At 44.9% G+C, this 144,179-nt stretch overlaps 3 protein-coding genes across 10 annotated transcripts; 1 reads left to right on the top strand and 2 right to left on the bottom strand.

The window, feature by feature from the left end:
- Positions 1 to 8,503: 8,503 nt before the first annotated feature.
- Positions 8,504 to 83,573, bottom strand: SV2B (synaptic vesicle glycoprotein 2B). Its single transcript, XM_083713139.1, has 13 exons — positions 83,258 to 83,573; positions 49,662 to 50,542; positions 30,739 to 30,919; positions 29,299 to 29,450; positions 27,506 to 27,639; positions 26,112 to 26,201; positions 24,899 to 25,009; positions 23,791 to 23,879; positions 21,723 to 21,887; positions 19,487 to 19,620; positions 12,696 to 12,896; positions 10,615 to 10,774; positions 8,504 to 9,529 (listed from the first exon to the last, which is right to left on the bottom strand). Exons 2-13 carry the CDS (start codon positions 50,152 to 50,154, stop codon positions 9,346 to 9,348), a joined length of 2,094 nt encoding a protein of 697 aa, XP_083569265.1. The 5' UTR covers positions 50,155 to 50,542; positions 83,258 to 83,573; the 3' UTR covers positions 8,504 to 9,345.
- A 19,938-nt stretch (positions 83,574 to 103,511) lies between these two features.
- ANKDD1A (ankyrin repeat and death domain containing 1A) lies at positions 103,512 to 124,619 on the top strand. Of its 5 annotated transcripts, XM_083713164.1 has the most exons (16): positions 103,512 to 103,822; positions 106,193 to 106,359; positions 108,219 to 108,322; positions 109,845 to 109,943; positions 111,036 to 111,134; positions 112,871 to 112,975; positions 113,181 to 113,279; positions 113,459 to 113,557; positions 114,905 to 115,003; positions 115,172 to 115,270; positions 117,213 to 117,311; positions 117,468 to 117,566; positions 118,812 to 118,907; positions 120,220 to 120,421; positions 121,765 to 121,896; positions 122,420 to 124,619. In XM_083713164.1, the coding sequence occupies exons 2-16, from the start codon at positions 106,281 to 106,283 to the stop codon at positions 122,479 to 122,481; spliced, it is 1,572 nt and encodes a 523-aa protein (XP_083569290.1). In that variant the 5' UTR covers positions 103,512 to 103,822; positions 106,193 to 106,280; the 3' UTR covers positions 122,482 to 124,619. The 5 variants fall into 5 exon arrangements, with proteins under 5 accessions (XP_083569290.1, XP_083569291.1, XP_083569293.1 ...); XM_083713165.1 differs by lacking the exon at positions 106,193 to 106,359 and having other exon boundaries at positions 103,513 to 103,822; XM_083713167.1 differs by lacking the exons at positions 103,512 to 103,822; positions 106,193 to 106,359 and having other exon boundaries at positions 109,849 to 109,943; positions 110,995 to 111,134.
- A 310-nt stretch (positions 124,620 to 124,929) lies between these two features.
- SPG21 (SPG21 abhydrolase domain containing, maspardin) lies at positions 124,930 to 144,069 on the bottom strand. Of its 4 annotated transcripts, none has more exons than XM_083713256.1 (9): positions 143,717 to 144,069; positions 138,159 to 138,251; positions 131,401 to 131,562; positions 129,790 to 129,870; positions 128,424 to 128,569; positions 127,910 to 128,018; positions 127,498 to 127,605; positions 126,584 to 126,724; positions 124,930 to 125,642 (listed from the first exon to the last, which is right to left on the bottom strand). In XM_083713256.1, exons 2-9 carry the CDS (start codon positions 138,219 to 138,221, stop codon positions 125,505 to 125,507), a joined length of 948 nt encoding a protein of 315 aa, XP_083569382.1. In that variant the 5' UTR covers positions 138,222 to 138,251; positions 143,717 to 144,069; the 3' UTR covers positions 124,930 to 125,504. The 4 variants fall into 4 exon arrangements, with proteins under 4 accessions (XP_083569382.1, XP_083569380.1, XP_083569381.1 ...); XM_083713254.1 differs by having other exon boundaries at positions 143,654 to 143,968; XM_083713255.1 differs by having other exon boundaries at positions 143,611 to 143,733.
- Positions 144,070 to 144,179: the final 110 nt, after the last annotated feature.

A 144,179-nucleotide genomic window follows, 5' to 3' on the forward strand; every position in this document is an offset into this window, starting at 1 on the left:
TTAATCCTGGGTATCACTGTACATGGAATAAGATGGGGAGGAAATTAAGACTGGAGGCTCATACTATGCTGCATATACATTTCAGCTAGAGATGGGAGAATCGGTCAATTTACGTTACTCAATTCTCCACATTTGTATATCAGTTTGAATGTGTTGTTGTTTTTAAGTCCTTATGAAAATTCATCAACAATTGACTGTGGCTTTCTCCTAATAAGCACACAATCTTGTCTAATATGCACTTTTTTGTAAAGCAATTTCCCAGAATATAGTGTATTTTTGTGAGTTATTTTCATCATTATATGTATTCCTACGCACACTCTACCCCAGTATATGCAAAACTCAGAGGAATGCAAATTTAAAAGGTTCCTGCGTTCATGTATTCTTTCAGAAAAAAAGCAAATTAGGCAGCTTCACCTTTAAATGTTAAGTGAATCATACTGCTCTCCCATTCCTAGTCGCAACTCTAGGGACTGGCGTTGGGGGCATCTGTCAAGCAGCAAGGGGGAGCCGATGGAATAACTGAGGAGCAGCAGAAGGAGTAATGTAAGCGAGCGTTTAACACATTCTGCATCAATTGAAAGGTCAACCACTGGCCCCGAGCAAAACTCTTTGCAGCCTGGAAATTGAAAGCAATGCGTGAGAAGCGAGTAAAGTTCGTGACAAGGGGTGGGGTGGGGTTGGGGGGATGAAATGGCTTTCCTTATGCATCTTTACAGGGAAGAATGTCTATCTTCTGCTTAGTATCAACCTGAACAGATTAGGAGAATAACAGAGGGCCAGTCCCTTTGGCGTGTGCCTATTGGAGTCATTTAAAGATGTGGCAATTATTCTTCTCTCATCACTTGCACAATCTAGCCCTTGAGGAAAAACATATTTATTTGCAAAGCTTCATGGGGCCTTTTGTGATCAAGTCACAGAACAGAGAGAAGAAAGATCAAAGACCCATTGATGAGCTTGATGTCCAAAGAGTCAAAGATTGGGGGGGGGTGCTCTTCTGCCTCCCTGAAAGATTCCCCAAGACTAATTTCCAGCTCATTTGCTCAGATGCAGATGGAGAGAAGCAGCTTCCATATTTTTTCCACTCAGCTGCTCCAAGCTGGCTGGGAGCTCTTATGATGCTCGTTTCAGAATGTCATGGTTTCTAGAACTGTAAGGCTGGAAATAAGTCCAGAGTTTCCTTACAACAACAACAAGAACAACAACAACAACAACAACAACAACAACAACAACAACAACAACAACAACAACTTTATTATTTATACCCTGCCCATCTGGCTGGGTTGGCCCAGCCACTCTAGGCAGCTTCCAACAAACTCAAACTCACCTGATTTCCAAAACACTAGGCCCAGCTTCAAGACTAGGGAAAGTGGTGACTTGATGGATTTGCTTTCACAAGCCTAAGGTCTTCAAATGTTGCTACGATTGGACATTTATTTATTTATTTATTTATTGTTTATTTCTCATGTTTAAGAAAATGGTGCTCTTAAGCCTCGGAAGATGGTGAACTCTCCTTCTTTGGAGGTTTTCAAGCAGATGTTGGATGGTCAGCCATCTGTCATGGATACTTTTAGTTGAGATTCTTGTATTTCAGAGGCTGGACTACATAACTCTCAGGGTCCCTTCCAACTCTACAGTTCTATTATTCTAAGTACTTAGCATATTGACCAGGGTCAGTTTTCTGACATGATGTTAATAAAGCTATATTGGACAGAGAGCCAAGCCAGGATATTATGGTCCTCTCTGTGTGCTTGCAATTTAAATTAAAGTCTGCTGTGATTTAAGAGAGCCTCTGTTATTTGAAGGTCCTTGCTGTTTCTACAGAGAGGAAGAATTATTCCCATCTGTAAGTCAGGTAAGAATGCTCGATGGCAGGTAATTAGTGGTGTATCATAGTATGGCCATTTTACTTCCTCTTGTTTGAAAGATACCCACTGTATTTTCGCTGTGATGACCTTGGGCTGCAGCCTGCAGTGACAAGCGCCTTCTCTGCTAGAACTGTTTTTCTGAGTCTCTGGCCCGTTTCCTTCAATGCTGGCTACAGCGGTGTCAAAGAATTCAAAAAATCTTGTTCATTGAATATGTAGGTGGGGGCAGAATAAAACCATGTGTCTCTCTTCAGAATGCTCCAAAGTTGCCTTAGCTCAGTGGCAGAGCATCTGTCCTGCATGCAAAAAGCCCCACATTTTCTCCCCAACACCTCCTGGTAAGTCTGGGAATGAAATCCCAGGAGTGTGGCTGCCAGTCAGTGTAAGCAATACTAGGCTAGATGGACCAATGTTCTGAATCAGTATAAGGCAGCTTTCTATGACTTGGGGGAAAGGCTATAGCTCATGTCTTGCAGGCACAAGGTCTGAGATTCAAGCCTCAGTATCTTGAGGTACGGCTGGGAGAGTTTCCCTGCCTGAAACCCTGGAGAGCTGCACAATGGGAAAAGAAATGTTTCTGAACTTTTCAAGACAGGTTCCTCCCCACTTTACTTAACCTTGCTGCAGGAGGCAGGCAGCAATAGCCAGGATTTTGGCAGAGCGGTTAAAATGTTTGCCACCACCATCTTGCTCTGCTCCCTGCTGAAGAGAGAGAAGAGCTGCTGGACCATCCCTGGGGGACCCCGGACCCACACCCACCCCGATTTTCAGCAACTGGCCTTACGCTGGACATCTGGGTGAGTGGGGACATTAAGGGATTGTTGTGTTAATGGGAATGGTTTTGGAGTTAGGGATGAGGCCTGAGTTTTTGTTTCTCTGCTAGCTGATGGCTGGGAATATTGCTTTGTTCATTGTTTGCAGTGTGTTGTTTTTGCTGTTCTGTGTGATGTATGGAACATTGATGTGATATATGACTTCCCCCTTTCCCCGAGGGTATAATGTATTTGCATTCTTTTTATTTAATGTAAGTCCCTTGGAACCCTTTGGGTGACAAGCAGCTGAGAAGATCAAATAAATAAAAAGGGTGCCAAGGATTTTTTGCTCTCCTCCCACCCTTTTAGAACAAACTCTTAGAGGCCTTTCTTGCCAGCTGCCCTTTGTGGGTTGCACTGGGAGCAATGCTGCATTGTCTCTGCATCATCATGTCACTCTCGAGGAGCTCTGGGAAGAGGCGCTGGCGGGAAGTGGAGCAGAGTTCTCACTCGCCACCCCGGCTGTGCTTCCTGGGACAGCCCAGTAAAGTCAGTAGCATTCCCACTCCAGAAACTTTGAAGGAATGTTTTCCCCTTGTCAAGAAAGCATCGCAAAATCACACACCCCTAGTTCCATTGGGGAATAATGCTTTTAGGAAAGAAGTTGCCATGGTGGTGATTTCAGCCACAGCTGAACTGCTCTTACTGTCAGGAAGTCCCCCCCCCAAAAAAAATGATTAGTCAGAATCTTTCTTGTAACTTGAAGCCATTGGTTCGAGCCCTACCCTCCAGTCTTGTTTGTTTCTCGTTGCATTCCAAATGACACCAGAGAAAACCATGCATGTAACCAGAGTTTCTCGGATGGATTTAAAAGAGAATTCTACAAATTTACAGGGGTGAAGGTTACAACTTCTAGCCATGATGATGACTATGTTCTACCTCCACTTTTGGAGACAGTATGCATGCCAGTCACTGGGAATTGCAAGTGAAGAGAGCTGTGGTCCTGCTTTTAGGCTTCCCATGAGGACACCTTACTTTTTTGTGTGGCAACCAGAACTGCACACAGCAACCCATAGATTTGTTTGACTGCATTGTGACAAGCAGGGAAAAGATGGTGATCCACCTCTTCCTCTGCTGCAAGCTTTGCAGAGGCACCTGCCTGGCTTCCATCAGAAAGGGAACTCTGGAGTCACCCTCCGTTGGGTCCAGCAGCCCCACACTTCCATTCTGAAAGCCTTCAATCAAACACCTTTCCTCGTTCTCATAGAGAAGAGAATATCCATCCCTTGTCGCTTCTTCTCTGAGCAGTGCTTGCATCAAACCCGGGACTTGCAGCATCGTTTTGTGTGAAACTGATGCCCCCTTGTGGCTGTCGAGGCCAATGGGGCCATGTGAAATCCCATGCAGCACACAAATACTTGAAAGCACAAATACTTACTGCTTTCAAGTTAGGCATGTAAGGAGTTGCCTTGTGTTGAGTCACATTACTCAGTCCCATCAAGCTCAGGAATGCCTGCACTGACTGGCAGCAGATACCTTGAGATGCTGGAGACTGAGCCTGGGACTGTATACAAGGCATGTACTCATTGAACTTGACCTCCACCTAAGGGAATCAAAAACGGGGCCAACCCTACCATTAGGCATAGGAAGGCAGTTGTCTCAGGCAGCAGATGCAGGGACTTTAAGGTCTCCAGGAGAGGTTGTGGTCATGGTCCCCCCAAGGGAAATAGCCCATTTGGCCGGGCCTTCTTTGTGGTGCCCCCTCAAAACTCCCAGAGAGCTGTGTTAGGTCCCCACACACCTAAAACACACACAGGATGGGGAAGCTCAGGGCTGAGAGCTTGATGAATCCTACAGGAGCTCTCTCCAGACTATGCACATCCTCCCAACAACACACCCTCTTCCCAGGGTACCTCCTTGACCAGCCCTGATTTGCCTCCTCTTTGAGTGTCTTTGCCTGGCTAGACTGTGACCTTGAATTCTGATCACACCTGGATGAGCAGCAGAGAGAGGTGTGTATATAAAAACAGTAGCCTACTATATAAAGACAAAAGTCACATTCTTTGCCCATTTTTGCTTCTGGACCCATCCAGCTCTCACATGTTGTCCCCCACCGTTCTACCCGGACACTGAGGTCCAGCGCCGAGAGCCTTCTGGTAGTTCCCTCACTGCGAGAAGCCAAGTTACAGGGAACCAGGCAGAGGGCCTTCTCAGTAGTGGCACCCGCCCTGTGGAACGCCTTCCCACTAGATGTCAAAAAGAACAACAACCAGACTTTTAGAAGACATCTGAAGGCAGCCCTGCTTAGGGAAGCTTTTAATGTTTGATGCATTACTGTATTTTAATATTTTGTTGATAGCCGCCCAGAGTGGCTGGGGGAGCCCAGCCAGATGGGAGGGGTAAAAATAATAAAGAAATCATCATCATCATCATCCCTGGTCCAAAACTTCAGGGAAGGGTGATCAGATCTGATGTTTTATTATCTCTGCTTCCTGAGAAGCTGTTGCTCTACCATAGCTGTTACATAAAGGTTTTTAATGTTTAATTTTGCTATTAGATTGGATTGCATACATGCCTCCTTGACTTTAGCAAGGCTGCTTTCCCTGTAAATCTGGCTTCTTGCAGTTTCTTATTAACCAGGTTGTGACACTTTGTTATCCCAACAAGAAGCTGTTAGCTCTGTATGTAAGCAGAAACCCCGCTGATCAGTTCAGAAGAGATTCTGGCTGCTGGGGTCTTCTCCAAAGCAATTGCTTTGTTTTAATAAACAGAGTCTTGGACAGATCTTTGCCCTAATCACAGCGTGAAGGCTCGTTTTTCTTCCATGCTGGGCTCCTTTGAAGGAAGGGCTAGACAAAAAAAATATAGCAAACCAATAAATAAAATTGAAACCCTCCAGTGGATTTCACAGCCATATATTTGTACATACAGAAGGTGCCCTCCCTTGCCCCCCAACATTTAACCTTACAGATTGAAGAATGGTTCCATTTTCCAGGGACAATTAGACAAGGCTGAAGAAGAAAGCAAAGCAAAAGCTTAAGAAAACGAAGTCAAGGAAATAAAATGAAACCATTTCATTCATACCAAACCCCTTCTAAAGAGTGCCTAAATGAAAAAATCTATCAAAGACACTATGCTGGTTATTATTTAGGATGGTAAGAAGGCCCCATCTTACATTCCATTCTGTAGCTGTTACATGCAGCAGTGTCTCTTTTCTGCTGCGGTTTGCTTTCTACCAAAAGCAATGTTATTCGTCTCACCATCCACTGTGGTGAAGTTACATCATTTGCACAGTTTATGTAATTAATTATATAAGTGAGGTAAATTCCATTGTCGGTATGTTGCCATTTTAATGCCTTCTGGTCCTTTGCCTCGGGAAGCAAAATGTCTTGGGCTAGTTCTACTAGTGACCTACTCTATTCTGACTGGTGATATCTCTCTAAGACTTCACCCAACACTTCTTCCCAAGATCCTTTGACTGGAGATAGGCAGAGATTGCACTTGAGGTGTTCTGTATGCAAGCTACAACCTTCTGCCCAGCGAGTTCTCGGCAGAAGGTCCATTCCTGTAGACGCTACCATGTAGACGCCTTCCTCAACCGGGGACTCAGCTACACAGCTGCAAATAGGTTTTAAGTGTGTTTTAAGTGCATTATACAAATGTAACACTAGATGGCAATGGTTAGCTAATGGCAAATTCAATAAATACTTTAAAACGTGTGTTTTTTTTTTAAAAAAAACATTTTCACAGCGCTTTTTACATAAGTCTATATTCAGTCCTGGTTTCCTCCAGATGTTTTGGACTATACAGTGGAATCTCGGGTTACATACGCTTCAGGTTACAGACTCTGCTAACCCAGAAATAGTACCTCGGGTTAAGAACTTTGCTTCAGGATGAGAACAGAAATCGTGCGGCGGCGGCATGGCAGCAGTGGGAGGCCCCATTAGCTAAAGTGGTGCTTCAGGTTAAGAACAGTTTCAGATTAAGAACGGACCTCCAGAATGAATTAAGTATGTAACCAGAGGTACCACTGTAACTCCCACCAGCCATAACAGAACTAAAGTTTTCAGAATGGTTTGACAATCAATCCCTCTTCCCAGGGAACTTTGGGAATTGTAGTTTCTCGGCACATTTGACATGCTGCAGTTCCCAGGGTGTTCTGGGGTGAAAGTCATGGCTGTTTAAAGTGGTATGATACTTCTTTAAATGTGCAGTGCAGATGGGGCCTTGATTTGGGGCTCTCCCCCTCCCCCTTATTCCCCCCCCCCCTTATTATTTTGGTGGGCGAAAGGAGGACACAAACCTGTTTCAGCACAGGAAAAAGGTTGGTAGCCAGAATTACTTGTGAATATGGCTTAAGAAAACTACAGATAAATTTAACCTTCAAATACACCACGTTTGGTTTACATTTATTGCAATTTCATTGCATGACATGAATTTCTTCAAAGTAGTGGACACATTCAGTGGAGGTTGACAAAGGATTACAAAACAGCGTTTTCATGACAATTGATCCTTCCCCCCACCCCCACCCCCCAAAAAAGAATTTTATAATGCATGTTCCTGGATGGTGACAACATCTATTGAATACATGTCTTCTGTACATATTATGCTATAGCCCCAGATCCCACAGCTATCAGGAGGAAGTGTCAACACAGATATGAAGGCGTCCATATAGATGCAGAGTCAGAAGAGGAAAACAAGAGAAATGCAGGTCTGCATTTGGAATCAGCCCTGTCCTTTTTTTCTCTAAGGTTGGAAAAGACAATATGGCTTTTTCTTTTTCTTTTTCACGCCAGGAAGGAAGCAACCAGGGCTTTAAAGCTCATTGAGTAGAACGAAGAAGAAAATGTGGTCCATGCAATCTGAGAATGTGCATAAATCAGCTGATTTTCAACTCTGTCTATGCCCGGAGAAGAGTTATTATGTAATGAGAGGCTAGTTTGCACTGCAGCTCTCTGAGGATGGCTCATTTTTCCTGATTATTATTATTTATTTTTAAAACACTATCATCTCCAACGAAGGAAATCCTTCGTAGCAAAGCCTCCATCCATTTTAGATGAATTAGTATAGAAGCAAAGCCTTTGTTGGGGAGAGTCTTTGGCTCCCCGTTGGGAACGGACATTTCATAAAAGCATCAAGGTGCATCGTATCTTCCATCATTTCTTCCTCAGAGTCCTCATGGCCTCATCAACAACAGCTCAAAGCAGTGCTCAGCATCCTTTGGTCTACCATCCAGCCATTCTTGATGCCAGATGCCAGTGATGTTGCTCTCTGCTTTTGCCACAAAACACGGTCCGTTCCATTCTGCAGCCAAGCTCGGATCTCTTGAGTATAAGACAGTCCTGAAACCTGAAGGTTTTTTTGATTCTTTTTTTTCCCTTCAACCTTGACTGAAGGGGCAGATCCAGCCATGCCATATGACAACCTTCTGTCGAGTGCAAATCTCCAAAAAACAATTTAAATGGCTACTCCCCATACTGTGCTTTAGAGTGTTCCAGTAAGATGGCAGTCTACATATAAGTAACTCAGACATTTATCATTTGTTAATATGGCTATAATACTGGTAAATTCCTGCAGATACCGTACTCTATACTTGATCAAATATCCCCCCCCCCCCCGAAAGCACTCTATTTACACTGCAGGATATGTACATATTTGGTTTCAGGAATCATAAGATGCTCAAGGAACAGAACATGAATGAAACTAGATCAAAACCAACAACAATTTATACTCTTTTAATATAGTGATGCCCCCAAACTCAACGCATTTGAAATACTGACTGCTGGCTTAAACTTGTGTTAGCCTTCCTCTCTCACAAGATCCAGTTAAAATTATTGTGGACAGCTGGAATATCTCTGTGGTTGTTGTTGTTGTTTTGTTTTGTTCTTTTGAAAACTACTTGATGAGAATGAAATGGAAAGTGTGTGTGCAGAATCTCCTACAGATTCACTTGCATACCTGTGAGAGAGAGGTGGTGATGGTTGCTTTAGACAACTTAGAGGTCCAATGTATGAAAGGATCAGCAGCTTTCCTTGAGGAAACACAACAAGCTATGTTGGGCGTCTCAGTTTTGGTTCTCGAAATATGAGGCCGCCCTCCGCAAAATGTAAGCCAATGGCTGTTGACTCCCCAAAAGGGTAGTCTTGCCCCTGAATAAACCATCTGGTTTGTGATCTCTCTTGAGGACCAGCTACCATTGGTCAATGGGCTTCAGTTTTAAAACTATATTCATCCCCCCCCCTTTTCTTTTTGCTAATTGCCAGGAAAGCTATAGAAATGTAGACATCAAGCCATTCAGCTGAGCTCTGAGAGGGTCACTTGTGTGAGGAATGGCTCACTTCCCAGTGCCACCCATCACAATGCACACATCTAGACAAACATGCACGATCACGAGGCAGCTTCTTCTTCTGTTACTGGTTTAGTGCCTGAGATGTTCACACACATTCAGAGGGGAAATGGGGCTTCACCCCTTAACAAGTGATAGCTTTGAAGCAATGAGCAAAGCTCAGGGTGTGCGCGTGCGGGTGCAGCCCTAGACAGGCGGGCTCCATCACCACTTCACAACGTTCCTAGAACTAAGGGGTTAACATTATCTCAGCGGGGTGCCTCTTCCTCCCCCTCCCTCCTCAGATCTGAGGTATCGGCAGAGAAATATTGACAGGCTTTCCCCCGATTTTCTTCTAAATGCATCTCGTCTGTTGACGTTTCCTTTGTCCCTTGTGGGCGGCTCACATCAGGACTTGGTCGCGAGTCTCTGGCAGCCTCAGGGCAAGGAGGCCTCCTGCCACCAGAGCGGAGGATGCCAGGAGGATGGGGACCACTTTGGTTATCCCAACAAAGGAGGCAAAGATAGCATTCCCGAAGATGGCCCCAATTTTGCAGAGCCCGTTGAGGATGCCAAAGGCTGTGGCTCTGTGGAGAAGGGAGAGAAAGCAAAGGGAGTTTAAAATGGGAACGGTCCAAGAGGCAGTGGTCCAGTGGTACATATGTGAAGGGAAGGACCTCTTCACATTAACCTCCAAAGCAACACAGCCACCTAAGAAGGTTAGAAGAGTCCTGGTGGATTGGGCCAAAGGTCCATCTAGCCCAGCATCCCATTCTCACTGTGGTCAACCATATGCCCCAACAGGAAGTCTGCAGGGTGGACCTGAGAGCATCTCTCCCCACTGGTGACTCCCAGCAACATGCATTCAGAGGCATCCTGCCTCCATTAGTGGAGGTAGAACATAGCCATCATGGCTAGTAGCTATTGATAGCCTTCTCCTCCATGAATTGGCCTCTTTTATAGTCAGCCAAGTCAGCTGTAGGGATGGGCAGATGTGTCAATTTTGGCTTCTGATCAGGCTCTTATTTTCCCAATCTTAACTTCAGTTCACCACATTGGTGCATCCTTGGTTTAAATATATATACAGTGGTACCTTGGGTTACATACGCTTCAGGTTACAGACTCTGCTAACCTAGAAATAGTACCTTGGGTTAAGAACTTTGCTTCAGGACAGAAATTGCGCAGCGGTGGCGCAACAGAGGCGGGAGGCCCCATTAGTTAAAGTGGTGCTTCAGGTTAAGAACAGTTTCAGGTTAAGAACGGACCTCCAGAACGAATTAAGTTCTTAACCTGAGGTACCACTGTATTTGCTTTCAAGTGGTTTTTATGATTATTTTTTTTGATGGTTTTATATTGATATGGTTTGCAGACCAGCACAGTGAATTCTTTTTGCTGAGAAAGGGCTTTTTAAAAACAATTTGGCATGCAGGAGATTAGCAAACAGAGCGCCAGATAATAACGTCCTCTCCTGGGCTGTGAAATAAGCAGTAGTGCTTCACCCCAAACCTACTTCCGTCCCCCCAAAGATGCCACTGCCAACAGCTCCAGATTTACACTGGTTTGTTCTCAAATTGTGAAGGGCCATGCTAAAAAGCTTCAGCCCCTGGAAATCTCCCTGTGTTTATCTCCACCCTCCTTCCTCACCCCAAGGGAGGTTGCTGGGAAGAGTCACCTTTTATGTGTGGGGTACAGCTCCACAGTGATCACATCCAGCGCATTCCAGGCAGCAATGCTGGTACCACAAAATAGGCACTGCCAGCCAATCATGGCCGACTCACTGTTGCCAAAAAACAGGAAGAAGCAGCACACGGCAGAGATCAGCATGGAACCCCCTGCAAGAAAGAACAAAAGAGGAGGCAGGGAGAGATAAGACAAGGTTAATTAATTAACCTTGAGGTCCAGCGCCGAGGGCCTTCTGGCGGTTCCCTCATTGCGAGAAGCAAAGCTACAGGGAACCAGGCAGAGGGCCTTCTCGGTGGTGGCGCCCGCCCTGTGGAACGCCCTTCCAGCAGATGTCAAAGCGATAAACAACTACCTGACATTCAGAAGACATCTTAAGGCAGCCCTGTTCAGGGAAGTTTTTAACGTGTGATATTTTACTGTATTTTTGCTTTCTATGGAAGCCGCCCAGAGTGGCTGGGGAGGCCCAGCCAGATGGGTGGGGTATAAATAATAATTATTATTATTATTATTATTATTATTATTATTATTATTATTTAATTAATTTTTCAGTAAAAAACCAGAGGCATTCCTTTTAGGTATAATCACAAACAATATTCCTGACAATCAAAGGAAAGTATTCCTTTATGCAACAACAGCTGCCAGGATGCTTATAGCAAAAAATTGGAAAGGGAGAAAAATTCCATCAATGAAGGAATGGCAAATTAAATTTTGTGAATATATAAATCTGGCAAGACTCACAGCACTCATAAGGGGGCAATTGGACCAGAAATTATTAAAAGAATGGGGGTGTTCTGGAGTAAGCATATCGGTATGTAATGAATGATGCTTTACAGGGTTAAAAAAAAAGAAAAATGGAGTAAAAAAGTATAAAGATAGAAGTAATCTACATTAGACACAACAATTTAGAAAGAGTAATTTTTTTGAGGTCTTAGAACAAAGGAAGGAAGTCAATATGTGTATATGTATGCAATGACTAGATTTCAATGAAGATATGGTTTTATTTGTAGATGTGTGCTTTTTCTTTTGTTTTTTCTTTTCTTTTTTGTGTGTTCTGTTTTTCTTTCTTGTTTGTATAGTATTATTTTGGATTCAATGTTTGTAATTTTTGTTGTAACTCTGCACTGAAAATAATAATAATAATAATAATAATAATAATAATAATAATAATAATAATGACAAGGTTAATTATGTATGCCACTACTGCAGCCCATGTTTTGTTAGCCCCAAAATGGAAAACGAGTGAGGTTCCAACCAAAGAAAAATGGCAACTTAAACTGATGGAATATGCGCAGCTTGTGGACCTAACACACCGAATAAGAGAACAAGAAGAACATACGTTTAAAGAAGATTGGAAAATGTTTGTTGAATATATGGGGAGGTGGGATTTTGTACACTTGAAAACATTGGCAGCATTAAGATAAATTCAACAGTGTAAATAAGTTTAGATGGATGTCATAATGGAATACTGAATGGTTTAGTTTATATAAAATATGCAGGGATTTATGTTTTGCAAAATGAACCATGGAAAGAGAAGAAGGGGAATTTTTGATACCTTAAGGTTGTTTAAATGAATCTTCTAAATGGTAAAACAGAAAATTTAATAAAAAATTATAAAAAAGAGAAATAAGACAAGCTCAAATGTGAAGGAATAACACTTGATATAGGGGGTGGCCCTGGCTGTCAGTTTCCTCCTCCTCAGTCTCAGTGTTGACCCTTGCAGCACTCAGCAGGGAGGAGGAGGGGTGAGCTTCTTGGCTCTGCCTGCCATTGGCTATGGCGCCACCTACTGTTGGGCTCCCTGCCTTCTGCCCTATCAGTGCCAATGGGCACCAGCCTCCACCACCCTTGGCAAACCTTGCAATGGGATGGTAAGCTCAAGTTCCTGTGCTGAAACAGATTCTAAAGTGCCCTGAGGGCAAGGCACAATAAGTGAAAACCACCTTCTCAATGAAGGAAGAGTTTTGAGAAATTGGAAAGAAGATTTTTGGCATGAGACCAACTAAACCACATTGGGGGGGGGGACCTTTCTGACCACTCCCACATTGACATATGTCATCCCTCCCCACTCACCAATCATCTTGATCCGACCTATTTTGTCCATCAGCAGAGCTGAGATAATGTTGCCTGGCAAGACCGAGAGGCTGCCTAAGAAGCCGACGAGGTAAACCAGGAAGTCGTTGTCCCTCTCAAAATCCATGTGGCAGCCCTTCTTCTGCTCCAAGAAGGTGGCATTCACAAACTTGCATTCGACAAATTTATGCTTGTAGAGGTCTAAGGAGGGGCGGGGAGAGAGAGAAAGATGGATGGATGGAACTCATACTGAATTCAAACATGGGGGTTACTGTGTTACTTTTCCTCATTATAATGCTAGCGGCTCTGTCTTGGTTCCTTTTACTTTTTAAAAAATTATTTTTTAAAGAATTTTACAAGAAAAGAAAAAGAAAGAGAAGGAGAAACAAAGAACAATACATAACACTGTAAGCACATTTATATTCATGTTTTCCAAAATGCAAACTAAAAAAAGACAGAGAGAGAGAGAGAAGACAAAAGGGGGGGGAAATACTTTTCATAACCAATAATATTACCAAATTCATGCTTCAAACATTAAAATATATAAATCCTAGTTAAAATATTATAAAAGACTTCCACCACATTCACCGCACGTCTCTTAGTTATCTTGCTCGCCCTTATATCGGTTCCTTTTACAATGCATTATGGAAGCGTGACTTTTTGATGGATAGACTGCCACATCACGGCAAATTTCATTTGCGAACGTCATTGGACAACGCTGCTACACTCCTACCCTTTTCATATAAGCAGGCTTCTGATTCACCCATAAAAAGGCAGGAAAGTATGCCGGAATAAAGTACATAATTTTGTCACATGGTGTGACGCACACTGACATTAGACTTTGGAGCAGATGTCTAGTGCACCATTCAGAACAATGCACAGCAGGGCCCCCAAACAACATGTGAGATTTTTTTTTTTGAAGTAAAGTGACTTGCATTATCATTTACAGAGGGGGGCCCTTAAGATATAACACATGCTGTCAGGGAACTGCCATCGGAGGGACAGGTGGTGGACAGGCTCCAGGAGAATAGGAGAGAATCTGCAGCAGAGGAAGGAACCAGCAGGGGGAGTGCAGGAGTCACAGCGGAGGGGAGGCTCTGGGATACTTCTAGTGAGAATAGCGAAGAGGTAACCAGAGCCCCGTTAGGAACTCCCACCCTTCGCCGGAAACTGTCACGCAGAGAGTCACGAAGGCGCATGTCCGTCAAACAGCTTTTATGTTGGCGTAAATTCCGTAGACGCCCACTGTCAGATTCTACCAGCGACTGACGGAGTCATGCTTTGGGGGCTCCGTTAGTGCCTCGGTTTGGATGACCAGCCAAACCCCAGAGGGATCAAGTTTTTACGCACAAGCAGCTCACTATCCCATCACAGCAATCTGACAGTCTTTGAAAGCAGCTTGTGCAAGCAGAGGGCATCATGAGCGAACCAGCCGGAACCGGAGGAGCAGGAGCCGGAGCTGGAGCAGGTCCAAGCCTGGAAGAAAGGTACAGGGCGTTGGAGGTCCAGCTGGCGCTGCAAACGGCGAGGCTCGAGGAGAGGAGGGCTCAAGATGCGGATAAAGGGAAAACCACCCCACTTGCCAGACGGGTGCCTGGATTGGTGCAGAAATTTGGGGGGGATCCCAGGAACTATCAAGCCTTTAGGACAGAGATGCAATATGCTCTCAATCTACTGTTTGATGACTTCCCCGATGAGAACTCTAGAGTGGCATACGTGATTGGCCATCTAGAGGGAGGGGCGAAGGACTGGGTTCGGCCCCTGATGGCAGCCAATAATGAAATCTTAAAGGACACTATGAAGTTTTTTCGCGCCATGGACTTGATGTTTTCCAGCGAGATCGAGCAGGGGGTGGTGCGCAGACAGTTAATGGCGTGTAAACAGGGGAGCCGATCTGTACGTGAGTACTGGACTGAGTTCACCATGCTGATTCATAGACTAGGGTGGGACCTTGCTAGTGAACCTATTCAAATGCTGTTTGAAGAAGGTCTCTCTCCGGCAGTGAAAGATGAACTTTCCCGGGCGCCTAGGGCGGAGTCTATGGATCAGCTGACTAAATCAGCGCTGTCCATAGGAGCACGCCAGGAGGCTAGAGCTATGGAAAAGCGGGAAGGAAAGGGGGAACGTTGGAAGGACTTCCGCATTCCAGAGATTCCGGAGCAGCCTTTCCCGCCAGCAGAGCCGATGGAACTTGGAACAGCGCGCGCGCACGCAGTTTCAAACACCAGTGAAGGGCGGAAGAAGGAGGGAAAGAGCGGCAAGAGATGCTATCTCTGCCAACAGCCAGGTCACTTTGCCAGAGTCTGTCCGCAAAGGAAGGAATGGCAAGGGATGGCGGGAACTGTTGGGGGGAAGGAGGAAGAAGAAATCACGGAGCAAGTAAAAGCCAACGCCTGGTTGCCAACATCAGGGCACAGCAGCCAGGCCAGGGAGTAGTGAATGTGCCCACGCCGGAACCTCCAAGACCAGCGCTTGTGATAGAGGTGTTGCTGGAACTGGCAAACGGACACCCACTGAAGATAAAAGCGCTATTGGATTCAGGTAGCTCATGTAATTTCATGAGTAAGGAGTTTGCAGCTGAACACCAGATACAGACTATCCCATTGAGTAAGCCTTTGCAGGTTACCACGATTGATGGGAGGGAGCTGTTGGGAGGAGAAGTGAACCAACAAACTGTACCAATGATAATGAGGGTGGCAAGACACACAGAACTGATAGCGTTTAACGTAGCCACCTTGGGAGGAGCTCCTATTATCTTGGGAATGAGCTGGCTGGCACTACACGATCCGCTAGTAGGCTGGCATCAGAGAGTGGTTTCCTTTGGATCAGCACATTGCCTAGAACACTGCAAGGAGGGAGAGGCTCAGGCAGGGGCCAGGGCCACTCTAGCAGGGATGGAAGTGATGGACAAGGGGAGGGTGCCACCACAATACGCTGACTTGATTGACGTATTCAGCGAAAAAGAAGCAGATAAACTGCCCCCGCACAGACCCTTTGACTGTCAAATTAACTTACTCCCAGGAGCACAATTGCCAGTGGGCAAGCTGTATGCAATGTCAGACAGTGAGATGCAGGAGTTAAGGGAGTTCATTGACAAGAACCTCAAGCGAGGTTTCATCAGAGAGTCACGAGCGGTGGGGGGCAGCCCAGTGTTCTTTGTGGACAAAAAAAACACGGGCAAGCCCAGGCTTGTATGTGATTTCAGGGCCCTAAATGCAGTGTCAGAACCAGTGACTTTCCCTATGCCTAGAATTGATGACATTCTAACACGGGTGAGAAAAGGGAAAATTTTTACCAAGCTGGACCTTAGGGGGGCATATAACTTGATACGTGTGAGAAAGGGGGATGAGTGGAAGACCACTATGTTCACCCCCTTGGGGGCTTTTGAGTACCGGGTTATGCCTTTCGGATTACAAGCGGGCTCCGCCTGCTTTCAATCATTCATGAATCACGTCCTGGGGCCACTGCTCTACAAGAACTGCGTAGCGTTCTTAGATGACGTCCTGGTGTACTCAGAGAATGAGGAGCAGCATGTGCGAGATGTAAGAGAGGTACTGAGCAAGCTGCGAGAAAACCGGCTGTGGGTGAAACTGGAGAAGTGTCAGTTTCATACCAGGGAGGTGGAATTCCTGGGGTACCGGTTGTCTGACAAGGGATTGGCCATGGATCCCAGCAAGGTTCAAGCGGTACTGGAATGGAAAACACCAAAGACCAAGAAGGACGTGCAAAGGTTCCTGGGCTTCGGAAACTTCTATAGGAAGTTCATCAAAAACTTTGCCCATTTAACAGCGCCCATCACGGATTGTCTTAGTAGCAAAAAGAAATTTGTTTGGACGGAAGAAGCGCAGCGGGCGTTCGAACGTTTAAAGCAGGCGTTTGCGTCGGAAGAGCAACTTTTGCACGTGAATCTACAACAACCAATGAGAGTGGAGACTGACGCGTCAGACCGAGCGGTGGGGGCCGTTCTTCTCCAGCCGGGAAAAGATACGTCTGAATGGAGACCGTGTGCATTCTTCTCGCGGAAGTTGAACAAATCCGAGAGGAACTACACAGTATACGACCGAGAACTGCTCGCCATTCATGAAGCATTCCGGAAATGGCGGCACTTGCTGATTGGGGCGCAGCACAAGGTTCAAGTCCGAACTGACCACAAAAATCTGGAATACTGGAGAACAGCCCGAGTGCTGAACCAGAGACAAGTGCGATGGGCCCAGGAGTTCTCCAAATTCCACTTTGAGATTCGTTACGTGCCCGGCTCCGAGAACGTGAGGGCGGACGCTCTTTCCAGGAAACCTGAGTACTTAGAGGGGGAGGGAGCGCCTGAGGCAAGGCATGTAATCCCTGAAGACCGCTGGGTGTGTGGGGCGGCATTGGTGGGGCAGAGGGAACTGATAGAGGGTACTGAGAACGATGAATACGCCCAAGAGAAACTCAGAGAGCTCAGGAGGACAGAGGAGAACCCAGGGGGGTTTGAAGAAAAGAACGGGGCATTGTATTACAAAGGGGCACTGTACATACCCGATGGGGAACTGAGGGGCAGAGTACTCAAGCAGTTGCATGACAGCCCCACAGCGGGACATTTTGGACAGCACAAAACCATGTGGTTGGTTACCAGGGAGTTTTGGTGGCCCAAGGTGAGGGAGGACGTACGGGAATATGTCAGGGGTTGCGACAGGTGCCAGCGAGCGAAAGGAGAGAGGGTGGCGCCAGCGGGGCTATTACAACCCTTACCCACGCCAGAAAGGCCATGGGAGGCAGTATCCATAGATTTTATGACGGACCTGCCAAAATCCAAAGGCAAAACAGCTGTCATGGTGGTGGTAGATCTATTAACCAAGATGTGTCATTTTATAGCTTGTTCACATGCGGTCACAGCGGAGGAAACCGCCAAGTTGTTTGTAGAACATATTTTTAGGTTGCATGGCGCCCCCTTGAGGGTTTTGAGCGACAGAGGGAAACAATTTACTTCCAGGTTCTGGAGGAAACTTATGAGCTTACTGCACGTAGAACTCAATTTCTCAACTGCCCGGCACCCAGAAACAAATGGGCAAGCGGAAAGGGCAAACGGGATTTTACAACAATACCTGAGGTGTTATGTAAAGGACAGAGAAAATGATTGGGTGGATAAGTTACCTCTAGCAGAATTTGCCTACAACAACGCGGAGAACGTGTCCACAGGGATGAGTCCCTTTCTGGCAAATTATGGGTGTCACCCCCGGGCATTCCCAGGAGAGGGAGGGGGGAGGTGGAGCGTGCCGGCGGCGGAATATTTTTTTGAAGAGATGGAAGCGATCCACCGTCAGCTTCAACTTAACTTAGAGAAAGCCAAGGAAGAATATAAGAAGCAAGCAGACAGAAATAGGAGGGAAGGTGAAACTATAAGGGTGGGAGACCGGGTGTGGTTATCCACCCAAGGACTACCGTTCAAGGGCGGGAGTAAGAAATTGAGACCCAAAAGATTGGGACCCTTTGAGGTCATACAGCAGGTCAACCCAGTAGCATTCAAACTCAGGCTGCCCAGTCACATGAAATTACACCCAGTATTTCATAGGTCATTACTGTCGCCGTACTGAGAGGGACGTGAGTGGGGGGAGCGTGAGAGAGAGGCCACCCAAACGCCCGTGATAGAAGAGAGAGAGTGCGACATGAACGTGGCAGGAATCATTGATTCCAGGTGGAAGGGGAATCAGGTGGAATATCTGGTAGAATGGGAGGGGGAAGTAGAGTCGGAAAACACTTGGGTACCAGCAGAGGTAGTCAATGACGAGGTCTTAATAGAGACATTTCATCAGCGTTTCCCAAGAAAACCGCAACCCGTGGCACGATTTAGAAGGGAACACTTTGGGACCACCGATGAGGAAGGAGAGTTTGAAGGGTTCCCAGAGTCAGGGGTGGGTGAGGAAGCCGACTCCGACGAAGAAGAGGAAGACGGGGAGAGAGACGGTACGCCGTGGCTAGAAGTGTTTGAATCCTCGGACGACGAGGAGAGTTCCTTCAGGGGCTTTCCGCCCTCACCGCCAGTGGGAGAGGAGGCGGGAGGGGGTGAAGGGGGCCCTGGGGGGGAGGTGGATGTCAGGGAACTGCCATCGGAGGGACAGGTGGTGGACAGGCTCCAGGAGAATAGGAGAGAATCTGCAGCAGAGGAAGGAACCAGCAGGGGGAGTGCAGGAGTCACAGCGGAGGGGAGGCTCTGGGATACTTCTAGTGAGAATAGCGAAGAGGTAACCAGAGCCCCGTTAGGAACTCCCACCCTTCGCCGGAAACTGTCACGCAGAGAGTCACGAAGGCGCATGTCCGTCAAACAGCTTTTATGTTGGCGTAAATTCCGTAGACGCCCACTGTCAGATTCTACCAGCGACTGACGGAGTCATGCTTTGGGGGCTCCGTTAGTGCCTCGGTTTGGATGACCAGCCAAACCCCAGAGGGATCAAGTTTTTACGCACAAGCAGCTCACTATCCCATCACACATGCCCATCTAACTTTGCAAGACCAAAGGAAGTATCTGAAATCTGAAGAATGGAAAGCCTAGTCACGCTTACTAACTTGTTCAGAAAATATTCCCCAAAGGCAGCAGCAGGACCAGATACCAAAAATCTGTTACCATTCCTGATAAACAGGGAACAATGGTGCTTAAGTTATTGTGTACTGCTAAAACAGACCAGATCAAAGTTATTATGATTTCTTCCCAGTCTTATCTCTTCACTTCATTCCACTTTTCTATAAATGAAAACACAGACAGAAGCCAGCAGATGCACTTTGCCAACACAGAAACACACACTCTCCCGCGTTACCTGTGTTAAAGAAGACAGTTTTTATAATGGTGCAGTTCTTGAAAAAGGTCTCGCTCGATGTCACATCTTCGAAGTAGCATTCCTCAAACACAGAGTCTTCAAAAGTCACATCTCGGAACTTCATTTTGATGAACCTGAAACATAGAAAATAACTCACCATCATCTTCATTTGAAGCTAGCTCCTATCCCTGAACTTTTTAAAAAAATAAAAAAAAATAAACACACACAATTTAAGATACCAGCAGCCAAGACAGTGAGTTTGATGCAATCTAATTCAGCTTTGTTTCATATGCAAACACTTTAACTTCACTCCAAAACCATTAACAACCCATGGCTCATTAGGGGGAGGATACTTTCAGTGAACAAAAATGAGTATGTTGAAAGAAAGACTCCGTTTGGTATCTCTCTATACCTCTGTGTGATTTCCCTCTTATTGATTATTGATTTGAGTTCCAACAGATGCCAGGATAGCTGAAACTCAAAGTCTGCCAAGAATGTAAGGCCTAACAAACTCCTCAATTGCCTTGCTGACAATTTCATTTCCCAGAAGGTTGTAAGAAGCGACAAGGGGATTGACTATCTTGCACCTGATTCTTACCAACAGGGAAGAACTTGTCAATGAGGTGGAAGTTGGACAGTTGCAATTTTTTAGAAGTAGAAGAAGAATGTGCGAATTTTTTTTGTCCAAGCAATTCCTCCACAATAGAATACCTTTTCCTATGCTCTCTTCACTAAATATGCACATTTTTGCATGCACTTTTCATTAATATATGCATTTTGTCTGCATCCTTTGGTTGGCGAACTAGATTGCAAAGTTCAGAGTAGTGCAACTTTCAAAAGAGTGCTGTGTTTTGGTTTGCATACGGGTTTGGGAATTTCCACTCTGATTGATTCTCATAAAAAAAAAAAATGAGAATCAAGCAAATTTCTGCACCCCTGGTTTCAGCTGCAATATATGCCTTAATATGATATTTCAGAAAAAAAGTAATGTGGGAACTGGCCCTCGATGTGCCTTTCCTTACATGACCACTGGATGTCAGTATGTCCAAAGGTGATTTAAAAATAATTATGGCTCCTTGAAGCCCAAAGCACAAAAGTTTATCAGCATGTGTAATTTAATTCATTTAGATCATAACAGATATCCAAGTTGATTTCCCAGTATAGATGTTGAATTAGCAAAAATAGTATTTTCATCAGTTGCTGCTGTTATTATGTTTATGGGTCACTCTTTATCTCATACAAGGACAAAAGCTTAAAGGCCATATTCTCTCCTACAGAACTCTTCCAAGGGCCACAGATTATCGACTGGCAGAGCCAAAGGCAAACATGGATAGCCAAGAGGCAAAAGGAGGCACAGCAATGGATATGACTCTTTCAGCAAGTGCCACTGGAGGCTAAGCCACTTGGCCAAATGAAGCACTATCCTCCCAACCTGTGCCTACTCCCACCTGCCAGCCTTCTTATGTACAACCAGCCCAGGGTAGCACTGACTATCAGCTTCCTCCTGCGAAGTCTCAGTGTTACCCCTGTAGAATTCAGCAGGGAGGAGGGTGGAGGGGGAAACTAGACTTAGTGGGCTCTGCACACCATTTGCTCTGGCTCCATCTATTGCTCGGCTCACTGCCTTCCACCCTACCTGTCACAATCAGCACCAGCCACCATTACCTGGCAGCCAACCTTCTGGTCACTCCTCTCACCTGTCACCTGGAGAGATCTCTCTCTCTCTCTCTTACAAACTCTCTCTCTCTCTCTCTCTCTCTCACACACACACACACACACACAGAGAGAGAGAGAGAGAGAGAGTGAGAGAGAGGGGGGGTAGACAGAAAGTATGAATATACAAACCCCTTTCCCAAAGGATCTGGGCCTTGAAAAGCACATACAACTGAAAGAGGAAGTGGGAAAGTATGTCCTCCTCCCCACTTCCTCCTTCAGCTCTCTATATTTTTCCAGGGAGATAAAGTAGCCCCACACTCTGCCTCATGACTAAAGGGGCAATAAGAGGCTCAGAGCCTCTGTGGGCACCAGAGAAAAACCTCAAGGGTGCTCAAGGGAGCTCAAGGGCACCACACTGGTAATCTCTCACTGATCTCCATCATGAAGCAACTTCCATCATCTCTGGTTGTTCCAAGGTGCTGCCACAGCCAGGATCGGTGGGATAGCAGCTCCGACAGGACACGGCACATATAAGCAAACATTTGAATCTGTTTTGGTGAGGTGGGGTGTGATGGCTCACTTGTCATTGAAATATGTCCCATTCCGGTGGATTTGATTTTCCAAGGTGAAGTTGAAGGTGATATCCTTCACTGATTCCCCATTAAAGACTTTCTCGCGGGACTTATACGCTTCTTCTTGGTAGTACCGTATCATGTCAGGGAACCAGACGATAAGGCCATAGTAACTGCAAGAGGAAGAAGAGAACTGTGACACAGAGAACTGCCAACTGTTACCCATGCTTTGATAACCTCAAGGCTAGTTTGCTTCAATGCGCTGTTTGTGGGGCTGCGCTTGGACCTGGCTCTGAAGCTCCAGCTGGTCAGATTGTGGTGGCCAGATTGCTGATGGAGGCATCTGGCCAAGAATAGGTGACATCATTGTTAAAGCATCTGCACTGACTGTCCATCTACTACTGATCCAGGTTGAAGGTCTTTATATTAATACCGATGACTTAGGTCCAGGGTACCACCTGAACCCTTATCTCACAGCTGAGGTTATCTGCAGAAGCATCATTGGTCACCCCCAAGTTGACAAGTCTCATTTGACAACAACAAGAAACTGAGCCTCTTGTGTCATTAGCCCAGTTTTGTGGAGATTCAGCAGATGTCTTCTGTTTCAACTTTTAAATGCCTGCTGATTTTTTTTCTATTCTAGGGCTGGGTTTCTGCCTGAACCCCTGGAGAACCACTGCCAGTCTGTGTAGACAGTACTGGACAAGACAGACCAAGGGTCTGACATTATATAAGGCAGATTTCTATGTTCCTAGGTCTTTGGGTCTAAGCCTAGATCTTTGCTGAAGAATTGATGCTTTTGAATTATGGTGCTGGAGGAGACTCTTGAGAGTCCCATGGACTGCAGGAAGATCAAACCTATCCATTCTTAAGGATATCAGCCCTGAGTGCTCACTGGAAGGACAGATCCTGAAGCTGAGGCTCCAGTACTTTGGCCACCTCATGAGAAGAGAAGACTCCCTGGAAAAGGCCCTGATGTTGGGAAAGATTGAGGGCAGAAGGAGAAGGGGACGACAGAGGAGGAGATGGTTGGACAGTGTTCTCAAAGCTACCGACATGAGTTTGGCTAAACTGCGGGAGGCAGTGGAAGACAGGAGTGCCTGGCGTGCTCTGGTCCATGGGGTCACGAAGAGTCAAACACGACTTAATTACTAAACAACAACAACAACAAGGTCCTTGGGGGAAAGGCTGCAGTTCAGTAGTGTGGAATATGCCCTGAATACAGAAGGTCCCAGGTTCAGTCCAGGTTCATCTTCTGGTAGGGCTCTCTTGAAACCCAGGAGAGGCACTGCCAATCAATTCTCAGTATATGGCAGCTTCCTAAGTTCCTAACCTTCCCCAAAGATAATGGTGGGAAAATATAGTTTATCTCTGAAATGTTCAGGACAGGTTCCTGCTGCTCTTATTTAGCCTTGCAAATGTTACAAGGCAGCTTCCTGTATTTCTAATTTGAATGTTTGTTGCCCTGAGGAAACAGGCAAAGTCTATCAAAAGGAGCAAATATTTGTTTTGCTAAGACTGGCTAAATGTCTCAGGCAGACTTTACCCACAGGAAACTAGGCAGTTGCCTTATACCAAGTCAAACCATTGGTACTTCAAGCTCAGTATTGCCTAGACTGGCTGCTAGTGGCTTTCTAGGGTTTCAGACAGGAGTCTTTTTCAGCCTTACTAGGAGATGCTGGAGAACCTGGGAGCCTCTGCTTGTGGGATAAGCTGCAGCTTAGTGGTAGAACACCTGGTTGGTTTGCAGACGGCCCAAGTTCAATCATATCCATCTCCAGGGAGGGGTGGAAAAGAGTCATCTCTAAAAATCGGAAGAACCACTGCCAGTCAATGTAGACAATATTGAGCTAGAGGGACCCATGGTATGATTCACCATCAGGTAGCTTCCTTTGTATCAATAGTAGAACAGACTGCCTTGGAAAGTGGTGGGTCCTCCTTTATTTCAGGTTTTTAGCACATGCTGGATAGCCAGCTATGAGGGATGCTGTACTAAGAGATTTCTTGCCAGGGTTGGACAGGATGATCTTCCAACTCTCTGGTTAATAACAGGTTTGTGAATTCCAAGGCACATACCTTAAGGCCATTGAGAACCACACAATTGCCAGGAACAGCGTGTTCATTCTGTACTGGGCTGTCAAACAGTATATTACATTGTCCATAACCTAAAAGAAAAGGATTGTCCAAAGAATCAGTTACAGAAGAAGTCCTAAGAAAGCTAACTTCTAATGTAGCTTATATCCCCTCCAAAAATGAAAAACAAATACCTGTTTGTTTGTGGAAATGGCGAATAATTTATTATGAGTATTTTCATTCAATGTTTTTACATTGTAGCTAGCTGGCTAGATTCAGTGAAGCAAGATTTATTTATCTCAGATCCTACATTTGCTATGACATAAATCAACTGAAGCTTGGTTGATTAATCTATGGGGCAATTTAAATAATTTAAAATTGAGGTCACTGTCAGAGGCAATTAAATTCTGGTGTATCACTGGAATAGGGAACCAAAAAATAAAATATGAAAGGTACTTTGCCTTAAATATGGTATTAAAGATCTTCCAACAAATATAGTCCCGTCCCCCCACTTAACAACAAGTGACAGTCTTAATTATTAATTCCAATGTACACTTAAACTGCCAACCTAGCAGTTCGAAAGCACGTCAAAGTGCAAGTAGATAAATATGTACCTCTCTGGCGGGAAGGTAAACGGCGTTTCTGTGCGCTGCTCTGGTTCACCAGAAGCGGCTTAGTCATGACCCGGAAGTTGTACGCCGGCTCCCTCAGCCAATAAAGCGAGATGAGTGCCACAACCCCAGAGTCGGCCACGACTGGACCTAATGTTCAGGGGTCCCTTTACCTTTACACTTACACTTATTTCAGTAGGTCAGGGAGACACCTTTACTGAAGCTGATAATATAACATAATCTATATACATTTAATCACTTGGTAAAAACGCAGGTGGTTGAGCCACTTAAAAATCTCTGTTTAGTTGAGAGCCCTACATGAAACCAAATATTTGTTGATTAATAGGTTGGGTGGTCAAAGTACTGCACCCAGATGTAATCAGTAAAGGTTGCAATCCCGTGACCTGTTCATTGTGTGGGCAAGTAGCACAATGACAGATCTAGGCAATCAATCATTACTGGTTGTTGTGTGCATTCAGGTGCCACCCCCCCTCCCATACCTGTTTGAGGGTTGTTGTCACTCTAACAAAAGAACGCTGGTACCACGTTCCTGTAGAACACTGTATTTCAATGAATTCGTCTATCTGCTTTGGAGTTTTTATGTTGGCTACCTGAATAAACAAGAAAAAACAAGCCGAAATATTCAGCCCTTGACTTCACAGCAACCACACTAAGCTTGGTTCTTGTAAGCAATTGCGCAGAAGCAACACAACAAGAGGGTTGCGTCAACCACCACCTGAATAAACACCTCTGCATTCCAGTCCTGAATACATTTAGTGGAAGGAAGTCCCACAGTGTACAAGGAGGCTTATTCCCAAATAATTGTACATGGGGAAGGGGCATAGCTCAGGGGTGGAGTGACTGCTTTGCATGCAGAAGGTTCAAGGTTCAGTTTCTGGCATCTCTAAGTAGGCAAGGAAGGCCTTCTCTCAGAAACCCTGGAGAGGCACTGTCATTCAGTGCAGATTATACTGAGCTAGATGAACCAATGTTCTGATTTGGGATGAAACATCTCCAGGTGTTTTGAACCCAGCAGTGACTGGGTTTAGGGATGAGGGAGAAATCTGATTCAGTTTACATTTAAAGGCAGATCTCTCTAATTCTCATTTTCTGAAAGAAACACACAAACTGAAACAGCCATCTTTTGAAATTTGCACATATCTGAATTTTGCAATGCAGTTTGCTAGCCAAGTAACATGTACAAAAATGCACATCTTTGTGCAAGCAACATACACAAATGCATTATATTGGGGGAAATTGCTTTACAGAAATGTGTATATTGGGCAGAAAAGCATGGGGGGAAATGTATGCATTAGGAGAAATTTGCACTAAAATGCTGGTGAACTTTCACGTGGTCTTTTTAAAAAAATATATGCAAGGATGATGTGGAAATGTGGCAAAATGTGGAACATAGGACTGGAGAAACGAGAAACCAAAATTGGCAGATTTGCCCACCCCTAGCTGGAGCTGATGGGAGTGTAGCCCCAAACATCTGGGTTGGGGAGAAAAGGCTCTTCTTGCCTGGATGGCAACCCTGTTTGCCAGTTGGAAAATAACCTTGAATTAGAATCTGCATACTGAATCTTTGGGAGAAGAAAGAGGTGGGTTGTGGGCTTTATGCAATGTATATAAAAAACCCAATTAGGTTTAGAATCTTTGACCAAAGTCTCCTATTGAGGGGGAAGTGCATTCCTAGGAAGAAAGCATGCTTACCGTAAACACCCTCTCTGGCTCGCCTTTGGCCCTCATGTTGGTGTCGTGGACTTGCTTGAGGATCATCCAGGCTTCGTCGTGCTTGCCTATCTGGAAAGGCCAAAGCAAAGGATGTCAGAAAGAGCACTTCCTTCAGAAAATGTTTTTAAGATCCCAGGCTCTTTCTCTCCAGTTATGCTATGGCTCCATCGGAAGTCACATGGGTTTAACCACGGTGGGATGATGTCCTAGCCAAGGGCAGAAGTTCTGGATTCTGCCGGAGAATACCTGTACAATGTGAGTGGGGACCCTCTGGCTCAGGGGTTGAATGTGGCCCCACAGACCTCTCCATGTGGCCCCTGAAACTCTCCCTAAGCCACACACCCTCTTCCCACACCCTGAGCATTTTTGCCTAGCTGGAACCGGTCCTTGAATTCCAATAATGCCTCTTGCTTACCTGAGTAGAGAGGGGTTTGTGAGTGTGTACAGAAACCATCTGACTGTAGAAAGGTAAAAATAACATTCACTTGTACCTCTGGCCCTGCCCACCAGTGTCATGTGGCCCTCAGAAGTTTAACCAGAATGGAATGTTGCCCTTGGGCTGAAGAGGAGCTCCCCAGCGCTGCTGTTCAACATTGAGCATGTTGTTTTATAACATAATGGACAGCAGAGTTGCTGTCTTCTGGATGGTTTCACACCTGGACCTTTAGCATCAACACAAAATGCATAGCAGGCAAAACTTGGCAGGGAGATAAAGTGATGATGCGGAAAGTTTTCCCTGATTTATGCCACATAATGTGAGAAGGGGTCCCCGTTCTCACCTTAGCCACAGAGTGCAGCATCCTGAGAAACTCTATGCAAGTTTCTAGGCTTTTTTTTATTTTAAAAATGCAATTACACAATTAATAGTGTGATCTAAAGGATGTATACTCAAAAACAAAACCTGTTGAGTTCAGTGGGGCCTACTGCTGGTTCCCTGGCAATGATATAGTTACAGGTAGGTAGCCGTGTTGTTCTGCCATAGTCAAAACAAAATAAAAAAACTCCTTCCAGTAGCACCTTAGAGACCAACTAAGTTTGTTATTGAAATGAGCTTTCATGTGCAAGCATGTATCTGAAGAAGTGTGCATGTGCACAAAAGCTCATACCAATAACAAACTTAGTTGGTCTCTAAGGTGCTACTGGAAGGAATTTTTTTTATTTTGCAATGATATGGTAAGCTCAAAATCCTGTACTGACCAATCTTCCAAAGGGTCCTGAGAATGAGCCACTGCTCCCAGACCCGAGCAAATGCATTAGGTGTTGCAGCCTATGTCAAACAAATCCCAGTCCTTTTGGTTTCTATTGCTTATGGCATATCCTCTAGAAGAATCTACACAATACAAAGGTCTGTTTTCTCAGACATGTGTTCTTACCTCCAGCAAAAACCGTGGGCTTTCTGGCATGAACTTCAGGGCAACCAGAGACGCGATGCAGGGCAGAGAGCAGACAACCACGAAAACTCTCCAGCTGTGGAAGTGGTAGTTGGTCCCCATACTGAAGCCCCATCCTATAAGCAAGGGAAAGGGGCTATAGTGAGGGATGGAAGACGGCATTGTTTCCCTTTCCACCCTGAATTTGTCCCATGTAGACATGTTTCCGTTCTACTGCGGTTTGTCTTCCCCCATCAACTGCATTTTATGTCTTGCTGCCCACTGTGGCAGATTTATGTGACTTAAGTGATTTGTGTAATTAATTACGTAAATTACCTGGCCATGCTGCAATTCCACCACATTCATTTCAGTACAAGGGAAACACAATGCAAATTTGGGGTGGGGGCGGCGGTATAATCAGTTGCATATCATTTGCTGATGGAAAGCAACCAACTGACAGCAAATACCAATGGGTCGATTTGCATTCTGGAATCCTGGACACGGGGTCAAATATGCAAACACCAACAATGTCCTCTCCCCCCCCCCTGTTTTCATCAGAATTCTCCAATATTCCCAGATGGCAGAGCACATCTGATGTTCCAGGTAGTGAAGGTGCCTCAACAGAGATGCTGGAGGGATGCAAATTCCTGCGAGAAGTCAAGTTACAGGGAACCAGGCAGAGGGCCTTCTTGGTAGTGGTGCCCCCCCTGTGGAACACCCTCCCACCAGATGTCAAAGAGAACAACTACCGGACTTTTAGAAGACATCTGAAGGCAGCCCTGTTTAGGGAAGCTTCTAATGTTTGATGCATTACTGTATTTTAATATTTTGTTGGAAGCCACCCAGAGTGGCTGGGGAAGCCCAGCCAGATGAGTGGGGTATAAATTATTATTATTATTATTATTATTATTATTATTATTATTACTACTACTACTACTACTACTACTACTACTACTACTACTACTACTATACAAAATGTCCTGATCTGCAACTCCTGGACTAATGTTCAAATCGGAACTTAGGTATCCAGGGATTTGAATTTGAGGGATTTGACCTTTTGAATTCCTGTACCAAATGACTTCACCTCATGGACTAATGTGTGAAGTGAGCTATCTAGAAATCCAGCCTTTGCAAATGCAAGGGATTCCTCCTTGATAAGATACCAAATGGCCTAATCTGCCCTTCTCAGGGAAATAGTTGCCTTCCAAATTCTGCACTTCCCCAAACATAGTGACCCCATTCTTAATAGTCTTTGTGTGCCAAACAGGTGCTTCGATGCAACTGTTTTTGAGAACATGCCCATGTAAAAATATATGAAAGCACATCGTTAAATATGTACATTGAGGGAAATCTGTTTTTAAGAATGCCGATTAACACAGAAATGGAATGGAATTGTGGGTTTTTTTAAAATAACAATGCAAAAGTAAGGTGGACTGGAAATAGATAGATCTGGCCATTCCTTATCCTTGGTATCTTCAGTGAAGAGCACCTCAGGGAGTAGGGCTAGGGATGACCCCTGACTGAGACCCTGGACAACAGCTGCCAGCCAGAGCATGCAGTATTGAGCTAGATCAGGCCATGTGGTGTTCTTGAGGTATCACTGGCTTGACTCCCATCAGCCAGTGATCTGACTCAGTATAAGCATTCCTAGACCTAGGCCTTGCTAAGTCTGGCCCCACCTCCCAGTCCCATCAGGCGTAAGGGAGCATCACTGTTTAGACAACCAGCAAATCCTCAGCCTGAATGCCACACATGGATAAAGGCCAGGGATACCATCTGAATCCAGAGGTGATTACCGTAATGCGGGATGATGCTCCAGGCCATGATGGAGGCGTAGAGGGCTCCAATCATCCAGAACATGCAGAGCCAGCTCAGATGCTCCCCTCTCTTCTCACGAGACAGGAATTCGGAGAAATAGGCAAAGACAATGGGGAGAGTCCCTCCAATTCTGAGGAAGCAGGTGAGGTGGGAGAACAGGCAGGAAGAATGAAAACCAGGCCAAAGTGTTGCTCTTAATACATTCAGCCCTGCATAGCTTCAGATCAGTTTACCTAGGGCTTCCATATGCCCGGAATTTCCTGGACACAGCCAGGCTGAAACCCTGGAATCCAGATTTTCACTTTTTGAAATAGGGCAAATCTAGTTTACCTGTGTGGTTGTATTACCTTATATATGCCCACTTGACCACTGGGACTGGCCTTGTTAGGAGTGCCATGTAATACTCTACATTTGCAAGAAACTGTGGCAGCACCTACCCTTCGGAATCCCCCACCTAGAATGATTAATATATAGCACAGTCGGTATAGCACGAGACTCTGAATCTCAGGTTGTGGGTTTGAGTCCCACACTTGGCAAAAGATTCCTGCATTACAGGGGGTTGTACTAGATAACACTGGGGGTTCCTTCCGACTCTACAATTCTGTGATTCTATTGATGTCAGACAGGTGCCTTCACTGTACTCTTTATGCAGCCTGCTAAAAACATCTTTGGTTAGGCAAGCCTATCCTGGTGGGTAGAATGTTCTTGGTCTACAAAAATGTGGAAGGAGGGGACCACTTGCAAGAAAGGTGGAACATAAAGGTAGTAATAGATACATACAGTGTGTGTGTGTGTGTGTGTGTGTGTGTGTGTGTGTGTGTGATGTAGTAATAAATCTAAACTATAAATTCATACAAACATTAATGCAGGACTAGCAATGGAGCCTAGACCCCAGATGCTGTTTTGCTGGGGTGGGGAATTCAATCCCATACCAGCAAATTCAAGTTGCACAATTAAAGATGGTTTGTGCCACTTCCATGAATAAAAAAATCAGGAAGTGATATAGAAATGTCCTGGAAAGTGTGAGACGACAATGGCTTAATGCAGCCTAGCCTTCTCACAAGCAAATCAGAATGAGTGATCAATAAATGGCTTGTCTGGACCAGCAGGTGAAGGAGGATTTAGTTCTACTGGCTGCAGGGATCTGCTTCCCTCTTGCTTGAGTCTGCTTGCCCAGCGCATTCCCTGTGGGAAATTGCCTGCCTCTTTCCTGCCCAATGGCCCACCCATTCACAGCCCCAGATTGCTCCAGGAAGCCCGACCCAGGGCGATCAAATGCTATTGCCTCTCAACCCAGCCAATATCCAAATGCCACAAAATGGGCCTGATTCAGTTTTGATATTCAGGCCAATCTGATACAGAGACCTATTCGTTAATGCAAGCTGGCCCTTTCCCAAGCTGGGCGCTGTGTAACTTACCCGAAACCAGAGATAAGGCGACAGAAGAGGAAGAATCCATATCCCTGTACAAACGAGGACAGGAACGCAAAAGATGCATTGATGGAGAGAGACAGGATGAGGCATTTCTTCCGGCCCAGTTTGTCTGCCAGGCCACCCCACATAATAGCCCCCAGCATCATGCCCAGGTAGACAATCAGTCCTGTGGGAGAAACAAAGACAAAGGGGAGGTTTTAAAAAAGAGAGAAGAAGAAGTGAACCTACTTCATTCCAGACAAAGCAAAGCAAAACAAGACAAAAATCAGATATATGTAGCCATGTTGGTCCAGAAATATGGATAAGGGAGAGATTTATTTGTTGGCACGTTATTGGAAAATGACTTAATTTGCATATAGAATAAGAGAACAAGAAGGAAATACCTTTAAAGAAGATTGGAAAATGCTTATTGAATATATGGGGGGGGGTGTATACTTGAAAACGTTGGCAGCATTAAGATAAATTCAACAGTGTAAACAAGTTTTGATGGATATAATAATGGAATACTGAATGGTTTAGTTTATGTAAAATATGCAGAGATTTATGATATGAAAAATGAACCATGGACGGAGAAGAAAGGAAGTCACTGATACTTTAAGGTTGTTTAGATGAATATTTTAAATTGTAAAACAGAAAATTTAATAAAAATTATACACACCAAAGAGGAAAATGACTTAATTTGTATCTAACCAAAGCAATATAGCTATCTCTTGAAATTCTGGAGTTTGCAAGGTAGTCCTCCAACTCCTCAAATTGCATGCAAAATAGTTAGGGGGAGATGCATAGCAGCGTATTAGTGATAAGGGTGTTGCATAAATATTAGGGGAAATTGCTTGCAAAAATGCAAATATATTGTGCAAATGAAAAATTTGCATGAAAATGCACACTTTAAAAAAATAATAAGTAAAGCAATGCAGAAAGGGTGCAAACTGAATTTAAGACTGGAAAAAAAGAAAAACTGAAAGAAGCCAAAATAGTCAGAGCAGGGAAGGGAGAAAATGGACTGGGTGGTTCCAGCTAGGGCAGGGTGTTTGTGTGTGTTGTGGGGAAGCATGAATCTTCGCCTTGAGGGGAAAATTTGGTGGTTGGAGGGTATGCATTCACTGCTCCACCCCCTTTTGCCTCTGCCCCCACCTATCACTGACATGTTGCCTACCTGGGAAGTTGTCTATCAGGGGGAAGTGGCCCTCGTGCTGAAAACATCTTCCTATCCCTGCTTTGCATGCAGAAGTTCCCAGAATATGGGAATCTTGGGTAAAAAGGATGTTAGATTGCAAGACTCTGCACCCAAGACTGCCATGAGCTGTTGTGAACAGCAAAAAATAGAAGTGCCACATTTATTGGGCAAATGGACTCGAACAATATAAGGAGGCTTCACGTGTTTATAAGGGACTGGACTTCCAGACTGATGAAGCATTCTGGGTAACCTGAGAATTCCTGCAGAAAGCAAAATGAGACGTGTGTATGACTAGGAGTGGGCCTGTGTATGTCCTAGTGATTGTAGTTGTGCCAAGGCTTACATAGGGATGGATGGATCTGTCAATTTCAGTTATCTCCATTTCTGCAGCCATTTCCTTTTTCCTTTCTGGATTCTTACAAAAATTCATCACGCTTCAATTTCTCCTCATATACCTCTTTGTATGCATTTTAGCTAATGTGCCCTGATATGCCAATTTTTACAAGCAATTTCCCCTAAAATGATGCATTTGGGTATGTTATTTTTCACAGATATCCCACGCTACATGCATTTTTGTACACACTGGCTGGAGAACATTCCCAAACACAGAGAGGTGCTAATTTCAAAGGACGGCTGTGTTTCAGTCTGTGTACCGGTTTGAGAAGTGTGAATGCAAACAAAATCACATTTCTCCTTCAGCCCAAGTGTTAACCGCATAGACTATCAGCCTGAGTTCATCTCAACTCCGAGTGAGATTACGTGCCCACAAGAGGGCGCTGCGAGCTGAGTCATCAGCGACGCCTTGCCTGCCTAGTTGTTGCTACACTCAGAGAGATCAGAAATGCCGTGAGCCTCGGGCGGCCTAAGCAGCTTAAGGGCGCACGTGTCCTCTGTACGTGCCACCAGTGACGGGGGCAGGTGTTTGGCATCTTAGCCCTGCTAACTCATCCCAGTGCAACTGGTGCTGCAGGAAGATCAGCAGGGGAAGAGAGTTCAGTAATGTTGAAAACCAGGAGGTGGGAGTTTAAAAAGGGATGTTAATATGTCTCTTTGATTCTGTGATTGGATGGCAAGCAATAATTTTAGGTGCTTCTGATGGATCCTGGAGAGGGGAGAAAATGTTAATGTTGAATCAGTTGCTCAGAAAGATTACCAAGTTCCTTCCTTCAACGCTTCCCTTTTAGATCTTTGATTTTGGAAAAAGTGCTAAAGTGGGGGGGGGGCAGACTGTAGGAATGGGTGCAAAATTCAATTTCCCAGCAATCACATCTTCCTTCCTTCTTTCTAGCTAGTCCTCAGGTCTATAAAGATACCCATGAATGTAAAATGGGTGAGCAATTCCCGGTGGGCCAAATCCTGATCACCTCAAGCCTGGTGGTCCAGCATTGACAGGTGGGCAAGAACACTCGCCTGCCAATCATCTGACATTCTAATGATGTCAGGTGATTGATTGGTAGCTTGATCCCACCCACTCACCTTTCAACGTTGGCCCTGGGTGGTGAGGTTCAGGCAACCCCCCCCCCCCCATTTAGATGTGCGTGACTGCACACATGCACATCGCGCAAAAAATGGAAGTGACCTGAAGATGTCACAGAAAGGGTAGAAACAGGTGGCGGTGAAACGGGGTGTTTGCAGATGGTGAGGGGGATGAGTGTTCAGACCCCTGGGCTCTCACTTGTGGGGTGCCTAAGGGTTCTGTCCTCTCCCCCATGCTTTTTAACATGTACATGAAGCCACTGGGAGAGATCGTCAGGGGGTTTGGGCTGGGTGTTCATCAATATGCGGATGATACCCAGCTCTACCTCTCTTTTAAATCAGAACCAGTGAGGGCAGTGAAAGTCCTGAGTGAGTGTCTGGAGGCAGTTGGAGGATGGATGGCGGCTAACAGATTGAGGTTGAATCTTGATAAGACAGAAGTACTGTTTTGGGGGGACAGGAGACAGACAGGTGTGGAGGACTCCCTGGTCCTGAATGGGGTAACTGTGCCCCTGAAGGACCAGGTACGCAGCCTGGGAGTCATTTTGGACTCACAGCTGTCCATGGAGGCGCAGGTCAACTCTGTGTCCAGGGCAGCTGTTTACCAGCTCTATCTGGTACGCAGGCTGAGACCCTATCTGTCCACACGCTCACCAGAGTGGTGCATGCTCTAGTTATTTCCTGCTTGGACCACTGCAATGTGTTCTATGTGGGGCTACCTTTGAAGGTGACCTGAAAACTACAAATAATCCAGAATGCGGCAGCTAGACTGGTGACTGGGAGTGGCCACCGGGACCACATAACACTGGTCTTGAAAGACCTACATTGGCTCCCAGTATGTTTCCAAGCACAATTCAAAGTGTTGGTACTGACCTTTAAAGCTCTAAACAGCCTTGGTCCAGTATGCCTGAAGGAGCATCTCCACCCCCATCCTTCTGCCTGGACACTGAGGTCCAGCACCGAGGGCCTTCTGGTGGTTCCTTCACTGTGAGAAGTGAAGTTACAGGGAACCAGGCAGAGGGCCTTCTTGGTAGTGGCACCTGCCCTGTGGAACGCCCTCCCACCAGATGTCGAAGGAAAAAAACAACTACCAGACTTTTAGGAGACATCTGAAGGCAGCCCTGTTTAGGGAAGCTTTTAATATCTGAAGAACAATTGTATTTTAATAGTTTGTTGGAAGCCACCCAGAGTGGCTGGGGAAACCCAGCCAGATGGGTGGGGTATAAATAAATTATTATTATTATTATTATTATTATTATTATTATTATTATTCAGTGGTGTTTCGAATATACACATGATTTCACTTAAAGGCAGCCCTGTTTGGGGAAGTTTTTAATGTTTGATGTTTTATTGTGTTTTTAATATTCTATTAGGAGCTGCCCAGATGGGAGGGGTATGTATGTATGTATGTATGAATAAATGAATGAATGAATGAATGAATGAATGAATGAATGAATGAATAAATAAATAAATAAATAAATAAATAAGCAAACAAGCATGCAGTGCCTTGGAGCGTAACCCCTGCATAAATGGGGGATTGCCTGTACTGCACAAGCTCCATTGAACTCCCCATGGATCAGCTGCAATTCCAGCCTGTTTTCTGTTTGACTGGTGTGCCCAAACCAAGCAGGATTGAACTAGGGTTACCAGATGTCCCCGTTTCCTGGGGACAGTCCCCGGATTTGCGAATAAGTCCCCGGACAAACTCCATCCCTGGAATGTCCCCCGATTTCATCTAATGTCCCCGGGAAATGCAGCAGCGGCAGTCTCATCATCCCAGAGCAGTTGGCTCTGGCTGGCTTCAGGAGCTGCTTGGAAGTCCCCATATGATGGTGGTGCAGGGGCTCTAAAATGCAGCTTCCGGGCTGCCTCCACCTTCCCTGACCCCAGCAACTAAGCTGTGAAGGGAGGCTTCATGCTGCCTATTGGAGCTTGCTTGCAAGCAGGAGGGGGCAGGGACCTCTCAGTTAGGCAATGGGAAGCCTCCCTTACCAGCCCCGCCCCCTCCTGCTTGCATGAAAGTAGGAATGGGATTGGGGCTGCTCCGATGGGAAGGGAGGCTTCGTGCTGCCCGAGCCTCACCACCGCCACTGCCACTCTCAGCCCTCCTTCTCCGTCTTCCATGCCTGACCCACTGCGCACCGCCTCCCCACCACCACTGAAGAATCAACAACTCAGGGGCTGCCCAGGCTCATGGAGAAAGGCCGCCCCTCTGCCTCCGCCATTGCTGCAGCATCAACACCCCAAACATTATTGATTGATTGATTGATTGATTGATTGATTGATTGTGTGCCGAGATTCATTGAAAAAAATCTGGTAACCTTAGACTGAACTCCCTGCATACCTGCTGATTTGCAGTGGGTGGGGTGGGACAACCTTGCTTTCTTCAGCATTCATACATGCCAGCCAGTTTCCAGCAGAAGCTTGCTAGTGCACCGGAACGGAACAGGAATGAACAGCCTGTGCATCAGGCAATGCATGGGGTGGAGGTGAGGAGTTCAATCATGTTTTCTGCAGCCACATTGCTACCTGCTCCACACCTGATGTTTCCTGATGCATCATGGGCCAAATGGGGAGGCCTGGAGGGTCAGGTTTGGCTGGTTGTGTTGCCCACCCTTACTCTGCATCAAATGCTGGCTTTGGAACGAATTCAGTTCTCCTGACTAGTCAAAAATTCAAACCCAAAACGCTTTGCTAAATTAAAAAGCAATGCAGTAGAACAATAATAATATATAAGAGAAACAGTGGATGATTTCATAACAAAAGCCTTTAAAGCTCATGGTAATCAGACCTTGGAGGAATCCATAAATACTGTAATTTCTCCTAATAAGAATGTAAGCAAATCCCTTCATAGTGAATCACACAGTATTTAAGCTTTTCAGGATGTTGGCAGCAAGCCAGCTGCAGTTCCCTTTCATTTATTCATTATTCCACTTTTTTCCAAGGGGATTGTTATTCAATGGATTGATCATGCATGCAACTATAGACGACACACAAGCAAACACATCCATTACAGAGTGTATTCTGCAATGAGATCTTGAAACCCAATTCACAGCTGGTTTGTAAGCTGTATGCATAAAAGGGTCCTGATCACTGTATGGATTATTGGGCCCTGGGGATTGGCAATTGGCAACCCTCAAGCCAAATTCAGCCCTTGGAGAGATGCCATCTGCCACTTGTCCCTCTCCCTATTGAAGGGGCCAGCCGTCATTGCCGTTTGGTGCTTCTTGAATGTCTTTTTGAGACGGGGTGGGCAGAAGTCAGGTTGGGATGTCCTAGTAGAAGTCTGCAAGATTTACAACAAACTGGCTTCCAACACCAGTTGTTTAGCATCAGTAACATCAAAGGGGCTTTCTTCCTGGGACTGTTGGGATAGCTCAGCCGTCATGAGTCTCTTAATCTCAAGGTCATGGCTTCAAGACCCATATTGGGCAAAAGATTCCTGCTTTGCAAGGCCTTCCAACTCTTCAGTTCTATGATTTTATGATTCCCCCATAAATTTTGTTGTTGTTGTTTAGTTGTTTAGTCATCAATCCTGTCTGCCTCTTCGTGACCCCATGGACCAGAGCACGCCAGGCACTTCTGTCTTCCACTGCCTCCCACAGTTTAGTCAAACTCATGCTGGTAGCTTCGAGAACACTGTCCAACCATCTCGTCCTCTGTCGTCCGCTTCTCCTTGTGCCCTCCATCTTTCCCAACATCAGGGTCTTTTCCAGGGAGTCTTCTCTTCTCATGAGGTGACCAAAGTATTGGAGCCTCAGCTTCAGGATCTGTCCTTCCAGTGAGCACTCAGGGCTGATTTCCTTCAGCATGGATCTTCTTGCAGTCCATGGGGCTCTCAAGAGTCTCCTCCAGCACCAGAATTAAAAAGCATCAATTCTTCAGCAATCAGCCTTCTTTATGGTCCAGCTCTCACTTCCATACATCACTACTGGGAAAACCAGGCTACTAAAATGATAAAAGATGGCCAGGAGAGGCCTTTTATATGACCTGTTCTGTTCTGGTAGACAATGCAGATCTTAAGAATATAAGCCTGCTGGGTCAGTACAATGGGTCAGCATCCTGTTCTCACAGTGGCCAACCAGACACATGTGGGAAGTCCACAAGCCACATTGATGGATCAGTGGTCTGACTTGGTGTGAGATTCATGGGGGATGAAGCTATCAAAGGCCATCAGAGCTGTGTTCTCTCCTCGTTTTCAGAAGCAACGTGCCTCTCAATTCCTGCTTGGAATTGCATGGGGATAACTCAGGTTTGGGTCCTGCTTGCAGGCTTCCCATTCAGGCATCTGGTTGGCCACTGTGACAACAGGATGCTAGATTAGATGGGCCTTAGCTCTGATCCAGCAGCCAGGCTCTTCTCATGTTTATGTGCTACAACTCCATCACTCAACCTCTGCCCCAACCTCTCTCCAATACAGGGATAGTGGCCCACTGGTCAGGGCTGTTATAATGTTTACTGGGTGGGTGGGGACACTGGTGTCCTCCCAGACAATTAACCATCCTGGCTGGAACCGATGGGAGTTGGGATCCAACAACCTCTGGAAGTCCAGAGGCTTGTCTCCCTCGGTTTGTTGCAGTTTGCTTTGTGTGATGCCTCTGGCTTAACCCCTTAGGCTTTCCGCCTACACACACAACATGAAACTAAACCAAAGTTTGCAGAATTCAGCCCTTGTTACTCATCCTTTCCCCTCCTTCTTCTCCCTCCCCAACTGTTGAAAAATAAAATTTAAGTTCCTTGGGGCAGAGGCAAACACCTATTTGCTTGTGCTACTCTGTCAAGCGCTGTCAACAGTGAACTGCCATGCACAAAATATAATTATGTGAAGCACCTTTTTCAGTTAAGACAGCTGCTGGGAGCTGTTGCCCCAAAGTATCTGGAGGGCACCAGACTGGGGGAGAGCTGTACAGAAGCATCACCTGATGCCATCAAGGAAGTTCATGCATTCTGCCTGAGTTCACGCTCTTGCTCCCAGATTAAAAACTGAACGGCCAGGCTGGATAAATTGCTTTCTGCAGAGAAAATCCAACTTCCCAGCTGTTCATCCTAAGCTCCTTACAAACGGAAGAACACACAAACATATCTGATACAGTGAGCCAACCCATCCATTTTGCTTTTAACAAAAGAACACGTTCTCATTCGAACACTAATGTGCTTCCCTGGCAGTCTATGCGGATACTGTCCAGGGTTGTTGTCAGAGAATAGTCTAGGGAGCCTGGGTCTTTTGTGCAATCTGCAGCCCCTTCCCCTACTTGTGGGCTTCCCACGGCCACTTGGTGATTATAGGATGCACGAATAGATGGGTCTTTGGTTTGATCCAGCATGGCTCTTCTTATGTTCTTGAAGTCCCAGGTTCAAGTCCTGACACCTCCAAATAGGGCTGGCAGAGGCTGCTGTCTGAAACCCTGGAAAGCCCCTGCCCCTGGGAGGGTTACCAACATCTGGTGCTCTCCAGATGTTGGGCTTCCAACTGCCATCAGCTCTAGCCAGCATGGCTAATGCTAAGGGATGCTTGGAACTGGTGTGCCACAACATCCGGCTAGCACCATGTTGGCTATTCCTAGTTGGACTATCGGTCCAATTCAGTGGAAGTATGTTCCTAAAAGGAGGCTGGTTCTTCTATGATTCAGTACATGCTTCACATGCAGAAAGGGAAGGGGTAGTTGTCCTCTTGTCCTGTTTATTGGTTTCCCAAATGCATCTGGATAGTTAAATGGGCCTTTGGTCTGATCTGCCAATGCTCTTCTAATGATCTCAGAGATCAGCAACTGGAAAGTCTTCAGCTTCACATGGTCCCATGAGTGACCCTATTTGGCACTCTGATCTCTCTCTGCTCTTATTACTTTTCCTGGTAGACATGCGGGTGGATGGAGAAGAAAACCTTCCTTCCTTTCACTAACATCCCTCAGTCTCCTCTCATCCCCTCTCTCATTTACATCACGAGCATGATGGATACATTTCAAAACCAGCTTGCCTCCCTCACATTACATTTTTGCATGAACACCAGGACTTCCTAGAGCAGGGCTTTTCCAAACATGGGTCTCCAACTCTTTTCATCATCCCTGACCACTGGTCCTGCTAGCTAGGGATGATGGGAGTTGTAATCTAAAAACAGCAGGAGACCCAAGTTTGGGAAACTCTGTTTTAGAGGTATCTATATTTTGGGGGTAGGGGCTGGAGGCCCCTATGCCTCAAAAGCATGGAGCCAAAGAGTGGATCTGAGTGCATCATGCCTCCAGAAGCTGGCTCCTTCTCCTCCTCCTGCCATGGAGAGGAAGGAGGGTCGGAACACCCTCTTGCTGGTGGTAGCACCAAGAGAAGGTGGAAGAGGAGCTGCAGGCAATTGAGCCATGTGGCTGCTGCATTTGGCTCTGCCCCCAACTCCTCCAGATGTCCTGACCTCATGTGTGTGACGTCGGGACATCGGTACGTCACAAACACAAGAAGAGCAAGATAAAAATGATTCACATAAATAAATTGGAATACATGCAAACATACATAGCCCCTAGTACAGTGACTATCAGCTCTACAAATAGATTTGGGTTAGTTATATGCCCTTGAGGCCAGCAACCCAAGTTCAGGACCCATTCTGTTATTTATTCAAAATCCTGCCATATATATACTTTGTATCGACACCGAGCAGTAATGAAAAATCTCCCTAGCCAGGCATAGTCTAAAGCACTTGCGTCATTTAAAATTTCAAGGTGGGTGGGAACAGAACAGGGCAGATTTCTGGAGGAATGTTATTTCTACAATCCAAGTTTTCTCCCCCACTCATGCTGTGCAGTAGTCCAGGCACATTGAAATGACTAATTATTCTAACTAAGCCTGGGTTCGTTCTTCATCATTTTATTCTGTGCAAGAAGCCTGGATGGGGGGAGGGCAGCTGCCTCTTGCAAAATGCAGGGGAACTTCTTCCAAACTGGCTGAGAACAGCATCTATGTTAAACCAGCCACATAAGTCACTTTAAATCCAATATAAATTAATAAGGATGGGCTATCCTGAATCTGCTCTTGCCTGCTCTGTTTTTTCCAGCACTGCTATGCTGAAAATCCCTCCTCCATCCCTCCCTCCCCAACCATTTCCCATCAATTAATGGAACAGGAAATGGCTATCAAACATTATCAAAGGTGAAGAGAAAAAAATGGTGAAATTCTCAATGGTGAGGTTTGATGTTTCATGGTATTTATCTTACATTTGAGGTGGCCAAATGGTGTTTGTGAATGTCCTTTCTTTATCCTGCAACTCATCTCATAAGACCATAAGAAGAACCTGTTGGATCAAGCCAATGGCCCCTCTAATCCAGTATCCTCACAATGGCCAACTAGATGCCCTAATGGGAAACCCACAAGCAGGACCCAAGCACAAGTACACCTTCTGCGGCTTCCAGCAACTAGTATTCAGAATTATTATCATGTCCAACCATGGAGGCAGAGCATAGTGGCCTTAACCTCCATCAATTTGTCCAATCCTATTGTAAAGCCATCCAAGCCAGCGGCCAATCGCTGCCTTCTGTGGGAGTGAATTCCATAGTTTAACTATGTGTTGTGTGAATAAATACGTCCTTTTATCTGTCCTGAATCTCCCAACATTCAGTTTCCTTGGATGTCCATGAGATCTAGCCTTATGAGGGAGGGAGATGATAGATGATAGATAGGTGATGATGATGATGATAGATGGATAGATAGATGATGATAGATAGATGATAGATGATAGATAGATAGATAGAGATAGATAGAGATAGAGATAGATAGATAGATGATAGATAGATAGATAGATGATAGATGATAGATATAGATAGATGATAGATAGATAGAAAGATAGATAGATAGATAGATAGAAAGATAGATAGATAGATAGATAGATGATAGATAGATAGATATAGATAGATAGATGATAGATAGATGATTGATAGATGATAGATGATAGATAGAGAGACAGAGGGATAATTTCTCCATGCCGTGCCTAATTTGATAAACTTCTATCATGTCACCTATCCTTTGCATTTTCTTTAAACTAAAAAGTCTGAAATTCTGCAACCTTTCCTCGTAGGGGAGTTGCTCCATCACCTTCATCTTTTTGGTTGACTTTTTTCTGAACCTTGTCCTTGTCTACAAGATCCTTTATCAGGTGAGGTGACCAGACTAGTACAGGAATTCCTTTCCTAATGTTCTCTCTAGTGCTCTACACTCTGAAGCCTTCCCACATCCTTGCCTCCCCTGAAATCCCCATTGTACTTCTCAGCAGGCCTTTCTTGTAAAGTGTGGAGTCTGTCACAGTGCCATTGACAGCTATTCATTGCTGTTTTGAGTAGTCTTTAATTATTATTTTTTAAGAAATCAATTTGGAAAGATTTTATTTTTTAAGAGGTAAAACTACAGACTTAAAAACAAAACCAGTGAGTACACTGGTCTCAGGAGCTCAGGAGCCACCCTTCCTGGCTTTTTGCTCTTCCAACAAACTTCAGGGGAAGTCTACTTAGATAAGGTACTGCCTACTTCCCTGGTGGGTCTACAGAAGGCTTCAGTTGGCTGTACAGCCCTGCAGAGATAACATCTCTTGTATCTGCCTTAGCAGGGGCCCTTGGAGCTGTCCAAGGTACTGAAGGTTCTCTGCTTGACTGGGACTCCTAACGGCACATTGTTGTTGTTGTTGTTGTTGTTGTTGTTTAGTCGTTTAGTCGTGTCCGACTCTTTGTGACCCCATGGACCAGAGCATGCCAGGCACTCCTGTCTTCCACTGCCTCCCGCAGTTTGGTCAGACTCATGTTTGTAGCTTCAAGAACACTGTCCAACCATCTCGTCCTCTGTCGTCCCCTTCTCCTTGTGTCCTCCATCTTTCCCAACATCAGGGTCTTTTCAAGGGAGTCTTCTCTTCTCATGAGGTGGTATTGGAGCCTCAGCTTCACGATCTGTCCTTCCAGTGAGCACTCAGGGCTGATTTCCTTAAGAATGGAGAGGTTTGATCTTCTTGCAGTCCATGGGACTCTCAAGAGTCTCCTCCAGCACCATAATTCAAAAGCATCAATTCTTCGGTGATTAGCCTTCTTTATGGTCCAGCTCTCACTTCCATACATCACTACTGGGAAAACCATGGCTTTAACTATACGGACCTTTGTTGGCAAGGTGATGTCTCTGCTTTTTAAGACGCTGTCTAGGTTTGCCATCGCTTTTCCCCCAAGAAGTAGGCGTCTTCTAATTTCGTGACTGCTGTCACCATCTGCAGTGATCATGGAGCCCAAGAAAGTAAAATCTCTCACTGCCTCCATTTCTTCCCCTGCACATTGCACATTGCCTGCAACCAATTCAATTCTCATACTTCCACAAGCCTGGGCACTCCCTCACTTTCTGCCTGCCCTGGAAGAGGCTGTGTCTGCACCATGGGACCTCCTCACTTTCTCAGCACTGCTCTGCTCATGCATTTCATTGTTTTTATTTCATTTTGGGGGTTCTAAAAAAAATAATTTTAATTTTCAGATTTATACATTTCAACAATTTTACAGTCATTTTAATATTTCAAAACTTGACTTCCTTCCCCCTCTTTCTGCAGTTCCTTAAATTTATTTTTAATATCTTCTGCATATCCAGATTAACTTAGTTTGTTCATTTATTCATCTACTTTAAATATATACTCTTACAAAACTGCAGGTTATTACAATAATCCTGCCAATGTTCTTATCTGTTTAGAATTTATCTGTAAATATTCAGTAAACCATTTCCGTTCTTTTATAAAAAGTTTGTTATCTTGATTTCTTATTTTCCAGTAAGTTTTGCGATTTCTGCATCTTCCATAAGTTTTTGTATCCATTCTTCCTTTGCTGGGACTTCAACTTTTTTTCCATTTTGGGGCAAGTAACATTCTTGCCGCTGTAGTAGCATACATAAGTAAGTTTCTATACAGTTTAGGTAGTTCTGTCCCTATAATTCCCAAAAGAATTCTTTTGGGAATCATTTTGGTTTTTAAAGATCAAAGATCTCAGAGAGGTTCACAGTATAAAAATAGAAAATAAAAACACAAAATAGATAATAAAAAACAAAAGCGCAACAAACCCATACCACCCCACAAACACATTTAAAAGGGCATAGAATTTTAATCAGCCCAAGTCCTGGTTGAAGAGAAATGTTTCCGCCTGGTACCTAAAGATAATGAAGGTGACAGACAAGCCTCCCTGAGGAGAGCATTTCACAAATGGGGAGCCACTGCTGAAAAGGCCTATTCTCTTTTGCCATGCTCTGGACCTCTCAAGGAGGAGGCACCCAAAGAAGGGCCTCAGATGGTGATTGTAAGTTTGAGGTCACTTCATATGGGAAGAGATGGTCCTTTGAAGTATTGCGAGCCTAAGGCATTTAAGGCTTCATAGGTCAAAACCAGCAATTTGAATTGGGCCTTGAAACTACAGTGGTACTTTGGGTTAAGAACTTAATTCGTTCTGGAGGTCTGTTCTTAACCTGAAACTGTTCTTAACCTGAGGTACCACTTTAGCTAATGGGGCCTCCCACTGCTGCCACACTGCCGTCGTGCAATTTCTGTTCTCATCCTGAAGCAAAGTTCTTAACCCGAGGTACTATTTCTGGGTTAGCAGAGTCTGTAACCTGAAGCGTTTGTAACCTGAGGTACCACTGTAATTTGCAGCCAGCGCAGTTGGGCCAGGATTGGTGTAATATGCTCAAACCGTCTTGCCCCAGTGAGAATCCTGGCTGCCAGATTCTTCACCAGGCTGAGGTTTCTGAACCATCTTCAGAGGCAGCCTCACGTATAACACATAACATTAGGCTACCCTGTGCAGATAGAGGGCCACCAGCCAAAGTTGATGGAAGGCACTCCATACCACTGCGGCTACCCAAACCTCAAGTGACAACAAAGGATCCAGAAGTACCCCGAAGCTACACAGCTGCTCCTTCAGAGGAGGTGTAACCCTATCAAGAGCAGGCAACCTCCCATCTATCCGGTTTAGCGAACAACCCACTAAAAGAGCCTCAAGTCTTATCCCGACTGAGCTTCAATTTGTTAACTCTCATGCAGACCATTACCAAGGGAAGAAATCCATTGCCCCACCTGGAAAAGTAAAGCTATGTATCATCCTATGCCCTTTTAAAATGTGTTTTTTTTGCGGGGGGGGGGGCTATTGGGATGTTGCTTTTATTTTTATTATGTATTTTGTGGTTTTTACATCTTGATTTTATTCTGTGAACTGCCCTGAGACCCCCGGGTATAGGGCGGTATATAAATTCAATAAATCATCATCATCATCAGCGTATTGCTGACAACATACTCCAAAACTCTAGATAACCCCACTCAGTGGTTTCATGTAGATTTTAAACAGCATGGGGGATGAAATCAAACCTTGAGGAACATTGAAGGCTCTAATGGGCCGAAGAGCACTCCCCTCTTGTTCATTTCAAGTTGGTAAGCAAAAAATAAACCCTTTAAAAAAAATGTAAGAATAGCATTGGGTTGATTAGACTGTGACTTTACATACATCTGAGCTTTAATGTAAGTATTACTGTCTTTACCCTGTGTGTTTCCCTCTGATTTCACTACTTTCACTCCACACACACAATCTGCTAGCTCAGGATAATACTTTGTGCCTCTGATTCAGATGCATGACCTAGTCCACAAAAGCTTATGCCATAATGAAATCTATTCATCTTTAAGATACCACAACACTCTGTTTTTCAGGCAGAACATGGAAAGTGGCACCAACTTCTGGTAGAACACTTTGCTGGTTTGCAGTAGACCAGAGAGGGTTTCTTATTCCTTATTATTTAACAATAGCAACGAAACAACTTTCTACATCTGAACTAGAATACTGAAACAAAGAAAACTCCAGGAGTGGACTTGTGCAGGAAAAGGCCATAAGTTCAGTTCAGTTCTGATGTCAAAAACCCCCCCAAATACCTGGGCTCAGAATGTGTTCAGGGACACAGCAGTCTTTCATTTTAACTCTCTGGTTTTTGTACCTGACTTTGGAGTTCTGGTAAAAACATAAAGTAGGTCTGACAAATCTGAAGTCTGTGCCCTAATCAGCTGACCTAACAATGGTTTCTAGTCTTCTCTACAAAGCTCTTCTCCACCTCCACCACCACCTCTCTCTCTCTCTCTCTCTCTCTCTCTCTCTCTCTCTCTCTTCATTTTCTCCACTGCCTCAGTTCAGCCTTGGATGGAGATTCTTTTTCATACTCACAGCCTGATCAGTGCAATCCTGCCAGGGCCACACATAAAACAATGCTGGGCAGACTGTTCTCTTAGCATTGGGCCGAAGGAGACAGTGACATCTGGCAGATTGGAACACAAATAATCCCAGCAGGGACAAGCAAGCTGGGCTGAATCGCCCCTGCCAGGTGCGGAAATATCCAACTGATTTATGAGACTCTGAAAGGGAGAGCATAAAAATGGAAAGGCCTTGGATTCGCTAGCATTTCTTTGTTTGAATAAACAGAGCTGAACACAAACTTAAAAGACCTCCTGCAACCTAGGTAAAAGAAGAAAATGAAGTAGTGCAACCTGAAATCATATGTTTGTGGTTCAAGGTGCAATTCGGGGGGGGAGGATTTAATTTACTTTGAATTTAAAGGCAAACTGACCTAATTCACACTTTCCAAAACAATACAAGAAATGAAACACAGTCACCATATGGTCCAACTTTCAAAATTCACACTTTTCTGAATTTTGCACTACACTTCTCCAACCTTGCAACTTTTACAAAAATGCATATATTGGGGGAAGACATGTATTGGGGGAAAATAGTGAAAGTAACTTTCAAAAGTGTTATATTTGGGGAAACTGCTTGCCAAAAAAATATGTGTGTGAATGACTCAAAACTGAATACAGAAATGTATTTATCAGGGAGAAAATGCACTAAAATGCAGACCAATTTTCATTTACAAATTGCTACAGGAACTGTTTTGGGGGAAGCCATGGCTGTTTAAAGTGGCATGATGCTGCTTCAGCTGTATAGTGCAGATGTGGTAAGATAGAAAGACATAGAGGGATATCCAAACAAAATTATACTCATAGTAGACCTACTGAAATTTATGGACCCAAGTCCACTTATTTCAATGAGTCTATTCTATGACTTAGTTGGAGACACACACACACACACCTATCTTTCTATGTATATCTGTTGTTACTTTTAATGGTAGCAATTACATTGTGATGGTAAATCATCTCCATCAGTAAAGGATTGATTAAGATGTTGTCTAAAAAGAAACGGATCCCTTTAATTATGCTTGCTTTTTTTTTTTTTACATAAGACCTTTTGTAACATTCCATTGTTCCTTCTTCTAAGAAAGATCCATTGGAGTCAGCTCTTTCCCTCTTCTCTCCCCACACTCACTGCCCATCTTAAGTTACTCACTTTGTCTTTCTTCTCATGTCCCCCTCCTTAAAGGTCTGGGCAAAGAGAGGCCCTTCTCATGCATTAACATGAGGACAAAGCCAGAAGGCTGACTCCTCTCCAGCTGGAACGGAACCAGTCCTGCCTCCTAATCAAAAATATGGCTTGAAAGAAGGCCAGGGGAGAGTATTATACCAAATGAACTCCCGGGTGTGAAAAAGAGGTATGGAATAAGAAGCCATGCACGTCTAGCACCAAGATGCAACACTCATTCAAACACAATAATGGAGAAAGGGTGCAAACTGATCTTAAGGTATGGAAATTGAGAACAGAGAGAAACTAAAATGGACAGATTTGACTATCTCTTGCTACAACTGGCGGGGGAATCCAAAATCCACGGAAGGGCAATCCTTAAGACTCTTTGACTTTGGGGGTGGGAAATCAAAATGCAAAAGCTTTTGTTGTTGTTTAGTCATTTAGTCGTGTCCGACTCTTCGTGACCCCATGGACCAGAGCACACCAGACCCTCCTGTCTTCCACTGCCTCCCGCAGTTTGGTCAAACTCATGTTTGTATCTTCGAGAACACTATCCAGCCATCTCGTCCTCTGTTGTCCCCTTCTCCTTGTGCCCTCCATCTTTCCCAACATCAGTGTCTTTTCCAGGGAGTCCTCTCTTCTCATGAGGTGGCCAAAGTACTGGAGCCTCAGCTTCACGATCTGTCCTTCCAGTGAGCACTCAGGGCTGCAGAAGCTATATATATGCATTTTGCAGGGTTGGGCCTTGGCTGTTGCAGCCTCTCCTCTCCCTTGCCTGTTCTCCAGCAGCCACTGTGAGCTGCCCAAGGGAGGAAGCTGGCAGCAGCAGCCATGGAGAGGCAACAGGGGAGCACATTCACTGTCACCACTGCCACCCCTGACGCTTAGGACAAGCACTGGCTCATCCACCTCCCTGGTGGCGATGGCACTGATGGGGGGAATAGGGACATTCTGGGATCAGATCAGAAGCCATGGTGGCTTTTGTAATTTCGGGGTTGACCCTAGAAAACAGGGACACTTTGAGGGTATGGATCATAGCCATCATGGCCGAATCCTCTTGGAGACAGAGAACTGGGCCAGATAGTCCCCCGTTTCATTTGATCAAGCAAGGCTTTTCTTCTTTTCTTTTCTTTTTAAAAGTTTTTTTAAAAAATGTTGATTAGTTTGTGGAACAGCATCTTCAAACTACAAACATTATTTGAACTCATTGAACTTGCCATGTTTGGAAATTGGAAGAGGGAAGATGGGGCAAACCTATTTTCACACATTACTAAATATTCAATATTTTGCCATGGAGAAAAATATCTGCAGTTTGGACCTGTGTGCCATGAAAAAATGCAAAATGTTCACAGTGAGATATGCAGTTTCTCCCCCACCCCCAGGAGAGAGTGAGAAGGAGTGGGGAAAATCTATTTATAATATCAGGCCATCTGCTTTCTTGTTTAGTCAACTCCCTGGTGTGTTTGTGTATGTCTTGTTGGCATATTGGACAATCTAGCATATACATTGTGCGGATTGTTGGAAGCGCAGCAGCAGGGATCATTAGGTGTGTGACTTAAGGGTTAATTCTGTTACTGTTAAAGTCAGCTAGCCAAGAGGAGGATGAGTGAAAGTGTTGCTTAGCAACCAGAAAGAATGGAAAGATCTTCACACTGAGGTAGCACACACCCCATTGGCTATGTAGTTCTGAGGGAGATTTTCCTATGTGTGTTTGGCTGAATGTCTTCTTGCTATGTGCAAGGCTTGAACTAAGAAAGTTTCCACACACACTCACATACCTCCCTATATCCTCCATCCAGACAACTAACAAACATTTTCAGACTTCAAGGATATATTTCACCCTGGCAAAAACACTCAAGGAGTGTGCAGAGCATGGCCTGAAGAGAGGGATGGTGTCCTGGGAATATTTCCCAAGGGCCAGTTAGCCTGGCCGCTCTTCTGTTTTACTTGGTTAGCAGCTGGGATCGAGCTGAATACCTGTTGATTCCTGTCAGATGTGTCACACCAAATTTCCCAAACAGAGTTCTGTCCCCACATTCATAATCATATGTAGAATTTGGCTTAATGAACCAGCCCAACCTGCCTGAAACTTTTCAAATACATTATCAACAATCAACCTTACAACAACTTACGTTTTTTCATAGATAATCACTTCAGGATGTTTCAGGGAAAGGAAGGAAGGAAGGAAGGAAGGTTAATTAAAGCAGGGGTGGGTAACCTTTGACCCACAGGCTTAAGTTGGTCTGACCAGCACCCTCAATTGGCCTGCAAGGCCATTTCAGCCAAGCCACACCTAAACCCGATATATGTATATACATATACAAGTGCTGCACAAAGGGCTTGATGGGTTCCATTGGTGAGAAGAAACACTCCATTTTGATAAAAAGCAATTCTCCCCCTTCCTAAGGAGGAGGTTTATATTCAAAGCACTTCCTCCAGCACTTTGAATGTAAATTCCTTTCTTCAAAGACTCCAAAGAGGCCCCCTTTAATTGACCACCAGCTGATTACTGGTAACAGTGAGGTTCTTTGAGATGCGCCCTCATGCATCTTCCAAAGAGGTTGTGTAATAGCAATGTCTTCTGAACTTTGGCAGGTGTCATTATGGTACCATATGATTGGCATGTCCCACCCCCTGTCAAAGTTGGCCTGCTACAAGTAGGGAGAGAGAAAGATCTGCCCTCTCCCCAAATTGTATCTGTAAGGAGAATTTTTTGAGGAAACCACCAAGAGAATGTTCATTCAGCTTTGACTCCTAGTGGGTCTGCACCCTGCTGGGAGCTGGAGGACATTAAGAATCAAATAGAGGATGCTATTCCAAGCAGTTTCAAATTATCCTGCAGCTAGCCTCATGGCATATGGTTGAAGAGAAGAGGGACTTACCTAGCATTCCTTTGTTGGAGCGTGACAAGCACATATCCTTCTCAGCGCTGGGTAGAACGAAGCCAACCACAAAGACCTCCACCCCATCTGCCATCAGTGCCAAGCCGAGGACAGTAAACAGCATCCATTGGAAGCGTCCATGACCGCATTCCTCAATGATGTTTTCGTACTGGTGGGCCAGCTGCTCCTCATCCTCCATCTTCTCCGCCATGAGGTCGGCGTGGTCTCTGAACTCATCAGCCACTTCTGGGGCTTTCTTCTTCTTCTGTTTCTTGAGGTCATCTGGGTGAGGGATGCCCTGGTACTCTCCTTCATAGACTTCATCATCTTCATCATGCCCTTCGGTAGCATCGCTTTGAGCATCTTCCTCTTGAGCTGGCTCCTCCCCACTTTGATAATATCCATCATTGGGAGCATAACCTCCATAGCCGCCATCTTGGTACCGGTAATCATCGGAAACTTGGTTCACTTTGTTTCTTTGGCCATCATCCATTTTGAGTCTATATGTCTAGATATATTTAGCACAGTGTGTGGTTTTTATAATCTAACGTACTATATGCTATTTCTTTTTTTAGTTGTCCAATTTGTGCTGTTAGCTACACAAGCATAGCTTCTCCTTTGGAGACTGTCTTGATGTGCAATAAAAATGCCACGATTCTGAGAAAGCTCTCTGCTGGCGTTGTTATTAATTAGGAACGGTATCCTCCCAGAGAACCATTGTATAGTACTTTTAAAAATCTCAGCGCTGCCTTATCATCTGTTTTACTTCTTTCAGCTATCAAGAGATATGGAAGGGATCAGCAATTTGGTATGACCAGGTACCGGTGGGGTTTGGGAGGTTGTTGACTTTGCTGATTCATTCTGCCATGGAAGGTCAAGCCCTGGGGAAGAAAAAGAAAACAACAATGACTTGAAAATGCAAGGAAAGATCTCAGCAAAAGGCAGGCTGCATCTGATGGGAAGCTTGTTTTTAATTGCAGAGGCACATAAAGGAACACAATATTATGGCACACAGACATAAAGGTGCATTTATCTTATTGGTAGAGACAGTAAAAGAATTCATCTGGTTCATTTTTTTTAAAAAGAACCACCTGATTTGCACTTTTCAGCTCTCAGCTCAACTAGCATATCAAATGCGTATAAAATGCATATTTTGGGGCTAAGATGCATACAAAAAAATGTGCATTTTAGGAAAGTGTGCATATGTTGCAGAGGGAAATGCATGTGAGCACAACACAATTTTTCATGCAGGTTTTTTTATAAAAAAAAAACATTTCCAGATTGATGATGAAACACAACAGAATACAACTACAAAAGTGACATGAACTGTAGGTGGACCAATATATTCGTTCCTAGTTATCTCGGTAAACTAGCCATGTGACTTATTGATTTATTTACAGCATAAAAACACACACACAAAATATGTCAGGCTTACAGTTTACAGTATAAAAACATAAAATGCATAACATAATAACAAATGAAACAATACCCACCCACTCACAGTTTGAAAGACCATAGATTGTTTAATTAGCCAAAGGCCATATGTCTAAAGATAAAATAAAGGCACCAGGTGAGCTTCCTTGTGGAGAGCATTCCATAAATGGGGAGGCACTGCAGAAAAGGTCTGTGTTGCCACTCTCCAGACCTCTGATGGAGGGGGCACACAAAGAAGGACTTCTATGATTCTGTAATAATTCAACATATTTGGTACCACTGCTTCTGTTTTAAAAGAAACCCCCAACTTTCTACTCCTCATAAGACCAGGAAAATAGACATTCAATAGACATTCAAGTGTTTCCACAATGAATGATGAACTATCTGAAGGGAAAGGAAGGACCAAAGGTGATTTTCAGAGGTTTCTTGGTGGCAGGGTGGGGTGGTCAAGTTCCATTGCCCTTCATAAATCCTTAGCATCCTTCCATGAGCAAAAGGAACAGAAATCATGTGCAAAATAAGTCCAATTCTGCCAACAAGGAAATTCAAAGGCAGTAGCTTTGAAGAAACAGTCAAGGGAGGAAGGAAGGAAGGAAGGAAGGAAGGAAGGAAGGAAGGAAGGAAGGAAGGAAGGTGAGTTTCAGCTAGACTTTGTGGAGCAGCTCACAGACAAGAGAATCAGGGCAGATGAAATGTTTTCCAGGGACTCTGCAGCATCTTCAAGAAGACAAAAATAAATGATTGAGACAGCTTGCCAATTGCTTACATGTTTCCCTCACTACCACAAGCACAGCATTTCAGTACAGCACAGTTGTCCCCAGAACACTGGGAGAAGTCCAAGTCCTACCACCAGCCGGACGTTCTGCAGTCTTTGAAAACAAGTTGTGAGCAAGGTTGGGGGATAGAATATAGAAGAAGGAACAATGGGGTGTTTTATGTGATCCATGCCTAATCCATGGGGTCCCTACAACATGAAGTCAGCACCCCATCCCCATCGCTGCTCTGCTGGCATGCACAAATTATGCTCTAGGTGTCTAAAATCCTACACATACATGCAGAATCTGTGCAATCATTCCCCAGATTAAATCTTTGAGTCAAGAACACAATTGCACATAAAGAAGTTTGGGTCTACTTTTTCATCTCCCTGCTGCCAGCATGTACAGAATTCCATTTGCTTATCCCAAGCTGCTAGCATGTGAAGCAGATCAGGGAAAGCCAAGTCTGCCCAGTAGTAAGGCCACCACCCTCTAGTCCTCCAGTCCTGAGCCAAGGGAAGCTCAGGTTGTTTCTGGATGTTCTTGGGATTCACAAAGACAAGAGCCAAGCAGTCCAGTCACTGTCTTCTGAACCCCAAGAGCACAAATTACTCAATAGTGTATGACCAGGTGGGCAGGTGCCAGATTCAGAGCTGAGCTTACTGCAAGAAGGCACACGAGGAATGAATGCAATGCTTTATTGTGGAGGTTATAAACAGAATAAAATAATAATAATAATAATAATAATAATAATAATAATAATAATAATAATAATAATAGATGCTTAAGAATGGCTAACACTATAAAGACAACTTTGGGGTTTCGAGTACAGAACAAAATAACTGTCAAAGCTCCATGAAAGCTATTCCTCCCGCAGTTGCAGCAAGAGCAGAGAAACAAGGTGAAGTCCTTTTTTAATGAGTTTTGTTCAATCCTAATAGTGAGACAAAAGAAAGCAGCAAGCCTTAACATGGTGTTGCTCCAAACTGGGCTCCTCCTTCCACCTTCCTAGCAACAGCATCTCCCTTTACAGTGGCTGCTTGTAGCCAAAACTCTGATTCCATTGTTCCTGCACCCTTAATGAACGTTGAGTTCTGGGAGAAGGAGGATCAGAAATACTCTCCAGTGACAATGTGTCAGCTGGCTGCTCTGCTGCAATTCCTGCCCCCTTCTTCTAACACTTCCCAACTATTTTGTTCGTCTCTCTCTGACCTGTGTCCTTCTTCATCCCCCTCAAACCTCTGCTGTAAATCAATGCTGCATTCTTCTTCTCCTGCAGTGTCAGGAGAAGGGGGGGTGATCTCCACCACTCCTCCTCCGTCTCACTCTCTTGAGTCCAATCTCTGACAATAACAAAAGCTAGCTTGCGACAGAACCCACCAGCAGGCTGCATCCAGGCACATACGGTTGTTGCAATTCAGGCAAATGCATCCTAAAGACATATGGGACTCTATGAGTGTTGTCCATCAGGGGTGTCATCTAGGGGAGCAGGGGGCCAAAAGCCCCCAAAAATGTTCACGGAGGGGGCTAGGGCCCCTCGAAATTCTATGGTGGCCATACGCACACACTGCGTGATATGCTCGCCTCACTTGCACATGCCATGGGACATTCTTGCATCACTGAGACACGTCATGGGGCACACCCAACAGCATGCATGAGTGACATCAGCACGGCCCGCAGTGTGGGCACATGGCATGCGCACATCACACAACCCTAGATCCCAAAATTGCGGGGGCAAGCCAGAGCGCTTGCAGTTCATAATTTAGGCATCTCCACGTAGATGTGTGAGAGAAGAGAACAGCAGTACAGCCAGATATGATTTTTCAGGTATCATCTGAACTCGCCCTAGGCTAACCATGTTACTGTGATGCCCCATTCACAGCATGGATGTGCACATCACTTCAGTGAATGTATATGGGTTGGGAAGGGCAGGATTCCAAAAATGAAAATGAAATGTAAGATGGAAGCAAAAACAACTGGCACTTATTGGTATCTCTCTCTCTCTCTCTCTCTCTCTCTCTCTCTCTCTCTCTCTCTCACACACACACACACACACACACACACACACACAACACACACCACTTGCACAGAGAAATGTTTTACCTTAACAGGAACACTGTATTCTTGTGCCCCCAAAGGTTGGGAAAGACTCACTTCCCAAAACCTGGGAGGGCTGCTGCCTGTCAGTGTAGACAATATCAAGGTGCATGGACCAAAGTTCCAACTCAGTATAAGGCAGCTTTAATTTTATTTATTAAATTTCTATGCCACCCTTCACCTGAGGATCACAGGTCGGTTTACAATATGAAAACACAACAATGCATAACATAGAAGCAAACAAAAGCAATAACTTCTTATAGACCTTCAGACCAAGACTTGTAGGTCACTGGTAGAGCATTTGCTTGGCATGCAGAAGGTCCCAGGTTCAGTCCTGCATGGCAACTCCAGGTAGAGCTGGGAAAGACTCCCTGCCTGAAATCCTGGGGAGCCAACAGCAGTCTGTGTGGACAGAACTAAGTCTGATGGACTAAATTTCTGACTCACCAGGAAGCAGCTTCCTGTGCTCCTATGGCTCTGGAGCTGAGGGGCACACCTCCTAAATCTAGATTCTGGTGCAGCCACCCACAGTTCCAGACCAGACCAGACATGAAGGTCTTTGCATGGGAGGCTTTCTCAGTTTGAGGGCTGCATTTCCTTGTGGGTAATGTCCCCTGGGCTGCATGCCAGTGGTGGGCGGGGAGGAGATGCAAAAGGTGGGTGAGAAGTAAAATTGGTGTGGCAATGGATGGTATAGTAGGTTATAGTCCATCCATGCAAAAACCAGATTTAGACCTAGAGAGTGGGGCAGAGGCTCCAACTTGAGCTCAAGATTGAGGGGGCCCGGCGTGCGTTGCTCATGTGTGATGTCATATGCGTAACATATGACATGCACCTCACATCATCAGGAGGAGGCTGAGCCCAGAGCCCAGCATGTGCCATGCTCAGCTCTGTGCTTGGACTCTTCCACTCCCTCAACATTGAGAAGACCTATTGGCCCCATAGATCTGGCATCCCTGGAGTGGCAGAAGGAGGAAGGAAGGAAGGAAGGAAGGAAGGAAGGAAGGAAGGAAGGAAGGAAGGAAGGAAGGAAGGAAGACAAAGCAGGCCCAGTTAGGGCTTAAGGGGGCAACATATGATTTTATTTATTGTTTATCTCTTGCATTTATATTCCACATTTTCTTCCAAGGAGCTCAACGCTATGAACATGGTTCTCCCCTCCCCATTTTATCCTCACAACAACTCTGTGAAGTAGCTTAGGCTGAGAGGCAGTGACTGGTCCAAAGTCACTACTTGAGCTGCACAACCAAGGGGGGATTTGAACCCTTGTCTCCCAGGGCCTGGTCTGACACTCTAACTACTACAACACACTGCCTCTCAGACATAGCCTAAGGGTAGTCCAGGGGACCTGACAGAGAGGCCTGTCTCTCTGTTTTTCAGCCCCAGTACAAACTACACACTAGATAGCATACCATCACAACATTACGGAGACGTAGCTTAGCTGTGGTTCCTGCGTTGCAGGGGGTTGGACTAGATGACCCTTGGGACCCATCCAGCTCTACACACAGAGAGAAACTTTGCACAGAATATGTGCAAACAGAGGGAAAAGACAACAGTGTTGGCACTCAGCAGATCCAGGCCCTGACTCAACCATGCCAGTGGCTTGGAGCAGAAGCATGTTCGTTGTAATTAAATTGCTTTCTAAGACAGAATCATTTGTTGTTGTTGTTTATGGTGTTTTGTTTTTTGATCTTCTGTACACACACAGCAGATAAGTACAACTCCCATTTCATTACCAGTGCCCCACTGGCCCTGGAAATAATGAATTTCAACCAGGCCCGTGAATAGTGGAAAGCAAATTGTATCAAAACTGCTTAACACCCTGCAACTCCTGCTTTGCATAGGATAGCTGGAAGAAAGACGACGAGAGAGGAGAAAATGTGCAAACAATTTATAACTGGGGCGGGTGAGGAATCTAGCTCTTCCCTTCTCTTGAGCTTTTGGCTCTTAACGTGCAAAAAACAACATTAGCTGATGGGCTGTGATTGCTTCCTTCAATTCCTTGAAAAAACAATAATTTTGGGGATACTTCTGCAGTGCCCTGGGGTAGTTTATTTCATTTGGATGAAATGAAAGAAAAACAAACGGCGGCATATTTTGACTTGGGCTTTACAGAGTTTCCTGCCCTGTTCAAACCCCTCGTGACCTGTTTTCTGCCCCTAACATCAACCCCTGGAACTTGACATGGGCTGTGGGTGGATTTGATGGCAGAAAATAAAATAGCTTCAAGCAATAACATTTTTTAAAATAAGAAAAAGACAGCTTGGCTTAAAAGCAGTCAGCAAAGCGACATTCCTTCAAGCCTTTAAATTTAACCTTTGTCGTTTCAGTGGCTTTTCTGGGTTTTTTTTAAATGGATTGTTTGGGTTTTTAAAGGTGAAGCAATAGGTTTCTTCAAAACATCAATTAAAAAAAGAAAAATAAAGAACCATGGAAAAGGTTGTGTTTTTCAGAGCATGAGCAGCTGATTCCTGCTTCCTGCTACTTTGGATTCATATCACTGCTCCCTCCCAAAAATGCTAGGTTGTTTTTCTGTTAAATACATGCTTCTCTTCCTAAAAATGAGGCACTGTAGCCCTTGTTAACATTCAGAGTAGAGAGAAAGGTGCCTGCTACTAGCAGAGTTCTGAGATCTTTAAATTAAGCCCAGGAAACCTCGGTCATGCAACAGGAATCATCTAAAAGTAGAGTTCTATTTTGGTAGCAACTTGGGACAGAACAATCCTAACTTCACACAGAAGAGTCTGAAATGGTAAAGACTGGCCAGGAAAGAAATCTTGGGGTGATAGTGGACAGCTGAGTGAAATGTTGAGCCTGCTGTGACCTAAAAAGGGGCATTTTCTGCTACTCTTCCTGTGCTAGTATGGAATGCCATCCCTTCTGTTGTAATGCCCTGAATTCCCCAGGAAGAGTGATTGATTGTTAAACCACTCTGCGGATTGTAGCTCTGTGGGGGGAATGAGGATCTCCTAACAACTCTCAGCACCTTTACCAAACTACACTTCCCAGGATTCTTTGGGAGAAGCCATGACTGTTAAAGTGGCACCGTACTGCTATAAATGTAGGCAAGTCTTGTGTCTTCCAATACTTTGCGATGAGTATTCTTGCTGCAGTTGTTGCGTACATAAAGAATGTTCTATCTTTCTTTAACACCAATTGGCCGACAATGCCCAATAGTTATTTTGTTTGTTTCTTGTTCTCTTTTCTATCTTGGAATTATCTTATCTTATGTATTATTTATTTATTTATTTATTTATTTATTTATTTATTTATTTATTTTATTTATTTATTTATTTATTTAAAGGGTAACTAAATTGCATCTATTGATCATCATTCCCAGAAATAGCTGCACAGAGCTTGACTGCTGGGTGCAATCAGACGGCGACTCTTGGATTATTGACCCAATAGCAGAGAACCCTTCACAGCCTATATTGGAGACAGATATGTTATATGGGGTAATATTCAGGGGCAGCAACTTCCTGAGTAGGTTGCTAAAACCCAGTCATAGGGGATAGATTTTGCACTTGCAAGATGATGCTTTGAATATTGGCTAAGAGAGTTTTCTGTGGCTGCTGTCAGGCTGAAGAGCGAAAATGAAAATAAACCTCAGATTACTCCAGCAGTACTTAAATAACAGTAGAAGAAGGCAAGTAATGTGTCTGATGGATGTGATATTGCCACTTATAAGAACTCTCCATAGGGTTTATTAAGTGAGCTATCTGTGCTATAAGATCCTATGTTAGTAGCTGCGTGATACAGTTTGGAGGAGCCGAAAGGCATTTGAAGGTCATTGTGATAACACGGGCTGATTCCAAGAGGCAAATTTCAGCACCATGGACAGTGGACTGGTACTTGCATGCCTAGAGAAATGGGAAAACAAGGTAGGCCATCGCTCCATTTATCACTATAGTATCACCAAGTTGCTTTTTAAGACTCTGTGTTAGCTCTCCCGCAGCTAGAGTCACATACTCCCTTGGTTCAAATTACAGGTTGGCAGAAGGTCAAAGAAGATGCATCTTTGGCAAGGTAGGCAAGCAAGGGAGTGAAAAGAGAGGCAGAGCTCAAATCCTGCTGGAATATATTAGCAAACCAAGTCCATGAATTATTTAAAGGAGCCATTTTGCTACCAAAAATATCACTGCAGAGATTATTTTGCCTGAAATGCCAGTCTGTAGCTAGAAGAACCTGTGTTTGTTGATCATTTTTCTTGTATGTGTGTGTGGGGGACGGGGAGTATGACAAGTATAATGAGGTATTTTATGCTATTGTTGCAGTACGGTAATCTGTTTTCTTGAAGGACAAGTGATCACAGCTGAGAAGGAGTAATTTGTCTTAACAAAAACTTTTAAAGCTACAAGCAAGCTGCTTGCCTATCAGATACAGTCCTAGGTGCTGAAATTTTCCTCTCGCTCTCCTACCTCCATCGCTACCATCGTGCAAGGGGTGGGGTTACAGAGAAAGAAAGCACTTTCTGGGGGAGGCGGAGCCTTCATAATTATTGACAATCCATACTAAATGGTACTGAAAACATGTAATGCAAATTTGGGTTTTAAAACACATTTAAAGAGCAACCCTTCCCCCAAGTTTATGGAACTGCACCCACAATTCAAATATTCTTGTAGATTCCAGGAGTTGTTTACTGAGCATGCACTCTGATACATTCACACAAAACATGTGTGGAGGTTATGCAACATCGCCTATTTATTGAACATTTATCATGATACGTTAGTGCTGACATTATAGGTCATTGCCAGCTACTGGTTGTTCCCCATGAAATTTTTTGTCGTTTTACTTATCAGACTTTGTGGGGTTGGGGCGGGGGGGGGGGGAGAGAATATTAGTACTATATAGTGCAAGTTAACAGCAACATTTTTGTACATACAAACAGCCTATCTAGAAACAGCTTTCTACTGACTGAAGGTGATCCCTCACTTTCATGAATGCAGTGGGAGTATCCAGGGGGGGGGGATGGTCTAAAATATTTGCCTCTATCCTCAAAAATTAAAAGTTCTCCAAGGCCAGATGCCTTCCCTTGAGACCACAGGGATCTCTCTTCCACAGCAACCCGCCCCCCCCCCCCAAAAAAAAGAAGACCTGAAAGAATCAATCTATTATAGCCAATAGCATAGCTATGTTTGTGGGCTATGATTGGTTTCAGAGTGTGATGCCCTTGACAGTTTCTCTGGTTCAAATATGCACCTACAGCCCCAAAAGGTTGACAACAAATAAAAAGAATACCAAGTTCATTTAGTGAAGGGTATGGCATTTTAGGAAATCAACATATATTAGCATGACCCATCAATCACAAGTAAGCAAAAACTAATTATGATCACCCATGTTCTCCATTAAGCTGCATACCTGCAGCTGTTAATTATGTTGTTATACTGCTGATCGCATGATCAGTGCTGTTGTGCAGGACTAGGCTCACCTATATTTGTTCAATGAATGTGCTATAATAACCAGTTCCCCTTTAATAGCTCTTAATGTGTTTCAGGCATCAAAGTATTGTAGAACAACAATGAAGCGGCGGGAAAGAGAGGTCACAAACCTGGATATCTACATTTTATTCAAAGAAAATAGAAAAAGATTTGAAGAGGTGGGAGGTGGGAACAGAAGCATGCCCCTTCCCATAGATTTCAAGTAAAAATAAAACCCTAATACTCCAGGGATACTGCCCCATAATGTTCAGTTTGAATCTCAGCTGAGCATTGCATCTCCCATAGAACCCAGGGCTTTCAGATGAAGCTGAATGCTTAGAAGAGAATTAGGCAAACTCATGGAGGATGAGGCTATGCTCCACCTCCACTGTCAAAAGCAGGATGCCTCTGAATATCAGTTGCTGGGACTCACAGCGAGGGAGAGTGTTGCTGCACTCAGGTGCTGCTGGTGAGCTTCCCATAGGCATCTAGAGCTTCCCTTCTTATAGGGCAGCGGGTGGCACTGTGGTTTAAACCACTGAACCTCTTGGGTTTGCAGATCAGAAGGTCAGCAGTTCAAATCCCCGCCACGGGGTGAGCTCCCATTGCTCTGTCCCAGCTCTTGCCAACCTAGCAGTTCGAAAGCACGCCAGTGCAAGTAGATCAATAGGTACTACTGTGACAGGAAAGTAAACAGTGTTTCCGTGCGCTCTGGCTTCCATCACGCCATTCCGTTGTGCCAGAAGCAATTTAGTCATGCCGGCCACATGACCCAGAAAGCTGTCTGTGAACACATACCGGCTCCCCGGCCTGAAAGTGAGATGAGTGTCACAACCCCATAGTTGCCTTTGACTGGACTTAACCATCCAGGGGTCCTTTACCTATTTTTATTATTATTTTGAATTCATATTCCCATATAGGTGATTAGAACCGTTCAGCCCACTGTTAGATTTGAGCCTCTTAAACCAATCTGTACTAAAATTACCTCCATAGATACCTAACATTTCCTCTCCGAAACAGTGTAATCCAATGAACGATGTCATAATTCAATTTAATATAGTGACAGGTGTCCTTCAATTGCATGTATGTCTAATACTTCAGGAATCCTGAGCCATATGAGTAAGGGGGTTCTTTGCATATAAAGGGGATTCTTAGAATGTAATTACTTTCCTATCCCTCCCCCAATGATTATTTCAAGAAGTTCATATTCCACATCACTTTAATTTTTATTTTATTTTTAAGAACAGCTTTTTGCAGAAAAGTAAGAGCTGGTTGGGTGGTGGAGGAGGAGGTTGTTTGTTTGTGATTAGAAAAGAGTAGCAGAAGTTTTTGTCTGATTTTTAAGGAATTGTGGTATTTTTAAGTCTGACATTTTAGAAGTGTGAATACTTGAAAAGATTGACTAACAGCATTATGGCCAACAATAAGTTAGCAGAATGTTCCTGCAACAGGCGATGCGAACAGATCCCATTGGTCTTACTGGAAGAAAAATCTGTAGCCTTATTTCAAAGCCAGAATGCTGGGGAAATTGTGCAGTTGTTATTTGAAAGCTCTGGCTTGCAGGAGAAAAAATGTCAGGGGCAAAGTCACAACCCCATTCAGCAAATAGTTCACACAAACATATCACATATCTCTCCCTTTCCCATGTACACACACACACACACACACACACACACACCCCAATGGTCCCCATTTCATCCATTTCCCAAAATTTCTGAGGGTTGAGTCCAATTCATAGAATTATGTGTAGAACATATTAAGCTCATGGCTTATGCAGGGGTTACATTCCAGGGATTGTGCCTAAAGCCAAATTGTGTATAGTCAAAACACATTGGATTAAATTGCGGGTGGGATTGCCAAAGTCATTTTCCCCAGAACCCCATCCCCTTTTAATTTTTTCTGTCAAAATTGTCATGTGTATGATGCTGAATTTGCACAAGTTAAATGTGTGTAAGTTGCATGCTTACTGTACTACAAAACACAGTAAGACATAAATCTGTCCGCAGCTTACTACCAGATAAAGTGCATATACGACTGCAGCCTTAAGTCACAAAATAATGGATAGATCTATCTTGGGCCTTCATGCATTGTGTGGTTTCTTTCCTCCCACCCCCTACAGCAGACTTGCTCTTTGGTTTTACTGAATTTTTCTTTTTCCATTGTGCTGTTTAATTTTTCATTATGTCCAATGGGTAGGATCCAGCTGGTATTCTTGCACTCACAGCAGGGCTTTTAGTGAAGGCTGGTGGTTTTTTGTTATTTCCACCTGCAGCTGCCCACACCACCTCCCACCTTGTTCTCCAGAGACCTCAACTTTCTGGAGTTCATTTCAGGTGGTGCTAGTAGGGGCTGGAGTGGGGAAGGAGAACTACCAAAAACAATCTCGCCTCCTCCTGAATCATTTGCTTTTCAGCATTTGCTAGCAAGTGGAGAGGGCTATTCGCAATTTTTGTGAGCAACAGACTTCTGGACCTGTTTGCAAGGCTGGTTCTGAGGAATGTAGCCTTGGAACTGAATTATAGTCCATTCACATATTCCCACTACTCTGACAATCTAAAAACAGAGAAAGAGTATCAGCAATTTTGTCAAAAGCAAGGTTCCAGCCATAGACGCTGATGAACCATGAATCTAAACATTATAGCTAAAACATATTAGGTAAAATTTAGTCACAGAATTTAGCGCAGCCATGCTGGCTGGGGCTGATGGGGCTCCTAGTCCAAAACATCTGGAGGGCACCAGGTTGAGAGAGACTGTCCATCATTGACAGGCTTAAACAAGTGCCCAGCGAATGCAACACAACCATTTTGCAGGAGAGTGAAAAATCTGTCTTCCCACTCTGACAGTCTCTCAGCAACATGAGGATCTGAGCCCCTTAATTCCCTGCCTTTCTGCCTGCTTCATTCCATCTCTACTCTTATGGATTGTCAGACGAGAGTCCGTGCCTGAGAATCCGCAGTGAGGGGGTTCCCTGCAGTATGATGTCATGGAGAGAGAAAAAGTTGGCTCGGCTCACCAATCAGGTGGTTCATTCTTCCGCTGGAGTAAACCCATGCATTTGCCTGACTCCTGCTGTCTTTTTTCCCTGGGCTTATCCACACTTCCTCTTGTCCCACTGCTTTCCCCCACAGAAAACCACTCCTTCATTTTCTCTGGATTGACATTTGCTCTGATTTAGAGCTAAAGAGCAAGTTTTCCTTCAGAAAGGAGCAGGGCAAGGGGGAAATGCTTAGACCCGTGTCTAGAAAGCATGAGTCAAATGGCAAACCACTTGGACCCCATTCTTTCTAAGCATGGCACAGCTTATCCTTCTAGCCCACCAGCCCACCCAGCCCCTGCCTGTCCAGTTACAGACAGACAGCTGTCCGTCTCACGCTCATCTCAATGCTGACATGATGTCTTGGCAGGGCTGTCTTAAGCATATGCGGTGCTGGAGTGCAAAGATCAGCCCGGCGCCCCCCCTCCCAGTTGCCCAGTCCCAGGCGGGCAGGAAGGCGGAGCCAGCTGGCTGCCTCAGCATCTCGCTTGCTCAGTTGCCCCCGAACTCACGACACAGAGCCGCCCACAGCATAAGAGCCCACTGTGGTGCTCTGACCAATAGGTGGGCTCTTCCCCGGACTCAACTCTTGGGCCCTAGACTCTCAGCCTGGTGCCCCTGAGAGCCTGGCACCCAGGTGCCCTGCACCCCTAGCGCCTATGGGTAAGATGGCCCTCTGTCTTGGGCATTTGGCAAAGAGAAGGGGCTGAGGGTTACCTTTCTCCATGACAAAGCGCTTCCCTCCTCCCCCTCTCTTCCTCCCGCCTTTCCCATCTTGCCTCCCTGAATTTCTATTTCTCTCCATAGTCAGAGTATGTCTAGTCATATGCTGTATTTTCCATAGCTACCTTTGGACTCAAAGTTTAAAAAGACTAAATAGACTAGCCTGGTAACCATATTACATGGTAATGATTAAAAGATCGTGGCATTACTAACAGTTCAGCAATTAACAATTAAGCATCAGGGGAAATAAGGTTTATCAACAACAGGCCAATATACATCCCAAAGTACCTCGGGTTACAGACACTTCAGGTTACAGACGCTTCAGGTTACAGACTCCACTAACCCAGAAATAGTACCTCGGGTCAAGAACTTTGCTTCAGGATGAGAGCAGAAATTACACAGCAGTGCGGCGGCAGCAGGAGACCCCATTAACTAAAGTGGTTAAGAACGGTTTCAGGTTAAGAATGGACCTCCATAACGAATTAAGTTCTTAACCCGAGGTACCACTGTATACCTAAAGCTGATGACATCAGTAGCTAGCCACCCCCACCCCTGAAACAACCAACAACACCTCCCTGGCTAAGGTCAGAGACTACCCACCCATCAGGTGGAGTCAAACACTGGTCTCAGATGGCAATAGAGCAAGAGGCAGCACTCTGCCCTTCCCATCACTTCCACCACCACGAGGGAGGTGTTCCAATGTGTGGCATTGCTGTTCATCTTCCCCACCCCAGCCCACCCCAACACAGAAGCCGAGTGGCAATACTTTGAGGAGCACACTGGCTCCTGCCAAGTTTGGCAAGAGCTGGGGTGTTCCCATGCACGGTGTTGCTGCTTGGCTCCCCACTTGCTGAGTGGCAACGCTTTGTGAAACACACCAGCTCCTGCCCAGTTCAATGAGAGCTGGAGTGCTGCGGCAGTGGCAGTCATGGCAGTGGATGGGGGGCAATTCCTATTTTGCCTCAGGCAGCAAAACAGAATGGGCTGCCCCTGCTGATGGTTGTTTCCAAACAGATGCATTTAGTGTGTCTGTGAATCCTCTCTTTTAACATGTAGTGAATTGTTGTGCACTATAGTGTTATGGTCATTATTGTTATTTATTTAATTTATATACCGCCCTATACCTGGGGGTCTCAGGATGGTTCACAGAATAAAATCAAGATATAAAATCACAAAATACATAATAAAAACAAAAACAAACCAATAGCCCCCCTCCGAAAAAAAAAACACATTTTAAAAGGGCATAGGATGAGAATCAGATCATCCAAAGGCCTGGTTAAAAAGGAATGTTTTTGCCTGGTGCCTAAAGGTGTATAATGAGGGTGCCAGGCGAACTTCCCTGGGGAGAGCATTCCACAGATGGGGAGCCACTGTAGAGAAGGCCCCTTCTCATGTTGTCACCCTCCAGACATTTTGAGGAGGAGGCACACGAAGAAGGGCCTCATGTTAAAGTCCTTTTGTATAACTATGTATTGAATCATGTTGTGATGTCATGGATTTATAAATAAAATTAGAATTATTTTTACAGGAAAAATATTGGGAGAAGACACCTTCCCATCCCTTCCACCCAACACATGGAGTAGCTTTTGGTTTATTCAGAAGGGTCACCTCTTTCAAAGAAGCTGAAGGTATCTAGAAATGTACCTGCCCTGTAATATTCTACATGAAACACAGCTGAAACAAAGGAGACCAGTTCTCTCCTTGAAGTGCGAGATCAGATGGTTCCTATTTTAGACTCTAAGCACAAATGGTATTAAGAGGCAGAAACCGAATCCCCGAGTGACCTCCTCTATGACTCCTTGGAGAATAGGTTGTGTCGAGATTGCGCTTCCTTTCTCTTGATCCAGTATTTACAGGCCATAATGCAAAGCCATATGGAGAGGAGTGAGTTAATCCACAGTGGGCAATGGGAAGACAAAAAAATGCTTTCCCTTGGAAATACGGCCTTCCAGAAGGGGAAGCACTTCTTTCCCTGTGCAAACATACAAAAATAACATGCCAGAGAGAGGCGGCTAGCCTGAAAACCTTCTTCCTGACGTGCTAGATTTATATGCACAGGAAGTCACTTTGTCTTTTTCACTCTGGGGAAATCTCCAGTACAGCTTTATCCATCCCACACCCAACAATCTGAACTGGTACAGTCCAGAAACAATTACATCACACAACTTTATGAATTTGTTTAAAATGCAGTATAAGCAATACAGAGTCCAGGGTAGGGTACAGAACAAAATTTGTGTTTTTTTATATTAAAAAACCCAGCATGGGGACAGTGGTTTGGGAGCACTGGGAAAGAGGCCTTAACCTTCCCAAGGCTCCCAATCTAGCCCAAATCACAATAGGGATGAATGGGTCTGTCATTTTCAGTTTCTTTTGGTCTCTTATTTTTCCTGTTTTATGTTCAGTTCTCCACCTTTCCATATCAATTTGCAGGGGTGGGGAGTGTTATTTGAAAGGCCTCGGGAACATTCATCAGCATCTTCATGTGAATTTTCCCTAATATGCACATCTTCTTTTGCATAATATATGCATTTTTATAATAATAATAATAATAATAATAATAATAATAATAATAATAATAATAATAATAAATTTATTTATACCCCGCCCATCTTGCTGGGTTTCCCCAGCCACTCTGAGTGGCTTTTTGACAATTTTTGACAATTTCCCATAGGTGTGTGCACAGGATGTGTTAGGTATGCTCAGGCACACTCTAATGTTATATGGAGCAGCAACCTGGCTCCTTCAGCAGCCACAACCCATGTGGAAGGGAAGAGAGCGAAGCAGACAGAGCCAGAGAGACATAGGCAGAATAAAAAGGCTGGAATGGATCTGAAACTTCTGCCTACATCTATCTATGGCGGTGAATGGGTGGAAGCAAAGAGACTAAAAAATCAACACTTATTTTATTTAAAAGAGCCATTTGGGCTCATGTGAATTTCTCCTATATTGAGGATGGACTTTCTACTAATTAGGAGTTGCTGCATTATTTTTTTAATCCTAAATTCTCCATAAGCAGGTGGTGGTATTTTGATATGTAAGGTATTGAAGCCTATTTAAGACCCATGAGAAGCAACTACTTAAATGAGCAGTTTTATGTGTGTCCACTCAGATGAAAGTCTTACTGAGTTCTATATTAATTGCACTCAATTAAGTCTATATAGAAAGGACTGCAGCCACCAAGTGCTTCATTCTGTCCCCCTGGGTAGCATTTGTGGGCATACTTCCAGAGGGACAAAGCACTTCACCCACTGTCCACAGTGGGTGGAATCCAAAGGTTGGCGCTTGCATGAGGCAAAGTGATGCAATTTGACTCAAGCGGCAGCCTCTGTCCCCACAGACAGATGACCATCCAAGGAAGGAGATTCCACCACCAATCCTTACACTGCTCGGCTCAGAGATGGTGGCCTTTGCCACCCAGTGGGCTTGTGACTGTAGTGGAATTCAAACCAGGAACTTCCCAGCTCACTCACTCTCAGCCACTGTGCTACACCAGGCTCTTGGGAAAGCCATGCAGAACTAATCATGTTCGTTCCTGCAATGATCCAGTCAAATGGTTTGTTGTTGTTGTTTAGTAATTTAGTCGTGTTCGACTCTTCGTGACCCCATGGACCAGAGCACACCAGGCACTCCTGTCTTCCACTGCCTCCTGCAGTTTGGTCAAACTCATGCTGGTAGCTTCAAGAACACTGTCCAACCATCTCGTCCTCTGTCGTCCCCTTCTCCTTGTGCCCTCCATCTTTCCCAACATCAGGGTCTTTTCCAGGAGGTCTTCTCTTCTCGTGAGGTGGCCAAAGTATTGGAGCCTCAGCTTCAGGATCTGTCCTTCCAGTGAGTACTCAAGGCTGATTTCCTTCAGAATGGAGAGGTTTGATCTTCTTGCAGTCCATGGGACTCTCAAGAGTCTCCTCCAGCACCATAATTCAAAAGCATAAGTTCTTCAGCGATCAGCCTTCTTTATGGTCCAGCTCTCACTTCCATACATCACTACTGGGAAAACCATAGCTTTAACTATACTTCTGCTTAAATCCGCTCCTTGTTCTAGTGCTCAAGGAATCCCCCACTCAAGGGGGCAGCTGGGCCCAGGCCTGGGACATAGGCAATCATCCATCACTAGCAAGTCTTCTGTGTTCCTCCCAGTCTCTGTTTCATGAGAACAGAGAATTTGCAGAGGGTTGACTGAGCTGTGGCTCAGTCACCTGTGCTGCTGAAGGACTTCCAAAGAGTGGGAGGGTGCTAAATGTCAGGGACTGGACAGAGGAAGAATGGTGGAAACCACCTCCCCCTCCTGAACCTTCCAGAGAAAAGGAAGACAGTATAGATTTAAAACAGTGGTTCAAGGAAGGTCACGGCTCAGAGGTAGATGAAGAGCAGAGTTAAGAAATAATGGGAGATGAAGGGGGGTGAAGCAGAGCCAGCCAGAGCAGCTGACTGACACATTATCACTAGAAAGCATTGCAAACCCACCCACTTCTCCCAGAACCCAGCAGGCATTGAAAGTAGGAGAGCAAAGGGCTCGGAGACAAATGGCCCTAAGCGGCCTCTGTAATCTGGGTGGTGCTGTTGACAATTGAGAGAAGAAGGGGGGTGGAGATTACTCAGAGCAACACCATTACTCCAAGAGGCTGCATTTTTAAGCCTCTCTCTGTGAATATTGAATAAAAGAACTTGGTAATAGCTTCCTTGTTTATCTGTTCCTGGCATCCTACTGTGGGGGAGGGGGGTCAGATTCCCTGACGCCTGACACCAAGTGGTTTAAGGTCAGGAAAAGTCTTTAGCAAGGAGGGAAAATCAGCTCCCTTCCTTTGTTTCAAGAGGATAGCCCCCCCCCCCACATCTACAATAAGGGGCGTTACTATCACCAAACAACCCATCTCACTATTACCCTGGTGTTAGATGCCATGAGACTTTACCATATATATATATACACACTATATACATACAGGACGCGAGTGGCGCTGTGGTCTAAATCACAGAGCTTAGGGCTTGCCAATCAGAAGGTCAGCGGTTTGAATCCCCGCAAGGGGGTGAGCTCTCATTTTTCGGTCTCAGTTCCTGCCAACCTAGCAGTTCGAAAGCACATCAAATGCAAGTAGATAAATAGGTACCGCTCCGGCAGGAAGGTAAATGGTGTTTTCGTGCAGTGCTCTGGTTTGCCAGAAGTGGCTTAGTCATGCTGGTCACATGACCCGGAAGCTGTACGCCGGCTCCCTCGGCCAGTAAAGTGAGATGAGCACCGCATTCCACGACCGGACTTAACAATCAGGGGTCCCTTTACCTATATATATATATACACACATATATAAAACATTTTCCAAACATTTTCACAATGTTTCGTAAGTTGACTTCCCACCCTCGCCTGCACTGTGTTTTACTCTTCCCTACTGTATTAAATCTTTTATCTATTATAAAAAAGTTAATCTGTTACAATTATTTTATCCTTTTCCTTCCACCGCCTCCATCTCAAATCCCGCCCGCAATTTCATTTGACGAGACTTTACCTTGAAACCTTCGTCCCTCCAGATGCTGCCGAACTACAACTCCCTGGCCATTGGCTATGCTGCCTGGGGCTGATGGGAGTTGTAGTCTGGCAACATCCGGAGGGGACAAATGTTGCATTGTTCTGTTGTATTTTAAATTGTGGTTAAAAACTACACAGGCCGTTGTGAAGTAACTCCCCATATGGGTCCAGTTTCAAATCAGGAACTGTGGGCAGGCAGGGAGGCTGCAGTGTGCTGGAAAAGTAACTTCACGCCACCCTCGTAAGAACAGACAAAGAGTCTGCCTTCTGGATAAGGCCAAAGCAGAGTCAACTAGTCTAGCATCTTGTTATCACAATGGCTAACCAGATGCCCCAATGGGAAACTGGCCAGCACAAGAGCACTCTCCCGCTTTGATAGATATTTGCTTGCTTCTAGCTTAGGGGTCATCAACCAGCAGAATCTAACAATGTCTCTACACAACCATGCCTTCCCCTTCCCCCAAACTGGTGGGCCTTCCTTCTGCAATGCTGTCAAGATATTGAATGCTCAATTTTAAAACAAAAAACACCGTTGCAGAAGGAAGAGGAACCCCTTCCAGGCATTGCCTGAAATTTACGCCGAAATTATTTTGATTAAAAAGAAGAAGAAGCCAGTGCAATTTAGACACATCCACTTCAACTCAGAGCTGCCCCCCGCCACATTAGTAACATCTTTTTCTTTTGGACAGACTGCAGTTAATTAACACAAAAGCAAGCACAGGAATTAATTACAAAAGCTGCTAATTAATTCCCCCACACACACCTCAGTATCACTCCTAACAACAAACTCGAGTAGTGAGTACTGACAGGGTTATAGACCAAACAGAGTCACTGAGAAATGAGGAGTGGGTATTAGCAGGCTCAGAGAGCCACAGGGGCTTGCAGAAATACTCAAAAAAGAGAAGTTTTTTAGGGAGAACTGTAATGGCACAACTCCTCCCCCCCTCCCACAACCTAAAAAAAGCACAATACATTCTGCGTATGCTCCATGGCCACAGAGTGCTGAATGCCTTTTGAGGGGTGGAAAATGGGAAGGGGAATAGAATGAAGCATCCTGGGTGGCTGGAACAGTGAAAAAGAATGTAATGTTCACTGCATGACATCACTCACTTCCTCACTACCAAACAGCACAGGTAGTTCATGCATTGGTTACCTTGAGACTGGATGACTACAATGTGCTCTGAGTCTGGCGTCCAGAACACTTGGACAGAGAATACAGCCATTGCGGCTAGTAGCCAAGGAAGGAAGGATGGAGGAAGAGAGGGTGGGAAGTGGCTGTTTCTTTCTGCCATCATTTCTGTAGAAACCCCTGAGTCAGTTTAGCGCATCAGTTCCCAAATCCCAGTGTGCCTCAAAGTCCTCTTTCAAGCTGGTTTCCTCTCCTTTTTCAATCAAGCACCTTTCTAACAGGCTCTTAGCCTGCCCCCATCCACACACAATGCTAAAGCAGAACATTATGTTCTGCTGCGTTCAGAGATGAAAGGGAGGCCACCCAAGAATCAGCCTCAAAGCTAGCTAGGGGTGCAAAAAAAAAAAAAAAGCAGAAAGTGTGACCAAACAAGTAAAACCTCAAAGAACGATTTAATGCAAAATATTGCTTTATGTTCCAAGGTACTTATAAGTCTGTATACAGGAAGCAAACATATCATGGGGGATGGGGAAAGCTTTGTGTAGCATTCCCCCTGATAGACTACATTTCTACATGCAGGCTTCCAAGGTTGTTTTTCGGGCAGGCAGCTCTGCAGTGCACTGCAATCAAGGATCTTCCCATGTCCTTTTGGGTCATGTTTAGGGTGTTTTTGGTTTGCTTTTTGGAAAAGAATGGAACCACCAAAGCTCAGGTTGGCTGGGAGGGAAGAGATCCCTTGCATCCATCTTGATTTATCAGGCCTGCAGCTTAGCATAGCAATATCCCAGAATTCTGAAGTGCTGAAAGTTAGATTTACACCTGGAAGGCTGCTCTGAAAACAAGCCAGCATCTCTAATGGGGTTCCTGAGACCCTCCTGAGTGAAGGGAGTGGCTGACAAGCCAGGATCGCCCTCACGTCCTCCAAGAAGATTGCATGGATGAAAGCACGCCAGCCTGGCTACCTCAGGGAAGAGCCTCATTAGTGAAATGCATAAGAAAAGCCTCCCCCCTCTTCCTCTCCCCCACCCTCGTTTTTCTCTGCCTACACAGTGGAAGCCAGCTGGTGCTTTTTGTTCCGTGGTACTGTTTAAATATTGAAAGGATTTTTCATCCTGGACTTGGCAGGTGGGGGTGGGGCAGGGTGGGGGTGGGGGAGAACTGCAGGAGGATGAATCAGGCCTGGCTAGGGTTAGCCGGCTGCAACCTGGACCACAGTCCTGCCTCTCGAACAGTCTCACGTCTGCAAAACAGGATCCAGCCGTAACTGCCTTCCCCACACATCCCTTTCCCCAACTCCTTCCTGGCAGGCTCCAGCTGGGCAGAGTAAGGAGAACAGACATGCCCAGTGTCCCTGTTTTCCAAGGACAGTCCCAGATTTACAGAAGCCTTCCCGGTTTCTGATTTGATCCTGGATCCTTTTTCTTAGGACATCCCTATTTTCATCGGAGAAATGTTGGAGGGTGTGGAGTTATGAGACCCCCAAGCCAAGGAGATAAGTAACTATACAACCTTTAGAAGACATCTGAAGGCAGCCCTGTACAGTGGTACCTTTGGTTACATACTCAATTCATTCCGGAGGTCCGTTCTTAACCTGAAACTGTTCTTAACCTGAAGCACCACTTTAGCTAATGGGGCCTCCCGCTGCCACCGCACGATTTCTGTTCTCATCCTGAAGCAAAGTTCTTAACCCGAGGTACTATTTCTGGGTTAGCGGAGTCTGTAACCTGAAGCGTCTGTAACCTGAAGTGTATGTAACCTGAGGTACCACTGTATAGAGGTTTATTAATGTTTGATGTTTTGTTATCTTTTTATATATGTTGTTATCTTTTTATATATGTTTTGTTATTTTTTTTATATCTGACTGGCTAGGGCAACCCAGTCAGATGGGTGGGGTATAAATAAGAAAATTATTATTATTATTATTATTATTATTATTATTATTATTATTATTATTATTGAATAGGACATCCCTATTTTCATTTTTTGAGAAATGTTGGAGGTTATGGGAGAAATGGATGCAGCTTGGAAGGAGCTGGGTACTGGGGCCTAGATACAGCCCCCCATCAGGGACTCTATCTGGCATTCAGGACTCTCCATAGACCATGCCTGCACCCCAGTCCTGCCCTCTCTCACGGGCCCTGCCACACACCCTCCTCAACTGCTCTTCCCTGGCTTGAATACAACATTGAACTGTGAGAATACCTCTTGCTTGCCTTGATAGAAGATGGAGGGAAGAATGTGTGTAGAAACCTCTGACAACAGTCTTATCTGCTTCTCCACCCACTTTTGGCACAGACTCCACCTGCTTTTGTTTCGGGCCATGTCATCCCTGGAAGGTGTCCCTTGAGGAACGGTGTCCCTCGGGCTGAAGAAGATTTCCTGCTCACACTTTAAAGAACCATCCCCCACCCTAAATTTGCTTGAAAGTATATTCAAGCATAGGATGACTCCTGAATGTGTTGTCTGGTGTGGGTTGGTGGGTACCAAAGCCCACCTACTAAGCCCTGATTCCCCTGAATCCTCAAAGGCAGAGTCCTTCAATAACAGTCTCAGAGAAGAGATAGATATACTCCCTGGTCTGTCTCATGGGGAGCCATAGACGTTGGAGCCTGCATCTCCTCACCTAAACTCCAGGGAGATGCTGGTCCACAGACTCCTCAGGAGATCAAGAAAGCCCTGGGGAGAGAATTGCACAGCTGGGAATCCCACTGAACCATCAGTGGCAGAAGAAAGCACCAGCCCTTTAACTTGTCGATGAGGGCCTCCAGTTAATGACTACCTTGCAGTGCTATAAAACTCATCCTGTTACTCCAGAATCTTGTTGAGATTACATGTCTGTTTGAATTCAACTGCAAAAGCACTGTCCATGGTCCTGAATTCACATCTAAGTTGCTCTCCAAGGTACTACCTTTTGACTTGTCCTACCTCACCCTTCTGTCTGACTGGGGAACCAGGAACTTCTGACCAGGAACTTTATGAACCACCAGTCTTTCTCAATTCTGGACATCCCTGTGGATCATGACTGCTGAACTTCAACTCCGTCATCACTAACTGTTGACCGTGCTGGCTAGGGCTGATGAAAGTTCAACAACACCTAGAGCCAACAAGGTGCACAGATTCTGTTGGACTACTATCCCCATCATCCCTGATCATTTGCCATGCTGGCTGGGGCTGATGGGGAGATGGAATCCAACAGCATATAGAGGGCACCACATTGACTCCACTCCATTCCCTGCTTCATATCCACCATTCTTGCTCCTGAACATGCGGTCTAAATGGGCAGGTCTATCAAGATAGGGGAAAGGGTGTTTGAAGCTCCACTGAATTTCTCCATGTACAAATAATGCTACACTCTGCTTTATAAAAAGGACAAAAGGAGGGGTCTTTCTTAATCCATCCACTTTCATAAGCTCCTTCTAATTTAAAAAAGAAACATTAAACCACAACCATGGTGTTAGAAATCTGTTCATGGAACATGTTCCCACATTACATTCAATGACTGCACAGTCTCTGCACCTGTGTACACAAATAGTTTATACTTGTGCAATTATTCATGTATAATGTTTAACGGGTGTATAGTCTCTGTACACAATAGCTGTACAAATCACATAGTGAACACTCTTTCACTCAAGCACTTGTACATGTCTAGAGGCAGTTGACAGCTCTTTACCCCTGGTTTTTGACACTTAAGATGTATATTTTTAGGACCCATCTTATTCCTGTGACTGCAAATTGTTTTCAGCTGCTTTTAATAACATAAAAACTGCAAAAAAATGAATTTTGACATACAGGCACTCCAATTTCTTGTTGTTGCTGCTGCTGCTGTTGCTATTAACTAGTCACTTTACTCACATAAATGACTCAAAGCAACTTACAGAAACAATGGGAGTGCAGAAAACATTTACAATAAACATAATTAGTAAAAACTGGGGGGGGGATCTATGCAAATAACTACTGCTGGCAATAGCTAGATGAAACAGTTGGTGCTTTTCAGTTTCAAGGTGGGAAACACAGCTGTGTGGGGAGTGTCTGGAGGTGAGGAGGGATAATGCTCAGCTCATAGCAGCTTAGACGGCTTCAGTGTGCTCTCTGCCAGGCTGCTTTTGAAGGGCATTTTGGAAATGACAGCCTGCCCTTCAGATATTTTGGACTACAACCGGGGCTGCAGGAGTCACTCAGCAGGAGGTATACTATATGTGGCCATAATATTGTACAGAGTGGATGTCATTTGCATGAAGTTCAGTCCCCAGCATTTCCAGGTAGGACTTCCATGAGAAACCCTGGAGAGTGAGTTCCTTGCTAGCTTCTTGGGCTGGCTGGAGATGATGGGAGTTGTAGTCCAGAACCTTGGGAACACACCAGGTTCAGAAAGGCTTCCTGTGATGGCCTGGGATTTGGACTCGGAGGCTGAACCTGAGGAATCCCAGCCTGCACAGAACCAGCTGAGCCGGGGCTGGGTCTTGAGCCTGAAGGGTCCCCACCTGTGCTGGATCCTCAGGTGCAGGCACCAGCTGAGTCTGCTCTGGCTCCTGAGGTGATGGAGGAACCATTGCCTGCAGGTGCTCCACTCTCAGCCCCATCAGGGGAAGCTGAGGTTGCCTCTGGGTCTGGTAACCCTCCAGCCAGGAGAGCCTGAGCTGCAGAGGCTCAGGGCAGAGAGGCGGAGGGAACTAAGTTCCAGCAGGAGGAGTGCTCGCCTCCAGGCCAGGAGAGGCAAGTCACCTGTGGACTGGGGCCACCCTATGCCTCGGGGCAGATAAAAGCCAGACAGCCCCAGTCCCAGGTTGCAGGAGCAACGTTGTTGGTAGCCAGTTCCTGCCTGCAACCTGCCTTGCTTCTCTGCCGGAGCTCCTGACCTCACCCGACTCCCTGCCTTTGACCCAGCTTCAGCTTTGACAGACTGTCTCCCTACTGCACCCTCGACCTCGGACTGGACTCAGAGCTCACCTCATGGTTAACCCTCGGGACCAGCACACTTCCTTAGTGGAAGATCCTTCCCCACAAACCCCCAGATTAAGTTTCTTGTGAAGGGGGATTGGCTGTTAGACTGCTTTGAGAATTGGAGCTCTAGGGGGTCCTCTTGACAATTCTCAGCACCCTTAGCTAACTAGAGCCCCCAGAATTCTTTGCAGGTAGCCATGGCTATTTGAAGTGATATCATAGAGCTTCAAATGAATGTGGCTAGAATGTCAACGTACTTTTCTTGGCATGAGGCTTGAGATGCCGTGAAGCCTTTGTCCCTTTTCACTACTGTTCTGTGCCACCACTTCGGCAACTTTTCTTTGGCAGAAATATCCCTTCCACCAGTTGGGAACTGAGGCCATCTGTTGCTGACAGACCTAACAAGATTCTGCAGACAATCCCTGCTTTCAAACAGCAAAGCAGGAGTTCCTGTGTTACAGAGTAACTCTCTCTCTCTCTCTCTCTCTCTCTCTCTCTCTCACACACACACACACACACACAGACCTTCTCATTCTCAATGTTTCACCACCCCAGCCCTAAACTACCCCAGCACGCACGCATACACACACACACACACACACACACACACACACACACATAGACAAGCCTAGCTTAATAAACCAGCAAGTGGGCCTCAGCACCACAGCCACAATCTGCAAGAGCCTCACTAAGACATCACTCAAGTGATAGGAAGGGCTGTAGGCCAGTGGTAGGGCACCTGCCTTGCATGCAGAAGGTTCCAGGTTGAATCCCTGGCATCTCCAGGTACAGTTGGGAGAGCTCCTTGTCTGACACTTTGGAGAGCCTCTGTCAGTCAGTGCAGATGATGCAGAGCTAAATGAACCAATGGTCTCCCTCGGCATAAAGCAGCTTCCTATATATATAAAAGACTTTGTATTTTATAATGCAAGCTGCTGGTAGGAGGGGTTTGTTTTCAAACCAAAGCACTCTGTATATATAATTCATTAATACATGGCAAAAGCAGGCTGCTAGGTTTGCTTAGTGGGGCAAGTGCTGCTCAGGCATGCAAATATTTTCCAGTGTCCTATGGTGGATCCAAGCTATCTCTACACACGTGCAAGTGTTTGTGCAAAAGACTCTGTTTATACAGCTCAGCTATGATATACTTGGGCACACAGACTGTACACTCATTGAACATTACATATGAATAACTGTATGTATGTACAGCGCAGCTATTTCTGTACACAGATGTACCTACACATGCTACACTCATTGAAGCTAGCATGTGAACACTCCTTAACCTTCCCAGGGTCAGAATCTCTGCATGCTCAGTTTGAATCTAAGTTTGTTTGGCTGAATGCATTTAGGAGCCCTATTCAGACATTCCTGCTTTATGTTGAAAGGTTGGGTGTGGAGCGTGTGGGACTGGGGCCTATAAGGATGTTTCGGAAAGGTGCAACACACACAGCTCTGCCCCCCTACTCTTAATTATGACATTTTGCTTCCACTTTTCCTCAAAATGCCATACACGATCTCCACCATTTCATCCTCACAACATGGTGTGGTAGGTTAGACTGAGAGACCACGGCAGGCCCAGGATCACCCAGTAAGCTTTCTGGCTGAGTGGGGATTCAAATCCTGGTCTCCCAGGTCCTAGTCTGACACTCTAACCACTGCACTACATTGGCATCCTTGCACATATTCCTGGGGAAATGCTGACAGATGGGGGCACTAAAGACATTGGGGTCTAGGGTTGCCAAATGGGACCAGCCACTCAACTTTTATAGCCGTAACAACGGCTTGATCTGCAGAGATCAGAGGGTGGAGCTTTTTGCAACCCTCCTCTGCAGTATACTTAGCATATTGGTTCATCTCAATATGGATTCTAGCACTTACTGTTGCTGGGGTGGGGAAAAATAGTCTTGGTGGCTGTAATCCAGAAGTTCAATAAGAATGAAAAACAAGGATTTGAAAGAGTGCTTTAATATTTCTTTTTTTAAAATCTCATTAGTGTGATTTGCTTGTCTCTTTTAAAGTAATTGTTTCTCTGCAAAGCCAAGACCAGCTCATGCCACATTAAAAACTGGCTTGTCATTTCTCCCCCGGGGAGGACTGAGGCTGGATCCTGGGCTCACACATTTCATCCAAATAGCACGGCCTGTTCTTCTCATAAAAAAGGAATTGGCTGCAGAGGTGACTCGTGGGCAGGAAGCAGAGTGAGCTGAAACCCAAATAGATGTATGAGGGCAAAGCCAGTGTTTTTTCTACTGGTGCACGGTTGCTATCAACGAACCAAAGCTTGATAATTCGGCATTTATACATTTGGTTCCGCTGCAGGTGATCCACTAAGACCAGCAGGTCTCAACCTGTGGGTCCCCAGATGTTGTTGGACTACAACTCCCATCATCCCTGAGCTCTGACCTTGCTAGCTAGGGGTGATGGGAGTTGTAGTCCAACAACATCTGGGGACCCACAGGTTGAGAAAGGCTGCACTAAGACAAAAGTGGGGCACTGCCCCACTAAACTCAGTCTGCCCTCAGTCAGCCTGATTGACTTCTTCCTTACAACCAGTCCAGGAGGTGGAACTGCCTGCCGACTTCTTCCTCCTCATTAGCCTCAGTGTCGCCTCTGTAGAACACAGCAGGGAGAAGGAGGAGGATCTAGACAAAACTAGAATTAGTTGGCTTGACTCTCATTGGCTCTGGCTCCACCTACTGGTGGGCTCCCTGCTTCCTCCCCTAGCAAGTCCAACAGGCACTAGATGCCACTGTTTGGTTCAAAACATTCATAGAATCATAGAATTGTAGAGTTGGAAGAGACCCCAAGAGACATCTAGTCCAGTCCCCTGCAATGCAGAAATCTTTTTGCCCAAGGTGGGGCATGAAACCCAGACCCTGCAATAAAGAGTCTCATGGGGTGGATTTTTCCTGCTAGCAACAAAGCTGCAAAAGGCTTTACATGAGCTGCCGGTGGGGGATAGGGGAGCTTTTAGGGATAGGGGAGAAATTCGCTTGGTTCACCTTTTAAGGCAAACCTAGCAAAATCTGCACATCTCAAACCAATACCAAAACATAACTCTCCTTTGAAATCCACACTTCTCTGAATTTGCAGTGCAATTCTCCAACCAAATAATATGTACAAAATGTGCATCTACAAGGGGGAAGTGTGCTTTAAAATGCATCTGTTAATGAAAATAGCATACAGCATGTGTTATATTAGGGAAAATTGCTTGCAAAAATATGTATTTGGGGGGAAATTCCATATAATATGGAAAAACATGCACTAAATCACTGGCAAATTTTCAGGAGGATATTATTATTATTACCATCATCATCATCATCATCATCATCATTTTTTTTAAAGCACCAACTGATAAAGAATTTGATGAACTGAAGACAGGAAAAATGAGAAACTAGGGGAAACCAAAATTGACAACCTGCCCCTCTCCCAAAGGCAACTCTCTGGCAAGATCACTGTCAACAGCGGCATCGCGAAGAAGTTCTGAGGGTCAGATGATGCTCTGCCTTCACCCCCCCCCACACACACACTGGGAGGCAGTTTTTGGCTATTAAGCAGGACCAGCTGAGGCATCCAGTCCCAGGAGAAAGGGTGGGAGAGAAGCATGTGTTGATAGGCACAGTGGAATGGGGGGGGGAGGCGCCTTCATTTCACAGGGAGGAGGGATACGGCATGGGGCAGGGATATAAAACAGACTGGGATAAAACGATGAAGCTGCAAGCTGGCAGGTTTTTCCTCTTGACAACGTCACAGCAGAGAAGCCAGTCAATGTTTCCACCAGCCAGCTCAATCTTTAATGAGGCAGCTACAAATGCAGAGAAGGGCTTTTTGCTCAGCTAGGACCTGCCATGCTTAAAGCACTTAACATGGGGGGGGGGGTCTTTTTACTTTCAGGAAAGGGTAGAGCTTATAAGCTTTAAAAACATTTTGGTATGGCCATCAGAGCTGCTGTGTTTCTGAAATTCACCTCGCCACAGCCCAACTCCACCTTCAGGGGGCAGAGTTTAACCTGGGAGCCCCTTTGCCCTCACCCCAGATATTTTGGGGGGGCAGTGTGTGAAATGAATGCATAGTGTGTGCGCGCTAAGTGGTGAAGAATTTCAGTTTGAGTTGTATTTTATCGTGAATCTACTAAATTTGCACTCCCCGAATCAATTCACAAATGGAAAAGGAGCTAACTCCTGAAATGTGGACATAGTTCTGGATTTTGCAATGCAGTCCTCCAACCAAAATAATTTGCACTGAAATGTGTATATATTAGATAGAGCGTGCAAAAAAAATGCCTGCATTTGTGAAAATAGCACACACAAATGCATTATATCAAGGAAAACTGCTTCCAAAAATGTGTATGGCAGACAAAATTGTTTACAAAATATATGTATCTTAGGAGAAGCACACACGAAAGTGCTGGCAAATTTTCATGAGGACTTTTTATTTTAAAAAATTGCAAAGGGGTGCAGGAATGTGGAGAACATTCATTGGGAGAATGAAAAATTTAAGAGAAAGCAAAACTGACAGATTCACATCCCTAGCTGAGAGGCACATAAGAACTGGCTTAATCTTTCACCTTCCCTCTTAAAACCCTTGCGTGTTGAAATGCACTGCGTCATGGAACCGTATCCCATGATGCAGCAATATTGTATCACCCATTTTTAAACAGGGCCAGTTTAAAATGTACCATAGAGACAAAGAAAAGCAATGTTTTAAGTAGCACTTAGAGCCAACTGTATCGGAAGTAAGTCCCACTGAACTCAATGAGACTCGCATTGTACTAACCATGCTGTTGTACATTTGTAAATACTTCCTTCATCTCATCTTAAAACAGAAACTACCTGAAGACAAATGTTTATAGTTTACATCTTTTACACACACACACACACACACACACACACACACACACACACTTCTAACATAGAGGAGTTTTGTGTAACACAAAGGTTTCTGCATCACACTGTGAGCATTGATTAGAATTTCATCAACACATCCTTTCCCAGATTATTCAGCAAAGGGATGAGAGAGGAAATTGGGTTGGTTTGTAATTAAATATGAACCTGCTTAATTTGCACTTCTCAAAGCACTATGAAAACTGAACACGGCCATCTTTTAAAACTTAACACTTCTCTGAATTTTTCAATACAGTTCTCCAACCTAATCAATGTGTACAAAAAGGTGTGATTTAGGAGAAGTTGTGCAAAAAAAAATGCATATGTGAATGAAAGTAAGGCACAATTGCATTATAGTATGGGAAATAGCATGCAAACATTTTGCATACATTTCTCTTGGTATACACATAACAAGAAAAAAAAGCTTACTAAACTCCTGATTAATACTGAAAAACCTTTTTTTAAAAAAAAAATCAAACTCATGCAGAAATGTGGCATGGTGGTTGGAAAAATTAGAAAATGAAGCAGACAGATTCACTCATCCTAATCAGCAAATTTCACCTACAGAATTTAGAGTATTTCTCAGACTGTATTCAGACTGACAGCATCAAATACCCCAGACTTAACACCAACACAGAAGAAGATTCTGCCAGTGATATCCAGTACATGTTTACTCAAAGCTAAGTTCTGCTGGGTTCCATGGGGCTTACTCTCAGGTAAGTGGATATAGGCTTGCAGCCTTAACTGCTTCTAACTATTGTTAGATGCACACCCAAACCCCCTATATCGCATACATTTGAGTGGAATATGTCCAACAGTATTAAATATTATGCCTTTTGTACAAGTAAATCTCCTGTGATTTTATACACTTCTAATTTAGATCACAGTGCCTTGTTTACTTTCTTACAAGAATATCTCACTTTCCCGACTTTTAGCAACCTTGATATGTTATACCTGCAGGTGAATCAGCCATTAGTAATAAGCCAGAATGAATAATTTAGAATCACACGTACTGTATCTGGAGTTACTTGTATCTGATGTTATTCATGGCTTCACGGGTGATAAGATAATAAAATCAAAACACTGAATCAGCAGCACTTTCAGAATGCTGGTATGTTTATGAAACAGGTAGCTAATATTTGTAGTTTGAGCAAATGAATCAACTAATTAACCAAATCCACCATATCAGCAGATCTTAACAAGCCTGAAAATTAGGCACTAACCTGGTCATATGTGACAAGCAAAAATCTGTTCTAGCACCCTTTTTTATAAATTGTGTTTTCCCAATTTCCCCCCTTCAAAGGCCACATAGTCTTATGTATGATCAGGAGCACTAGTAAGGTTTTGGGGGCTAGTAATTTTATGGACCTATCCACAGGGCTGATGTACAGTAAAACAGGCAGAAATGAAACAAGAATTACTGGGGGAAATAAAATTATCCAGACTTTGCTCATGATCAACTTTGGACCAACCAAAGAAGAAAAAACACCACCCTCATTCAACTTTACCAGTTTAGATGCAGGCATCATGCTTTTTCTTAGATGCCTTTGTTTCTTGGGCACATGAATCCTTATGATTCTTAATGATCCATTGAGCAAAGCATTTTAAGATGCACATATGTCATTGCCTCTGAACCAAAATAATGCAATGGCTTACCTCATCTCAAGTTCTTCCCTTGCCCTCCTTCCTGCATCTTATATTGGACTCAAAGGTCTGGCCCCTTTAAATTCTTGCCAGCACAAATGCAAAGACTATTAGCCAGAGAACCCCATTCGCAGCAACCACTCAAAGGATTAGCAAACCCCAGCTGCTTGGTAGAAGTGAAGCCTCACATTAAGGTTTAATGTAACCGTAGTACAAGCCTGTAGGGATGCAAGAAAAGGGGCACACGGAACGAGCGTTGCAAACTGAAAGCTACATTCGCACATTTTCCTCCTCCTGTATATCAAACCATCAAGGGAGGTGTGCTTTACAACAATAAGCATACAGTGGACTTTGATCTCAGAATAGCAAATGGGTGACTCTGTCCATTTCAGTTTCTCTCAGTTTCTCATTTTTTCCAATCTTAAGCTCAATTCTCCACAGCAGGTAGTGGATATTTATATGTATTTTTAAATCCTTATGAAAATTCACCATCCTTTTAGTGCGAATTTCTCCTAATAGACACATTTTATTGCGATTTAACCTGGCACACACATTTCTCCAAAGCCATTTCCCTCTAATAAAATGCCTTTTTATATGTTGTTTTCACTAATATGTGCATTTATATGCACACTCTACCCTGACATATGCATTTTTGTACACATTTCTTGGCTAGAGAATGGCAGAGCAAAATTCGGAGAGGTGCAAATTTCCGAAGATGGCTGTGTGTCGGTTCGTATCTGGATTTTGAAAGTGAGAATTATGTATGTTTGCCTTAAATGAGAACTAGTTCACATTTCTCCCACATCTCTATCACAGAACAGTTACTGAGGTGGGGAATTCCTATTCCTTACCCATCCCACTTGTGCTAGTTTTGCATACTATCCATAAGAAGAAGCAAAGCCCCAAATGCAAGGTGGGCAAGGTCCATGTGTTATGACCAAAGGTCATCATTGCAGATGGATTGTACCCCACACCAGTAAATCCATGTCATCGGGTAACAGGAGAGTGTCAGGAACTGCCGGCTGAGGTTCTTGGAGCCAAGCCAAGGAGCTACAGCTTTACGTTTGGCACAAACCTAGCAGTGCTCTCATTAGGAACATACCATTGCCAACTCAACATGAGCAGACTTTGCAGATTTAAAATAAATAAATAAAAATAAATCAAGTTCCTTTCTGATGCAACTGCATTTTATTTTTATGGGGATGGCAAAATATTTGTTCCTTTCAATATCCCTGCTCTCATCTCCGGGGTGTAGGTTGGGAAATTATCATTATTCAAAATGTCCATTCAAGCACTTCTGGTGTGTATAATTTAGGGTCGGGGGGGGGTTCATTTTGTTAAAAGTTCCATTCAATTTATGTTCCCACATGGTCATTTTCACCCCTCACTCCCCTGGTACTTTTTTCCTCTGTCTCTTAAATTTTGATCCAGAGATATCAACTATACGCAAAATATAAATTCACTAGCATAATAAAAAGTTTATTGCATTCAATTTTTTAATGGATTTCCCCACCTCTGCTTCTGAACTGATATTTACTTCTGACCTGCCCCCAAGGCCAATCTGGAACAGGACATTTGCTAGAAACCACCAGTTCGCGGCTAGCAAAACGCACCAGATTGCAATGTAACATCTTTTGAAGCCTAGTGCTGGTCTCCAAATGATACCCAGACGTCCTGTGTGTTGGGGGAGGGGGAATAACCAAGCAACACACCCATCCGCAACCCTTCTGGTAGTCCAGGTACACTCAAGAGCTCTTTTAAGACATAACCCACACATCCTCATGCCAAATATGAGCTGGGGGCACCGATGAACCTTCCCCACCCGAACGAACCCTTGACAAGCTCTGGGGACTTTGCAATCTCCCTTCTCCCCTCCTCCCCTTTCCGCCATCCTTCCTGTTCCCTGCCTTTGCTCTTCGGATGAATCCTTTACTGCTGCTCTATAGCTGGACTTCCAAAGAAAAGTAGGGCCAAATGCACCCAGGAATTAAAAGGAAAAGAAAAGAAGGAACATTTCTTACCAGAATTAGTCAATGTTTCATTCCAGAGCTGCTACTCATTTGTTTATTTGCTCCCCGGTCATTTTTTCCCCCTTCCCTTCTTCTCCTTTTGCCTCTTGGCCCCTCAAATGTGGGCGTCAGAGGGGGATTAAGCAGACCAAATGTTCTGGCAAGCCGAGCGGATCAACCCACTGAGGACAGGCATCCAGGTAAGGAGAGATCAGCAACGAGAGAGTCCATCAGCTAGGAAGAGAGAGAGAGAGAGGGAGTCTCTCTCTCTCGTCCACAGACATACACACACACATACACACACACCCCAACAACAAAGCTATACGGGGAAGCTGCAGGCAGAACAGATGGGAGGGGTGGGGAGGGAGGGAAGGAGGGAGTAGGGCGTCAGGGAAGACTAACGTAACAGATGTGTTGACTTTAACTTATACAGAAAATTGATTATGCTTGGCGCAGAGGGAATGGGGGGGAAACAGAGAGAGACAATAGTCGTTATTAGAAGGAGGGAGGCAGTTTAGAACACCAGGCTTCAGTATTGCTTTGTTTCTTCTATTTTATTCTGGTATCCGAAGGAGCAGGACCTGTGTGTTGGAGGGGTGGACTCTTTGCTAAGGGTGAAACACTGAGCCAGATGGATCTCTCCCATTAAACGACAGCCTCCATCCACTTGAGAACCGCGAGGACTGTGTGGTACAATATTTAGATGTAGGACAGGTGTGGAAAGTCAAGAGAGAGGTCCACCTATAGGTTTCTAGCTGCTGTTCATCTGCGCCAAGCACCACCCATATATGGGACTCAACACAAGCAAAGGAGAGTCATAGAATCATAGAGCTGGAAGGGACCCTGAGGATCATCTAGTCCAACCCCCTGTAATGCAGGAATCTCATCTAAAGCGTCCACTACAGGTGGCCATCCAACCTCTGCTTAATAACTTCCAATGAAGTCCACCACCTTCCGAGGGAGTCCATTCCACTAAGAACAAGACATTTTGAGGGGCTGCATCTCACTTCCCCTGATATTGTCTAATTTGTGTGGCAATTAAAAATGTACTGTTAGTGGACTTCCTTGTCTTTCTGAGTTTCTTTTCCGCTCATTATATGGATTCCAATATTTGCTTTTGGAATTTGGATTCCTGCAGTTTATAGTATATTTGAACAGGGGTAAACATCCTCTGTCCTGGGGTATAAGAAGGGCACCAATTTCCATTTCGCTCTGTATTTGTGTCATGCACCCCCATTTCCATTCCACTGCAGTTCATCTTCTGTCCACAACTAAATTATTTGCCTAGCTGTCCACTGTGTTGAAATTGCATAGCTTGCATAATTTACTTAAGTACGGTAATTATGTACATTACATTGTTATTACACACTGAAAGCAGCAACAAAAGCAGATATTGATCGTATTGGCTGGATTGATTTTTGTTCTGATCGTGGGATGAACATTGGCAATTTCTGCTCCTGTGTACAATACCTTGCACACCATTCTCTTAAAAGAGAGCCCCTTGGTTTTTGTCAGTGTTCTCATGCACCTTCTCCAGAGTGACCCTATAAGCCAATCGTCTATGGCTGACTCACTTCCTTTCACTCTGGCTCCAATCTGCACAAAGGCTGATAAGACTTCTTCTCAGTGGCTAAAAAAGGTCCCCTTTCATGCTGATTGGGTAGCTCTAGGATGTTGTAGATAGGGAGAAACAGTAATGGGTCTTTGACACACACCCCCAACCCTAGACCACAATACGTCTGAGCAGTGGCGTAGCGTGGGGGGTGCAAGGGGTGCCAGCCGCACTGGGCGCAACATTTTTGGGGGCGCACTCGGAGCTCTCTGCCCCTACCTGGTCCTGGCTCACTCTCTCTCTCACAGTGCTGGCTGTGCGAATCTGATCCGAGCTGCCGGGTCGCCGCCCACTGTGGAGGGGGAGGGTGCCAGGCGTGCGTTGCGGAGCGGAGCGGAGCGGAGAGAGAGCGAGGGAGGGACTATCTGGGGGAGGGAAAATGCAGCGGCCGCCCAGCGCAGAGCTGAGCGCGGGAGAGAACTACATCCGACCAGCCCAGTTTTGGAGGGAAGGTGTTAGTTGCGGCGGAGCCCTGGCGCCCCGGGAGGCTGGCCGGGCCGGTAATGGGGCTGGCCGGTGGCGCCGCTGCCATCCTGCGGACAAAAGGGCTGCCGCCCCCGGCCGAGCCCCCCCCCCGCGAAACCAGGAGCAGCTCTCTGGTGCTCGAGGGCTTCGCAGGCCCTTCATCTCCCCTCCATTGGCGCCTCAGCCCCCAGCCCTGCCTGCGCGGCTCCTGCGTCTGGGGGCGCGCTCGCGCGGATGGGGTGCCGCTCCCCGCTTGCAAATGGTGCCCGTAAGGCCACATCAGAGACGCCCCCGGGACCCAGTTGCTGCCTTCTTCCCCGCCATGTGATTAAGCCTCGCACTACTTTGTGGCAGTGGTGTAGCGTGGGGGGTGCAGGGGGGGCCGGCCGCACCGGCCACAACATCTGGGGGTTAGGGTTAGGGGGCGCAAATCCACGGGTTAGGGGGCGCAAATTACTTGCCTTGCCCCGGGTGCTGACAACCCACGCTACGCCACTGCGTCTGAGCAATGGTGATGGGACAATATCTTCCACCGCACCTGAGGGCAGGAGACTAGTGGGTACAGGATTTGCTGTGTAAGAAGCTCTGCTCTCTTCTCCAACACCTCACCACTGCTGCCTGGTCCTCAAACCTCCCACCTGAAGTAGCTGTCTCATTTTGCCTAATGGTAGGGCCAGCCCTGGTCCCAAAGCTTTCTCCTCCCAGGGAAGAAAAGAGAAGGAGAGGAGCCCCATCCTGTTAGAGCAGTGGTTCTCAAAGGATGTGACATGCCACTCTGATGTGGCAGGAGATGATGGCAAGTGTGGCAGGAAGATTCAAGGACAAACAATACTATATTTTGGGAATGATTCATGTTCCTATGTTGCTGCATTGCTTTATACTTTCTGGTTGTCCCACGATCATATAATAAAGTAATTGCATTCTATGTTACAAATCAAGCACTGCTAGACACTGTTTCTTTTTGTTTTCCAATGTATTTCTTTTCAATTTAAAATTTGATAGGTGTGAGCAGGTTGTTATTCTGAAAGTATGGCCCAAGAGAAAAAAAGTTTGAGAAGCACTGTGTTAGAGAGAGACCCACCAGGATGGGTCTGGGGTGAAGGGTAGCCCTGATCTGTTTGTAGTCTGGCTTGATTCTGGACTTTCCAGATCTGAGCATGGAGAACAAGGAAGGATTTCTTTCCTGACCCTGGGCCTGAATTTGGTTGGAGAGTGTCAGAAGGAGGCCTGATCAGGAGCAGCCTCCAGTTGGAACCAATTCAAAACCCACCCTGGTTTTGAATTGGCTGGGGAGGAATCTTCTCTGTTCAGAGTAAGTGAGGGACAAATGACTTTCATTTCACTTCCCCTTCATCAGGAGCTCTGCAAAGTCTATGTCCCTGTTTCATTTTGTATTACTTTCAGGAACCATGTTCACATCAAACAATGTGCTGAGGAACCCTTGCACATTACAAGGGGTTCTGGAGCATGTTCTAGGTCTCAGTCAGTTCATGCAGGGATGCCAGCTACGCCTCCTGAACTTCACTGATGTCAGCTGGTGAAAACCAGAGAACCAACTGCCCAGAAACCACCCAACACTTCCTCAGAGTTGCACATTGCAGGGAAGGGCGGGAGTGATGGGCAAGGGATCTTTCCGGGAAGGTTGGGGATCCATCCCATTGAGCAATCCAGATAAGATGTTGACAATCTCTGGGGTTGTGTGTCCTGCTTTACAGAGGACAGTCCTCTTTTATTCTGAAGGGTCCCCTGCTGGAAGATATCCTCTGTTAGATTTGAAAGGCTGTCTGGTTCAAAGCTAAAGAACCATAAGAAGGGAGAACAGGAAGTTGACTATCAAGAGGTGCAACACCTGGACAACAACTGGCAGGTACAAAATTCACCTGGACACAGTCTTTCCCCCCACACTGGTGAGATGTGTTATATTTCTGTGTAAATTCCAGCCATTATTTCCAAATGTGTGTCTGGATATATTAGTTACCATATGTAAATTTTATGCAAACCACTGCCCTCTTTGACCATCTGATCTGGGCAGGGGATAAATATGCTTTGTTTCAGCCTTAGTACCTTCCACCAAGTCAAGTGCAGAGCCCCACTCTGTGGGCACCTTATGTTTTTGTATCCATGGCATCCCCTCTGCAAAATGTGAATTTTCAAATGCCCATCTCTTCCACAGTGTCCTTATGGAGCGGGGGAGGTTTGGTGAAGAGTTTAAAGGGCCTAATCCCCCAAGCTAGATAATTCAGGGAAAGAGGATTACCCACCCTGAGCACTGCCCTCACCTAAATATAGATGGGTTCGGCCTTTTCATTTCAGCTCAGCTAGGCACGGAGAGGTCTCATGCAAAGAGAAAGGGGGGGAGAGAAAGAAAGAAAGAAAGAAAGAAAGAAAGAAAGAAAGAAAGAAAGAAAGAAAGGCATTCTCTTTCTAATTCCTGGCCTGGCAGATGATTTCTTCCTATATACATAAAAATCTAAGGCTGTCGTCACACAGTGCCGTTCATACAGCTGTCAATGGAGCAAAGGGCAAGACAGGTTGGTGAGCAGAGCAAGCAGCAGCAGAGCCAATACCTATAATCCAGGTGTTGTCCTGGATCTGGTCTCCTGAAGCAATTTCCTCTGGCCTTGGGTTGCCCGAACGTTTGAAAATCAAGCACAGCCTCCAACTTTTCACAGAGGGAAATAGGGAGGTGCCTGCAGCCAGAGGTGGTGCATCCAGTTTTGCCACTTAAGGTGAAATGGGAAGTGCTACCCTGCCACTGCCACCAGCAGAGAAGCAGCACCAGAATCAGTGCCTATGTCAAGTGAGATCTCGTGTGCTTTGCAAGATCTTGTGCAATTTTGGCAAGCTCTCACCTGAAGCAGCAACAAAAGCAGTGGGGCAGGTGTGGTGCCCACAAGAGTGCCATCTTGGGGCACCCTGCCTAACCAGCCCTGCTTGCAGCATCCTCCATTCTCATCCAGCATCACTTTCTGAGCTCCCGTCTCATTTCCGAATCATGAAAGGCTCTCCTCATGCCCTGGCTGCATGCTGCCTTCGTTTATGTGTGTAGAAACTAGGTAGAAACATAGGAAGCTGACTTACACTGAGTCAGACAATAATAATAATAATAATAATAATAATAATAATAATAATAATAATAATATATTTATACCCCGCCCATCTGGCTGGGTTTCCCCAGCCACTCTGGGCAGCTTCCAACGAAACACTAAAATACAATAACCTATTAAACATTAAAAGCTTCCCTAAACAGGGCTGCCTTCAGATGCCTTCTAAAAGTTTGGTAGTTATTTTTGTCTTTGACATCTGGTAGGAGGGCGTTCCACAGGGCGGGTGCCACTACTGAGACGGCCCTCTGCCTGGTTCCCTGTAATGTGGCTTCTCGCAGCTAGGGAACCGCCAGAAGGCCCTGACATTATAATCCTTATTGTCTGCACACTGACCACCGGCGGTGGCTGTACAATTTTTCAGAGAGGGTTCTCTCCCACCTCTACCTGTAGATGCCAGGGACTGGACCTAAGTGCTGTCGATGAACCTGAAACCTGCCTCCCACAGAGTAAGACCAGTCTATATTGACTCACCCTAGTTCATTGGTCCGTCTAGCTCAGTTTTGTCTACATTGACTAGCAGCCACTTTCCAGGGTTTCAGACAAGTGTATTTCCTGCATGGAGAAGCTGGGAATAAAACCTGGCACCTTCTGCATGAAAGCAGGTGCTCCCCCACTGAGCTATGGCCCTTCTGCCACAGGCTCCCCCACACTGATTTAAAAACCAAGTGAGTTTTGGGGGGAGAAACATATGGTCCTTTAAAAGGAAAGAAAGACATAATCAGCCTGTTTCATCTTTTTTTCCTTTTGTTTATTCAAATATGTTTTATGGTGCCCTCTTCAGTAAAATTATCAGGGCAGGCATTCAACTGGATTAAAAAAAACACACCTATAAATATAAAATAACAGTTAAACAAAAGCACAAAACAGAACAATAACAAAAATTCAGCATTAAATTGCAACCTACCTTTTCCAACAAGTCTCTTAAACAGAGTTGGGGATTTTTTTTAAAAAATCCTAGCTGGTATCTGTTTGAAATGGTTTTCATATATGAAATTGGTTTCGGTATGTTTTTTATTGTAGATGGGGTTTCCTGTTGAATTGTTGCAAGAAGACATTTCATAGGAAGCAATTTGTAAATGAAATGAAATAGATGCACAATAAACAAATGAGCAGTTTTACTTAAGATAATACCTTTTGTATGTTATTTTCACATATATGTGCATTTTTATGGCTATTTTACCCTCTTACAGATGCGTTTTCAAAGAGTACTTCGCTGGAGAACTGCAAAATTTTAAATGTCGTGCAAATTTCGGTTTGCATCTTGATTCAGACAGTGCGGGTGAGGCAGGTTCGCTTTTCAATGCAAACTTAATCAAATTCTTTTCCCATCCCAATATGTCACCAACTTCATTCCCAGGCCAGGCCAGCTGCATGGGAATCCATGGGGGAAAACAACACTTCCTGCAAAACAGCATGGCCCTTGAGAAGAATGTCCTAGGCCAGGCCTCCTAATTCCTTTCTCAACAATTGCCACAGCATCAAAATCCAGCCACGCCTCTATCTCTCTCTTGCACGCCTTGTTCTTTGCAAGATGTTAAGCCATCGTAACGTTAAACTTCTCATTAGCAATGGGGTCATTCTATCATCTTTTTTCTTCCAGAGGGAAAATGCTATCGGAGCATTCAGTTGGTGATCTGGAAAATTAATTTAGGGAGCTGACAAGATTCAAAAGACGGTCTCCTGGACCGTCTCTTGGTTGGATTTGCTGGCATTATTAGGATATTATCCCAAAGAAAGAAAGGATGAGCGTGACAGAGAAGGAAGGTGGTTTGAATGACGACCAGATTAACACATCACTTATTTTTTATGCTTAATCCAGATGTAGGAGCGCACTCCTCCCTACCTTTCCAAATTGCTACTGCCTGAAAAAAGCATAAGAACATAAGAAGAGCCTGCAGGATCAGGCCAATGGACCATCTAGTCCAGCATCTTCTTCTCACAGTGGCCAGCCAGAGGCCTCTTGGGAAACCTGGGTGGGAACCTGTCAATTTGGGTTTTTCTCAGTCTCATGTTTTCTCAGTCTTACCCTCAGATCTCTACATTTCCACATCGGTTTGTCAACCCCAAATGAAAATTCACCAGCATTTAGTCAAAAATTATCCCTGTATACACATTTTTGCAAAGCAATTCCCCCTTATCTAACGCATTTTGTCTTATATTGTTTTCCGAAATATATGCATTTCTATGCACACTCCACTTCAGTATATACATTTTTGTGCACATTACTTGACTGAAAAATTGCATCGCAAAGTTCAGCCAAGTGCCAATTTCGAAGGATGGCTGCGTTTCACTTTGCGTATTGTTTTGGAAAGTGCAGCTTAGGTAGGTTTGCCTTTAAACAGGAACTGAATCAGATCTCTCCCCCATCCCTTGTGGGAATTTGACCTGGATGGAGCAGTGAATTTCTTCCTTGCTGATGAGTGACTGGATGGAATAAAGAACACAGGCTGGAGCAGGCTGAGGTCAGGCTGAGGTTGGTGAGCAGTGACACATTCACCCTGATGGACCAACCTCCGCTGGCACACAACCAAGCAGAATGCACCTGAACACATGTGCAGTAGCCTAACATCCTTCATCATCAACAACATTTACTTGCATTCTGCCTTTCCATAGTAAGCCATGCTCCAGACAGCTTGCAACATCAAAAAGCTTGCATGATCCACAAACAGTTGCAAGATATGACAACATTTATATAAAACAGGCTAATGAAGACATCTTCTACTAATAGATATACTGTTCAATTAGAGAATCCATTGATAATTGATAATATTAATGCAATGGCATAATGGAGCAGAAATGATGCACCTCCAAAATAAATCTTGACTCCAGCAACAATCCCTAAACAATATCCCATCCTGACACATTTTCACACCAATTGCACAGTCTGCCAGAACAGGTTCCCCTATCAACTCTTTCCAGAGTCACCCTAATACTTCAAACATCAAATTGCACAAACCTATTGTATGCATAGACCTGCAGAAGACAAATCCACTTCAGATTAAATCATTGGGTTTTTGGCAACCCTGATCTGAACGAAATGGTTGTTTAAAGTCCCTTGAGGTTGTGAAAAGCATTGATCCAGCTGGACTGCAAAAGCCACAGATGATCACCCCCTCATTTTGATTTTAGAGTTCCATTTCTACAATGCGCTGCGGTAAATCATGAGCGTAGCTGGGGACCAACAGACAGAGCACCCTGCAATGTCTCCTGCCAAGGCAGGGAAAGGGATGGAGTTTGTGTTGTGGGTGCAAAGGTTGAGGATTCATGTTTTAGGGAGGCTTAAGGAGGTCTCCCCCAAAATAAATGGGCATTTTGGAGACTGAACATTTTGCTGTTAGACCTTGTGAAATAGGATTGGTCCATCTGTACCATAGCAAAGAAGAATTATAGGGGGGACAAGTTTAAAAACTTCTTACCTGGCAAGAGAAGTTAAATGTTGCTTCTGAAGCAATCCCTGCTGCTCACCTTCTGAATTTCAAGGAACAGGAGGCACCACGGGATCGGAATCTCCACTCCATACCGTGATGCAGTCCTGCCTGGCGCTGCATGTTAATGATGAGTCTTGGGGGGGGTGTCCCAGCAGGGGAAGAGGAAGGTGGAGGATCTGACCTGCTGTTTTGGCCCCACAGCAAGAAGGAAAGAAGGGAGAGGTGTGGGGGGAGGGGGAGGCTGCAGAGCTAACACAGAGGAATTGGCTTGAGACAGGAGGGAGGGAAGTGTGCAGAATTTCATCAGGATAATCAAATAACTAGCCCTTGGCTTCAGTTTTAAAGCTTTTAGAGGATTGTTCATGACAGCAGCAGCGGTGGTATAATAACTCAGACAGAGCACATCAAAGTCGCCTCGTTGCTAATTGGACAGCTGCTCCTTTAAGGTCTTCATTCTCTACCCCTGTGTTGCTGGTTTCAATGTGATTAAGAAGTTTGTTAATGAATGTTAATGTTGTTTTCTTACACATGGTAAGGCACAGAGGCACTGGGGGGGGTGGAGAGGGACAGGCTGGAGCCCACCCAGACCAATTTGATGACTTAACACATCCTTCCCCAGCCTGGTGCCTTCCAAATGTTTTGGCCTGCAACTGTCTGGGGCTGATGGGTATTGTAGTCCAGAACATCTGGAGGGCCCCTGTTGGGAAGGTCTGCCTTAAAGGAGGGGGCAGCTCCCCACACTTTATAAAACTATCCACCTAACACAGGCAGGAAGCAGGGCCAGATTTAGATGAAGAGAGGCCCTAGGCTACTCCCCACCCTCACAACTAAAAGAAAATGGAAGAGTGTTATAAACAAAATTGAGTGAACCCAAGGATGGTAATGGGTATTTAAAATTCTGCAATTCACAATTTCTCATTTAAATAACATAAGATATTATTGTTAAATACCATGGTGATTTTAAAAAATGCATAAAATTAACACTGAAAAACTTTTGCAATAACTGAACTTTGTAAACCTTTTGCATCCTCTTATATACCTGCTGGGATTGACAAGGCATCTGACTCTCACCTGAATCTCATAGCTCTCCTGGCGAGTGCTTTGGTCTGCCCGCCAGATAACAGTTATCATTTAACTCTTGGGGAAAATAATTAGCATCACATGTCATGTGCATGGAAGATGCTGAACCAATTAACCAACTAGAAGGATTACTGTTAACAGCACCAGTTTTCCTATAACTTGATATTGCTGGATAGTTTTGATGAACTGCAAAAGCATTTTTAGCTTGCTTTCTGTTGCCACCCTGGAACGTTTCTTTATTAGTGCCACTTTTTTTGTACAATTTCTTGCAAATGAAGGAAAACAACTTTTCTGCTTGCATATGTTGATAATATTATTTTGGTTACTGAGGACAAACAAGATGGTACAAAACAAGATTGGGTGCAGGCCTGGCCAGGACATAGGCAACCTGACTGTGACAAAGGTGACCTGTGTGCTTGCCACTGCCCATCACAATGTGCATTAGTTTCATAGGGACACAGGAAGCTGCCTTATACAGAGCCAGACCATTGGTCCATAAAGGTCAGTATTGTCTACACCAGCAGTGGGGAACTGATAGCCTTTAAAAAGGCCATAGGGTACTTATGAAAATCAGCTGAAGGGTGCAGGAGAACACCCACTTTCCATATTTAGGGAATACTGTTGCCTTGCATTCCACGATTTCACATAACCATCAAAGGGAACAGATAATGCATTTCACAGATGCATTTATCATTTCATAAAATCTAGCCCATATCCAACAATGGCCATTCCCATCAGCAATAAATCCGTCTTTTGCTGGCTGGTATCCAGAACCTCACTCCTTCCTTGCTGAAATCTGCTCCAGGACATATTGCTGTGTTAGCACAGATATAGATGATATATAAAGGAAGCCAAGGTTAAGCAGCAATACAGGAGGCTTAAGGGAGATCAAGGAAGCAGGGAATGAAGAAGTAAAATGCTGGCTATATACTACCTCCTTCATTCATGTCTAGGTGGAAATCTTGGGACTCCCCCAAAGCGCAAGTGTACCATCAGAGATGGGGAAGAAACTTAAATCAGTTCAAATTTAAAGGTGAACCTACCAAATTTCTGTTAGCAGACCTTGCAACTTAGGTGAATTGGATTGTAATACAGTGGTATCTTGGTTTTCAAACATAATCCGTTCCGGAAGACCGTTCAAGTTCCAAAACGTTCGAAAACTGAAAACTCAGTTTGGAAGCCTCAAAACGGAAAACTCAATATGGAAGCTGCATTTCTGGTTCAACTTCCAAGGCGCATTCGAAAACTGAGGCATTTCCTTCCGGGTTTACAGCATTTGAAAACCGAAATGTTCGCCATGGAGACGTTCAGAAACCGATGTACTACTGTAATCACTTACAGTTTCTGGAGTTCAAAGGCTTTATTCATGGAGGAGCAGATTTATCATATCAGGAACAATTTACCGTATGAGCAGATATAGATGAGAGAAATAGCAGACATCTTGTCTCAGCATGTTGGGCGATAATAACACAAAATAGCTCAGCTTTTAGGGGTTGAGTTAAGGCTACAAACAGGGGGTGGCTAGCTCAGTAGACAAACAGTGCCTGCTTGTGGTTTAAAGTAACACATGCATTAACTAGAAGCTCAAGGGAAGAAAATGTATTTACTTTTCACCAGTGCCAGTTTTCTAGAAAAAGAGGTGCCAGAACACCTCCCTCGTTCTCTTAGAATGGCAATGGCACCCAACTGAGAGGTGCTGGAGAATTCTTGCTAAAAAAAAGCCCTGCTTTTCACCAAGATTTCACACTTTCCAAAACAATATGCAAACTGAAACACATCTGACTTTCAAAATTCACACTTCCATTTTTTTTTAAATTTTCTTTTTTTGGCTATTTCCCAGTCAAGTAATTCACAAAAAAAATCATGTACTGGGGTAAAGTATGCATAAAAAAATCATATGGTTATGAAAAGAACATGCAAAATTGCATTATATTTGGGGAAATTATTTTGCAAATATGTTTCTATTATGTGCTCTTTTTTGAAGGGGTAGAAGGTAGCAGTACTTATAACTTCATAAAAGTGTCATGGTTGCCCATACAAAATGCCACAGGGACCAAAAATTTAGGGGGTGTGTGATGCCATTTCTTACTGGTGGGTACCATCACAAAAAGCACTATTTAAATCAGTATTTTACTCAGAACAATGAAAACTGGAATCTTGTTTATTTTTAGGGGGAGCATCGTGGCTCCAGAGCCAGAGCATCTTCTTTGCATGCAGGAGGTCCCAAGTCCAGTCCCCAATGGCATCTCCAGGTAGGCTGGAAGAGAATCCTGCCTGAAATCCCAATGAGCCACTGCTAGTCAGAGTCCATACATACATACTGTACATACATACATTTGTATGTCACCTTTCCACAGTGCAAACCATGCACAAGGCAGATTACAACAAGAAAAAATACCCATAAGTGCAACATGACAAAAGTACTCCTAAACAATAAAAAAAATCAAAAAATGTACAACCAAACCGAAAAATTTCCACATAAAGATCACAAGATCTAAAACTAAAGATACAAAAAACCAACAGCAACAGCCCAAGGGTCTGTTCAACAGCCTCAGCTTTTGTAGCTGGAGTCAGTCAGGGTAGGGAAAGGCCTGCAAGGCAGGGAGCAGGTCTTCCAGGGCTCACAGCCAAGAGTAGTGTAAATACTAAGCAAGATGGACAAATGGGTCTGACTCAGTATAGAACAGCATCCTATGATCCTCTCATCCTAAGTGCTGGCTGGCCCACCAAGGACTGTTCAGTTCACCTTTCCCCAAGTCTCCAAATTTCCTCAAGCTATGATGCTTTGGATCATAGCTGTTGGGGCGAGTGAGATTTGCTGCATGCAGAGTGAATCACAGAGCAGTGAGGTGACGGCGCCCGCAATTAGTATTTCCCTGACACTAGCTAAATAGCTCTGAGCTTGTCCCCACGGCGGTCTCTGTGCCCCATTATAATGCCACTCAACTGACAGTCGCCTTAGGATAAGAAGAGAATAGATTGGGGTTGGTTTTCTATTCCCCTTTCTCTGCCTTCAATTCCAAATGAGCCCTAATGCTTCCTTGCTTACGCATTCTCTCCAGATGATGCTGCAAAGCTGTGCATCAAAGTCCTTCCCCTCCACCTGCATTTCAGCACAAAAGGCTGGGAGGGGAGAGCAATAGCAGTGAGGCTACACCTGGTGCCTGATGAGGGAAACGAGAGAAAAAACACATCACCAAAAAAAAGAAGGGAAATAGATCTGCATAAAATTGTGTATGCTGATTTAATAATCAGTCCAGATTTATTAAGGCACAATCCAAGGTCCCATGCTGTGTGTGTGCTGGGAGGTTGGATAAGTCAGAGGATGATCAGTCTAGAACAGCACCACTGGGCTGTTCCAAATGCTGTTGGAGACCAATTCCCATCAACCTCAGCCAGCCCAGCCAAAAGTCAGGGATGGGAGTTGGAGTCCAACAGCATCTGGGGGGCACTGGATGCTCTGCCTCCACAGTTGGAAGCAGTAATGCTTCTGAATACCAGTTGCTGGAACCCACAGGAGGTGACAGTGGTCCCGTGCTCAGTTCCTGCTTGAGGATTTCCCATAGCATGGATCAGTGGTGTAGCCTGGGTTGCCAGTGCCAAGGGCCACATGGAGGGAGTGGGCAGGAAGGAAATGGACGGAGTATGCATGCACATTCAATTGCCTAACAGTGTCCACATCAGCCAGAAGATTGCAGTGGCCGAGTTAAGAAGAGTCATTCCATTGTCTGGAGAGGTCACTTCCTGGTTCGCATGGAGAAGCTGTATTCAACAGAGCCTAGCAACGTAAGTGTGCTGCTGTATTGGGGCAGCACTGGGTGTTGAAATTTTGCTCCCCTAGCAATTTTGCACTGACCCTGTACCCCCTTCCACATTTTGCCACTGGCATGGATTTCTTTTCCAACTCTCTCGGTGCTGGATAGGAGCAGATTCTCTTACAAGAAACTATCCTTTGAGCAGTTGCTGCTCAGCACAAAATTGGACAGTTCTTGGGGGACAGAAGAGGGGTGGAATCTGCATCCTGGTATGCATGAACATTGAGAGAGCCTTGCTGGATCAGGCCAAAGGCCCCTCTAGTCCAGCATCTTGTTGTCACAGTGGCCAACCAGAGACCTGTAGGAAACCAGCAAGTGGAACCTCTCTTCACTTGAGATCCCCCAGCAACTGATATTTCAAAGGCAATACTGCCTCTGACAGAGGAGGTAGAACAGAGAGACCACAGCTAGTAGGTATTCATAGCCTTATCCTCCATGAATCTATTTATTTCTCTGTAAAAGCCATCCAAACTAGTGACCATCACCATGGCCACATTTCCACCATACATCTAAGGCACAATGGCCTCCCCTTAAACAGCCATGGCTTCCCCTAAGGAATGTCAAGAACTGCCATTTGTTAAGGGTGCTGATAACTGATAGGAGACTTCTTGTCTTTCCAGAGCTACAATTTTCAGAGTAGGTTAACATCCCTCTATCCGGGGAGCTCTGGAAATTGTAGGTCTTCGAGGGAGGAATAAGGGCCTCTCAGCAACTCTCAGCTCCCAGAATTCTTTGGGGGCAGCCATGACTGTTTAAAGTGGTACCATAGCTCTCTGTGTGACCTACCTCTTGTGAACATTAAATCCATAGTTGAACATGTAAAGAAGTCCTTCCTTTTCATCTGCCATGAACCTTCCGACACTGGATGCCCCTGAGTTCTAGCAGTAGTACTTTCCAGTATTATGATTGTCGTGTTCAATCTTGTTCAGGAGAGGACAAATAACCTGAAGTGGGGGGAATTCCTGTCGGTTATTTTAGCATGACTTTGAAAGTGTGACTAGAGAAAAGAAAGGCAAAAAAGATCAGTGTTCAGCATTCAACTGCAGCCGAGTGAGACATACCAGCGTTTGCCGTACGTCAGCTGGAAAGGGAGTCAATTAGAGTGAAAGCACGAATCAGAAAACACACACGCAATGCATATTTCATGACCCTGCTGGAGTCCTCATTTACATCGCAGTGTGCTGCTGCCGTGTGATGCATTAAATATGGTGCAATTCCTGCCCGGAAGCTGTAAGGAGCCGGTACCTTTGCATGAGAGGCTGTTGACATCAGGCAGCTTTTGGCATCAGCCAGACATTTCTACAAGAAAAAAGGAAGCTGTGTCAAACCATTGGTTCACCTAGCTCAGTTAATACTGTCTGCACTACTGGCAGCAGCTCTCCAGGGTTTCGGCTCTCCCAGACCTACATGGTGGTGTCGGGGATTTGAACCTGGGACCTTTTGCATGTAGAGCAGGGGCTACTAGTCGGTGTAGATGGCAGTAACTGAGCTAGGTGAGCCAATGGTCTGACTCTGTATAAAGCAGGTTCCTGCTGATGAAATTTAAATTGGGACCTTATGCTTGCAGTGTGAAGAGTCATGTGCCACATTCACCCCAAAGAATTCTGGAATTAGTAAAGGGTGCTGGGAGTTGTTAGGAGACCCCTTATTCCCTACACAGAGCTACAATTTCCAGAGTGCTTTAACAGTCAATCTCTCTTCGCAGGGAACTCTGGGAATTGGAGCTTCAGCACCCTGAAGATACTACATCTCCCAGAATTCTTTGGGAGAAGCCATTTGGTATCATAGTGCTTTAGATGTAAGGCACGAATGTGGCCATGGAGTGTGATGTCGTTGCATGAATTAGGTAAGACAATAATCATAGCATAAATTTAAAACTCATGACTTCTGCTGGGGGAGGATGCGGCGGAGTAAAGGAGAGGAAAAGAGGGGGAAAGCTGTGAAAAGACTTGGCGTCACAGCTCTGTATTCCAGATGGTCACATTGCCAATGATCAGCATGTGTTAATTTGGATCGTAAAGGTGTGCAGATTTGAATCAACCAATTACACCGACTTCTTCCTTCTCCCCCCCAATACTCAGGGGCGGCCCAAGACATTTTGCCACTGTAGGCAAAATGGCCCAATGCCACCCTTCACCCCCACAATGATGCCCCGCTCCCAGCTCAGGGTCCCCACCCCTTTCCTCCCCCACCATCATGGTGCCCATGCTGCTGCCAGCCCCATCACCACAACTGTAACCTCACCTGCGGCTGCATCCGTGCCGCTGCTGCGGTGCAAAGGCAAGGGCAACAGGGATGTGTTGGCTGCAGGTGGGACTGGCAGCAATGCACTGGGGATGGGGAGAGGGTCAGATCTGCTGCCCGAAGCAAATGGCTTCACCTCGCCTATTGCGCAGTCTGCCAACACTGGCCTAGAATTAATTTAATAAGTCGTAGTTTGGGGAGCAATTAGTCTGATTGCCTTCCTCCCATTTCCTTTGCTTGTCCAGAGACCAGTCCAGAAAGTCTGTCATCAGCAGCAGCAGAATAGCTGCAGTGCAGATGTCTGCCATAGACTTTCTCCAAGGAAATGTACTTGCAGCAGCAGGAAAGGCACAAGAGAGAAGGGCGTCCAGGGGTGGGGAGGAGAACTCAGTGATGCTGCATCCTGAGCAGCAGCAGCAACAACAACAGCACCCCCCTCCCTCCCCCCCCCCAAGAGGGAGAAATAACAAAACAAAGAAAGACAGGAAGAAACAGGTTTGGGTTTAGGCTTTTGCCAATGATGGTGTTTGAAATACCTGATGCATAGATTTAAGAAGGCTCTGCTCTATGCCCATGCCTGACACAGGGTCATAGTGCAGTTTTATGGTTCTTGCAAATACATTTGAGGAAGGTCATAAGGGCAAATGGGGCTCTGTCCCCCCCACTTCAGTCTGACCTGAGCCAGCCCCCACTTGCCTGCCTTCTTCCTTGCATATAGTCCAAGGGCTTGCGGCGCTGGGACCCCATTTAAAGCACTGTGATACTACTTTAGACAGCCATGGCTTCTCCCAAAGAATTCTGGGAGCTGTAGTTTGCTAATGGTGCTGAGAGTTGTCTATCTGTTCACCTCACTGAGCTACAGTTCCCAGCATGATTTGACCGTCATTGCTTCATCACAGGGAACTCTGGGAATTGTCGCTCTGTTAGGGGGGAACAGGAGTCTCCTAACAACGCTCAACTCCTTTACCAAATTACGCTTCCCAGGAATCTTTGTGGGGGGAAGCCATGGCTGTTTAACATGGTATCACTGTGCTTTTAAATGTATGCTGTGAATGTGGCCTACAGCTTGCAGGAGTGAATTCCATTATTTAACTATGCACTTTGTAAAGAAGTCTTTCCAACATTCATCTTCACAAAAATGAATGCCTGTCCAAAGCAGGACTTGCTGTAATCACAAATATCCCTTTGCACCATAGGTTAAATTGAATCTGGCAATGCAAAAGATCTTCCTCTGCAGTTCAAGCTTCACTCACAAAAGGGGCTGCTTGTGTGTGTTGTTTTTAGTTTGGGTCCCCTGACATTACTTGTGACATCAGCTGACTGGCATGTAGGAGGTCCTGCCCACCTGTCAAAATGGCCTGCCAAGATGAAGGAGCCACCTTGAATGGTTTGGCAAAAAGATGGTAAATAAGTGTACTAATTGTATAATAAATTGTTTTGTTGAAAGGGGGGCATCTGCCATGGGTACTTTGAAATGGTACAGTTCACGCAATCACTACATCTCATCCTCATACAAATATATAACCAGGCCATCTTAGGCACTGCTGAAGTTTGGGAACCACGCAGTGGCATCCCAGGGTCCTGAAATCTGCTTGCAAGAGGTAATAAAGCCTGTCAGTCTTCCTATCTCGAAGCATCTATATTGCAGGCTTTCCTGCCACCTGGTGGGAAACAGATGGATACAACTGCAGGCATGAACAAAGGAGAAGATAAGCAGATACATCACATGCCACAAAATATTGCAGTGTGTGGAGGACTCGATTTCAAGGTTCCAGCTGGTTTTTACTTTCCAGGACACTCTGTTGCCTCCTCCCTGACTCTAATAGTCAGTAGACATCCCATTCCTTCTGAACATGCTTGGTGATCATTAGACTATTTTAATAGTGGTCCCCCTACTTAGGTCCACCTGCAAAAGATTTCTTCTATTTATTTATTTTTGCAAACCTTTAGGTTCCCACAAGCTTGCTGACGCCTCCCTCTCTTGTGAGCTCATGGTGCCATATTTTACATACAATAAACTTGAAAGGCTGTCATCACACAGCAGTTGGCTTGGCCACTGACAGGGGGCACTGCAAACTACGGTATGATGACAGATGGGCTCTCACATTGGAGCAGCTTTGGAGCGTGAGGAGGGGGGAACCAAAGACAGAGGCAAGCAAGGGGCTGTCCAAAATGGGAAGCTCAGGTGAGCTGCTGCGGTTTGATGACCTCTCTTTGTAAAACAGCTTTTGATGTTGTTGTTGGTTTTTTTTACAATCAAGTAGTGTATACAGTTTTAATGAAACGAATAAAATGAATAAGGGGAGGGGTGGGTGGCTTTGGTGAGAGTGGTTGATGGCGTGTGGGGTAGGGGACTGGTGAATGAAACAAGCAGAGGTGCAACCCCTGGTTTGTTACATAAGGATCCACAGAGAATAGGCTTGGTCAAGCATGTGTGAACATATGGAGCTTAAACTAGGAAGGGTGAATGTTCACCAGGCCTGTCCCACTATCTCTACACACTCCCACTTCAGACCTTTGCATGTTGAGTGTCCTACCACTGTTCCCAATTGTGGTGAGGCTTCAGCCAGATGGGATCAGAAGAACTTTAGACCTTTGCATGGAATATGTGAAGGTCTCAAGGGGAGCCAGTACATGTGGCAATAAAAAAGGTGAAAGGTAAGGGACCCCTGGATGGTTAAGTGCAGTCAAAGGCAACTATGGGGTTGAGGCACTCATCTCGCTTTCAGGCCGAGGGAGCCGGCGTTTGTCCACAGGCAGCTTTCTGGGTCATGTGGCCAGCAGAACTAAACTGCTTCTGGTGCAACAGAACACTGTGATGGAAACCAGAACACACGGAAATGCCGATTACCTTCCTGCCACAGCGGTACCTATTTATCTACTTGCACTGGTGTGCTTTCGAACTGCTAGGTTGGCAGGAGCTGGAACAGAGCAACAGGAGCTCACTCTGTTGCAGGGATTCAAACCACCAACCTTCTGATCAGCAAGCCCAAGAGGCTTAGTGGTTTAGACCACAATATTAGGGGTGTGGCAAACCTACCCAATTCATATTTTCCAAAGTGGTACATGGACTGAAACACATATCATCAGGACCACAGGGGGTTGCCACCTCAAGCTCCTATACATGTAATAAGAAATTTTAAAGATGAAATAATGCTTGTGCATGCATAGTCAGTAGTCTAGAAAAATCAGGACAGATGGGAATTGTTGTCCAGCTAGATAAAGCTGGACTACAAGAAGTCTAGAAGCTAGTACCTATTCCTTGATTCTGATTTAATGGTTATTTTACCTAGAAAGCTCTTAACAAGTACATCTAGAATAATATTGCTGGGTTTGTATCATTTATTTGGATAGAAGTTTCTTCTGCAGCTACGGATTTATGCTGTTTTGATATGAATCTCTTTTTTGCATTTAATTATCTCTAATTAAAATGTCAAGTTAGGCACTATGGGAGGCAGCCCACTGTGGAGTAAGATATAGATCCCCTAAATTAAATCACATAAACAAATAGAATTTAAGACACACATATAGCTAAAGACATCTTGATTACTATAAATTATGAAAGGGATATTTTATTTGTTTGTTTGTCCACTTATGAATCACTTCCCATAAAAATATCTCAAAGTGATTTTGCAGTAAAAACATCAACAAGAAATACAATGAAAAACAAGTCCATATATTAAAAAGCCATTTTCAAATCCAGTACAGATACAGACTGATTTAAAGATCTCCACTTAGAAATCTTGATGAAAAGGGAGTTCTTCAATAGGTGCTGAGAAGACAAAAGAAATGGTGTCTGTCTGATGTGTAGATGAATTGATTTTTGCATCTGTTTTGCAACATGGAGAATGCAAAGTATATTCCATAAATCATCTGTGTGATTGCATGTTAGCTATGATTAGAAAAGTGTGAAAATTTTAGTGTGTATGTATGTGAACACATGTGAGATATAAATTTAATAAATAAATCCAAGACATGAAAAGCAAAAAATGGGGGTGCACACACCATCTATTTAAAGCACATGGCCTCAAAGAATCTTGGGAACTGTAGTTTATTAAGGGTGCTGGGAATTGTAGTTCTGCATGGGGATAAATCCTCCAGATTATTTCATGCTGCTTTTTAAAGAAGTCTTTTGCATTGTGTGTGTGTGCATTTTAATAGTGATTGCTTTTTCCTTCTGTGTAAACCGCCCTGTGTCACCTTCCGTGTCAAGAGCGGGGCAGGTACAGAAAGGTCAATATTAACAGATGAATCGAAACCTCTCCAGACAGTTGAAGGCAGACACACCTCTTTATGCATCCCCTTTGCTCAATATTTAGACACACACGTGCCAATTCCTCTCTCTCCAGAGGCTGGGCCCAGCCTGCACCCATTCAGACACCGAAGTGGAGTGGGGGACAGGGCGCACGTGTGAATGCAGCTTCGCCCACGACAAGTCCAAGGGGAGCTGAGCTCCCTTTCTGTGCAATGGCTCATAGGCTATTTTAAGCACATTTCCCACAAGCCCCGCTAGGAGGAGAAGAAGGGAAAAAGCAGCAGCAGCAGCAGCAGTAGAAGGAGATGCCGCCGCGGATGGAGTAATTTTGGCACCATCTTATCCGCCGCAGCCTGCACAGCTGGGTCGCGGGACGGAGAGCGTGCCCCATGCCCAGGGCTTAAGGGATGCGCGTTCAAATCCTGGCGCCTGCTGCTGCGTTTAGCCAAAGGAGAGGCAGGCAGGCTTCTCCTGCCTCCGAAAGCGGAGGCCGGGCTACAGCTGGGATGCTCTGGCGGTGAGGAGCTTGCAGGGGCCATGGAGAACGACTTGGCTTCCGAGGATGACACCCGTAAGTGAAAGGGGTGCGGGCTGTGGAGGGGGCGAGACAAAGCGAGGGGGGGGGTCCGAGGCAAAAGTGGAGGAAGAACCGAGGGCTCCTCTTGGACTTCCCACCGACTTCCTCGCGCGTGGGGCGTCGCTCTGTATAATGTGGCCGGTGCTGGCAGAGCCACTGCGGTCGAAGGTTTAAGTTCCCGCCCCGAGGAGCGTGCAATCGGGGTTGCAATTGGAAGGGAGAGAGACGAAATGAAAGGGGTTAGAGGTGGGAATGGGGGTGACACTGGATAACTAGGGCTTCGAGGTGTGGGGGGAGGGAGGATTTTCCGTCGGAAAGGGGGAGCGGGGAGCAGCAGGCTTCGGCGGGGAAGGAGAAGAGTTATTCCCGGGCTCTGCTGAAAGCCTCCTCGGCGCGCTCCTTGTGGATGATCTGACCCAAATGCGCAGGAATTCGCCCGGTCCTCGAGCCCGTTGAGCCGGGGCGCTGCGTTCCAGCTATTTGTGCTTTCTCTCTCAGACTCCTCACCTGAGAGTTGTGGCTTTTGTGGAGTTGTTCTTTGAGTGAGGATCAGATTTAGTCGCCTGCATTAGGGGCAGCCGATGCACGAAGTGGGCGCGCGCCTGCTGGTCCCCCTGGCGTACACGTGTAGCGGCACCTTTTGAGTTTTGGAGGAGGAGCTTCAGGATCTGGAGCACGGTGCATGTGGAGTAGGGAGAGTTGAAACCTTACACCCCAATACCACCCACCCTCTTCCGCCCCAAGAGTTACTTGCCCAGCTGCCCAGCGAGGTGAATGGGAGCATCCCTTCCAGTGTAAATAGCAAGTGTGCAGGGGGTTAATTTTCATCAGGACCACAGAGAGTTAAAAAAAGCCCTATCAATCTGCATGCTGAGGTCCCAATCCTGATTGCACACCCATGGACGTGCGCACACAGAGAGAAAATAGCTATTTCAATAACAAGCTGGTGTTGGACTACATTTCCCATCATCCCTGCACTTTGTCTTTGCTCTCAAGGAGTGATGTGAGCTGATGCCCACCAACATCTGACTGCTACTACTTTGGCCACTCTGGTGGCCTGTTCATAAAACAGTTGTTGGTGATTATTGCACAGATACCCTGGCGTTTGTTAGCTAATTAGATGGGTGTCTGAGGCCGCTTCCATTTAAAAGCACTGTGATACCACTTTAAACAGCTATAAAGGTAAAGGGACCCCTGACCATTAGGTCCAGTCGTGGCCGACTCTGGGGTTGCAGCGCTCATCTCACTTTATTGGCCGAGGGAGCCGGTGTACAGCTTCCGGGTCATGTGGCCAGCATGACTAAGCCGCTTCTGGCGAACCAGAGCAGTGCATGGAAACGCCGTTTACCTTCCTGCCGGAGCGGTACCTATTTATCTACTTTGATGTGCTTTCGAAACTACTAGGTTGACAGGAGCAGGGACCGAGCAACGGGAGCTCACCCCGTCGCGGGGATTCGAACCACCGACCTTATGATCGGCAAGTCCTAGGCTCTGTGGTTTAATCCACAGCGTCACCCGCGTCCCTTAAACAGCTATAGCTTCCCCAAAATATTTATGGGAGCTGTTGCTCCTTAAGGGTGCCAAGAGATGTTGGGAAACCTACCTATTCATTTATATTTATGTATTTATATTATTATTACACACACACACACACACACACACACACACACACATATATATATATATATATAATATTTAATATTTTTATTTATTTATTCCATACAACTTATACAAAGTATAATATGGGTGTCAGGCATCTTTTAAAATTTGGAATATACTTTACTGGTTCCCAAAACTGGAATAAATATATATATATGTAAGAACAATAGTTTGGATCAAGACAATGGCCCGTTTAGTCTAGCCAGCAGTTCTCACCGTGACTGACCAGGTGCCTCCATGTGAAGCCAAAAAGTAGAACCTGAGTGGCAGCAGCGCCCCCTCTTGTGATTCTCAGCGGTTAGTATTAAGTGGTGCATTGTCTCCGACCCTGGAGATAGCATATATCCATTGAAAGACCTGTAGAGTTGGAAAGGACCCTGAGGGACCAACAAGTCTAACCCTTCCCCCGCTTTTGATGCAGCAATCTCTGTGCATGGTCTCCCATCCAATCTGAAACCACACTGGGACCCTGCTTAGCTTTCCAAATGTGCTAGCAGTTTTATTGCTGCACCAGTATATTTAGCTTTATTGTTATATGAATTTGTCTAGCCTCCTTCTAAAGCCATCTAAGTTTATGTACAAGATCCACCCTTGATACATGATATCTGCAGCAGGTAGTCTTTAAGAACAGGAAAGCCCTGCTGGCTCAGGTCAATGGCCCAGTGAGTCATAGAACAGTATCTGGCGCAACTCCTTTCAATACAGGAATCTCAGCTAAAGCATCTGTGACAGATGGCCAGTCCCCTTTTCTGTTCTCACAGTGGCCTCACAGATGCCCCAATAGGAAGCCCACATGCAAGACCTGAGTGCAACAGCACTGCCCTCTCTTCTTGTGAATTCCAGCAACAGGAATACAGATGCATACTGTGCAAGTAAGAATACAGTGGTACCTCGGGTTACAGACGCTTCAGGTTACAGACTCTGCTAACCCAGAAATAGTATCTCAGGTTAAGAACTTTGTTTCAGGATGAGAACAGAAATCGTGCTCCGGCAGCAGCAGGAGGCCCCATTAGCTAAAATGGTGCTTCAGGTTAAGAACAGTTTCAGGTTCTTAACCCGAGGTATCACTATATAGCCATTGTGGTGAGTAGCCATGGACTGCCTTATTCCCCATGAATTTGTCCCCATTAACGTCTTAAACTTAATCTGTTCCGGAAGTCCGTTCCAAAACCAAAGCGTTCCAAAACCAAGGTGCGCTTTCCCATAGAAAGTAATGCAAAATGGATTAATCCGTTCCAGACTTTTAAAAACAACCCCTAAAACAGCACTTTAACATGAATTTTACTATCTAATGAGACCATGGATCTGTAAAATGAAAGCGATAACCAATGTGCTGCAGTCACACAATCAATCAGTCAGTAGCTGAACTGGGTTCCACACAGTCACACACAAAAAAGAGCCACAAACCCCCCCCCCCCCAAAATAGACAGACCTCAGCGTAACACTCAAAACGAAAGTGTGGCTATCAAATAGGAAGCGTAAGACTAAAAACAGAGCACGTTCAGCATCTGAAAAAAGTTTGCAAACTGGAACACTTACTTCTGGGTTTGCAGTGTTTGGGTTCCAAGTTGTTTGAGTACCAAGGCGTTTGAGGACCAGGGTATCACTGTATATAATATGAAGAGTGGATTATCCAAAAGGTGTCTTGCTCATTATAATTCTTAATAAAGTACCAACCTATTTGTTTATCCCAAAAGAAAATCGTTATATAGTTTTATAGATATGTCTTACCAAATTCCTTTCATTAATAACTGCTTTAAATCTGCTTCTTCCTGAAGCGTGACTGTGAATTTAACAATAGTTCTCCCTCCGCCACCCTTCCCCTCCCTCCATATGTTTTTTACAGTTCCCTTCAGTTGACTTTATACTTGTCTCACGGCTGTAGTAAAAAACACAAGAAGGCAAGGGCATAAAGTGTGCTGTGTAAATCCACCCCTGCCCTGTCAGTATGTTTGTGTGTGTGTGTGTGTTTTATGAAAGCTGTGGTTTATACTACCTCTAGTTTATTATAACTTATAAGTACTAGTCATCCTGTGTAAATAAATATCTCCATTTCACCTTGGGGGTGGGCATTTCCTTCTAAAGCCCTCGGATCATACTTAGTTGTATTTTTATATATTCCTGTTCAGAGCTTGGATAGTTCAATATTAAATGGCTTATGGTCTTAAAAATAAATAAATGTTTTTGAGGGGTGCCTCAGCATCTGTAGATAGAGCCGAGAGGGACTCGCTGCCTCTGAACCAGTCAATGTTGATAATTCTGAGCTAGTTGGACCAATGATCTGCTTCAGCCTAAAGCAACCCTCCTATGTTTCCTGCATTCTGGCACTGTCTCCATTCCAATTTGGCTTTTATTGTGCTCAACCTTCATGTTAGGATGAGAAACCTTCTGCCCTGTGTTGCTGTCTGCTGCCATGGAGGGTGCCCGTTGGGTCTTTGTTCGAGTCCCTGATCTGACTTTGCTCTAATGAAGGAGGCTTTGCTGGAGGCAGGCAATTTTGCTTCCAATGGCATCCTAGCATGGGTCCATAACAGAATGATCCACCCTCTGAGACTGACTAAGGTCCAAGCTAACTGTGATTGACCATCTGTTCCATCTGTTCAGTGGGCACCTCCTTGCAGTCAACAATATGTACCCAGCTGCCTCTAGGATTTAATTTCTGTGTTTTTCCATCTTACAACCTGCACTGTAACCATCATTAACACCACCGTGCCCTGTTTTTCTTCCCAAGTGCTTCTTTCGGAGAAAGAGTTTCACGATGCGGCAAAGCGGAACAACACAGCACGGATGAACGAGCTGATCAAGAGAGGGGTGGATGTCAAGGCCAAGAATAATGTAAGTGCTTACAGGGGATGGGGTCCAGATAATGTTGCGTGTTGCGGGCTCTTCCCCAGAAATCTGAATTGAGGTGACGAACCTGTGTCCCTCTGGATGTTGCTGAACTACATCTCCCATCATCCCTTGCCCTTGACCACATTCACTGACGCTATCCGGGAACATCTTGATGGCACACAGGTTTCCACATCTTATCTAGACCCTTCACAGTTGGAACACAGGGACGTTTTGGGTTGCAGGAGAACAAAACAAAACCAAGTACAGTGGTACCTCAGGTTACAGACGCTTCAGGTTACAGACTCCGCTAACCGAGAAATGGTACCTCGGGTTAAGAACTTTGCTTCAGAATGAGAACAGAAATTGTGTTCCGGCGGCGTGGCGGCAGCAGGAGGCCCCATTAGCTAAAGTGGTACCTCAGGTTAAGAACAATTTCAGGTTAAGAATGGACCTCCAGAATGAATTAAGTTCTTAACCCGAGGTACCACAGTAGATCCAAGAACTCTGTCCTGAGACTTTCCCCAATCTCCTTGAACAGGGAAGCTGAAATGGGGTCGGGAGGGAAAGGGACATATTTTCTGTCGCCAAACTCTCCCTCCAGTGTTTTATAAGCACTAAGCTAGCCCCAAAGTCAAATCAGCCCCAAATATTTTTTTTAATTATTATACTGAGCATTTTTATCCCACTCTTCAGCCACAAAAGCTCCCAGAGCAGCTTCCAAAACTTGCAGTGCGAAAGAGGTGGCACAAAAGGAAAAGGCATTAGGAGGGAGGAGGGGAAAAGGACACCCAGAAACTATGAGTGCTTCCGAGGCTGGATTTAGGTTTGATGAGGCCCTTTATATGTCCAGCTGTCCTTTGTCAACAACAAATTGTCGCTGTTTTTTGTGTTGAATATATGCTATATGGTAACTTATGGACCTAATAGGTCCATACACAACACAAAACACTGTTGCTGTAAGTAGGTTTTATTTTATTTTATTTTTATCTTTTATTTTGGAAATGTACATCCAGTTGTTGTTTTTTTCCTTTAAATTTTTAGGGCCCCCCCCCAAAGAGTGGGGCCCTAAGCTATAGCTTGTTTAGCTTATACATAATTCCGGCACTGGGTGCTTCTAGGTTTACTGAATATTCATCCTGATTTCTTTGCAGAGAAGTTAGACGATGGAGCACATCCACACCACCTTGAGTTCCTTGGAAGAAAGATTGGATAGAATGTAAAATAAATGAATATTTAGTCACAGAGGGGAGGCGTGGCTGGGGGGGCAGTGGCGTAGCGTGGGTTGTCAGCACCCGGGGCAAGGCAAGTAATTTGCACCCCCTAACCCGTGGATTTGCACTCCCTAACCCATGGATTTGTGCCCCCTAACCCTAACCCCCAGATGTTGCGCCCGGTGCGGCCGGCCCCCCTGCACCCCCCACGCTACGCCACTGTGGGGGGGGCACTGACAGCAGTTTGCCCAGCACCCACCCACCTGTTCTGCATCCTTTTCTTCCCCCTACTTAACCTTGTCCTTCCTTTCCAGATAGACAGGACCGCTCTCCACTGGGCTGCAGGAGCTGGTCACGAACAGGCCGTCCGTCTTCTCCTAGACCACGATGCCTCTGTGAATGACGAGGACAGCGTAAGATTGAGGAGGATCTCAACTCTTGCATCTGTGCAAAATGCGGCTGGCCTCTTAAAACTCAGCTCCTTGGTTGCTTTGAATGAGAACTTCCTCCAAGAAGCTTGCTTGGTTTATTTGTTTAAAATGTTTAGCCACCAATACAGGTGGTGAAATACAGGGAAGTGAAAAATGAATGTGTCATAAAAATAAAGGTTCTATTCAAAAGGCAGCAGTGAATGATGGAGGCTCAGGGATAGCCTTCCTGAAACTGGTGTCCTTCAAATATTTTGGGCAACAACTCCCAGTAGCACCAGTAGGGCAACTGGCTCTTCTGCATACAATGATGGTAGACGTTCACTGCCATGGACTTAACCAGCATTTTTAGAAGTGCCACATACAAAGTACAAGGCAGCGAGTCATAAATGCTAAAATGTGATGTGACATCACTTTGGCAGCAGTTTATTATACGCATATGCTAAACCAGGATATATTTTTAGAAAAATACAACCAAGTCCCAGGGTCAATCCCCAGCATCTCCAGGTAAAGTTAAAGGGACCCCTGACCATTAGGTCCAATCGCAGACGACTCTGGGGTTGCGGTGCTCATCTCGCTTTATTGGCCGAGGGAGCTTCCGGGTCATGAGGCTAGCATGACTAAGCCACTTCTGGCGAACCAGAGCAGTGCATGGAAACACCGTTTACCTTCCCGCTGGAGTGGTACCTATTTATCTACTTGTACTTTGAAGTGCTTTCGAACTGCTAGGTTGGCAGAGCAGGGACTGAGCAATGGGAGCTCACCCCGTTGCTGGGATTTGAACTGCTGACCTTCTGATCAGCAAGCCCTAGGCTCTGTGGTTTAACCCACAGCGCCACCCGCATCTCATCTCCAGGTAGGACCAGGAAATAATCCTGGTCTGAAACCCTGGCAAGTTACTGCCAGTCAGTGTAGACAATACTGAGTTAGATGGATTGAAAGGTCTGTCTCAGTGTAAGGCAGCTTCCTACATTCCTAGAACACACAACCTTCTCCTAGGCAAATTGAGCAAGGACTAACTGCCATTTTATTCCAGACCCAAGATGACCTTTCTTCTGTCTCTCTCTGGCTACCCAGTTTGGGATGAACGCCCTCCTCTTGTCCGCCTGGTTTGGCCACCTCCGTGTCCTTCAGATCCTTGTCACTGCTGGTGCCAAAATCAACTGCCAAAACAAGGTATGGCATCATTCCTTGGCTCCCTGGTATTAACAGCTTTGTATGACAGAGAAAGAGAGATTCCTTCATTACCTTTTGACTGCATGTGTGGGTTGATTGCAGAGTCTATAAATTTTTGAAAGTTTGAAATCTGAATAAGCAATTTAGGATGTTTCCAGTCAGTCAGAGTGGTAGTCAACTCAGTCTTACTGAGGGTAGACCCACTGAAGTTAATGGACCTACTCCAAGTAAAACTCAGTTGAATTCTGCCCTCACTAATTGGCAGGTGGAAATTCAGCAAATTCAGGTTGCACTGTGACTGGCAAATTTAAAGCAAGATCCAAATAGTACAGTTAAAGCTCATGGCATCTCTCAAAGAATCATGGGAATGGTAGTTTCACCCTGACAGAGCTATGGTTCCCATCAATCTTAAGCAACAATTCCCATGATTCCTTGGGGGAAGTCACATGTTCTAAATGTGTGTTGAGTGTGCTTTAAATGTGTGGTGTAGATCTTCCCTTGGGATGTACATTTGCAGTGGATTGGGGCTCTTGCATAGCAAACACGCTTCCCAAGAAAGCCTTGGACTGTCTACGCTGAGGAAAGTAATAGTAAAATGCACTGGAAACTGGGGGATGAAAATTGCCTGGTGCATCATTTGCTCCACAAGTTCCTCTCTCCTTCCTGCCCCCACTGCCTGCCAGCCTATTGCAGATGTTTGCAATGACCAGTCTTAAACCTGATGACCTTTATCGGATACATGCAATTCCTTTGGCCTGAACTGAAACCACTGAGAGATGCATGTCTCCCAAGGCACGCGGAAGTGGCTGTGAAAGTAGCCTCAGTGCAGCTGGGGGCTCTTAGTCAGGAGCATCCAGTCGTTCTGTGTGGGCAGGTGGTGTTTGCTCAGCGGGGCAAGTTTGGAACTGTGTAAAGCATACATAGCCGGAAGGGCAAGCCTGTATATTTTTATAATAAATAACTTAGGAGGAGTAAAGCATTAAATGATGGCTGTAAAAGATAAGCATGGAGGATATTTTTGGCACTCAACGAGGCTGTGGTGGTTGTAAAGTTCAGGGGAAAGTTCATGCAACTCCAAGGAGGAAGAGTTGACTGCTTTGTCCTCGTCTACCTCCATTCCTGGAATTCCCGTCTTCAATAGGTTTGTCACACTTCCTCTCTTAAAAATACATTGCTCAGGGATACTAGATCAGGATTGAGGAGCTCTTTGGATGCCCAAGGGCTGCTTTTCTCTGTGGGCAAGCTTTGGGTAGTGGACCCACTCAGTGATGGCTGGGGCCAGAACAATAGAAGGAAATTGAATTTTATTATTTTGGTCACAGACCAGTTCCAGCCCACATACAATATCAAGGAAGTCATAAAACATGATAGGGATACATTTGAATTTGCAATTAGGTTTGATTGGACTGATGGGAGCTATACAGTGGTACCTCGGGTTAAGTACTTAATTCGTTCCGGAGGTCCGTACTTAACCTGAAACTGTTCTTAACCTGAAGCACCACTTTAGCTAATGGGGCCTCCCGCTGCTGCTGCGCCATCAGAGCACAATATCTGTTCTCATCCTGAAGCAAAGTTCTTAACCCGAGGTACTATTTCTGGGTTAGCGGAGTCTGTAACCTGAAGAATATGTAACCTGAAGCGCATGTAACCCAAGGTACCACTGTAGTTCAAAACAGTTTGTGGGTTAGGCCCACATCTTGGGAACTGAATCCTATTCCTTTTTTTCCCCCTCCCAGAATGGTCGCAACTTGTTGCATTGCGCAGCTCAAAGAGGTCATATCAGGGTCATTGAGTTTATCATGGAAGACCTCGAGGATGTGCAGCTGGATAAGAAAGACAAGGTGGGAATTTTTCGGAACAGTCTAAGGTACTGCCTTTTTTTGTAAATAGTTTTTGTTTTTCAAATATGTTATCAGGTGGTGACTGGCCCAAAGTCACTCTGTGAGCTTCATAGCCAAGTGTGGATTGGAACCCTGGTCTCCTAGGTCCTAGTCTAACACCATAACCACTATACCACAAAGACTCTCATCCTTTCTCTCCTTAAAGATGGACCGGACGGCATTTCATCTGGCTGCTGAGAATGGGCAACTGGAGGTGGTGGACTTCCTGATTCGCTTAGGTTGTGCCTGCAGAATCAAAGACAAGGTATGGAAAGGAACAGGAATCAGCATCCCGTTCACTCCAGTTGCTGTTGTCTATGGGTCTTCCTCATGCTTTGAGGCTTTGCTTATTTCCCTCTCCATCTAGACTGGCCCTTAAATTATTGGTACTTTGAGAGGATATCACCCACACATATTTCTATTGGATGTCACCTTGATTTGCAGGAGAAGAACACAGCGCTTCATCTAGCTGCCAAGAATGGTCATGCAGAGGTACTGCAGAAGCTTATAGATGTAGGAATGAACCTTGATGAGAAGAATATGGTGAGTAGAAGACCTTTGCTAGTTTATTATGTTTATCTCCTCCTTTTCCTTCAAGGCATTCAAGGTGATGTACATAGTTGTCCTCCCCATTTCAGCCTCACAACAAGCCTGTGAGGTAGGTTAGGCTGGGAGATAGTGGCTGGCCTAAGGCCACCCATTGGCGGTTGTCCCTGAGTGGGCTATTGAACCAGGTGTGCTCAGAATAGACCAACTGAAATACAACACACTTAAATCCCTGTGATTTCAGTGGATCCAACTAGCATGGGATACCACCCATGGCCTTGCGGGTCCTAATCTGACACTCTAACCGCCCTTTGAGGAACATAGTTCACTCAGTAGGAAGAGTACACCATGAAGATGCCATACCCGTCAACTGTCCTGATTTAAGCAAGGCATCCCGGAATTACAGAAGCCACTCCAGCTTCTGATTGGATCACGAGATGTCTTCTGAAAGTGTGTGGCCCCAAATGATGTGCATTGGGGGGGAGGGCATGCTCTCACGAGATTCACCTGGCTCCCACGAAAGTGCAGCCCTGAAAGATGCCCAGAGCAGTTGCCCCAGGTGATCCTCTTGCCCATGAGCACCACAGCTCAGGTATGCCACTCTAGCAAGGAGCAGCCAACTACAGGAGCAGAACCGTCAGCAGCAGCATGTGGACCCCAACAGAGGAGGAAAAATATGGTATGGGCAAGTGCCAAGGCTCTTTTCCTTCCGCCTCTGCTCCTGCCATGTGCACTGGGATGGTCATCAGGGAGGGGAGTTGGGAAGCTGCTCACTTGCTCGCTCTCGGCCCTGAAAAACTCACGTTTGGGGGAGGCCGTGCTCTCTCACAAGTCACATGACTCATTTGGGCGTGCAGCCCTGAAAGACAAATGCCAGGGTTTTCCTCTGAGGGATGTCGGAGGATATGAGATGCATGAAGGTATTTGTGGAGGTGGGGAGGACAGCGGAGAAGGAGGAGGCTGAGTTCAGTCATTGAGTGGCACCAGTTTCTGGAGGAAATATAGTACCACCTCTTGGCCCAGCTCACTAAGCTGAACGGCAAGATCGCTAAGGAGAGGGAGGGTACAGGAGTTCTCTTTTTGGCACCTGCTAAAAACATTGTTGTTTTTAAACATGCAGAATCTTGATGTGTTTCAATCTGGTTTTTAGCTTATTGTTGGTTTTAATTATTTTTTTAAAATTTAAAATAGTTGTTTTTAACTGATCATTACATTGTTTAATTATTTTTGTAAACCACTTTGTGGTTTTGTTTTGTTTTGCGCTATCAAATGGTATGTACATTTTATGAAATAATAAATAATTAGAAGTGCAATCAGGGTTCTCCTCTTCTTCTCCCTTCCCAGGAAGGGTTGAGTGCCCTGCACTTGGCTGCTGAAAATGGTCATCATGGCTGCATGAAGCTGCTCCTGGAAGCCGGCTGTGATGTCAACATCCAAACTCAGGTCAGTGGCTCTCACTGGAAGGTGATGCCTATCGCAGCTCCCCTGAAGGATGCTGAGGATTATCGGGGGAAGTTGATAAACAATAAAATAATTGGGATTGAGTTAAGGCAACCTTGGGCCACATGGACAATCTCTTGTATTGTCTGAATGGTGTTTTCTCTCTCTCAGAAAAAGATGACCTGCCTTCATTATGCTGCACAAAATGGCTATGAGATCATGGCCAGGATCCTTATTGATGCAGGAATTCACACAGATACACTGAATTACGTAAGTAGCTCATTTGGTTGGGTATCACCTACAGCATCTTTGAGCAAAGAAAGGAGGAATGAGAGTCCATTGGGTCTGCTGAGTCCATCCTTGGACTCTCTTTGTAGGAGTGGTGCTGTAAGTTAAGAAGGCTAAGAAGCTCAGCAGCCAAGCAATTGTTGTCTAGGATAGCTTTTGCCAACTGGCTCCCTCCAAATGTTGTTGGACTACAACTCCCAGCAACCTCAAGTCAGCAGCAGTGAAAGCTGGCTTAGAATACTCTTCCCCCAGCTTGCTGCCCCCTCCAGATGTTTTGGATCAGCCCCAGTCAACATGCTGGCTGCTGGCTGCTGGGAGTTGTACTCCAAAGCATTCGGAGTGCACCAGATTGGGGAAGGTCGATCTGGTTCAAATTAAGTATGTGATATTCCACCCCACAAGAACTTCTTGGCCTTTGCACCACCAGAAGGCTCTTAATACATAAGAACATAATAAGAACCTGGCAGCTGGATCCTGACGCCTCTCTAGTCCAGCTTCTTGTTCTCCCCGTGGTCAACAAGATACTTCTGGGAGGCTCACAATCAGAACAAGTGCTCTTCCCACTTACGACTTCCAGCTACTGGGAACAAGGCATCCTTCCTCCAACTGTGGAGGATGCACCTGTTTTAGCAGAAGCTAAGCTTGTCTCAGACACAAGTGGTGCTGTGGGTTAAACCACAGAGCCTAGGACTTGCCGATCAGAAGGTCAGCGGTTCAAATCCCCCCGACGGGGTGAGCTCCCATTACTCGGTCCCAGCTCCTGCCAACCTAGCAGTTGGAAAGCATGTCAAAGTGCAAGTAGATAAATAGATACCGCTCCAGCGGGAAGGTAAACAGTGTTTCTGTGTGCTGCTCTGGTTCACCAGAAGCGGCTTAGTCATGCTGGCCACATGACCCGGAAGCTGTACACCGGCTCTCTCGGCCAATAAAGCTAGATGAGCGCCGCAACCTCAGACTCGTCTGCAACTGGACCCAATGGTTAGAGGTCCCCTTTACCTTTTTAAGCTTGTCTCAGGTCTGGTCAAGTGCCTGGATGGGAGACCCAATATTTACCACATTTTTATGGCAGAAGAAATGGGGGGATATTAATGTGCTGTGCTAAATCACCTGGCTCTTATAGAATCAGGAGGACTTGTACCTCCACATTTGGCTTTACATGCAAAAGGTCTGAGGGTCAGTTCCTGACATTCCAGTGAACCGTAGCTCAGTGGTAGAGCAGCTGCCTTGCATGCAGATCCCTGGTTCAATCCCCAGCATCTCCAAGCAGCTCTGAAATTCTGGAGAGATGCTGCCTGTCAATGTTGAACAATGCCGAGCTAGATGGAACAATGCCGAGCTAGATGGAACAATTGTCTGACTCGGTATAAGGAAGCTTTGTTATGTTCCTAAGACGTAGGAAGGCTAAGAAAGGCATCCTCTTGAGAACTTGGAAGGGACAAATACTGTGTCTCCATACAAGGCAGCTTCATATAATGCTGCTTTCCATTGCTACAGTTTCTGAGGGAATAGTTATGTCAGTCAGTTGCAGCAAAAATAAGATGTTAAAGCAGCTTTCCCCAAACTTGACTCTCTGGCTGTTTTTGGACTACAGTTCCCATCACCCCTGGCCACTGGTCCTGCTAGCTAGGGATGATGGGAGTTGTAGTCCAAAAAAAGCAGGAGACCCAAGTTTGGGAAACCCTGTGTTAAAGAACGGCAATATATTGATGGCCTCTCTGCCTTCAGGCTTTTAGCCCTAAAACCTGTTTCCAGTGTCAGAGCAGAATGGGTACCTTTGCACACCTGCCGAGTTCTGTACCTGTTCCATTGAATAATGCTGTCGTGTTAAGAGACAGACCTTCTAGCTCAGAGGATGTACCTTAGAAGGCAGACTTCCCCCCCACTTCAACTGTACACAAAACTATCAATGTGCTTCATTTTACAGCAAAATGCATCAGCTATGCACATTGCGGTGCTACAGAATCACCCAGCCATCGTTAAACTCCTAATTGATGCTGAATGTGACCTGGATATCCCTGATAATGTAAGACTTTTATTTTATTTTTAAGAAATAAACTGTATGGTTTCATGGTATTGATACACAATCTACATGTCCCAAATGTTAAGAGACCACCAGTGGTCCACCGTAGAGTAATAGGCCCTCATTAATGCTAGCTCCTTATTTTCTGTTTTTACCCAGAGGCAGCAGAGCCCACTGCATATTGCTGCAGAGCATGGGAGACAGGACATTGCTGAAATGATTCTTATCGCTGGGGTGAACTTAAAACTAACAGACAAGGTAAATAATTCTATTGCAGACAAGTAGCACCTTCTCAGTCATGGTTGGAATAGAATGCAGGCAATCAGCACACAGATATTTGAATGGAAAAATTAATATTATTTTGAACTTCAGCAGAAATTGAAGGCAGATGACACTCAAAAGAAGTTTTAATAAAGAAAAGAAACCATGTGATTCCCAGGAACTGGAATTCAGTGGTATGCCATCCTGATTTGTAGGCATTGATAGCCTTATGCTTGAGGTATCCACCTCACCTCTTTTTAAAGCCATCCACGTTGGCAGCCACCACTATGTCTTTGTGGTGGGGAATTCTGTGGTTTAGCCAAGTGCTGCGTTATTTGGTTGGTTGGTATGTTTTCATTTGTTGTCTCTCCTGAATCTCCCACCGTGGTTTTTGCCAGAGTCTTGCAGAGAAGCTGCAAAGCAGAGCAACATTTTTTGCAATGTTGCAAAGGTAGAAATGGCATGACCCGGCAATGGACCGAGCACATTAGGCAGCTGTCATATGATTGTGCATGGGTGAATGAGCCCCAAATGACAGAACCTTTCTCTCTCTCCTCCTTCCAATTGGATTCCTTTTTTCACTTGCTGCAGGGAGCTTAGGAAATTTGCCTGGCCCCCTGTTCAAAATTTGGACAAAAACACATTTCCCTCCCTGAAGCAATTCCTTGCAGGTGGCTCTCCAGAAGCTTTAAAATTATATATATATAATGTATTAAATATAATTATATATATAATGTATGTATTTTTAATGTATGTATTTTAAATTTCTGGAGATATATTACAAGGTCATGTTATGCATCTGTCATCAGTGGAAAATGGGATATATATATATATATATATATATGCTTTCGTATATATATATATATATATATATATATATATATATGGCAGAAGTCAAACCTCTTGGAGCTTTCTTCCTTACAATCAAGTGGTATATAATTTTATGAGCTAAATACTGTTTGTTCATTTAAGAAAGTGATAAATGCATTAATGCTGTTTTGAGATTATTGCTGTGAGATTTGGAAAGCCCATCCAGACACATAGTGGCTGATGTGTTTTCAACTTGTCTTATTTTAATGGTCTTTTACATGTTTTTAATTACTTGTTTTTAAGCTTTTTATCGATAATCTTAATATTCATTGAAAAGCACTTAGTGGTTTTATTACCATCAAGCGGTGTATAAGTTTTGCTAAATAATAATAAAATAATGTTTCCTTCTCCTGCTCTTACTTTTGATTTCAGCAAGGTAAAACATCCCTAGATATTGCTGCCCGTGGCAACCACATCAACCTGGCTGACATGATCATCAAAGCAGATAGGTTTTACAAATGGGAAAAGGTAGGTGGGCATTATGGAATATCCAAACATTCATGTATACAGTGGTACCTCGGAAGTTGAACAAAATTTATTTTGGAAGTCCGTTCGACTTCCAAAACGTTCGGAAACCAAAGCACGGCTCCTGATTGGCTGCAGGAAGCTCCTGCAACCAATCGGAAGTCGCAGAAGCTCTGTCGGACGTTCAGGTTCCAAAGAATGTTCGCAAACTGGAACACTCACATCAGGATTTGCAGTGTTCAGGAGCCAAAATGTCCAAGTACCAAGGCGTTCGGGATCCAAGGTACGAGTGTGTGTATCTCTCTATCTCTATCTCTATCATCTCTATCTCTATCTCTATCTCTATCTCTATCTCTATCTCTATCTCTATCTCTATCTCTATATATGGGCTTGTGGGTATGGAATGTTCACAGATACAGCTGCTGAAGGGAAAGGTGTCAGCAACAGAATGTTGATAAGTGGTGCAGGTGCTATGAATGAAAGGAGAGGTCAGTTTGGTTCGAGTAGAGATGAAAATGAAGAGTGTGCTCTTGGCAAGGGCAAAGCATGTGATGAGGTGGCCATGTGTCCTTGCTTTACAGAGGATGGTCCTCTTTTTGAAGATCTGTCAGAGGCAGCCTTATGTTTAAAGGTGTCTTCCATTGGAATGGCTGTCTGGTCCAAATGTGAAGATAAAGAACTCTAAGGCAGGAGAAAAGAAAAGGGGGCCTTGAAGTTGCCCATCAATGGTTAGAAGCACCAGGTAAAAGGTAAAAGTAAAGAACCCCTGGACAGTTAAGTCCAGTCAAAGGCGACTACAGTATAAGGTTGCAGCGGTCATCTTGCTTTCAGGGCGAGGGAGCCAGCATTTGTTCAAGACAGCTTTCCAGGTCATGTGGCCAGCATGACTAAACCGCTTCTGGCACAATGAAACACTGTGACGGAAACCAGAACACACGGAAACACCGTACACCTTCCCGCCACAGCGGTGCCTATTTATCTACTTGCACTGGTGTGCTTTCGAACTGCTAGGTTGGCAGGAGCAGGGACCGAGCAACGGGAGCTCACCCTGTCGCGGGGATTCGAACCACCGACCTTCTGATCAGCAAGCAAACTCAGCAGGCAGGCACCTCCTTCACTCTGCACCCCCCTTAGAGCCATTATAGACAGCTTGCAGAAAACATTTGTCAGTTGTTGTTGTTGTTTAGTTGTTTAGTCGTGTCCGACCCTTCGTGACCCCATGGACCAGAGCACGCCAGGCTCAGTCGTAGGGGAAATTAAATTTTGGGGGGAAATTCAAGTTAGTAGTGAATCAGCTCTTGCCACTTTTTTGTAGGATAATCTGAACAGCGACTCCGACTCCTGGGTAGCCAAGCACTTAACCTTCAAGCAGGACCACCGGATGGAGACGCAGCACATCCGCTCCGTCATGTGGAGGCTTGCGACCAAATACCTCAAACCCAACGAGTGGAAGAAGCTGGCACATTACTGGAAATTCACCGAGGCTCATATCAGAGCCATTGAGCACCAGTGGGCAGGTAGGTCGCTTGCTCAGACTAAGCACCTTCCCGTGCACTTTTAGGAAGAGTGTTTCTCAGTTCCTACCTACCTGGAGATTGAACCAGGAACCTTCTGTGTGCAAAGCAGTTAACAGTCCATCCCCGATCACTCACACAGAGGGCATGTAGGAGGGTTTTCTGAGAGGCTCCCTGCTGCCTCTCTGCATGAGTCACTGCTGTGGACTTGCCAGCTGCCAATGGAGGGCTACAACTCAGGCAGAAAGCACAGAGAGTGGTGCTGTGAGGTCGGCTTAATCCCAGTGCCTGAGTGTGTAAACAGTAAAACTTTGCCCCTCACCGATCAAAATGTTTGGGGAACACTTTTAAAGACAGAATCAATAGCCTGATATTAGAAGCAAGTTTGTGAAGTAAGGAAGAGGTGCTTGGAGGTTTGTGAAAGGAACCCCCCCCCCTGCCTTCTCAAACAACTGTGCTCCAGAATCAGCCTTTGCCAACCTTGGCCACATTTACACAATATATAGTGGTACCTCAGGTTAAGTACTTAATTCGTTCTGGAGGTCTGTCCTTAACCTGAAACTGTTCTTAACCTGAAGCACCACCTTAGCTAATGGGGCCTCCTGCTGCTGCCGCGCCGCCGGAGCCCGATTTCTGTTCTCATCCTGAAGCAAAGTTCTTAACCTGAAGCACTATATCTGGGTTAGCGAAGTCTGTAACCTGAAGCATATGTAACCTGAAGCATATGTAACCTGAGGTACTACTGTATACTTAAAGCACTATGGTAACTTAAACAGGCATGGCTACCCCAAAATAATCCTGGGAGCTGCCATTTGTTAAGAGTGCTGAGCGTTGTTAGGAGACCCTTAGTCCCCTCACCAAACTACACTTCCCAGAGTTCCCTGAGGTGATTGTTAAACCACTCTGGGAATTGTGGCTCTGTGGTGGGAATAGGGGTCTCCTCACAACTCTCAGCACCCCTTGATACACTACACTTCCCAGGATCCTTTGGGGGAAGCCATGACTAAACAGTGCTACCATACTGCTTTAAATGTGTGGTGTAAATGAGGCCCTGGGGTTCTCCGGCTGTTTTGGGTGATCATCTCTCATCAGCCTCAGCCTGATAGCACTGTAATCCAAAACAGCTGGAGGACACAGAGATGGTGACAGCTGTGGTAGGTAATATTCTCCCAAGGTGGTGGCCATGTCCCAAATTGTAGGCATTTCTGCTATAACAAAGAAAGAACTGTGACTGTTCCAAGTCAAGTCCACAGCTAACCACTCTTCACACTTATGCCATAAGACACTATGAAGCATTTAAGGGTCTTTGTGTGTGTGTGCCTGCTATCCCTAATTCTTCTTTCTAGGCAGCAAAAGCTACAGAGAACACGGTCATAGGATGTTGCTCATTTGGCTCCATAGCGTGATTATGGCAGGGGAAAACCCAGTCAAAGGACTGTATGAAGGCCTGGTGGGCATTGGAAGAAGAGACTTGGCAGGTAAGGGTCACCTGGCTTTGCATGAGATTATCTGGGCTATCCAACCCATCTTTATCAGTGTCAGCTGAATTTTATCCTGTAAAAAGTAGGCATGCTTAAGCCTCGTTCCTTATTGTTCAGGAAATGTGTTGTACTGCTTAGTGTGTTGCACTAGTAGGCATGCTTAAGCCTCGTTCCTTATTGTTCAGGAAATGTGTTGTACTGCTTAGTGTGTTGCACTAGGACGTGTGCGATCCGGGTTCAAATCCCTACTGGCAACCTTGGGCCAGTCACTGCCTCTCGGCATAACTGACCTCATAGGGTTGTTGTGAGAATAAAGTGGGGGTGGGGTGGGGGTGGAGAACCATCTATGCCACCTTGAATTCCTTGGAGGAAGAGAATTGTTATGTATGCAAGAAATAAATAAAGGCTATCACTCAAAATCTCTCGGAAAGAATTCAGACTTCTTGTTCAAGCCTAGTTTAGCATAGATGGGTATAAAGAAATCTGAAGGATGTAAGAACTGCATTTTATTTTCAAACAGAAAGCATCAGGAAACAGGCGAATGCAGACTCCACCTCACCAAGGAAATGCACAGCGATGTGACACCAGTAAGAGTACAGGAAACCTCCTGTTTTTGCTGCTTCAGAAGTTTCACGCTGGAGCCACAGCAAGCAAAATGGACAATTTTGAACTGTTGGTCAGAAGGTATCCATAAACTCTCTTTCCAAGGGCTTCTTGCCACAGCAAATGGCAACCATATCCACTATCCACTCAAGATCAGGTAACAATGCAAGTTGGTACATCAACAGGCTCTGCTCACAGCAATGCATTCTTTATAGTAAAGAGAAGGCACGATTCTCAAAACATGGGAGACCAGGAAATGAAATATACACCATATTTTCCAGATCTAAAACTAAGGTTACAATCTCAAGTTCCGGGATGGCCCAGGACGTTTTGCCGCTTCAGGAAAACTCCCCACTGCCACTGCACCCAATCCCTCTCCGCAGCTGTACCCTGCCTGTGACAGAGGAGGTGGGTTCATAGCAACCATGGAGGCAGGGACACACCCACGTAGGAGGCAGCAATGGTGAACAGCATGCTCTTCGATCTCAGTTAGGCCATCAGAGGCAACTGTCTTCATGGCTGGGCCAGCCCTGCTCGAGTAAACCTTGTTAAATCAATATAAATTACTGATCAGCAAATGCTGTTAAGAGTGTAATGGGACATGCATAACAATGTTTCTCAGCTGGAAAATCTCACTGTGAAATAAGAAAACTCTGCAATTCTGGTTTTTCTAAACGCACCTCCATTGTGGTAGGGGTAGCTACGATTGCAGGGAAAAAACTGATTTAAGTTTCACTAAAGAATGATGGCATCATGTTCCACCATTGGAGACTGCACAGAGAGAGACGCCTAGAATTCTGCTCTTGTCCCAGCCTGGTGCTAGCGAGCCACGTTTATTTCTCAGTGTAAGCTGTTTACATTTCTCCCATGCAGGCATAATTTTTTTTAAAAAACTAGAATTTTATGAAGAAGACCCACCCACCCTCAGACCACTCGCTGTGCAAAAAAGCCAAGCACACCATTGGGCCAGAGTTAAGTGTTTGTTAGTTCCACGGACTCCAAGAGATACAATTAGATGCATGCTTACTTGGGGTTGGATTGTGGCCTAGGTTAGCAGCTCTTTTTCCAGCCTGAGGACTATATTCCCTGCTGGACAACCTCCAGGGACCCTTTTGGCAGCGGCAGGCAGGGCCAGAAGTGAAAACTGGCTAGAGGCCCAAGTGTGACACTAGGGCTGCCCTATTTCAAAAAGTGAAAATCCAGATGCAAAAGCTGTAGAGCTTTTTTTGTGGCAAAGTTATTGAGCTATCCAGGGTTTCAACAGGGGTCTCTCCTCTCCTCCACCCTGGAAATTGAACCCGAGACCTTCTGCAGGCAAGGCAGATGCTCCAGCAAGGGTCCTTCTACTGAAGAAAACACATCTTTTCCTTTAACTGTTATGGAGTATTTGTGTGTCTGAAAGCAATGGTGCAGATAGATGCTGCCCCTGCAAACAGATGCCCCAGCTGCATGCTTCTCAAGCACAAGAATGCCCTTTGAGTGTTACAGCGGAAGACGAATCAGCCATTTATTTTATGTTCTTCATGAAGCAGATTTCATATGAACTTGGATGGAGCATGAGACTTCAGTGCCTAATAAACAGTGGGCAGCTTGATCGACTTGATTTAGAACTGCATATTAAGAACCAAAGCCAATACTTTGGTAATCCATGCTTAACCTCTTATTTTTGTACACCTTAGAGCAGAGGTGGAATTTTGTAGCCCCCCCCCCCGCCTGAAGTTGATGGACTCCAACTCCCATCATCCTTGACCCATCGGGCCATGCTGACTGATGGGAGTTGAAGTCCAACAAAATCAGGAAGGCCACAGGTTCCCTAACTTTTGCCTTTGAGCTATGCATATGGAAAGAAAGCTGGATAGCCAAACTCTCCTCCTCAGCGTATCAACGGCTACAAGTTCACTGAAAGGAGGAGTTATCAGCTTCAGATTCTATACAGTGATTCTATACAGGCAGGGCCAACCAAGGCCCGGGGTTCATTCCAGTCAGCACAGATAGGATGGTCACCTCTTTGTATTTACCAACAGTATACTTTTCTTAAACTTGTCATGAAGTTTTGTATTTTTAAAAAAGTTCAAGCATAACATTTGGTTTTCAAATAAACTTATTTTTTCCCTTAACCATTCCCCCCCTTTTTTTAATTAAACAGAATCATCGTATCTCATCAGATCCTGGGGTAACCACTAAATTGAGATGTTTGGGCTATTTGAAGTGTATTTATGGTACAGATCAGACCTTGTGACTCCCATCAGCCCCAGCACATAATGGCTAAGACTGATGGGAGTTGTAGTTGAAAACACCCACAGAACACTCAGTTAAATTAAGCCTGATAGTCTTATATTTAAAATTGAAACACAGTACCAAATATATGTTTATAGCTGTGTAGGCAGCACAGTTACCATGCACACTCCTATTGATGGCAGAGGAGCCTTTTTTCCCAAACTGAATTTTTATTCAAAAAAAATTAGAAAGCAAGACAATAAAAAACAAATGCGTTATAATTTCAAATTAAAGCATTAACTGGCAACCATATAAAAAGAAAAATAATAATAGCAATATTGGCACTTCAACAGAGTTTTTTAAACTAAATATCCTATGAATTGTAAGTGAACTTGCAGACATACATAATTCACTCATGATACATACATCCCCTCTCTGCATGGATATATAAGATTATCCTTTTTAAGAACACAATCGTGAAGGCTTTGGTAGCAAAAGTTCATCCCAGACTGTTGTTTCTAAAACAAGTCATCCAAAGTGATACCCTTAACTCTTTTTATTATAATCTGAATTCAGCTCATTTAAACAGTGATGTGACCAAGTGTCCGTAGTTGCATTTCATTTAATGAAATCAGTCCAACCTATTTTAAAGGACACAGTTCTAACCGGTTAAGTACTAAGGAATCAAGGCAAACTGAAAAAGATGCAATTGGATGGGAAGACTTCCAAAAGAAGAAGAAAAGGATAAGACCCTCTGGATGAAGAGATTCTGCGAGTCCCAAGGACTATGACTGCTGCTGCTGCTGTTGCTCTTGCTCACTGCTGGCCTGGAGATTGGCTTTCTGGACTTCAAGTTCTTCTGCGCTGACCATGGAAGGGTCAATTGCAGCATATCTAGTACCGTGGAATTGAAGTAGGTGGATCTACAGAATAGGAAAAAATAGGCAAAGTGGCACAAATTCACCCTTTCCTGTAAGTCACAGCACTCTGTGATTATTTGTTTCATAGAATGTATACACCACTTGACTATAAAATGCAACAACCTCACAGCAGTTTACAAAAAGAATAAAAAGTTTTAAAACATTTTAAAAGTAGAACCAGTGATAAACTGAATGGCATTCTACATATCTGAGGTGGTTTGTCTTAACAGGAATGTTTTCAGTAGGCACTGAAAAGAGCCCAGTGAAGGAGCTTGCCTGGTGTCAATAGGCAGGGAGTTCCAAAGTGTAAAGACACTGTCACACTAAAAGATCTAGTTCTTAACAAATGCAGAACAAATATTGTATGGCACCTGTAACAGTGCTTGTTCCACTTTTTACAAAAAAAGCAACAACCACAACCGCTGCTGGTGCAAGCTCCACAAGTTTCACATCATCTGAAGGGTTTGCAGTCTTCTAGGAAGAGGCAGGAACTATTCCCAGAGGCAGCACAAGCCGAATGGAGTCAGCTCTATGGAGCAGCATATTTGAACAATGCCAGGCATGTCCATATAACACCCAAACTCCAAATGACTCCAGGAGAGGAACATTTGGCAGTGCCACGAATCTTCTATTACCCTGTGTTTGGCGGTGGCCGGGGGGGGGGGGAGAGGAGATGGGGATATTTTCTTAAAACCCACAGCAGCATTCCTGCAGCCCAATAATAGAAACCTCTTGACCTTCCTTCCTTTTCTCTCCTTCATGCAACAAGTCTGCCTCCATTGCATGGGGATTTGTAATAATGCCCCCCCCCCCAGCTTTACCCTTCCTCTGATAATCCATCAGCAATGTTAACACCACAATGCTTGCATAAACCCCTTTGGCAATGCAGGCAGAGCTCTGTGGTTTCCAAACAACAGCTGAGAAATTTAAAGCTACAGACTTACTTGGACATAGAGGTTTACTTCGGCACTCCTGCAAAGATATGGGAAATTGCCCCCTGTCTTGAGGTGAGCTCTCCTAGCATTGGGGTACAGCTTATACATCTCTTCTTTTGCTTCGGTGGAAAGAGCACTCTGGTCAAACACCTAAAAAAAACAAGCATTCCATGCTAAGAACTGCCTGTAGATCCCATGCATTCTAAGAGCGAGACTTTTTTTCTGTTTAGAACAGGGGTGGCCCTCTACATTGTCAGTGAACTACAGCTCCCATCATCCCTTGCCTCTAGCCATTGGAGTTCAGCAACGTTTGTGGGGGCACAGGTTAGCCACTTGTGCTTTGTAAGTTCAGCTGTGCAACTCAATCTGCTGTTGACTGTCAAAGGCTCCTTGATAGCTCAGCCAGTAGAGCATGAGACTCTTAATTTCAGGGTCATGAGTCCCAGATGAAAAAGCTGCAGCTGAAAAGGGTCAACTGCAAATCCGCACACAGCTTTTAGTTAAAGAAAAATAGGTAATGCCAACTGACCTCAAGCCCCACACTTCCTACACCTTATTTAAACTCCCCTTCTGTATTCACTTTTAATGTGTTACAACGTTTGATGCCAGAGAAGGAGCCATCGCTGTGTTGAAGGCACATCCACTTCCAAGATGTTTGTTTACTCTGAAAAGCTCTGCAAACAGCCCACTATAAATTGCTACAGATTATGAAATGACAGCATCTGTCATTTATAAGTAGTACTATTATCCCAACTCTGATAACTGGAGAAAGTAGTCCTATAGGGACACAGCTATGTTTTAAAAATAGGCATACTCTTGCTGATGTTCTCTCCATTTCCAAAACTGGACCTTGCATCTTCCTAGAATGATGCTCAGTAAGTGTTCCTCTCCCAATCCCACATCCTAAATAAGAGGTAACTTACATCCATGATAGTCACAGGAATGTCTCTGATTTTATGAGGTTCCACGTAGGAATTTTGGCAGTTGAGGGTAAGTCTTGAAGCGAGCTCACTCTGACCCAGGCTTTCCAGCTTTCAGGAAAAATAAATTAATTTAAAAGAAGGTTGTGAATTTGTTTCAGTAAAGAAATAACCAAGCTTATCACAACCTCTGGGAGTTTGAAGCACATTTGCCCCACTCTTCACAGCCAAAGAGGCTCCCAGAACAGTCATAAGCAAGAATATGTTTAAAAAGGACAAACCATGCCTAAAGTTTAATGTGTAAAAGACATGGCACTGAAGGAAGAAAGGATGAAGGAAATAACCAATATTAGATGGGATTTCAGCATGCAAATCTTAAAGCAAAGTCATACAACTCATCACTGGGAATCCTCACCCTATCAACCATGAAATCAATGCCATCAGCCATTTCGGTATCTACAGGACCAGATGCAAAATTCCCAAGGACAATTTTCTTCAGCATGAAGGCAGGCATTAGCCAAAAGCTGGAAAGAGAATTACAGAAAGGTCAATTTTTTTGTCGCTTTCTCCTTCCTCCAGGAGCACTGGATTGTAATGAGAAACATTTTGTATAAACTGTACAAACGTTAAAACACAAGACATACTGAACTCCCTCGGCATTAAAGCATGTACTTGTGACTGCTTGCATTAATACAACAACAGAAGGGATTTTATATATATATATCATAACATTTATGGGCTCCAAAAGTTAATTCTAAGAAGTGGAGCAGTTCTTCCATTTTTTTAAAAAACTGCTTTGCAAAGGCTAAGCTGTATTTGCCATAACTCTACCTAACCCAAAGTTCACAAACAGTAGGCAGGAAGTGGCCCTTACACCCATCTAAAGCACAACCCAAAACCTATATGTTTTGCCTACATACATCTCTCACCTGTTTGCCGTCCATGTCTGGTTGAAAATGGAGGTGTCGCTGAAAGCGTTGCACAGAATCAGAGACTGGACTCTGGGAGACTTGTGAGTGTATTCAGCAAATTTCTGAGCAAGGAAGCCCCCCAAGGAAGCACCAAAGACGTGAACCTAATTTTAAAAGTAAAAGATACCACAATAAATAACAGCAACATCCTTTGGCTAACTGTTTTTATTAAGGCATTTTGTATGACATTTTGCATTCAAAAGCACTTGAAAGCTAGGCCAGTATTATGACTGTTTTGTAGGTGGAAAGTGGAGAGAGACTGGCTTGCCGAAAACTACCTGGTGAGAGTCAATGACAGAGATGCATTTTAAACCAGGTGGTTTCTCGTTCATACTTTGCTCTTAAGGACTACGCCAGGAGTAGCCAATGTGGTGCTCTCCAGATGTTGTTGGACTACAACTCCTATCATCCTCAACCACAGGCCATGCTGGCTGGAGTTGGTAAGAGTTGAAGTCCCAACAACATCTGGAGGACACCACCAGGCTGGCTGCCCTTGCACTACGCCAAACCACAGGGGTGAGGAACCTTTTTCATCCCAAGGGTTGCATTCCCTTCTGGGCAACCAGGACAGTATAGTAGCCTGGTTTCTTTACACTCACACAACCCTCTCCATCCTCCATCTAGGCAAGCAAGAGGCACTATTACAGTTCAGTGAAATATTCTTGCCAAGTAAAACACTCAAGGGGTGAAGCAAGACCAGTGAAGTGTGTGGCTTGGGGAGAGTGCCAAGGGCTGGCTAGAGAGATTTGGGGGCATCGCAACCAGCTCCTGGGCCTGTGGTTTCCCAGGCCCTGCTATAATCTCTCTCATGGTATTTTGTAGAGAAAGTTGTTCCAAATAAGATTATCCTCCCCATTTGGGATTTCCCAAAGTTTATCAATTACATTCACAGACAATGCTCCTTGCAGAAATAAAGTAAGGTCTACTAGACAGAAACATATTTCCATTTTTCTATAAATCACCCTGGGGCCTTTTTGACAAAAGGTGGGCAGGCGGTATATAAATTCAAAAATAACTTATACTCTTTCACACACAGCTTATGCAAGCTTCCATTCAACAGTTACTATAAACCATTTTAGAGAAAATATATTTTGGAAGATTTATTACAATTTAAGAACAGCCAAGTCCTACCCAGAATATGCTGTCTACTTAGAAAAGGTCCTGAAAAAAGGAGCAACCAAAAAATCAATCAATGGGGTTGGAAAATAACAGGAGAGGGCTCTCCTTTGTTGGAGCAATTAAGGTTATTCTGAATAAACTCTAGGCTTTTTACCTAACATTTCTATTGTAAGCACAGGCTATTTGTCAATCTCAGGGCACTAACTTTATCCAGCTGTAGATGGTCTAATAGTTTTCTGAATCCATCGCAGAACTCAAAAATTTCCCAGTAAACTGGATACTGCAGCTAAAATAAGAAAGGTAGGTTATCAATGGTGACATGAACAAAGACAAAGATGTAAAAACATGCATTTTAACCCTCTTCACCAGCAAGCATAATTTAAGAACCAGCTAGCAACTTAGACAGACACCTGTATGGTATATGGGGAGAAGCCCACCTTGTACGAGGTCAAAGCATGCTATGAAGCAACCTGCAGCCCTTCAGATGTTGTTGGGTTCCCATCAGTCTCAACTAGAGCAGTCAACAGTAAAGCATTATGGCAGTTGCTGTCCAATAATATCTGGAGGGCCATAAGTTCCGTACCCTTGTGATAAAGCAAGCTCGACTGAAAACCCACTATTCTCCACATTATTCTCTGCCATCCAAGTCTGGATTTTCAATATTCAATGATTAATTTTTTATTTTTAGTTTTACCCACTAGCCCCATGGTTCCCAAAGGGGCAATTTGATTTTTAAGGGGGGCAATTCAAGAATGAGTTATTAACAGTTAATGGCCTTTTAGTCTTCCTCCACATGAATAGGGGTTCACTTTTTGAATAATAAGAATTATATGTCATGGGGGGGCACCAGGATTTTAGAGATGCTTAGGTGGGGCATGGCCAAAAAAATGTTGGGAACCACTGCACTAGCCCCTAGCCTCTTCAAGTTCTGCCCACTGGCCTCTAAAAGGCAGCACTAATAGGGGGGAAATGCACAGGTTTGCACCCCCATCTACGTTTCAAAACAATTTCATTAGATGTAGTTACAGAAAAAGTCAGCCATAGTCTACTCATGTTCTCAAGCTGGTGCCTTCCAGATGCTTTGGACTACAATTCCCATCAGCCTCAGCCAGTATAGCTGGGGCTGTTGGAAGCCACTGTCTATTTAGAGGACACTAGGTTGAGGAAGTTTATTCTGTTTTATGATCATCATTAGGGCTTGAAGCTTTTTATAACAGTCCAACGAGTGTAAGAAGCCCTGGAATCCAGAAGCTAAACCAACCTAGACTCTCCAAATGTCACCTGAGATTCACTATTCTCCAGTGGATGGGAGTTCCAAGAGCTTTGCTGACATGCATAAAATGAGCACATGGGAGAGAAGTGGGAGGGAGCCCCTGATCAATCTTCTATCACTACAGGGGAAAGATATGCACCTTCCAAGAGATGTATATCCTAAGTTTTAAGCCTCAGCTCTTAAGACGCTCTCTGTATTATAAGGCTGGAATTCTAATCTGAATTACCAAAAGGGATTATATGGTGTTGACCCAGAGATATCCTGCCTTGGAGGAATGTTCTCTCATTAAATAAAACCACCAAGGTTAAATGCGATCTGAAAACCCTTAGTATCAAATTTCAGAGCAGGCTTTAGGGACAAAATATGCACTCAAGTAATGTAGGCACATGAAAAAGCTGCATGACCAGAATTCCAAAGGACAGGCTTGGACGGCTGTAGCTGAAATCTAGTACATTTTATACTGCTTTGAGAACATACATAAAAAGACAGATTTAACATTGGCTCAAATGCTGAGAATTTCAGGGCTGTGCCGAAGATACTTACAGCAATGACTCTGTAACCCCATCCAGACAAGGCTAAAATCTGCTGGAAGAAAACATCAGCCGTTCCACTGACAGGTGGGAGAAATATAAGGGGGCACCGAATATTACGGGGTCCTGCATCATAGAGCGACCAAACTTTACTGTCATCGTCATCTACTATAATCTGTAAAATAAACGCAGAGAAGGTAAAAGTGGCTTCTTCTAATGCACATAGTAGTTAGTATTCCTTCAGCACAGCCATCATTGAATTCTGGGTGGTGGTGTCATTGGGGCAGGATTTGGGGGGGGGGCAGATAACCATGGCACCAAATGAGCAGAATGAGCTCCCTGAATACAGTAGGTCTGGCTTAACACAATCTAAAGCAAAATTAATGCAGAGTAGCATCGAAAGGCGGGAGGGGGGGGAAGACAGACAGACAGACGGAATAAGACAATTAACTCCAGAGTCTAAACTTTTCTGCTACTCTGATTCCAGGAATCTCTTACACAATCCTTTGCAAGATCCTGTCATGCAAAGAGATGAAATAATTAATGGCTTTGCCATGCCCACTCCAGACTGGGCTTCAAAAAGAGCTTTATAAAAAAATGATTTCCCTCCCTTCTCTCTGACTGTTTAGACTCCTCCAGACAATACTGTTGTGGATCCAAATCTGCCTTCCCCCACCCCAAAATGGTCACAGGCCAAAGCAAAGTTAATGTACTCAATACGCATGTCATACGCCAACGCAGAAGAGCAGGCATGGAACTCAATCATGTGAGCATCAGGACATTCTGCTTTGGAACAGATCCAAGTTAGAAAAGACGTAAGCAAATCTAAAATATTCAGAAGTCAGACTTTCTCCGCTCTCCCAACACGTCATCACCAAATCATGAGACTGAAAAAATATTGGGGGATGGAAAGAGAGTGGTTTTGCTCTTCAAGCTTCAGAGGAAAGAAACATGCAGCTGACTTCCTTTTTCAGACACTGCAAGTTGAGCAAGGAAACAAGACTCTCTCAGCAGCCATTTCGGATCCAAAACCACTCTGAGTATGGAGGAGTCACTCAGATAAGAAAATAATTGGTTAATGGATGCATGTAAAACACCTACACTATGGGTTGCCAATGTGGTGCCCTCCAGATGTTATCAAACTACATTTTCCTTAATCCCTGGCCACTGGCCATGTTGACTATGACTGATGGGATTTGAAGACCAAAAATATCTATAGGGCACCACTTTGATCAACCTGGACTTACATTCATTAAAAGGGGAATGGCTGTTCTGTGGCCTTCCAGATGTTGAATTCCACCTCCCATCAACCCCAGTTAGCCTGGCCAATGGTGAAAGATGATGGGAGCCATTGCAGAGCCATCCCAAATTAAAAGATGGGCACAATTCATTGCATGTCTACTTAGAAGTAAATCCCATTAAGTTCAATAGAACTTGCCCCTGAGTGTGTAGCCCAAAGTAATTTTTTAAAAAAATTGCTTTGGCTTTAATATGAACATTGCTCTGAAGATGGGTCACAATTATAAACTAACCATGATATTAGAAGTGCTTTAACTTTACTTGTTAAGATTTACTGAAGTACATTCTGTGTCCACTTTATCCAGGAATGTTTAGTGCAATAAGCTCCAGGTTTTTATAATAATCCCTTCACTTCCAAGAGGCTAAAAAAATATGGGTGAAATCCAATTGTGGTGTTCCTTGCAGTCCCCTCCATGCTCCAAAGATCTGTTCTGGAGGGTTCAGTGATCCTCCAAAACAGATAAAGGGGAATGGAAGGCAAACCTTGTTGTGTCCAGATGGCATTTCATTGGCTCTTGCCCTATGTCAGGGGTCAGCAACCTTTCTCAGCTGTGGTCCGGTCCACTGTCTCTCAGACCATGTGGTGGGCCAGACTATATTTTGGAAAAAAATAATAATGAACAAATTCCTATGCCCCACAAATACTCCAGAGATGCATTATAAACATAAGGACACATTCTACTCATGTAAAAACACACTGATTCCCGGACCGTCCGCGGGCCGGATTGAGGTGGTGATTGGGCTGCATCTGGCCCCTGGGCCTTAGGTTGCCTACCCCTGCCCTATGTGTTTACTCTCAATACAGTATTCCATAACATGAATAAGGGAAACCCTCACCCTATGTTTAAAACAATTACAAAACCCACATTAATTTATCTGATTGCAGATTACACCAAAATCCTCTATGTATAAAAATGTCCAGTTTATTCAATCATTGTCAAGTTAGTTGAACTTCTCTAGCTGGAAACAATAGCACAAATTCAGCTGTCCCTCCTCCTCCACCACCACACAACGCCTCTATTAACATCTGAAAGGAAAGCAGCTGGCAAAACCTTAAGAGCTGGTTGGCTAGATGTCTCTGGTCTGCAGTAAAAGCTGTACTTGAGGAAGCATGTGAAAGATCACATGTTGCTAGAAAATCTTGCACTGTTCACCTAAAACAAAAAAGACTCAGAGATAATCCTAAACAGGGCTGCATGCCAAAAATCCAATACCAACAAAGTTCCTGTCCAGTCTCCTTTTCACTTTTTCTTTTCTTTTTTTGTATTAGAGAGAATTTCCTGTAGAGGTGCACCCCACTGAAGAGAAGTGCTTGAATGCAGGTCTACTCAGCATACAATATTAGCCCTGATTCATACGATCTTTTCTAACCACAAACCACCCATGAGATTTCAGCCTGTATATTCCAGACAGCCAAAAGATTCTCTGAATGCATGCTCACTGCTGAGATGATAGAGTTCACCACATCACATGATGCTAATTGTTTTCTGGACATGCCGTAACCCAGTGGCTGAACATGTTTTTTGATGCAAAGGCTCCCATGTTCAATCTTTGGCATCTTCAGGTAGGGTGTGGAAAGACCCCTGACTGATGTCCTAGAGGGCCACTGCTGCCTACCTAATCTACACTTTTCAAAATAGGATGCAAAGCAAAACGGAACCATCATCCTCTGAAATCCCCATTTCTCCAAATTCTGCGATGCAGTTCTCCAGCCAAGTAACGTGTGCAAAGATGCATATCTAGGGTAAAATATGCATATAAATTCATAGGTGAAAAGGTAAAAGTAAAGGACCCCTGGACGGCTAAGTCCAAAGGTGACTATGGGGTTGCGGCGCTCATCTCACTTTCAGGCCAAGGGAGCTGCCATTTGTCCACAGACAGCTTTCTGGGTCATCTGACCAGCATGACTAAACTGCTTCTGGTGCAACAGAACACTGTGACAGAAACCAGCGCGCACAGAAACACCATTTCCCTTCCCACCACAGTGGTACCTATTTATCTACTTGCACTGGCATGCTTTCAAACTGCTAGGGTGGCAGGAACTGGGACAGAAGAACGGGAGCTCACCCCATTGTGCGGATTCGAACCACCAACCTTCTGATTGGCAAGCCCAAGAGGCTCAGTGGTTTAGACCACAGCACCACTCGCATTAGCGAAAATAGCATACAAAAAGTGCATAATATGAAGGAAAGTGGCTTTGCAAAAAAGTGTATGTTAACAGGAAATCACACTTTTTTAAAAAAACCAACTGATACAGAAACGTGGAGAACTTAAGAATTAAAAAATGAGAAACTGAGAAAAACTGAAAGTGAAAGATTTGCTCATTGATACCAGTGAGTCATATGACACAGATTCCTACAATTCACCACAATGAGCACAATACCCCGATTTGAAAAATAAACCTCTCTCTGGAATAGCACAGTTGGTAAAGCATGAGTCTCTTGATCTCAAGGTCGTGGATTTGAACCCATGCTGGGCAAAAGATTCCTGCCTGCATTGCAGGGGGTTGGACTAGATGACCCTTGAGGTCCCTTCCAACTCTACAATTCTATGATTCTAAGTATCACAATAATGTTGGTTCCATGCTTTCAAGAAGTCTTACTGTGATTATTCAGCTAAGCCAGGGGTCTGCAACCCGCGGCTCCGGAGCCGCATGTGGCTCTTTTACACCTTTGCCGCGGCTCCGGGGCGGATACTAGCGAGGGGAGGAGGCGCATTGTGCGCCCTGACACTCCCCACTGTGACGGGCGCTGTACTGGCTGTGATGTCGCATGGGGGCGGTGCGTGCGTTAGTCACGCACTGTCCCGACGTCACCTTCCCACCCGCTGTCAGATCGCGGCTCTGGAGATATATTTGTTTTAAATGTCGCAATGGTTTTGCGGCTCCCAGTTTTTTTTCTTCTTCGGAAATGGGTCCAAGTGGCTCTTTTTGTCTTAAAGGTTGCAGACCCCTGAGCTAAGCAATAATTATTTGCACAGATACGATTCAGGTTGATGAGAAGCACGTTAAGGAAGATGCCAGGTATTTCGTAACAGAACAAATACTCCATCTTGTTGTAGTTTTATTTTCTGCAGCCAGGGAGGGCAGGGCATTCAAATTAATTCCAGTCTGAGGTGATGAGCAGAAGCAGCTGTGACGTTTTTATTCTCTCTCCTCCTGTGGGCACAGGGCAGAGTTCTCCACAGGGAAGGCATGCTCACACACATCTCATCACACTACCTTCCCTCTCTGTGGCTGCTATGCTTTGTAGAAAGACAGCATTACTCAAGGGAGACATTGGCCTCAGACACCAACGGCTATTGCTTCATAGAAAATTCCCATAGGTCTTCAATATGCACCATTTACAACCGTTGGGTTGTGGTCCAACAGAATGAGCTTGCAAGAGAGGTTAAAAATAATATTAAAAGGTTTTTTCGGCTATGTCCGAAGTAAGAGGAAGAACAAGCAAGTGGTAGGTCCTCTGCATGGGAAGACGGAGAAATGCTATTGGGCAACAGAGAAAGGTGGAACTACTCAACACCTACTTTGCCTCTGTCTTCACCCAAAAGGAAAGTGATGCCCAACCTGGTGATAACAGAATAAATGATGTAAGGAGGGAGCTGCAACCCAAGATAGGAAATGAGGTAGTAAGGGAACACCTAGCTACTTTAAATGAATTCAAATCTCCAGGGCCTGATGAGCTGCACCCAAGGGTACTAAAGGAGCTTGCGGATGTAATTTCAGAGCCTTTGTCTATTATCTTTGAGAATTCTTGGAGAGTAGATGAGGACCCTACAGACTGAAGGTGGGGAAATATTGTCCCCATCTTCAAAAAGGGGGGAAAGGAAGACCCAGGTAACTACTGACCGATGAGCTTGACATTGATACCAGGGAAGGTCCATAACAGGTAATTTAACAGTCGGTCTGTGAGCATTTAGAAAAGGATGCTGTGATTACTAAGACCTAGCATGGGTTTCTCAAAAATAAGTCATGCCACACCAATCTGATTTCTTTCTTAGGTGGAATAACAAATTTGGTGGATCAGGGAAATGCGGCGGATGTAGTGTATCTTGGTTTCAGTAAGGCTTTTGACAAAGTCCCCCATGATATTCTTGCAAGGAAGCTGGTAATATGTGGGTTGAACAAGGTAACAGCTGGTGGATTTGTAGCTGGTTGACTGACCAAACACAGAGTACTCATTAATGGTTCCTAGTCATCCTGGAAAAAAGTGACAAGTGGGGTGCCACAGGGTTCTGTACTGGGCCCTTTGATGTTCAACATCTTTATAAATGAGATGGATGAAGGAATTGAGGGGATGCTCATCAAATTTGCAGATGACACCAAACTGGGAGGGGTAGCTAATGTTGCAGAAGACAGAATCAGAATTCAAAATGACCTTAACAGATTGAGAACTGGGTGCAAGCTTAACAAAATGAATTTCAATAGGGACAAATGTAAGGTTCCGCACTTATGCAGGAAGAATTAAATGAACAAATATAGAATGGGGGGACACCTGTCTTACGAGCAATGCATGTGAAAAGGATCTTTGGGTCTTGGTGGGCCAAGAGCTTAACGTGAGTCAACAGTGTGATGCAGCAGCAGCAGAAAAAAAAAGAGGTAATGCTATTCTAGGCTGCATCAATAGAAGTATTGTGTCCAGATCAAGGGAAGTAATAATACCACTATTCTGCCTTGGTCAGACCACGTTTGGAATACTGTGTCCAATTCTGGGCACCACAATTTAAGAAGTATGTTGACAAGCTGGAATGTGTGTAGGAGGGCAACCAAGATGATCAAGGGTCTGGAAACTAAGTCTTATGAGGAGCGCTTGAAGGAACTGGGTATGTTTAGCCTGGAAAAGAGGAGACTAAGTAGAGATGTGATAGCCATCTTCAAATATCTGAAGGACTGTCACATGGAGGAGGGAGCAAGCATGCTTATTTTCTCCTGCTCTAAAGGGTAGTACTCGAATCAATGGCTTGAAGTTGCAAGAAAGAAGATTACGACTAAACGTTTGGAAAAAATTTCAGACAGTAAGAGCTGTTCAGCAGTGGAACAGACTCCCATGAGAGGTTGTGAACTCTCCTTTCGTTGATGCTTCGATCCTGGAATTGCTGCTCTTAATCCCCTGAAGGCAACAATAATTTTCTGTATGGCAAGTCAACCCAGCAAGGTCAGGATTTATGGGCTTGCCCACATGCTTGCCCACAAACATTGCAGAAAATTCCACACATGTAATATGGACATACAGAACATAGGTGTCTATGGACCTGATATACATTTCATTATGCTCATTATGCCCCTGAGTTTGCAATTAAGGATCAAGTAAACAGCACCAGAAGATCCCTCACAGACATGTCCTTGGAATCAGAGGCAAAATCAATCAATCAATCAATCAATCAATCAATCAATCAATCAATCAATCAAATATTCCATCCTTCCTCCCAAATGAGAACAGGCCCAGGGCAGCAAGAATTAAAAACTGGACCTACCTTTTTTAGAGGAACTGTACTTCTGAACCAGTTATAGTCAGGAGAGATTTTAATCTCTCCCATGGTGGTAACGAACCCAAGGTAAAGAAAAACCTGAAAACACAACAGGGGAAATGTTTCAGACAAAGTAAATAAAATGTAGGATCACTTATATACTTGAGAGAATTTCTTCAGGGTAAACCTGCTTTCAGGTCCCATCAATTTATTATTCTTCCCTTCAGATTTACTTATTTACTTGTGCACAACTGGAAACCACCAAGAAAAATTCTGGAACTGGAAAGGGTGGAAAAGATAAGGAAGTTCAAATTGGAAGTGATTTAATACCATATTTTACGTCCTATAGGACGCACTTTTCCCCCTCCAAATGAAGGGGAAACCTATGGGGCGAATACAGGCTTTCGCTGAAGCTTGGAGAGCGAGAGGGGTCGGTGCGCACCAACCCCTCTCGCTCTCCAGGCTTCAGGAAGCTATCAGCGAGCCTGGGGAGCCTGCGGGAGTTCCCGCAGGGCTCCCCACGCTGCGGATAGCAGCCTGCTGCCTGGTGCGTGGGGCGCCCTGAAGCAGAGCGCCCTTCGTGCCAGGCAGACATCGGCCAGCCCCACAAGCTCGGGGGACAGCGGGGAGGCGGAGTGCTGCCATACCGCTGTTCCCCGACCTGGTTTTGGAGGGGAAATAAAGGGGGGAAATTTCCTTTATTCCCCCCCCCAAAAAAAAACTAGGTGCGTCCTATGGGACGAAAAATACGGTACATGTTTTCTAGTTAGATGGCACAAGGGAGCTGAGAGACCAACTGCCTCTTCCTAAAAATAAAATACAACTGCTGCTGAAGGACCAACTGTGCATAACAGAAGATGAACCACTGTTGTAGCTCCATGTAGGCCAAACAGTACGGGAAATGAAGCACATTTTGGTGAGGGTTATGGGTCAAAGCCTTGCAGAGTGTTAACAAGCAAAATGGCACAGCAGAAACCTTAACATGAAACTAGTATTTTGGCTATACATTGTAAATAGAGTTGTGCACCTTGCACAATTCCACATTCCTAAGAATCAAACTCAAGCACTCCTCCCAGGACACAACTAGCATTTTGTATTATGAAAGTGTGCTTAAAAATGCACAGGCAGTATTGCAAAACTCTCCAGGGTTTCAGAAGATGGTGCTTCCAAGCACCTCTCTCACAACCTCTAGGTCACTTCCCCCTCACACTCCCCTTTCCAAACTCTCCAAATTCTGCAAACATTCGACCGTCAAATCCAGAATGTGAATTCAGCAAAACATTGCAAAATACTGTTCACAGGCTGTGTTGACTTGCACAGCCTCTTTGGACGCAGAGCTTCGTCGGTCAAAGTTTCCCAGGGATGAATACGAACTTATTTGTATTACAACCATGTAATATGCCCTGGGCAAAACCTAGGGCCCAAGAAAATGCCTAAGAGGAAGCATCTGCTTACCCAATCTAAGGGCACAATAAAAATGAATCTGCACAGTGGTTAGGAGTTAGGCAGCATACACACCATATATTTAAAGCACACTGCTTCCCCCAAAGAACCTTGGGAACTGCAGTTTGTTAAGGGTGTTGGGAATCGTAGCTCTGTGGGTGGGTAAATTACAGTTCCCATTATTCTATGGGGAAAATCATGTGCTTTAAATGTATGGTGTGAACACTGCCTTACTTTGTAGCTACAACCACCCCACAGTTTCTCTCTTTGTCACCTATGATTTAATACTACCGATGACGTCTTGGAACACAATGTAGCAAATAGTTCCTCCACTTTTAATTCTTCTCTACCAATATGCCTTGAACTAACTAACTCACCAACATTCAGTGCTACCCCAGGCCTTGAGACTTCTACAGGTGCAGACAATGTTATGTCAGACAATTCACAAAACCAAGCCCTCAAAACCACCTGCTCCTTACCATTTAGGAAGCTAGATAACATCTCGATTAAAACCAGCAGTAAAATTCAAAACATCACTTTCTATAAAAGCCAGATGTACCAAACCTAAACTGGAAAATACTTATGTGGAAAAACATTTCATGCATGCAGTATAATTAAAAGGCTGTGCTGTTGTTTTATTCCTCTGTTTTAGCCATAAATCTTCTGTTGATCACTTAAGTATGGAGTGAAGCACAGTCAGCTATTCTTCCTGGTTATAACTTATACTGTACAGCCCTTCTTCCTTACAACTCAAGAATAGTTTCAGACCCAAGTTTTAAAGGGATTATTTCCAACTTCCATCAACAACTAATTAAGCTCCAAGTACTGCAACCCTCTGCATAGACTTGTAATCCAGATCATAGGATAGACCCAAATGATTTTTATTCGTTTACTCGTGCATTCCATACTCTCGAGTCAAAGGTAGAAACCAGAAAGATTTTCGATATTATATTTTAGATGCTTCAGAACATTCACGTGCTCTATAGTGTGCAAAGACACAGGACTTTGTACATGGCTTTGAACAGATATAGCACCAAAATACAGTATTGATTTGTTGCTGGGGGATGCATGGAACAGACTCGAACACAGAGATTTACAGCATTGGGTGCACCTAGGCAACTCCGTGGGTACATGGCAATAAGCTCCCACTTCCACCCCCATAACCCAGGCTCCATGGCCAAATGCAGCCCTCCAGACCTCTCCATTTGGTTCTTGGAAGTTTCCCCATGTCATGCCCCTCATTGACCCTGCTTCACACCCCAGGTGTGTTTCTGGCTGGCTGGAAGGTATCTATTAACAAAGGTAATGCCCCTTGCTTGCCTAGATGGAAGATGAATGGGGGTGGGGGAGTATGTTTAGAAAGTGCAAATGTAAAATTTACATGTATTGCTGTACCTACTTTTTATCTTTTGTTCTGCCCCACAACTGGCATGCTTCCCCCCACCCCAAAAGTTACCCAGAAGGGAATGCAGGACCTGAGAAAGGTTTTCCACCCATCATAGCCTTCTCCAGCATCATCACATCGCCCTGAACAAACTCATCAGCTACGTTGGAATCCAGGAATAAAGAACCCAAATTTCACCACCATCGCTACAGCACTCTCCCCACTTGCGAGTTTCAGGAGCTGGCATTCAGAGGCATCCTGCCCCCAACACAGAGGTAATATTTCCTTCCAATTCATCCCAAGAAAGGCCCTAGAATATGTCATTTATGTATTGGGTATATACATATTTTGTATAACACTGAAGTTATGAGATAGATTTCCATCATGCACCAATTTTGAAAAGCACAGCATAAATGTAATAAATCAATCCATTTCATTTGGAAGCCCAGAGTTTGTTTTGTAAAAGTCCTTAGTATTACACCTGGCTCACTTCTTCTTGGGCCCTGAACTCCCATCACTGGGCTCTGTGAGTTGAAGCTCCATCTTTTCATTCTTACTGGGCTTCAAATATTCATTTGATCACAGTACAATCCTACGCATATATACTCAGAAGTAAATCCCACTGAGTTTGGTGGAACTGTCTCTGGTGCATTTAGGTTTGCAGCCTTACACCACAGTCCTAACACCCTGATCATTGATGCCAGAGGGGTAGAACATAGCGAAGGTGATCCTCTGTCAACCACAGCTGGTGGAGTGGGAGTGGCTGTACTGCTGCTGCAGCCCTTGCTGCAGGCAGGAAAGTACCATCGGAAGACCTGAAATGGGGTGTTGGCAGCTTTGGAAGCAAAGCCCCACAGATCCTCTGAGGGGACCAATACTTTTAGGCCAAACTTTGAGCTGGGGGGAGAAGGGTGAACACTTTTCTCCCACCTTGGCTAATACAAACCAGCAGGGCTTCCAATGCAGTAGCTACTTTACCTGCTGCCGCCTGGCTCAGGTTTGCTCTCCCTGTCCATTAAAATAAAAAGTTTGCTTTTGATGTTCGTTTCTGTAAGTTGCTCTAAGTAGCTTTTGTGGAAAAACAACAACTAAAAAAACAATAACAAAGACACCCCTAGATTGTCCAGGCAGCAGATTTCAACTTTTAAGTTTATTTCGAGTAGGAGCACTTAAAAATAAATCAAACTTCAAAAAAAAACAGCACAATCTTTGAAGAGGCATTCTCTCACACATAAAAGGGAAGGCCTTTTCCAGAAACCTGCCACAACACGTGTGCTTTACTATATATACACGTAGCATTGTTGTGTGTGTGCAGGGAGCTTGGTGTGAACTTTAAAGCAGAAATTTATGCAACACAGGATCAAGTATTGCAGAGTTCAATGGCGCTTTCACTCTCCCACTGAAAACCAGTTTTTGTTTTCTTGGTTATATGATTTTGCTTTCCATAAATGTGTAAGACAAAACATATTTACCTGCTACTTTTCTGCATAAACATACAATTATAGCTTCCCCACCAAGTATTTGGCTTAATCCATTGGGTTGCAATGCTAACCCCGCTTGTCCGAGAGTAGGCCCCACTGAATTCAAATGTATTTACATCAGAACAGGTGTGGTTTGGATTGCACACACAGTCCTCAACCCTTACTGGAAGTAAGCCAGAGCAGCAGTAACAGGTCTCCTCAATATTCTTCACTTTTCCTCCCCTTCTCTCTTTCCACTGCCCTCCCTTTCAAAGTCATAGACTGTATGCTGCTCGGGGCAGAGGCCTGTGTTTTTCCTTACACCATTCTGTTAAACACTATGGATACTTGCTGGTATAAAGAGTGCACAGGCACTCCAAATGTGTGTTAAGAGTTAAGAGCCATCACCTGATTAAAGAAAGCACAATAAATTACATCTACACACCAACAACAAAGTGCTTGTTAAAAAAAATAATAAATTTTGTAAGTATAAAGCAACCATGTTTACAAGGCACATTGCAAAGTTAAATGCATCCCCCCATTTCCCACGGCCGCCTTTTTGCGCAGGACCTCCCCCCTCCACAGCTTAGCCCTTTTCCCAACCTCCCCTTCCTGAAAAATATACAGTGGTACCTCGGGTTAAGTACTTAATTCGTTCCGGAAGTCCATTCTTAACCTGAAACAGTTCTTAACCTGAGACACCACTTTAGCTAATGGGGCTTCCTGCTGCTGCCGCACCGCCGGATCACGATTTCTGTTCTCATCCTGAAGCAAAGTTCTTAACCCAAGGTACTATTTCTGAGTTAGCGGAGTCTGTAACCTGAAGCGTCTGTAACCTGAGGTACCACTGTAAATATTATCATTTCCACATCAGCTATCTACAACAAGCTACCCACCACAGAATACTTTAGACTCACTGTTTAGGTAAATGCGCACACCCCCTTCCCTCCAGAGAACTTCCCTCTCCCACCTCCCTTCGCCTGCACGCTCACAACAACCCTGCGAGGTAGTCCAGACTGAGAAGGCGAGTTTCGTGGCTCGGTGAGGGATTTCTGAACCCGTCGCGGTTCCTGCGCGCTCTTAACCGCTTCCACCACGCGCACTCTCAAATTAACAGCAGTTAGTTAATTAACAGCACCTTATTCGCCATAACTACCCCTTGGAAACTTACTTCCCTCATCTACAGGAGGAGGTAACAACAGCAATACACGCACCTCCTCACTGTACCCCATCGACCTCACTGAGGTCCCGAGCCTTTGATCCCCTCCATTTCTTACCGGGTCTTCCACAGGGCGGAGCGGGGGGTGTTGAGGGATAGCCCAATATCGTATTCCCCCCCTCCTCTTCTCACGTCAGTGGTATCTTCCCAGCCCCCTCCGCCGCCGCCGTCGCCTCTTCCTCGTCCCGCGGCGCCCTCAAGCAGCCAACCCCGCTGCTCTCCCGCCCCCGCCTCCCAAAGCGGGCGGGGCGCGGGCCAACGGCGCACGCCAATCACTCGACGTCACACACCCCCTAAAAGGGGCAAGGACCCGATGGAAGGAGCCTGAGCTCGACAGGCTCCATAGCTACCGAGGCGGAAGGGCTCCTGTCACGTGATTTGAAGAAATGAGTGGGACGGGGGAAATCACTTTACGCGCAAGCGCACACGGGGCCGGGGAGGGAGCAAACGTCTGGCGTTGTGGTTGGAGGAACTACAACTCCCATGAGCCCCAGCCACTAAGGCCAATAGGTAGAGATGAT

The sequence above is a fragment of the Podarcis gaigeae genome, assembly GCF_964106915.1.
Source record: "Podarcis gaigeae genome assembly, chromosome: 14".
NCBI lineage: Eukaryota > Metazoa > Chordata > Lepidosauria > Squamata > Lacertidae > Podarcis > Podarcis gaigeae.

Bases quoted from the DNA above. Each gene is read 5' to 3' on its own strand.
- ANKDD1A (XM_083713164.1), top strand. From the start codon at position 106,281: ATGCAAGACCTGAGTGCAACAGCACTGCCCTCTCTTCTTGTGAATTCC. The intron at 112,976-113,180 runs GTGGGAATTTTT...CTCTCCTTAAAG, and splicing joins AGCTGGATAAGAAAGACAAG to ATGGACCGGACGGCATTTCA. The intron at 117,312-117,467 runs GTAAGACTTTTA...GTTTTTACCCAG, and splicing joins ACCTGGATATCCCTGATAAT to AGGCAGCAGAGCCCACTGCA.
- SV2B (XM_083713139.1), bottom strand. From the start codon at position 50,154: ATGGATGATGGCCAAAGAAACAAAGTGAACCAAGTTTCCGATGATTAC. The intron at 30,920-49,661 runs GTAAGTCCCTCT...TTTCTCCCACAG, and splicing joins CTCCAACAAAGGAATGCTAG to GACTGATTGTCTACCTGGGC. The intron at 9,530-10,614 runs GTGACTCTTCCC...CCTTCTCCACAG, and splicing joins CTGTACCCCACACATAAAAG to AGCCACAGCCTTTGGCATCC.
- SPG21 (XM_083713254.1), bottom strand. The intron at 129,871-131,400 runs GTAAGTATCTTC...TTCTTATTTTAG, and splicing joins GGGGTTACAGAGTCATTGCT to CTGCAGTATCCAGTTTACTG. The intron at 125,643-126,583 runs GTAAGTCTGTAG...CCTATTCTGTAG, and splicing joins AAGTAAACCTCTATGTCCAA to ATCCACCTACTTCAATTCCA.